This window comes from Mytilus galloprovincialis, chromosome 6, assembly GCF_965363235.1.
Source record: "Mytilus galloprovincialis chromosome 6, xbMytGall1.hap1.1, whole genome shotgun sequence".
Taxonomy (NCBI): domain Eukaryota; kingdom Metazoa; phylum Mollusca; class Bivalvia; order Mytilida; family Mytilidae; genus Mytilus; species Mytilus galloprovincialis.
The window spans coordinates 41,682,486-41,826,664 of NC_134843.1; the positions used below are offsets into that span (position 1 = coordinate 41,682,486).

The 144,179-nt window shown below is 31.8% G+C and overlaps 5 protein-coding genes and 1 long non-coding RNA gene across 8 annotated transcripts; 5 read left to right on the top strand and 1 right to left on the bottom strand.

Annotated features, from left to right (window-relative positions):
• Window positions 1-1,816: 1,816 nt before the first annotated feature.
• On the top strand, window positions 1,817-7,820 carry LOC143078146 (uncharacterized). The gene is made up of 2 exons (XM_076253106.1): window positions 1,817-1,916; window positions 6,099-7,820. Exon 2 carries the CDS (start codon window positions 6,106-6,108, stop codon window positions 7,675-7,677), a length of 1,572 nt encoding a protein of 523 aa, XP_076109221.1. The 5' UTR covers window positions 1,817-1,916; window positions 6,099-6,105; the 3' UTR covers window positions 7,678-7,820.
• Window positions 7,821-9,495: 1,675 nt separating this feature from the next.
• LOC143079599 (uncharacterized) lies at window positions 9,496-13,504 on the top strand. The gene is made up of 2 exons (XR_012979443.1): window positions 9,496-9,592; window positions 11,151-13,504. It is a non-coding gene; the product is annotated as an uncharacterized LOC143079599 (long non-coding RNA).
• Window positions 13,505-15,217: 1,713 nt separating this feature from the next.
• Window positions 15,218-41,107, bottom strand: LOC143079600 (uncharacterized). Its single transcript, XM_076255017.1, has 9 exons — window positions 40,983-41,107; window positions 37,460-37,763; window positions 35,470-35,551; window positions 33,885-33,910; window positions 31,625-31,705; window positions 22,699-22,722; window positions 19,191-19,363; window positions 17,028-17,069; window positions 15,218-16,605 (listed from the first exon to the last, which is right to left on the bottom strand). The coding sequence occupies exons 1-9, from the start codon at window positions 41,090-41,092 to the stop codon at window positions 15,300-15,302; spliced, it is 2,148 nt and encodes a 715-aa protein (XP_076111132.1). The 5' UTR covers window positions 41,093-41,107; the 3' UTR covers window positions 15,218-15,299.
• LOC143079601 (sodium/calcium exchanger regulatory protein 1-like) lies at window positions 22,220-27,493 on the top strand. Its single transcript, XM_076255018.1, has 5 exons — window positions 22,220-22,318; window positions 22,935-23,009; window positions 23,748-23,920; window positions 26,655-26,768; window positions 27,402-27,493. Exons 2-5 carry the CDS (start codon window positions 22,937-22,939, stop codon window positions 27,462-27,464), a joined length of 423 nt encoding a protein of 140 aa, XP_076111133.1. The 5' UTR covers window positions 22,220-22,318; window positions 22,935-22,936; the 3' UTR covers window positions 27,465-27,493.
• A 20,022-nt stretch (window positions 41,108-61,129) lies between the features above and the next one.
• LOC143079602 (dual specificity protein phosphatase 22-B-like) lies at window positions 61,130-76,003 on the top strand. 3 transcript variants are annotated; one of them, XM_076255022.1, is made up of 6 exons: window positions 61,130-61,154; window positions 64,243-64,346; window positions 66,299-66,415; window positions 67,847-67,971; window positions 68,805-68,976; window positions 72,645-76,003. In XM_076255022.1, exons 2-6 carry the CDS (start codon window positions 64,326-64,328, stop codon window positions 73,068-73,070), a joined length of 861 nt encoding a protein of 286 aa, XP_076111137.1. In that variant the 5' UTR covers window positions 61,130-61,154; window positions 64,243-64,325; the 3' UTR covers window positions 73,071-76,003. The 3 variants fall into 3 exon arrangements, with proteins under 3 accessions (XP_076111137.1, XP_076111135.1, XP_076111136.1); XM_076255020.1 differs by having other exon boundaries at window positions 61,141-61,251; XM_076255021.1 differs by lacking the exon at window positions 61,130-61,154 and adding an exon at window positions 61,185-61,283 and having other exon boundaries at window positions 64,241-64,346.
• Window positions 76,004-92,374: 16,371 nt separating this feature from the next.
• LOC143078595 (uncharacterized) lies at window positions 92,375-99,230 on the top strand. The gene is made up of 3 exons (XM_076253451.1): window positions 92,375-92,639; window positions 94,465-94,566; window positions 99,217-99,230. The coding sequence occupies exons 1-3, from the start codon at window positions 92,375-92,377 to the stop codon at window positions 99,228-99,230; spliced, it is 381 nt and encodes a 126-aa protein (XP_076109566.1).
• The last annotated feature ends 44,949 nt before the right edge of the window (window positions 99,231-144,179 follow it).

Sequence of the window (144,179 nt, forward strand, 5' to 3'; positions counted from 1 at the left end):
AGCAGTCAAATAAAACCAAGGTTAACTACCAAGTAGAACAACTGCAATCATTGGGAACTTGTACCACTGCAGACACACTATAAAAAATATACATTGATACATGGATTGCTTTTGAAACCTTGATAACATATAAATTATTTGCCTTAATAAATAAATCATTAGATAAACATGAATGTACTATATATGAATGTTTAATGTTGAGGCAACATTGCCACAGTTTTCATAATGACGGTTGCCTTGGTTTTTGGTTAACTGCCTTCAGCGCTTACAGCGCTTTGATTTTTGGTGGGGTTCGTATTGCTTAGTATTTAGTTTTTTATTTGGTGTCTTGAGTATTATTATTTGTCTGTTTGTCTTTTTTTCATTTTTAGCCATGGCGTTGTCATTGTATTTTTGATCTATGAGTTTGGCTGTCCCTCTGGTATCTTTTAAATGTGTGTTTTGTTTTGTTTTGTTTTGTTTTGTTTTGTTTTGTTTTGTTTTGTTTTGTTTTGTTTTGTTTTATTTGTATTTTATTTTATTTTATTCAGTACTTTGAAACATAAAGGGATGATTGTCTGCAACATCAGGTCAGAGGTACTTTAATTATATTTTGTTCCCATAAATTTGTTAATTCAACTGTTTCTTAAGTTAACAAATGATCTATTGTATTCCCTTAATGTATTGTATTTAATGTTATTGCTTGATTGTATTGCTTTGACACTTATGGGTGTATTTTTGCATAAAAGATTATAATGGCAACACAACACTCGCACAGATTTTGTAGCTTCTTGTTAAACTTTTGCTTTACAATAATCAAATCAGCTAGAAACTTGCAGAGGTGGGGATAACAACGGAGGAGAATGTTGTAATTGTAGCTTCTATATCAAGGGTCGGAAAGATAAAAACAAAAAAACAAAAAACAAAAAAACAAAAAAAAACTACAAGAATTTTACATTATGAATTTCTCGCATTTTATCCCAGTTTACCTACTTTCACAGAACCTACCTATTGGAAATATTTGCCAATTTGTTTTCGTCCCGAACAGATCTGATTATCCTTAATATGTTTAAAACTGCTATATTTGGTCGTGTTGTCTGTTGGTATACTCAAAGTTAATATAATTTATAAAACAATAAATTGGCCATTTTTTTTAATTTGGAGAGCATGTATTTTTTTTTATATTTACTTCACACGCTTCAATTTCATACACAATTCATTATTGAAATCAGAGACATGGAATTACATGCATAATAAAATTGAATTCAAGCGATGACTGTTTGTGTGGTGCACCCTGATTTTCACAAATGTGCTCTCCATAGTTTTAATTTGTTTATGGTGTAACACCACTAATTCAGGCCCGGCCAGAAAGCACATACCAGAAAGTAGTACATATTTAACACAAAATAGTTCCTACGCATGGACATAAGTTTCAATATATTTAGAATATTTTATTAATTTTGGTATCAAATGATAGCTGCATGACTGGTGATCATTGCAGAACAATTTTTGACTGATAAATTTGAATAATAAAAAAATGGCATGAAATTTAAAAAGGAGGGTACATTTTGCCTTTTTGTCAGATCGGAAGTACCTGTTTTGGTACATCCGCAGTTCCGGGAACCAGTTCTTTCTTATATGCAATGTAAGGTATGTTGATTTTTTCAGTACAGGACACCAGAAGGTGTTGCTTTGACATGCAATGATTGTCACTTTATTTGAACTTAAGATAAAAGAGCTGTGACCACTCGAAATTGAGGAATTTAACATAGAAAGCAATGGGGCCATTAATTAGTGGTGTACTTCCTTATTATCTTCCCTTTGCTTTTTGTTTTGAGACGAACGTCACGTAGATCAAGCTCAGCTGCTACAGTAGATTCTAGTAGATGTCGAAATGTCCAATTAAGATAATTTTATCTATCAAAGTCTACCACACTGTAAGTTTTTATGTTATCTCATTTTGATATCATAATTGCGTTATTCGCTGAACCGAGTTTAGTAATAATTTTGTATATCGTAATTTGTATGCCAAAAATACACATTCAAGACAGCGTCTGCTATGTTTGTTGATTACAAATCACACTCAGTGCTTTGAGGGTCTGGATGGGGTTTACAGAATAGAGAATTGATCCAAAAACCAAGAAAAGGTAATAATGAACCCAAAAATAAAGAATATCCAGAATAATGGGGTCAAAATATAATACACAGTGTAGATACTATTCTGTACGCTATCCGGAAGTCGCGATTTTCGAAGCGATGATTTTCAACTGGCTAACGGGACGGTTTTGCCTACGGTGACTTTTCTCATCATTTGTTTACTCCTATATCTATAAAGTGCTTTGAACATCTTCAAGGTATGTATAGCATCATAAATATGAGTACCTGTAACAAAAACATGCATTTGATTATAAAATATACGTGTGCATCTCACTAACTTGATAGAAAAAAGTGAAATCGATGGACTATTTTGCTCTCGTAGTACAGAGAAAATAATCTTTTATTGCAAATATTTGCATCAGTTTACAGTTAAATATATACTGTTTCAATATTCTTTTCGTATCTAAGCAGAATATTCGTATTTCCCATAAAAAATATGTTTTCCTTGAGGATCCCAAAATAAATGACTGTACGATCAGTCTAGAACTGACTGTATTCTAGAAGCGATTTCAGATTTTTTTACTGTATGGCCAGTCGTGATTTTGAAGGAAAAAACAACGGCAATTTGAAGGTATATACGTGTCTATGTGATACTATGAACTGTCCAGGGAACTATAACATGCAATTTCTTTCATCGGACAATACAAATATATTTCTGATGATTTTTGTAGACGGCAAATTTTGTGTTTTTGTTCCGTCAGCCTTATTTAAAATCAAATGCCTAAAAAGCAATACATGATTCTCTTGTGGACTTTGTTATAGTGTATCGTTGCAGTTATTTATTTAGCTATTACATTTTTAAAGACTATTTACACTGTCCGCCGGTGACCAATTGATGATAACATTTGATTAAAAATGGAGCAATTTCAGAAAACTTCAATAATTGGTTTAGGAGGTGTTGGAAATATCTGATGGGTGGCCCCATATAATTCAATGTTAAAGTCCGTATCTTATATAAAGAAACCCCATAAAAGTTTTTACTAAAATTCGAAATAGACGGTGCACAATACAGTCATTATCATTTTTGATAAGGAATCCGAGAAAGATTAATTAATAGTTATATATCAGTGACGGATCCAGAAAAAGGATATCCGGCCGTTTGAAACCCTTTTTTATCTATCAATGCATTTGTATGGGAACATATATGCGGAATCCTTTTTTCTCCTGGATTGGACCCCCTCTCCATTTAAAAATGGCTGGAACCCCCAGTGTATATTAAGTGAGGAGCTGCGCTTACAAAACCTACGAAACATATTGTACCGGTCCAACGGACGAACAGAAAGACGGACTTCATTATCACTATAAACCCTCGCTTTACAAAGTGGTGTACAATTGAGTGTCAAAGGGACAGCTCTACATCCAAAACAAAGTGAAGGAACTGTGATCAATTATAGGCTACAGTACGGCCTCGAATGTGTGTAAATACATGCATTTTTATATAACAATTAAATCTCTGTGTTTGTACAATTTTAAGTATAACGGATGACATTTCTGAAACTTATATATACAACAAACCTTCCTCTTATTTTAGCAACATTTAAACATCCTTATACTTAATGTAGTAAGTCGAGTACACCCTATCAAGCTAAAACATGTTTCATAAGTTTTCAGGATGTGAATTTATTGAAATATATTTGTATTATTTAGAAAAATGCCACCTACTAATGTATCGTAAATAACTTTGAAATCACCACTAGAATACAGTGAAACAAAGACTGATCATACAGTTTCAAAATATACAAGCGAGACTGATCGTACAGTGAGAAATTCAAAAAAGTGTAATTTTCTTATTTCTTGCTTCGAAGATCTGGTTGAAACTTTTACCACCTCTTGAAATATACTTCATTTAGTTAATTAAGTCTGGTGTTTACGTTGATTTGTACACTAAGAGGGTAAAAAGATTGTTTTTAGGTTCACCGACTGATTTTCCTTAGTGATGCACTTGAAAATATCTTGATTAAGAATAATGAATGTGCTGAATTTAATTCTAAACCATGTGAGAATATCAATTTCAGCTGAATTAATCATTAAGGAATGTCCAGATGATCAACTTACCGTTTAATTCAGTATACCCATCAAATTTAAAATGTGATCCAAAAAGTTCTCGCTTCGAAAATCGCGACTTCCGGATAGCGTACAGAATAGTATCTACACTGTGTATTGTGAATAATTGTGCCAATACTGATAACAGTTTTAAAAATTCTGATTATAAATTATATACAGAATAACGAAATCGTGGACTTTCTGCATATATAATTAATAATCGAAGTTTAAGATTCGTATTTAGACCTTCGGTATGGCAATTCATAAACATAAGTTGTTTTGTTCCAAACGTTAGCATTAGTATATTTTACAACTTCGTAAAGCATCAGCATCACAATCTTACAGGAGTTAAAATCCGACGTCTGTATGTAAGCTGGTTCTGTCCTAGTCCAAATAATTATGACACCTTGAAAGGCTATCTTTGACGCCTTTACGTCGCAGGAAGGCGTCAAAGCACAAATTTAAAATAGCCTTCCAAGACGTCATAATTATTTGGACTAGTTCTCTCTGTTCCCGTTTCGTTTGGTTTGTGGTTAAACCTTATTCCAGTCAATTCGAACTTGACTTATATATATAAACTGACAATTTCATAGCAACAAACGAAATGTCGTCGAACATCAGCTGTCTACAAATTAACTACATATAACTAGAGGCTCTAAAGAGCCTGTGTCGCATACCTTGGTCTATACATGAGCATATTCAACAACTGACACTCTCCAACATTGTAGAAAAGAATAGAATTCATGGCAAAAATCAGTTTGACTTGTTTAGTTTTTGCTTCAAACACAAAATAGGATAAATTTCCTTAAAATTACCAATTCAGGGGCAGCAACCCAACAACGTGTTGTCTGATGCGTCTGAAAATTTCAGCACAGATAGTTCTTTACCTGATGAACATTTTTACCCATGTCTAAATGCTTTAGTTTCACGGATATAAGCCAAAAACTGCATTTGACCCCCAAGTTCTATTTTTAACCATGACGGCCATCTTGGTTGATGGACAGGGTCATCAGATACAAAAAAGTAAAATCACAAAAATACTGAACTTAGAGGAAAATCAATTGGGAAAGTCCATAATCACATGGCAAAATCAAATAACAAAACGCATCAAAAACGATTTGATACAATAGTGCCAGTTGAGCTAAACATAAGACTGAGCAACATGCTGTTATGTTAAAACTGTAGTCCTATATTATATGACTTCGGAGTTTTTTATTGCTTTTTTTTACTTTCAATGTTATCAATGTAATCGGGTTTCAACATTGATAGTAAAAAAGAATTATCCGATAAAAAACGTTAAATGTAAATGATTTAAAACTCATAAGTCATATATTTTAATATAGGACTAGTTTACAAAAAAATGTATCTTTTTTCAGTTTGAGCCACCCGTTTTCCTGACAATTCGGAAAACTCGCTCCTTTAGTTACTAATGTATATTGAATGCCATAGGTCAATTCATTTACCAATCAATATGTGGCACTGGAGTACACGTGCATGGCTATGATTTGCACCTCAATTTAGCTTCCTAGCTATGAAATCAGGTTTAATTCACCAGTTTCTACTACGAAAAATGCCTGTACCAAGTAAGAAATATCACATTTGTCGTCCATTCGTTTGATGTGTTTGAGCTTTTGATTTTGCCATTTGATTAGGAACATTCCGTTTTGAACTTCGTCAGATTCAGTATTTATGTGGTTTTACTTTTTTGATATCCATACAGGATATATTTAATAACAGCCTTTTAAAAACAATCATATTATCATTCTAAGAGTCTACATTTTCCTAGGTAAAGTTGTATATAAGCGTAACAAATGAACGTTTACCGGACCCAGCTAAAAGTCACACTTGATCTAAGGATGGTTATATCTAAGTAATAAAAGGTTTGCTAATATTATATTTTTTTTTTATCTTATTTTCAGTTTTCTAATGGCTGCTGATGAGAAAATTGCAGATCAACTTAATACTTGGAGATATCCTGTGTTTACTGTTGGCCCAGAAGAAGAAGATCTCAAGCAAAGAATTTTACAGAATATATACCTTGTAAACATAAATATAACTGATAATGATTGGGATGAACATTGCTCTGCGGTTGATTCTGTTCTTGAGAAAATATTGCTAATATTAAAAAAATATGCTAATGAGGAATATGAAGGATTGATTATTCATGGTAGCCTAAAGCAAGGAAGTTCTAGAGAAGGACTGAAAGTCAATGATGCTCTAGAGTTTGACTGTTTAGTTCATTTTGAAATAGAAGGCATGCAGGCGACAAAATGTCCGGTCTTTGATTATTCTGGAGAGCTTATGCCTGAGTTCATTAAGTTACGTGTCGAAAACCCAGAATATTTGTTAAGAATCTATCCATGGTTGCTCCGCTGTAAGATTCTTACTATAGCAGAATTAAATGGTACAAATTGCTATATTAATACAAAAAATTTACAAGAAAAGGTGTTCAAGGCATTGATAGACAAAACTCGTGAACATATCTTTAATCGATTGCCGCCTGAAGATAGAATAATTTATACATATCGACGGTCTATTAAACCACCATCGTTCACGATACAAATAGGTTTAGACCGGGAAATATCATATGCTGGCGGTTTGTACACAAGAGTAACACTTGAAAGTGCCAAACTCCCGGGACAAAGGAAGACACAGACGTTAGACATTGATATTGTTCCTGCATTGTTATTGCGTAAGGACTACGTCCCCAATCCGTATACAGTGAATATTAGAAATGGCGAGAAGGAAATGACGTGCGCAGTTTATGGAGTGATGAAATGGGCACATAGACTGCTTGAATCTGAACTAACCATTGATCGTGTTTATATCTGGCGGGAATCTACATGTGGATATGAAAAACTTATCAGTGACGTTGGACGCAGAAATCCTAGTCAACGTTACGTGATGACAGCATGTCGTATCGTCAAATCTTATGTCACGGGGATAAAATCGAATCGTCGAGAAACAAATCAATTACATTGTGTAGCTGTTTCGTACTTCTTGAAAAATATATATTTTCATTGTATTGCTCTACTGACTGTACCAAGGAAGGCCAAATCACTTTCAGGAGTAAAAGAAGCACTCGGATATTTTCTGCAGTTTTTTGAATTATGCATAAAAAGTCGCAATCTTCCCCATTTTTTCTATGGTAATCCATGGGTTCATGTTATGATCCCTAATTGCACATTTGGAAGTAATAAGCCAGAAAAGAACCTATACGGAAGAATATGTAAGAATACATTCACGAATGCCGAAAGAGCTTTTCGAATCATGCTGCAAGATTTAAAAGGTTTGTATACAGAATTTGACTCATTGGATCCTGACCGTGTAGGGCCATTCAAAGAATTACTTGGTCTTACGCATGAATATCGAGTGCAAGAGAAAGCTATCATTAACTTTGAGGCTATTTCATCGTGTGCACTGTTTGTTTTGTGCGTTATTGTTTTTGGAATATTAGTAGCTTTACTAACACGTGACGCAACGGAGTCCTTATCTTAGTACACCATCAGTGCATTATTGTAAAATTGGAACTCATTCCTTCATATTTAAAAATACTTTTGTAATCTGTTCTAACTACGGAATTACATATTTACTTTTTGTCATTCTGTTAATTAGATGTTACATGTAATATATATATTTGGGGGAAAAAACTTGCATCTTATGTACTTCAGGCCATATACTCTTTACATACATTTTTTGTACATGATAGATGAAATTAAAATAATTTAAAAATTATTTTGATCCACATTTCATGTGTTAAATAAAAATTCTAGTCTATGAAATATCTTGAACTAGGGGCGGATTTAGGATATTTTTCAAAGGAGGCGTTATTTGATTTCACTTAATAAATATTGCCGGGCGTAGCGAGAGTCGAATATTTTTAGAAGATTTCATGCCAAAAAATTATATATATTTCCCAATCCAAGGTAGACGTACGCCCTCTAAGCCCCTGAATCCGCAAATGTAAGCCTGGAAAACTAGCTTTAATGACAATAAGAATGGGTACTTAAACAATTTTATTTGATAATTAACTATGTACGAATATAGAATGTAGACGGCAATGAGACAACTCTCTATAAGAGACAAAATGTCACAGAAATGAATAGCAATAGGTCACCCTACGGCCTTCAACAATGCGTCAATCATAGTAAGCTATAAAAGGTCCGAAATGACACTGTTTAATATAAAACAATTCAGACGAGAAAACTATATAACAGTCTTCCTTACTTGGGCACATACTGAATGCCGGTTACGGGATTACACTCGTTTGAAAGCACAAACCCTCCTCCTCACATTGGACAGTTTTGTGACAGTACAACATGAAAACAAACAATACACATTAGTTGAAAAAGGCTTAACCCATCAGATGGATACACATAAAAATACATTTAACAAAAGCACAGAGTGAATGGACGGGTACTTTTACGGGTACATTCACAGAACAGAAAGACACTTAGTGCAAATTTGCACGCAGTTACTGACAGCTATTTCAAAGCCAAAGCAACTAATTAAAAAATAGCATGCTTCTAAGACTAAAATATTAAAGATTCAAAGATCTAATTACAGTGCTGAATTGGTAACATATTAGAACATAAAGTTTATTTGAAGGATCAGTTCGTTTACCTGGATCGTTTCCAAATTTCAGGTCTCGGTAAACAACATCTCCGTAAAAATTAGAATGTTCTATTCTGTTTGAAATATGTTTTCTACAAGTACAACCAAACTTCAAAGCCAATACTTAACATGTATGGAAGAATTTAGTAAAATTTCAAAGGTGGACCTGATACATACATCATATTAAATTATTTTTTAATACTACAACTTTAAATAGACTGCAGGTCAGAATGGTACCAACAACACAAATTTATAAGTGTAGTTATGATAACATTCTGGCTACTTATACTAGTATTCATGTATGCCATTCCGATTTGTTAGAAACAAGTTCAGTGTTAAACTAACAGCAACGGAGACCAGGTGCAACGGAGTCGGAATTACCGAATTCAAAACCAATATTGAGAGTCGGAATTACCGAATTCAAAACCAATATTGAAACTTCACTTTAACAATTATGAAGCAGTATAAATATGGTTCTATAAAGATAACCTGAATGTTGAATATATATAAGCAATGTATAAATATTTGTGTATTAACTGTCATTATCCTGTTAAATTTGTGTGTTTATCAGACGAAGAAAAATAACCATGAAATAATTTCGAAATCGCCTCTCTGATGCTTCGAGTTCTACACCTGTACACGCGTATCCTTAAGTATACCTGTAAAAAGATAATATTAACTTTCAATTTGCTAATCGATAGATGGCGCTCGAGTCGTTTCTGCATATTTTCCAGTTACACGTCATTAGTAATGATTTGCACTTCAATATCTCTACAAAGATACATTAGATGATAATAAGGTAACTAATCTACTGCCTTGTTTGCCTAATATCTTTTAATAGCGTATAGTTAAGAATACTATGTTATCATATTTCAACTGCATTTTACATATTCAATAGCAATTTTAGTAAACCGAAATCGAAAGTAGAAAAGTGTTGGCTTTTCAAAAAGCTTGATAGACCTCAGGAAAATGTGATAAACATGGTACATTTTGGGGTTTACTTGGCCTATTAAATGTACCAAATATATTCTTTAGGAGCCAGAAAAAAGGCTTTTCAGTAGATCTGAATATTAGTCAACCCGTGATTATGACTTCCCATAGTTAGCTTAGCTCCAGAATATATGTCAAGTCTTATTGTATCAGCTTCTGCAAACCAAAAATATAATACGAGATTTTCATCCTCAGATAATTTTTTTATTCCAAAACCAAATACAGAGTTGTATAAGTCTAGTTTCTCGTACAATGGCCCAAAAGTGTGGAATGCTCTTCCTAATACAATAAAAAAATCAAATACAGTATCCGAATTTAAACATAAATACAAATCTATGTACTTTTAACATTACCATCATATTTTTACTGTAATGCCATATCATAATTGTTTATTGTATTTTAAATTATACATAATCTTTATGAAATTCAAAACAGTGTGGCTGTGGCCAATGATTGACACATTAAATTCATCCATTGACTGGGACAATTTAGTGAACGTTTGTATGTAACAACTACTGCTCACTATGTACTTTTTAAAGACACCTAAACTATGGGGTCACCAAAGGTTCTCAACACCTTAATAAAGTAATTCGAAAAACTAATCAGAAATAACACGATGTTTTGATTTATATCAATTATATAAATCAAAACATAAAGGTTATTCCTGATTAATTTTTCGAATTATTTTATAATTAAAGGCGTTAAGAAACCTTTGGTGACCCCACAGTTTAAACGTCTATCGTAGGTACGTCGTGAACAGTGGTCGTTACAGACAAACGTTCACGTAAATTGTCCCAGTCAATGGATGAATTTAATGTGTCAATCAATGACCACAGCCACACTGTTTTGAATTTCATTTTATTTACCATTATTATTGATGCATTGTTTATTTGTAATGTAATTATTATTGTATTAAGAGAGCCTTATTGAAAATTGGTGTAATCCAAATGAGTTACTCTCTATAAATAAAGATATTATTATTATTATTATTATTATAGTGATATGACTCAATTTGCGGACATAATATGTGCTTTGTAAAAAAAAAAAAAAAAATGACCAATACACAATGTAATAGCGATCAAACCAACGAAGGAACATTCATTTGTATAAGGTGTTTTGAGTACAGTAATCAAATGAAATATTTTGCTTCAACAAGGAAAAATATCTCAAGACGACTATGTTGATTGACTACAACGATCACTGGTGTCCGGTAATTGCCTTTTGAAAGTCATGAGACGTATGGTTATTGGCTGAAGGATAATTTAAGAAATAACCTCTTATAATTATTGTATTGACGAGTGCATGAATATCGTTTTAAACCTTCTAGTTTTATTTTTATCTAAGTTCTTGATTTCTTTTTATTTTAGGTGTTTTACATGGCGACTAACGAAAAAATTGGAGATGACCTTAATGCTTGGCGGTATCCTGTCTTTACAGTAGGCCCAGGTGAAGATGATCTCCAGCGACGAATTTTACAAGATAGATATCTTAAAGACATAAATATAAGTAATTCTAAGTGGGATGTCCATAGCTCTGCAGCCGATTCCGTTCTTGGTACAGTTTTGGACGGATTAAAAAAGTACGCACGGGAGGAATTTAAAGGGCTAATTATTCATGGCAATGTAAGACAAGGAAGTGCAAGGGAAGGACTGAGAGTTAATGACGCCTTGGAGTTTGACTGTTTAGTTAAATTTGAAATAGAAGGCATGCAAGTAACAGAATGTCCGGTCTACGATTATTCTGGAGAGGAAATGGTCGAGCTAATAAAATTACGAGTTGAAAACCCAGAATATTTGCTAAGAAACTATCCATGGTTGAAACGGAATGAGATTTTCACAAAAACAGGCTCGTATTATTCAAGTTATTTCATAAATACAAAAAACTTACAGGAAAAAGTTTTCAAATCGATACTTGACAAAACTCGAGAACAAGTATATGAGCAGTTACCGTACGGTGATAGGACTGTTTATACATTTCGTCGTTCTGTTAATCCACCGACCTTCCCGATACGTATAAGTCTAGACAGAGAAATATCATATGCTTCCAATCTATACAGTAATGTCACTTTGGAAGGTCTAAATGAATCGTTCCAGGCAAATTATGGACATTTGCCAACGCTGGATATTGATTTTGTTCCTTCATTGGTGTTACGTACGGATTATGTTCCCAATCCGTTTACAGTAAATCGAGTCACTTATGCCAATTCGGAAATGACGTGTACAGTCTATGGAGTGATGAAATGGGCACACAGATTAGACGAATCTGAACGGACAGTTGACCATGAATATCTCTGGCGGGAATCTACTTGTGGATATGAAAAACATATCATTGACGTTGGACGCAGAAATCCAAGTCAACGTTACTTGATGACCGCATGTCGTATCGTTAAATCTTATGTCGCTTGGATGAAATCAAATCGTCGTAACACAAATCAATTACATCGAGTTGCTGTTTCCTACTACTTGAAAAACGTATGTTTTCATTGTATTGCTCTACTGACTGTTCCAAGCAAGACTAAGTCACTGTCAGGAGTAAAAGAAGCACTTGGATATTTTCTGCAATTTCTTGAATTGTGCATTGAAAATCGCAATCTTCCCCATTTTTTCTACGGAAATCCATGGGTTCATGAAATGTTCCTTAATTGTACTTTTGGTTGTAACAAGTCGAAAAAGAATCTATATAGCAGATTAAGTATGGATACATTTCTTCAAGCTGAGAGTGCTTTTCGAAACATGCTCCAGGATTTAAAAGGAATGTATAAAAAGTTTGACACATTGGATTCTGATTGTGTTGGGCCATTTAAAGAATTACTGGGTCTGAGCCATACGTATCGAGTGCCGCAGAAAACGTTTTGTGCAATGCCTTGTTCATTGTCTGTAGTGCTAGTTTTGTGCGTTATTGTTGTTGGTATATTAGTAGCCGTAGTAACAAATACCATAAATAAATAGATCCTGAATGTAGTTGACCAACAATAGAAGGTTAATTTAAACACAATTATTTATAGTGGATTGGGAAACAAGTTTTGCAACTTATATGTATTGTGACATTAACATATCATTGCGGTCGAATTTTTTGGCTTATCTGAAAGACTATGTACCATCATTTCAACATCTTGATGAATTTAGTAAACTAAAACACATTTTTAACCCATTCCTGAACTTGTTTGTCATATTGGAGTCTTCATTAAGCAGTCTTTAGAACTGAGGGGGTCAGACCCATGTCAGACAAACTCGTGATTGTGTGTTATACATAAATTTATAATTGAACTTTTAAAATACGTTCTTTTATTTTATGTTGTATTGTATTTCATTGTATTGCATTGTTTTTAAAATGTATATATTTGTTTGTTTGGATTGTTTGACCATTAGTGGTGTAATTTTGCAATAAAGATTATTATTAATCCCTTTCCACTTTGCGGGTCCGAGTGCTACCTTGTAGCGGCATTAGCCTGCTCTTTTTCGAAATCTACAAGGGTGTCTGTAACGTGCAAGAGATATGTCTCTCTCTTCACAATAGTATAGGTTGTGAAGTGGTAACACATTTAATGCATTTATTACCTTTTGTGATCTCTTTCAACATTTTTCATTTATCAATGAGATCAAACAATAGCATATATTTTTTTTAATTCATTTATTTGCTTTGTATGTGCTAAATAAGATTTTCTGTGATTAAACGTCTGAACACGCCTCATACTACCAAGTATATAAAGATAAAATTACAAGTTTCTCGTTGTTTTTTGTTTCTGTTTTGAGAATAAATGTAGGCTAGAACAATATACGAAGCGTGGGCGAAGATTCGGGAAGAAAACAAGTTTTTATTTTTTTTAATTTTAAATATGTTTTTGAGTTGAAAAAAAAGATGGGGTGTATATGGAAAAAGTATAATCACAAAAATACCGAACTCCAAGGATTTTTCAAAACGGAAAGTCCCTAATCAAATAGCTAAATCAAAAGCTCAAACATATCATACCCGTGGATAACAACTGTCATATTCCGGACTTGGTATGGAAATTTCGTTATGTAGAATGTATATGACATTAAGACAGCAATGCAACAACTAAAACTTATCAAAATGTACAACAATCATGTTCTTCAAAGACGACTTAGATCCGTCCAACATATAACCTTTTTCAAATAGACATTGTCGAGCGTTAACGGTACCATGATAAGCATATTCGTGCGACTGTTTTAACGAAAATCTCTAGTTCAATCTTTGAATTTTCTACCTTACCAATTTGTTTTTAAATTTAAAAAAAAAAAACATCTTAAATAAACGCTGGTGTTAGACGTCTTCATTTCACCAAATTATTACTAGAAAAATGACGATTATTTTTCAAATTCTTGTATTTTCTATTTAACATATTCATCCACAGGTTTTCTAAAGACTGTGGTATAAGTTTTTCGAGAGTTTGGATTGGTTTGCTAGGCATCAAATATAAACAAAGATTCATCCAGAAGTTTAAAAAACAAATAATATTAAAGCGACGAACGATCGATAACAACAATCCCAACCTCTCATTCACGAATGTCACCTACAGAATTAGAGTTCGTATAACTGAATTTGTAGAGAAACAACATGGATGCCACATGTGGAGCAGGATGTACTTACCCTTCCGGAACACCCGAGATTATCCCCGTTTTTTTATGGGGTTCGTATTGATCAGTCTTCAGTTTTTTATGTTGTGTTTTGTATACTGTTGTTTATCGTCTGGTCTTTTTCGTTAATTTTACCAATAAAATATTCACACCGGACATGTTATTTTTCGAGATGTTACCTAAATATGAATGTACAAAATATATTGTTTCATTTTCTTTTGTTTACTATTTTTTTCTCCTGTTTTTATTGCTAATTTCTTGGAATAATGAATTAATTGGCAATTCTCATGAGCGCTCAGGGCTTCGTTTATTTGGTTACGTAGAACAAATATAGATATAAGAAGATGTGGTATGAGTGCCAATTATATGTCTAAGTGCGGCCTTCAATCATCACGGAGCCTTGGCTCACACCAAGAAACAAGGGCCCTAAAAAAATACTAAGGTAAAACCATTCAAACAGGAAAACCAACGCTCTAATAAAACTAGAAACGAGAAACACTTTTGAACCGCATCAACAAACGACAACCGCTGAACATCACGTTCCTGACTTAGGACAGGTGCAAACAAATTCAGCAGATTTAAACGTTTTAATAGGTACCAACCTTCGCCCTAACCTGAAACATATATATATATGTTCTAGTACATGTGATGGAAAACCAAAAGATGTTGTTCACATCCTAACATACACAATGCGCAACAGGTAAATACTAGTTAGATTTGTACTTGCAATTCAAATTTATTTATTTTTTAAAAAGGGGGGTTCTTGTTGACCGTTGTTTTTGTGTTTTTCTTTTTTGTTACTCCTTTTACTGAGGATGACAAAATGTGTAAAACAGTGATTATGTTTTCACTAGATATATCTTATTAACTAACTATTAAGATTTAACAATTTAAACACATATTATTTTCAACTATCAGTAACTATACTGCTGTTTTTGGTCGTCGAACTAACACTTTACTATTTTTCTGGGATTTCTTTTTGAATCTATGTTTGTCAGCTTCTGTCAATGAGTCTCTTCTTTGAGAGTAAAATGATTTGCTAGGAAATGAAGAGTTTCTACTCCTCGGTCGTTGCACTTTCGCTGTTGTTGGACGAACCGGTTGTTGTGCATCAATTCCAAGTTTATCAAATTCCTGAAACATGTCTATAGATACCGGCGTATCAGAACGAGGTCGATAGTCTTTTGGTTTGTTACTAGCTTGACCACGACTATACGTACTATTACATGATTTAGGTCTGCCTAGAACAATATTATTTGCATTAACTAGTTTAGCGTTGTGTTTTGTTTGACAACTTTTACAATATTTAGGATTTGGGGTCTTTGGCACAGGAATTTTATCGTCTAATCGGGATTGACGCATGCGTTGTTCATATTTTGTGTCCGCACAAGATTTCACACAAAACTGCTGCCGACAAAGCTCACAAATTTCAGATTGCACGAACTTTTCGGGACAATCTCCAGTACATGCAGGTTGTAAACATTTACCACAACATCGTTTATCACGAGGAACTTTTGCACTCATTGCCCTCTTGGAATATCGTTTATTGATTTGTGCAGACCGTTTTTGTTCCCAGTCCTCCGTTTCCATCTGAAGACGTTCTAACTCAACCATTCTGTCAAGAATGTCATCGACCCCTTTTTCGCGTGACCTTTGTCGAGTTTGATCTCGCCAATTCCATTTTAAACGAGCGATCTGCCGCATATCTAATTCACGAAACGATTCAGGTAATGGATTGGAAAACGGATAATATGGATAACTTACATTGTCTGCATCAAAATCGAATTTTCTCCAGCCCTTTGCAGAATCGGGCAACAATAATGAATCCAGTTTCTCCGGTCTTAAATACAGCTCCGGAGCTAATCGGTTTTCATCTACTTCAGGTTCAAAATCGCTATCGTCTTCGTCATCACTACTGCTTGTGTCGTCTGTCGGGTTGCTTTCAATTCCACTTGTACTTACGTCGTCATCTTTTGTGTCCTTAGTTTTCGATGAACTCTCATCGCCATTTTGATTATAGGTGGCTGCAATTTCTCCATACGAAGACGTAGTCAATGTATCATTAAGTAAATGCGATAATACACGTGGGTTTAGGGAATCAAAATTACCCGGTCTGACATCAGTAGGGGTATCTGATCGTTTAGGCTGTGCTCTATTTCTAAACGCAGATGGTGGAACGGATTTTGGTCTTGATCTTGCAGAACATCTGGTCGGCGGAGAAGAATGACTGAAAAAGTACAAGCGAAAGATATCTAATATCAAAATTATGTTAAAACATTTCTGAATTTCACGATAGAGGTGATAATAAAATTCATTGCCATGTTTTTATTTTACATTACCAATTCAGATTACAATGTAGTTTAAATGTCATTGAAACAAAACTCATTCTTCAGTAGTACATTTTTTTGAAAATATAGGTCTCTTGCAATAATAATATAAATAACAGAACGCAGTCGTGTCATCTGAAGATACAATATACCCCAAGTAATCTGCACAAAACAATAAAGTGCTTTTTTAGTGCTTGTTCGGCTTAAGATGCCATGAAGTGAAACCAAATGATTGTTCTAATGAAGCCACCGTGGATGTGTAAACCCATTTCCTCTGTCGGTGCATATAGTTCGATGGCATTGCAGAAAAAACTAAACTTACAAATGTACTAATAACGGCAAAGAGTCTAATAGTTTAATTAATCTGCGAAAAATAAATACATTTTGTTAATAAATAAATAAAATATGTTTTCCGCATCATCTATACATGTATAGGCAATCGGTTGTATATTAATGAGAATATTATTCATTCATGGACACACGAGTCTACATTTTTCGGGTTTACTTTCGGGCATTTTTTCAGTGTTTTCCTTTTTGGGTTGATGCCGTTTTATTGTTGAAAAACCTGTTTGTCACAACTAATGTTAAAAAAAACTCTTTCGGAGCAATTATACGTTTAAATTTTTCGAATACTAATGAGATTGATGCTGTGTAAATATGTTTTATTCATGTGTCTACACGAAACTTGAGTTTGTAATATTAATGTTTTGGTTGTTATTCTAGAAACACGCCATGTACACTTCAACTATAAGCTTACTTACAGGTATGCTTATATTATAATTAACTAATAAAAGGTATTTAGTATCTGATAATTCACTTCACTAGTTAGACGACAATTAGCCATCTGGGACTATTATGGTAATTATGACATAGATATAGATTTATCGATTGACGAGTTCTATAGAATAGACTACTTCCATATTGTATATTACATTACATATATCTAGTATATGATAGCGTTGAAAATGAGAATGAAATTAAAATTGAATGACCAATGCAATGCAACAATGATGCACAGACATAAATAGATTTTTTTTCCAGCAATATTACATATAATAGTCAACTGAACTTGTTTTCATTAAAAGTATCGAACATTCAGTTATCGGCTTATCATTTTGACAATGTACTTGATACCTCAATCTTTTCATTTTTGATTTTATGTCCCCGTTAAATTTAATTCCCGACAACTGTCGCTGTGCGCTAAATGCATCTCTCATTCTCTTTTAAATTAGCTATCCCTTCCTGTACTATTTTAAATTCATCAGGGGTACTCTCTCGTTCTGAACATGCATAAAATATTTGTCGCTGGACGATAAGCAAACAACATTCAATCAATCCCTTTGGTATCTTTCGTCCCTCTTTTTCAATCAAGTTATTCTCTATAACTGGTTTATGTGGTATCCAAAAATCTTCTTTCTCCTAATACCCTTGACGTGGTCCTATATCTAACAAAATTTCATTTCTATCTCTGCCTTTTATTTTTATAATGCCATTTAATTTGGATCGCGTACATTTGGCTTTGTGGGATGTATAAATACGCATACACGCCCAGACAGAAAAGGACTGTTGACTTCAATGCCTCTTGTTGTGAGCGTACCTCTTTGTGTATGTGGACAAGAACCGATTGGTTAATAATTTGTTTGGTGATTTGAATTGTCCCTTATGATTTTGCTGTCTAAAGGAGTAGGTCCGGTAAGGGCCGATTTTGGCCTCAAATTTCAGGTTCATCTGACGAAAGATTTTGACCACTTTTTAAACACTCACATGTAAGTGTCTATTTTATTTGAATCAGATGGTTTATGTGAACGATTTTAACTGATTTAGTAATAAAAAACGCACAGATTCAAGCTAAAATATGAAAAATCTACCAAATATGCCCAAAAATGTCACTTTTCAGATGGTTTTTGTCAAAAATGAAAGTGGCCGCATCCGTGTTCATCCTCAACCTTTATATATGTTATGTATTATCATAAAATACAACTGACATTTCAATATTAAGACCCCCCCCCTCTATTAAGGATGAACAGGGAATGCGGCCACTTTCGTTTTACACGAAAACCGTCTAAAATTTAACTAAAATGCTAAAATGCTAGAATTGTGAAGATTTCGGTAATTTAGCATGACTTAATGGTAATATTACCCGATATATGTGCATTGTATAGTCAAAAACAGCCCATATTTATGTAGCAGAAGCATTTTACTGTCCAATAAATAACTAAAAGTTTACATTTTAATAATTTTGTAAAACTGCTATATTTTGGGGCCGAAAAGGGGTCTTACTGGACCTACTCCTTTCCACTTGCAAAACATACAGTCGAGTAATAATTTACTGCATGTTAAATATGCAAGCATCCTGTATTTGCATTTGCAATTAGATGTGCATTCAATCTATCGTAATGCTAAATTTCTGAATTATGATATCATTTTTTTAATTTCGAATGTATTTGAAATGATGAGAAACATAAAAGAATTATCAGTTTCTTACCTGTCGTTTTGGCAGTTGATTGGTTTGCACCTCAGGTATGAAGTTTCTAACTCCTGTGAATTTAAAGGTGGCCACTCTTTCGGTTTAAAAGCACGTAAACTAGCAGCTAGCTGACTTCTGTATAATTGTGTGGCATTTTCCAACGGCGTTGGATTAGGTTGTTGGTATAATTTCTACAGAAGTAAAAATATGAGACTGTTTTACCAATTGTGTCGAGCAATGTTATCAAGATATATAAACAATACAGTAATTTTACATATAGCAATCAAATATTCATAATATACTTACTGGAACAAAACAGAAATATATTAAAGTAAGCAATCATAATTTCCTAGATGAATTATTAATAATGCAATGACATTCCAACTATACAATAATAAACGCAGTCATTCACATCAACGTAGACTTGTTTGAATTTCTGGATTATGATTTGATCATTATCCGTTACCATGGAAATTGCTGAACAGATGATGATCTATAAAAGGAATAAACCTTTTTGTAATCAATAATTATCTCTGAAGCACCTGTCAAAGAACTAAAATATACATGTTTATCGTGACAACCTGACATAATTGTCAGTTTCGCTTCCGTTTACAAAGTATTTCTTTTGATAATATAATTATTGGTTGTTAACAAGAACATTAGTTATAATTAAAAAAGAGATATTTTATTATCTTTGAACAACGTTTTATCTAGTTCTGCTTTGTCAACAGTGAAATTGCTTTCTCGCATGTCTTGGCTGCAACATACTAAATTGATGCAATTTTGTTTTTCGTCTTCTTTTAAGGTTATGTTAACGACTCAACCACTTTGTTTACTACATTAAGCCCATGTTTTATGTAATATATTTTCTTCGTAATGGAAATTTATTACTTTTTGGAGTCTAAATCTATTTTAACACACATTGCTAGTATTTATGGAATAGCATCACACATTAAGAACGTCCTAACGATAGGTTTGTGTTGTTTTATTATAGAATTCATGACGTCAAAGATACTTCACAGGTCCTTTTCGCGATCGAACTAAACAACTACGGGTTGCCTATCATGAAAAAAAAGTTGTCTTCTATAAATAATGCACCAGTGCAAATAGGGTAAACAAATACACCACATCACACATATATTAATACTATGGCTACTATGTTTGTCAGAATTTGACCAGGTTCTTTTTTCTATGACATAAAAATCCATGGTCTAAGCTTTGAATTTTCATATATTTTGCCCTCGAGCTTCACTGAAGAGACATTGAATGTCGAAATGCGCATCAAGTGCAGAAAAATGGTACCGTTCATGTTAGTAACGTATTGGGTTTTTTTAAACAATTTGGAGGAGGCAAACTTATGTACGCTTATTTTGCGGGGTCGGCGTCGGGGTGATGAACAATTCATAAAGTTATGATTATGTACTTTTTTTTCTTTCATTGAGGGACTGGTATGTCAGAGTATACTCGGAACGGAGCAAACTCATGGTCAAATATAATCATAGATATCGCGAAAACTGATAGTGAATTCAATATTTGGACTAAGGAAACATTGTTTTTGTAAATTGCTGCATATTTAACTGCAAAAATACATAAGATGACTAAAATGCCATAAAACATCAGGCGATTAACGGTTGAAGATTACCAGCTCATTTCTCCATGTTTCTTCTTCTTAAACCAATAAGGTCTAAACACAACAGCAAGAATTGTCCAAAGTCTTTATGAGTTTCTTATATTTAGGTGAAGATATCATACAACGTCTTTAACCTTTCAAACATATTTCAATTCATCATTGTCTTGGGAGTTGGCTAGGGAATGGCTGGCGCCGCGACCAATGGAAGACAAGTTATAAAGACCCTGGGCTTTTCAGCGGAAAGAACAATCTAATTCCATTTGTGCTGTTGTCATCAAAGCACAAAAGTTTATTGGAATAGGTCGAGTTTACATAAAGGTTAACATAAATGTATTGATATCATTTCAGACAAAACGGCATGGTCACTTTACGTCCTTGAATGAACTCTATAACTGACACGTATAATGCAAATACTGTAATCGATATTTTAATTGGAAGCGGATAACATCGAATATTTACATAACATGGACAGATTTTGAAATTATATCAGGGCATTGTATGTTATGTCTTTCACACTGCACACATTATAATGACAGTAGTCTAAACAAAGACTACTATCCCGGTCATGATTTAAATCCGTGAATTGTTTATAGCTCAATGGGGGGATTTAGGTGGGACAAACCGTTTTATGATGAAGCAAAAATTGTTGCAACAAAATGAGAAAAAAAATAAAAGAATACAAATTTCACTTTTAACGATATGAGGTCAAGATCCACTTTTGCAAAATCCTTGATCAACCATAATACTCATTCCTTATAGTCTGTAAAAACAAGTAAAGATGCATGAATATTCATATTTGTATCCGCCTCGTTCTATATCTGTATGCCGTCAATTGTAATCGAAAATCTCTTATACATGTTTATAGATACTGTTTTTTTGGGGGTGGGTGGGGGGGAGCGTTTGTGTTAAATATTTAGCTGCTAAGCCTGTCTAACTTTGTCTCGTTGCTGATTTAGCGTTTTCATAACTTTTTGTATGAGTTGCAAGTTTGGTGGGTGAGTAAGAAAATCGAAACACCACTGATCATGCAAGAATTAAAATCCCGGTCAACATCTAGTATAAATCGATTGAAGTTGTCTGTGACAAGGATAAGCATTGCCCGTATAAACCTATAATTTCAAACAAGCCCGAAAATTTACCCTCGGGTAACGATTCTCTCAATAGGCACAATAGGCACATTCCTTCCAGTCTTAAATTTAGACTAAATTATAAGTAATATGGGAGTGCCGGAAGATACTAGAAGTTCGTCAAATTATGTATCATCCAATTTTCAAACTTTTCATTCATGTTTAAAAAGCCACGAGAAATAAGCATGTGCTACTGTAAAACTACTAGTCATAAATAATCAAAGTTCAAGATTGTTGATAAATCGATTGTAAGTATGAACTTGTAAAATTAATGAGATGTTGATTAGATAAAATAGGTCTAAAGGGTGTGCATACAAAGTTGTAAAAATTGTTTAAAACGTCTCAAGGATTTTTTTTTATTAAAAGCATTCCAATACGTTTAACTGGAGGTAAGAGTTTACATATAGCTAAAGGATCGCTACAAAAAAAACCCATTTAAGTTGGGCACTATCTTACCATTAAAATTTCGGAACACATTTCAATGAATATCAAAGCTTTTTATTTCATTAGTGTATGGCTTTTTTGTTAATCGAGTACATGTATATCTAAAAAGAAAACTTAATAACACAGGCGATTTTAATAATAATTAATCATGATGAAATATATATAAACAACAACAAAAGATAAAATTGGGGAAAACTAAAACAAAAGAGGTTAAAATAGGTGAATTCACACAATGTATTAAATGTTCGTGTTGGTAGCAGAAAATAAAGTTAGTTCCGCGCATGCGGTCTTACAGTCAGACATGCTCTATCAGTGTTGCGCTTACCTTTCCAGGCACAAGATTTACTTGCTAAAACACACAAGTGATCACAATTATTTCAGTGCATACTGTTAGTAAATAAATGAGCATATAAGGCAAACAACTTGATGTTAAAATGTGTTGATATGGGAAAAAAAATATTTTTTAGATTTTTTTAACGCTGCATCATGCGAATTCGTATCCTGGGTCAATTCACATGATGCACGAGTAGCAAAACCGTCTAAATCGTTCCTTAATTGCAGATATGACGAAACTTTTAGGGCACTGGAAACTTCACAGCAGTGACGGCAAATGGGATGACTATATGAAAATGATGGGTATTACTAAAATTGTATATTTACATCTTTGAAATTGTGTAGGAACGTATAACTTTTTTGTTTGAACTTGAACATTTACTACTTTCAAAAATCAAAATGTTCCTTTTTTTTTATGGAAACCCAATAGCAGGGGTATTCACACGCGTGCTTTTTGGACATCCAACATCAATTCGTCCAGCTTAACTATATAAAATATAGCCTCCATTAATCTGTATCCGAAAATGTAGTAAAATGGGAAGTTAACGTGAATACCGGTATTTAGAATTAGCCATCAAATATGCAACACAAAAAGGCTTAACCACATACATATATCATGTTCCCTATAATAGTGCTCTTTTATTCCAATCTTATGATGGAAATTTCTTAACACTTTTAATGTTTTTTTGGAAAAGTGAAGCCTTATCTGCTAAATGGTAATGAGTTATTCGTCTTATTCAATAATTAAAATCCCATAAACAAGAGAGGCAAAAGATATCAAAGGGATACCAGTACACAAACTAACAAGTCGGAAACACAATGGTAAATAACGAAAAAAAGTTCGAAAGACAAACAACCGGATATAATACACAACATAGAACCGTGACTAAAACTGAGCAACACGAAGAGTTAAAACGTATGTTTGAAGATAAGCAAGGATTTCCTTCTGTAAATATCCATTACTGTTTAGGTCACAAAGGTTAACAATGCTTGCATGTTTTGTTACATTTTGCTGTTTATCATTGAACTATATACATGTAGGTGTGAATATAATACTTCGAAAAGTAGGAAACAGTATAACTAGCTGCGAAGAAATCAAACTGACCGATGAATTATGGGAACTTTTAATAACATCTACATTCAAGAATGCTCATCTTAAATTCAAACTTGGAGAAGAGTTCGACGAAACAACATTGGATGGCAGAAAATGCAAGGTAAAATTCTTTTTTGAACTTTAAAACTTATAAACTAGCAGTTCTATTACAGTAACAAGTCTTTTGGATGTGTAAAGGTAATTCGCGAAATCTGTATCATTTAGACTTTTGGCTTTACTATCAAGAATCGCGGCAGTGAAATATTAGGGGAAAAACATTGGCGCCATCGCCACCCAATTCCTCCCGCCATCCACATACGGATTCCCGGCCGTTCTGCTTGTAACAATTTTTTGAAAAATTTGTTCTGAAATGATCTCGTGACCAGGAGCATATAGATAGATTTCCGTTTGAGTGTCACCCCAAACAAAAGAATAGGAAACTCATACAACTTTATTTATTTCTAGCTTTTGGGCTGCTGTTTTAATTCCTTTTTATTTTGGGCACAGTGTCGTCTGCTTTACTGAAACTTGGAATTCTATGTCCTCCATGTGGTTTTTTATAAAATTAAATTCAATTCACTAATTTTATTCTGCATCTGAAGCCATGTTATCTTATTGATTTTAAAAGTTAAATCAAATCATGCAATTAAAATGAACGTTAAAAATTCATTCCAGATGAAAATCATAATTACATTTAATAACAGAAAATTGTCTGTCCGATACCATCATACAATGCATAAATGTGTCTTTGCCATTTGTTTTTCATCCAATGAAAAAAAAATGTTACGTGTTTATGACGTTAATATTATCAAAAGCCATTTATCGGGTGGTTATGCTATTTAGATTCAATACCTCATTTTCAAATCTTGTACTGATAAATAAATGCCAATTCATATCACAAAACTTTAAATGACATTATCTTAAATCGTTATATCTTGATATATTTAAATGTTATATTTTACAAGTCCTGAGGAAACAAGATCGTTTTTATGGATAATATATAATACAAGCAAACTCATTGTATCAACATTTTCAAGTTTCCATTATCTCGCCCTAATCTAAATCAAACAATATTTCGATGTCTTCGCACGTTGTTTAAACGGTGTGTTTGATTTATTATTCGACAAAAGTCTTTTTGAGGAATCAACTTTGGGAAAGTTAATCGATTGGTTTTAATACCGCTTTATATTTTTTTTTGTCAATATTTGAATGGGAATATAAAATATGTTTTATGCTAATGCAATTTATGTGTATATGTACTGCAATGAACTTGAATAAAGCTTTGATTCAACATAAATGTTACAAGATAGATACCGCGGCTATGTATAATGTAATGAGATATCAGATAAGGGACACCAACAAATTACTGACAGTAGACCACGAAAACTCTGAATGCACAAAAGTGAGTAAAAAAAAACACACTTGCAATAGCACATTATAAGATAAAAGGGGGAAAACAACAGTAAAATGGTCAGCTCATACGAAAAAGCATATATACACGAAATGTGGTATGAATCTTTAATATAAATGAAAAACTGTACACAAAGCCAATACACGAGACATTAAAAATCTGCAAGTCACCGTTTGCGAGCCACGATATTAAACCAATACCAATTTTGCAAGGTAAGCAATAAAGGGTCTATGAAAACCGTTAAAAAGGATCCAAATTTCGGCCGTTCAACAAATAAAAAATACGAGATGAATCGTTTAGCTTCAATTTGTCGAGGCCGGAAAAGTTGTACAAACCTTAATATTAAGAACTTTTAGAGCTAATGGTAAAAAAAGATCAAGTATACATTTAGTGAATGGAAAGAACAGCGACTCCCATAAGAAAGTTTAATACACCACAAAGTGTGCTGCAACCTTACCCTTTGGTATTTATACTAAATAAAACAATGGAATAAATAGAGAACAGAACCAAGCTTGAAATTCCTCAGCTCAGTTCATGGGTCGTACTTTGGTACTGACAGGTTTTGTTACAGACCTTTTTATTATAACGGTTGATCACTTCACATTGTAAATAAAGTTCAGGAAAAAAGGTACTCGTCAATCTGTGTTTACATCAGAATTCCTCTTGAAAAAATGTTTGGGTTCATCAGTTCTCTCCAATGACTTCTATTCAATATGTTTTGGATAATGTGATCCTTATTCTTTAATATTCTTTTTTTTATGAATTGTTGATAAATAAAATATTGAATATGATAACTTAAGGCCTTCAACAATGAGCCAAGTCCATAAAATGTTCAACCCCAAATTGGTTTCCTTATGCAATGTGAGAAAAATCATCGTTTCCCATGGTCACATTTCCAGTGGTTGTCGAAATTACTTACATATATTGTATATATTATGCAAACAAACAGATTAGCATATCATAAACTGTTCAGTCTAATAAAAACGAATAAAACTATCGTAAAACAGTTAAATATATGTATGAAACAGGTCTGTTTAATGCTTTTCGATTTACTTATTTATCTATTACTCTTAAAAGTATTAAATTTTGTGGTTATAAAATTTATTTTAATCCTTTGACTTGAGATGAAATAGTGTATTTCAAACACTTCAAATTGTGCGAATGTGAAAATTTTAAGCGCCGTTTTTTACCCATAAGCTGAAACCAGATGACCATGCAAAAGCCATAGCATTCTCAAACAGAAAAAAGCAATATATTTACTATTTCTTTGTATCGCTGTTCATGCTGATTCAAAAAATGAAAGAAAAAAAATATAAAGGGGTGATATGATAATATAAGTCAACATAAATCTCGTACTTTTAACGTAAAACAAAGCACACTCCTCTCCGATACCTCTTTAAAATTTTAAACAGAAACTAACGGTTTTTATGGTGATATTTTTCAGTCAACTTTTGCTGTGGAAGGAGATGATCTAGTACATTACCAAAAAGGTCTAAAACCAGGCGAAGTGGAATCGAAAATAACACGGTCACGTGTTGATGACGACACTATGACAATCGTAAGAATTTGCATATAGATATAAGAAGATGTGGTATGCGTGTCAATGAGACAACTCTCCAGGCTTATAAACAGTCATGTTAGCGTTTTAGGTGTGAAATCCCTCCGCTCCTAAAAAACATTTTGTAACGTTGTTTGTTTTGATACTGGTGCTGTATTTACTAGGCTCAAATGATGTTCAAGTAAAATTACGTGTTTCTGACTTTGAGGAAATATCAAGACTATGTGACAACCTATTGTAGCGCTTATAAATTCTAAATATAAGAATAAGATACACAAATTAAAAAAGGTCTCCCATATATACGAAATAAATGTTCCTTCATTATATAAGTTCCAAATGGAAAACGTTTTCAGGAATATTATGTCCACTGGAATAAATATTACAGTATATGTTCCTAACAGAATAATTGGTATAGAATATTTGTTTCAACAGGAACAGTTTCTAGTGCAACATTTATATAAGGTGGAACAAATACACGTTGACAGTTGTACAACATACATTATTGACTCGTCATACCTAGCTCTTGAAATAAAGATATACATTTTTTTTTATATATATAGTTTTTTTTTAAATGTAACAATCATGTTTTACGAGATAATGTACGATATAATTCATTTGTTTTTGTCTTTTCAGACTCTGGAAGCATTGGGGAAAAACATTACCACAGTTCGAACATTTAAACGATATACACCATAATTTATAATGGAATAAACATCTGTATTTTTTTCCCCTTCTTTCTACTTTTTTTCTTTTTTATATGTCTTGTATATTGTATGTTTTTACATTTTAGAGTATGATAAAAATAAGAGCTAAAAACATTTAAAGTTAAAAACTAATAGAGCTAAAAATAACAAACTATATATACATCAAAACACAGTACACACTTTCAAAAAGCAAAGACAGATCAAAACGAAAAACAAAACATGTATTACTGCGCATTTTCAAACATAATAAACATAATGATCAACTTAAAACACAAGTAAAAGATAAATGCTTATTTCATATATGTATAAGACAGTGCAATACACAGAACAGACATACAAACACCAGACAGTACTAAACATAGTGATCAATACACATGCATCCAAATAAAGTATGTGATATATTTAGTGCACTGGAATAGATATATTATTCTGTATAGTATCAGGCAATAGTATAGCCTGTTTTGAATATTTCGAACAGGTATACAAAATAAAGTACTTAAATGTTGATCAACTTAATTCCAGGTAGAAAAAACACAAATCACGAATTTTGAAGTTGCTTAATTAATAAATTTAGTCTTGTTCTTAAGATGATACATTCTTCTTTCGTTGTACCTGGTACCGTAATTGTATTCTTTTTAAAGGCTTTGATTGTTATGTTTTATTTACAAAATAATCGGATTAAATGATTTAATATACACAAGGCGTCACGCTGTATACAAAAATTACGTCTAATCTAGTTACTTAATTGGAGTTAATATTAGTTTGATTTTCATTTCTTTAAATTTAAAGATTACAATTCTTGCTGTCTATGTTCTGTCCTTCGGCGTATAATATGTATCGCGTTGCTCAGTGAAAGAACTTTGAAGAAGTGTACAAGAACTTTTTTTCGGGGGAGGGGGTCAGCATGACCAGCCATCTTTATTTTTTAAAGAAAGTGTCAGTAGTAAACTTGCATGTGTCTTTATAGCAGCCTTTATTCATATTAAAGTTTTACTTAAATATTTGATTTGTCAAATAGAAAGGTATACGTTTTGTGTGAGACAGGCAGATAGAGACGCAACATGACAGGGTTGTAATGCTCGAAATGTTAGCTCTTTTTCATTGCCTCATATTTTAAAGTTTTCATTCAAATATACTGTTTCATGCTCTAAAATATTATTTACGTATATATGATATTGATCAACTATCGACCTGCTTTAAAACTTATAAAATTTTTAAATTTAAGCATAGTGACAAGTGCTTATTTATAAAGTAAATCGCTCTGGATTTTTTCACTGCTGTGTCAAATGTTCGACACATGTAGCGTTGTTGGTATACTTGAAACGTCTAACCACTTGCATATGTCTCTATACAAAATCTAGAGATAGTTTCATTATCAGGACCTATCGATATTGGGTTATAATATGTATCGCTACAAATTACGAATATACACAGCTTGTTCATCAACTTAGTTCCTTGTCCTAACTTCTTTACATTGAGCCCATAAGGTATTTCTCGAATCTCGAGTATTGTTCGGTTGATGTTCCATATGCAACATTCGTCACATCTCGGCCGATTCCGTACCTTCATCTAGCAAGGAGAGCAACGGATTCAGCCGAGGATTGCCGATTGCCATATGCAAATGCAAGAATCTATTGTATGCATCTTTTAAACACGTGACATGTAAAAAGAAATAATAAAAATAAAAGACGAACCAAAACCTGTCGAAGTACCGATCAAATTTGACGTTTGATCTCAATGGGTTTTTTTTAATGAAAATTAAACAATTTATAAAATTAGTAAAGAACATTCAACGTGAGATAAGATTTCGTCCTTATATTTGACCTTACATACATACATGTATCTATGACAATGTTAATCTTACCTTTTTTAAGCGCATTGATTTAAGCTTCTTCCTTTTTAATTTAGTTCCCATGTCATGTCATTGATATGTGAATTTTATTTATGATTCGTGTACAACAAAGATAAAGGTCCGAGTGGAATGTATCAGTACACACTAGGGTTATCTAAAGACTGTACACTTGAAATTATTTAAAACATCAGATTAAGTTTAAGATTTATCCCATTAAGATATTATGGTTTGTTGAGAAAACGTTAAACTCCCGCCAATGCCATAACTCCTTCATTGTTTGGGTAAATGGAGAGATTAAATCTTTGATATAGAAATTATTACAGATCAAACAATATAAATTAACTTTATATGTATTGTTGTAAAAGTGTTAAATAAATGTGGTCATTGGTATTTCAATTCTTTACTTATTTAAATGGTTCTTGTTTACTCAGCGGTGAAGTAAGTTCGACTCGATAGTAAATGGACAGGCAACCACTTTAAGCAAGGTCTACAAGGCTTTTGCGTGCGCAGGGCGCAGCAGAACTAGGAATTGCATGCTTTTATTTATTTAATATTTCAGTATCAGTGTAGTAAGTTTGAATTCAGAAAAATGATCAGAAAAAAGCCATTCAAGCTTTTTCGTTAAAAGTACAAGTATGAGTAATATGATTTATGTTTTTGAAAGCAAGGAACTGCTTACTCTTCCGGAAAACTTTAGATGAAATTTAATTATCATGTATGATTTTTTTCCCTTTAAAACCTTTAATCGAAGAGTGAAATTTCAAATTAAAAGAAATCATTGAACGAAAGAGCCAGTCGTTTACCAGCGCATAATAAAAAATTTATATTGAAAACGTTTTCAAGAATATATAAAATTGAGAACTGAAATGCAGAATCGTTGTCAAAAAGACACCAACCCGACTAAAGAGCAGAAACAGTCGAACTATCAATACTGATACTGAATTAACAGGAGAATGCATTTCCTAAAATGTTTTTAATACATGATCTGTGTCCCTTTTAGTAGTTTCCGAAATCAAGATCGAATTAGTGGGAATTCGAAGAAAAAAACCAGCCCATAATTTAACCCCGTCTCACATGGGTGAGCCTGTCCAAGGTCAATATTTTGTTGGTGATTGTTTTAGCTTATATCTTAGTAACTTGGTGTCTTGATAATTGTGTTTTCGGTATAACGGTGCTGTGGTCATATTTAGTATTTGTTAGACCATTATTGACTGCTTTGTCAGCTGGTACATTAACAAAATATACCTTTGTCGAGTATTCAATTAGTTTTTCGGTCTTTATATTGAAATACTTTGTATATATAAAGATTATTATTACTAGGACTTAGGTGTTTTCATTTTTTTACAACTATCGTCAACAAGCTTCATACTTTTTTAGGAAGAAATAATATATCATCATTCGGTTAGCTTACACATGTTACATGATTTCCTGGAATAGGCCAGTATCTATGAAGTTACTTGTCATTAGTTCTAATGCCTATTCAATACAAGACCACGTGCCTTGGAGCTTCTTCTTTTATGGCTGATGGGTAGACACTTTTTGTCTTGAAGTTCATTGTCTTGCAATATATGTACACATATATATTGAAACGCTGGTCGGAGTTTTGGTCAATTTAACATTTATTTTGTTCACTATAGTCCTCTATTCTATTGCATCTTAACTTTTAAGGCTTCTATCTCAATTTTAAAGATTATAATCTAGTTAATGGAAATGATCCAAGGTCACGTTCGAAAAAGTGCCTTTTCATCATGTTAACCCGGAAGTGCCTCTGAACTATTTTCACCTTCGCCACATATTTGTTTATTCGAATTTAATATTGGGTTATTAAAATGTGTCAATGGTTGTTGAACATTATATTACCAGCATATATTTAAATCCCCCTTAACAATAGTGATTTGTCTATTATCAACAATATTATAACCTGTACATTGTGTTCGCGGATAAATTATAGACCGCCATTTTGTTTGTTTGCATAGCAACGGAGGTATAGATTAATTAACACACTGTGAAGTCCACGTGTATTTGTTTACACAATTTAAACAATATATATTCTCACGAATATTCATTTCTGAAGATAATCTTGTTACATTTTCCATTTAAAGGAACCTTGACATGTATTTAAATGAATGAACCGTGCGTGACCTGAAATTTAATTAATCCATTAATTTGGTAGACGAATATTCTTCCCATATACAAGGATAACTTAACTTAACTTCATGCTAAACGGAGATGAAAAACAAGTAAAAGTAAATAACACATAATTTACCAACATAGAGAAAGGGGATAATAAAAAATCTTACCTGATATGCAGACGTCCGAAATCGATTTCGCAGGTTGAAACTAACATCTCGGACTTGGTCCTGCAGTCTCCTAAATTCTACCTGCTCAAAATCAGTCAAATAGATAAAATCCTTCATTACCAAAATAACGAATTCGTTAACTTCAAAATTTAAAATGCCATTGACTGCTTACCACACCAAGTTAAAACTTTTAAATTGTTGTTTAAATTTATAGTTTGTAAATAAACATCCGTTGTCAATTCACAACATTTAAACTTTCTTCATAGGTACATATAAATTTAGGATACATCCGTCTCCAAGTAAAACAAAAGTGTGTCCTCGGTTCATGTGAAATATTTACTAAGTGGTTTCGCAGCGTTTTATTTGCATTAATGCATTGCCACTAAATGGGATTATAAAAAGCCAAATAATTTACATGTATATTGGTTTTGGTCTGTTTAACTTTTAAATAATTAGACTGTTTAAAACATCTGAGTGTTAAAGGGGTGTTGAATAATGTAAATTAAAATACATGACAAAGATTAAAAGATCAATGTTATTGAAGTATAATATTTGTTTTGATAAAATAAAACACAGGTAAATCCATGACTATCAGTGCAAAATTCCATTTATACCATGTCATTTCCAAATTAAGCATGTTTGATATTATTATCAATAAAAGAACAATGGTTGATCAATTTTTAATATGCATAGCTGCCCTAGTACATAAAATATGACAACGAAATGCTCGAGCTCAGTGAACCTTTGAACACTTCATATAAAATATGCAAGTAAGTCGTTTATATAATGCCAAAAATGCACAAGACCTTAAAAGGAAATACTCGCATAATGCTACAATTTAAAAAACGTTGTGTAACTTTGAAAATTATGATATATATGCTTCAGAAAAAAAAAATGATTGTATTATGCTCGTGTTGGGTTGTTCCGGTGCTTTTTCTTTTTAGGCTCTTAAATTTGAATATTTTTCCTGAATCATTGGTTGCTAAAATATAGTTTTAAGGTTGGGGGTCAAAGTTATGCACGTTGTAATCAGTATATATTTACCTTTAAGAAATATAGTAGAAATATATATACTTAATTTCAAAATTGAAAACCCTAACGGATAAAAACGCAAACATTGTCTGAGCATAAGAAACATACATGTACAACACATGAAATAAGTTTTAAAACGAGTCATATTAAAAGTGAGAGCTAAACTCCTTCTTTTATCCTATCGATCTCCTGTAGGTTTATTTCAGAAATTAAAAACCACCAGCTTGCACAGTTAAACGTTTTGAAATGAGGATTGTGCGTGGCCAGCCGGGAGGGAAATCACGGTGGACAGACATAAAATGTATGGTATATATCAGCAACGAGTGTAACAAGAAATACTAAGAATCATCTGTTTTAGCTGGGTTTTTTATTTTTTATTTTTGAAGTGTACCATGCATGTTAGACAATAACATAGACATATTTTTCATGTCTCATGATATTGTTTTTTGAATGATACTTTCATTGCACTCGTTTAATTTAGGAAGTGTATAGCAACCCCTATCATTCGGTGTTTGTTGTTGCTGCTGTCTGCCTGTTATAGCAGACTATACGGTGTTTGTTTTACTCATTGTTGAAGACTGTCCTATGACCTACACCTACGTCATTTCGATACTGGTTAATTGTTGTCTCAATACTTATCACACCAATTATCCTGATTTAGAAAATGATCATCAGTTATAATTTAACTTACTATAGACTCTTTAATTTGGTAAATTTTGATAAGCCATCTAAAGAAGGCTTCGATTACGTGAAGCTCATATCAATTGCTGTTTCAATTTTGGGATTTACTTTTGGACAATTCGCTTTTATCGTCAAATACATATAGGCTCTTGGTACTTTTACAACAATGTGAAAATAGTTTTTAGACTCAATTACCAGACCCATTAGAGAGTAATCTAGCTTACTTTATTACTTATGCATTTTTTGTAGTACAATTATATTTAATATTCATAATACATAATAAATTTCAGTTAGGCAAACTTCAAAAGAATTACTCAAGACACCGTATGATTGCATATAGTACACGTACTTTAAAATTGAAATGAATATCAGATTTAAAATTCATTATAAATTCATCATAATGGAGAAAATACATTTGCTTGGATAACAGATACATGTACATTTCATTTGAATCTCTTGTACTTTAGTGAGGCAGTGAATGATTGAAATTGATCTAATAACTTGCAAAAATATTCCTTTTTATAAAATAAATAGTTATACAACTTACCTTTGTTAGTTTACACATATTTTCATCTGAAAAGTACAAATTATTCATCATTTATAAACCTTATTTTTGGCTACATCGCTGGCAGGTATTATACTAGTATGTTAAATCAGCTGAATAGGATCAGAGTATATAAATTAGAAATATATTAATGGGACCTCATTGATTAAAATCCTCTTTATAATGTATCTTTTACATGTATGCGTGGTTAGCATATTTATTGTGTCTTCTTAAGCTCGATTCAACATTGAATTTAATTAGACGTGATAAGTTCGTCCCTGTAGATTCAAAACTTTGTTATTACTTGTTTGGGAAGTGACTGCGAAGTAGTTATGTTGCTTGCACGCTTTGAAAAGAAAAAGGAGAAGTTTGTATCATGCCAACGTACAGAGAAGTACCATAAATGATATCAACATGAAAGAATCTAAAATAAACGAAGCTTTTTTGTCGTTTATCATCTTTTATGTAATAGGCCATGATGATGCATATCTTAAATAATGCTTCTTAAACTAAGGTCGAATCAAAACAGCTTCCAAGCTTGTATGGAAGAGAAATTGTATAGCTCTTTATAGACTAACTGTCATAGTCCAGACTCTTTTCAACGGTTTCAAGAAATCTTAGTTGTGAGTAGTCAGTTATATGATCATTGTTGGTGGCCGTCCGGTGACCTTTATATGCTTACATCTGGGAAACTTTGATCTCTGGAGAATACTTGCTTCATATAATACCAAAACAAAAACAGGAGTAACAAACAATTTAAGCAGAACTCACTAGGTGTTGTAAAAAAAAACAAGAAAAAACGAGTACGACAAAAAAGGAAGTCACGTCTGTTGCTTTGGAAGGGGTGAGCATGTTCAGCTTTACATTCGACAAAAATTCTTTCGTAGTAAGAGGTCAAATTCGGTCAAAAGACGTGAAGCACAAACTATACCAACGTAATGGCAAAATAAACCTTCAAAAACACGCGTGACATCCGTCTTGTAGCTTATGTAAATACAGATTCGGTAATAAGTATAATTTTTCTACAATTTTTAAAGATATTTAAAACTTGAAATGCGCTAAAAATTTACAGAACATTACGTATGAGCAATCACAACCAACGTAAAAACTAGCATTTCGCTGCCATTATTACATTATTACGTATAATAATGATTTTTTTTTAAATAACATGAGCATAAACGGTACCTTTACTGCACCAGATGTGTATTTCGTCAATATTAATTTCTCTTCCGTGATGCTCGAGACAACAAATATTTGAAAATCTAAAATCTTATACAAACGATGAAGAGCTGACCAAACGGTAAAAAAGGACACCAAGTAAACCAAAATCCACACAAGGCATCGTAGTTTTACATGAGGGAGATTTATTCTTTAATTTGAAATGATTTCCAATTTTATAACAGCAAATGTCAATCAAACAAAATCGCAATTTTCTGTATAAATTAAAAAACGTCGATAGTTTAGACTGTGACAGTAAAAGTGCCTAACCCTAACCTTGACTCTGGAGCACAACCTCCTTATAAATTGAGAATCAAAATGACAAATAAGGAACAGAATTTTCTACAATAACTAAATATTCTGACCTTACCGTCTTGTGTTTCTGCTAAATCCGGAGTATTTGTCATGGAATCTGCCGCACCGGATGACCATCCAATCACACGCAGCGTCGACTGGAATAAAAATAAAAATAATGCGTTAGAACTGGTACTTAGCATCAATTGTGTGGAAAAGCTAGACGGTGTTAATGAATTTGTTCTGTTACTGAACTTTTATATATAAATATTTACTCAGCATATAGATTTTTAATTTGTCCGACGTAAGGAGATTTTAACGATTTGGCGATTTCTTCTACTTATTAGTGGTTATGTTAAGCAATAGCCTTTTGTCGGCGATCTTCGCTTTGGTAGTTTAATTCCTAAATTAGTATGTAGATAGTATACTATTTACTTTAAACCCATAGAGCTGAATGTATCTTTTTCGATTATGTGAACTTTGACTTGATCTTTTTCAACAGATTTGCATATATTTCATCATTGCCATCAAATCCGAGTAAATGATATAGTAAAGGATTTTCTTTCTTCAAAATCAACGATTTCGTCTTTTATTTATATATATATGTAAGGGAATCAATTCACTCATGTGTAATAAAACGGACTGCGTGAATATAATTATTTTTTTCCGACAAATAAATTTAATACAAGCATTTTTATTTTGAATTTGAAGAAATATTAAATGAATTAAAAACAAACCATCGAAACAAGTTATTTGGAAGTTTAAGTCATGAAATGTCGACACCGTATACGTAAAATACATTTTGTTTTACAATTTGAACGAAGTTGGAGCATATAAATAAACTCATCATAAATACCCGGGTTTAAATTTTGTATTTACGCCAGACGAGCGATTCGTCTACAAAAGACTCATCAGCGACGCTCGAATTCAAAAAAGCTAAATAAGCCAAATAAAGTACGAAGTTGAAAAGCATTGATAAATTTTTGAAACGAAAAAGTTAAAAGTGTGATGGTTTGTGTGCTTGTCAAATTTTCACGGATAGTTATGTGCTTGTCAAACTGTGATGGTTTGTGTGCTTGTCAAATTTTCACGGATAGTTATGTGCTTGTCAAACTGTGATGGTTTGTGTGCTTGTCAAATTTTCACGGATAGTTATGTGCTTGTCAAACTGTGATGGTTTGTGTGCTTGTCAAATTTTCACGGATAGTTATGTGCTTGTCAAACTGTGATGGTTTCAGTGCATATAGATATATATTGATTTTGTTTGTTTGTTACCAAAATTATTTTGTTTTCTTCCTTAACATATTATCAATAGTATCCTATCATAATAGTTACTGAATTTGTTATTTGGTTATTTACTTTCAGACTGAGGTCGACTGTAGCATACAGTTCATGTGAAATTGATATAACTTATGTTGTCTGCTTTATGGTCGGGTTGTTGTCGCTTTGACACATTCCCCATTTCCATTCTCAATTGTATTAACTCGATATATAAAAAACAGCAGATGTTGTATGCTTGCCAATTACAAAAATGACACAGAAATTAACAACTATAGGTCACTATAGGTCACCGTACGAACAACAATGAGCAAAACCCACACCGCAAAGTCAGCTATAAAAGGTCCCGAAATGACAATGTAAAACAATTATAACGAGAAAACTAACGAACTTATTTATGCATTAAAATGAACGAAAAACATATGTAACACATAAAACATACGAAAACCACTGAATTACAGACTCCTGACTTGGGACAGGCACATACATACAGAATGTGGCGGGATAAAACATGATCCCAACCCTCCCCTAACCTGGGATAGTAGAGTTTGTTTTGTGGTACAAGTGTCTGCAAGGGTGTAGTCCTCTCTACGTCGTCTTCCCTAGCCATCGGCTACGATCCGTTCCTCTCCTGTGGAGAAGAGGGGAGTGGATCGTAACCCGTGGCTAGCGAAGATATCTCTACGTGTTCATCTATGTTATTGCGTAGATAATATATTGTCTCTTTTCCGATTTCTTTGGCATAATTTTACTTATAATGTAAAGAAAATTTACAAGGTTATGCTTACCGGATCAAGCCTGGAGAAACTTTCCAAACGGACCATCTCTTCTTCCGTTAATTGTCTCCCTTTAGTACCGTTCTGTTGATGGCTTTCGATGTCGATAACACTATTCTCCTTTGTTTCAGTTCCACAATTTTTGTTCACAACATTTCCTTTGATATTATTTCCATTTGAATCACATTCCCTGACACCAAAGGGTTTCTTTAAGGCCCGCGTTTCCTCTTTAGGGATGTTTATATTAGCATTGTTATCAATTTCTTGTGTCTGTGATTCTGTTTTCTTAGAAGCTGCAGCGTTATTTTTGGAAGCCCTGCGTTTAAGCAAACGAAGAAGAATTAATTCCTTAAAATTTGTGAATTTGTTCTTCCCTGCAATTTTGCATTCACTTTCAATATTTGCAGGTGGCATTTTTTCTGCCGTTTATTTTTAGACCTAAGGATGCAATATCGACCTTGTCTTCTGATATTAAAGCAAGAAGACAGATCAACAAAAAAGCTACTAAAATGCACACAATCTATCCTGTTTATTGTTTATGTAAATCTTTCTCTGTCGATTTATTAAAGTCCTATATTTTTCACGCTTACTATTCCATTGTGTGCCCATGTTGATCGCATTACATATTAATGGTCTTAGCCATTGACTTATCAAATAGCTTATATTATGTATGTTCATATGCGGTGTAAACCTTAATATCACCCAAAGTAACACTTTCTAAGGGAAAAGAATTCGATTTTAACTAAAATCAAATCAAGCAAAAGTGTTAGATCTTTAATGAGGAGATACAATGATGTTATCTGATTTCTGTATGACAACAGCTTTGTTTATAAGAATGTCATATTTATTTCTGTTATTTACAAATTGATCTTTAATGAATGTAAGAGTTTCGGAACAATAAGGTGAATTAAGGTTTTGAAATTTAGTATTTTATGATAATGCAAGTTAATGACTCGAGCTTGATTGATCACAAAGGTTAGGTTTGCATAATTTCAAGAAGACTATTTATATATATTGTAATGTGAATAGGTTATGTATTGTATTTTACAAAAGTATGATTGAAATTGGTATTTTAATGAGAGACATTAAGGTAAAGATAAAAGACACCCTTGTAGATTTCGAAAAAGAGCAGGCTAATACCGCTACAAGGCAGCACTCGTACCGCAAACTGCAAAGGGATTAATTTAAGTGCAATAACTTGTTTCCCAATCCACTTAAATTAAAGATAAGCATTCAAGCCTTAGGAATTTCGTTTAGATTTATTTTGCTTATTTGAGTGATAGTATAAGTAAAAGTACATGTAGAATGAAATTCAAAACAGTGTGGCTGTGGCCATTGATTGACACATTAAATTCATCCATTGACTGGGACAATTTAGGTGAACGTTTGTATGTAACGACCACTGCTCACTATGTACTTTTTAAAGACACTTAAACTATGGGGTCACCAAAGGTTCTAAACACCTTAATAAAGTAATTCGAAAAATTAATCAGAAATAACACGATGTTTTGATTTATATCAATTACATAAATCAAAACATAAAGGTTATTCCTGATTAATTTTTCGAATTATCTTATAATTAAAGGCGTTAAGAAACCTTTGGTGACCCAACAGTTTAGATGTCTATCGTAGGTACGTCGTGAACAGTGGTCGTTACAGACAAACGTTCACGTAAATTGTCCCAGTCAATGGATGAATTTAATGTGTCAATCAATGGCCACAGCCACACTGTTTTGAATTTCATTCTATGTGGTATTGTTGAGGATAACAAAACGGAAAGGGCAATCAAAAACTAAAAGTCTTTTACAAACAGCTTCAATAGAAAAATGACGAAAATATAACGGTCCATACAACCAAATACACGAAACAAAGATTTAGCAGCCTTAACCCATAAGAATGATGCCACTCCGGTTTTCCGGAAGGATGAGGAAGTATGTAGATTTTGACAATTTTACGACAACTTAAAGTAATGTTTTATAATCTTTAATTTAATAAAAAAAAAAACATTGCTAAACCAAAGCATTCTCTTTATTTGTTTTGTGGAATGAAAAAAAAGTAACAACAAAAGTCACACAAAACAATCAAGGTAAAGGTTGCGCAGGTTAGTTAAGTCGATGAGAAAATTATCGTAAAACTTCGGTCGAATTTTTTTTTTCCAATCTATGGGAATCAATTTTCTACCCATTGCGTATGTGCGACTTGAAGAACATTTAATGATATTAGCTAAAGTGGTTTGTTTAAAGTTTAATTGTTAAAAAAGAATTAAAAATTAAATGTTTTTGTAGGTAATAAATAACTTTGTAATGAATAATCAATGAGCTATAATCTATCAACGAGATAACTGAATAAGTCAAATCAATGGAAATCATCATTTTAAATCGAGCTTTAAAATTTAATACCTTTTATAAACGTTACATAACAAAAACCGAAAACCCCAATTCCATTCCGAATCCGCTCATCACGCTTCATCATTCTCCTCTACAGGTCAAAATCGACCATTGGTCAGAGTTTACTTGAAACTGATAATTATTACGTAAGTGATTTCTTTACCATGAATTACTCAAAACCTTTTTTTCAAGTTCCCTTTACTTCGAAATTTAGCTGTACATTGAAATTGTTCTTTGTGGATAGTTGACAATTGGGAACCATACCACACCTCCTTATTATTATATTGAATGTATATTATTAACTTGATTGAAGGTTCTAAACAAAAAATTTATACTCAAGATTCCAACGCAAACATCCACATACCAAGCGACTAGACACCTTTGGTTTGTCCCCGTTTAAAAAGAGAGAGAGATGCGTTATTATTGCCGATGATACTACCCACCAGAGTCCAAAGGAAGAAAACATAAGCTACTATAAGTAACATTACGGCTTTTAGCAACTACGGAGCAAAACGCATACTGTAAAGTAATCTTTAAAAAAACTGGCATGCCAACATGCGTTATGTCAAATTAGTCCCTTTTGATTTTTGTTATATGTTTTATGTTTTGGCCTTCTATAGTCTTTTGGTTTCCAGCGTTTCCAATTATTTATTTTTTCTTCCCAGAAACTTTTGTACGTTGTAAGTACGCATGAACTCAATTTCATACGAACAAATGCACACCGGTATTTTACTGTAGCAGTAACAGGTAAGAATTGTTCCATGATTATATTGGAATTGAAAAAAAAATGAATTGATAAATTGATGATTTGAGTATTGACTGTCCAAGAAGAAGCTCAAGACTACAACTAACTTTTGTCTTCATATAAATATTACACAAGCAAGTGCAGTTATATAGAAGTTTCACTTTATTTTCACAGTCGTTAGTTCAAACTATAAGATATTTAAAAGTTGCAGATTGTACAAGTACATGTAAGCTTGACGTCTTTCAGTCTTTCAAAGAAACGGGAGATTTGTTAAATATCGAGAATATGAAATTCATCATAGTCACTTTGATCATTTATATTTTACCAAAAATGTAATTTATCAATAATGTTAAAAAATCAATAAGATAAAGATTGTTTGCATATTACTTGTCTCAAGACTTACCCATAGACAGGTAGGGAATTCGCCGCATTTTCTGGTACAATCCAAAACTTCTTATATAAACTTGTTATCAAAGTTTCTGTTTGAAAATCAGTCATATACATAGATCCCATGATTAAATATAATAAATTTTATAATAAGATATGTTCATTTTTTGAAAATTAATCAATTTCAATCATGCAATCACAATGTAAATTTCATATCTACATTTCATGCAAAAATGTAAACCATTTAACCAACATCTATATCACGTTTAATTTTAAGGTAGATGCCTTTGTTTCACGCATATTTCTCTGATGATTAACTTGTTGCGTGCAAGCAATTTTTCAATTACTAGCAAACATTCCAAATATACTTTTTTGTTAAAATCAAATAAAAGTGGAGACGACCTTCGTAGCCTATACGGCCATCACTCAAACTATGTTTCAATTTTTAAAAACTTGAATCAATGATTTTGTCATTAAAATTGATTTTCCATTCTTGTAAAGATCAGATTTTATTTGAACAGTCCTGGAAAGGATTGTTTTATGTTGTCGTCAACTAATATATCTCCTCTTCCCCAAGATCAAGTGCTCTACAAAATCTCGACGCGACTGCATGTTTAGCGCTTAAGATTGACAGTGCGAACAGGTAATGATAATTTATTACAACTCTGCGAACAATCTCGGTGCGATTTTGGCACGAAATGTAAATCTCAATTTCTCGTTAATTCATATTTATTTCATTTAAATAAGCCATTAATCAAACGGAGTTTAATTGAAAGTGCATCTTGCGGAATGAAAGATTGCAGATTTACGGGGCCACAGACTTCTTTATTTGACGCATCTTTTGGTCATTTATTGAAAGGAAATATCATAATTTTAAGAATATTTAGAAGTATACATGTATTGTGTGTAGACTCTGGCGATCAATTGGTACAGAATTTCAGATTTTATCAATATTTAAAAGAAGTATTCATGTATTTGATGTAGAATGTGGTCATCAATTGATAGAGATTTTCAGAATTTTCAAAATGTATAGAAGTATACATGTATTTGGTGTAGATTTTGGTCATCAACAGTTGATTACAAATGTATGTTTAATATGTTCATTTTTTTTTATGATAGTCCAATGCCTGGACTTATTTCAATAAAATAAATTTCTACTCAACTGATATAAAATTTCATAATTTTAAACATGTATAGAAGTGGTGTAGACCTTGTTTAATTGATAGAGAATTTCAGAATTTTAATACTGGATACTGAGAAGTATTTCTGTATTTGGTGTATGTATAGAAGTTAACATGTATTTTGTATTAACTTTGGTCATCAATTGAAAGAGATTTTCAAAACTTTCAGAATGTATGTATACATGTATTTGGTGTAGACTTTGGTCATCAATTAAAAGAGAATTTCAGAATTTTAGGAATATGTAGAAGTAAAATACATGTTTTTGGTGCAGACTTTGGTCAATAATTGACAGAGAATTTCAGAAATTTAACAATATTAAGCAGTGTTCATGTACTTGGTGTAGATTTTGGTCATCAAATGATAGAGAATTCCAGAATTTTAAGAATGTAACGAAGTAAACATGTATTTTGTGTACATATTATAAAACTAATAATCATTGATAGTGACAGCTCGATAAAGCACATGTCCAAATTTTGACAATGTCTGGAACAGGTAACAGACTTGTTAAAAAAGTCAGAATAGCAGAACTAAATAATGACATATCATTTACGAAATCAAACCCTTTTGAAAAAACTATTGTTTAACTTTACATACGTGTTGTAAATTAGAACGTTAAAGCATGCTATGCAAAGGTAAATAAATCATTTCAAAATGGTTCCATAAAACGGTCCAGACAACAGGGGAGGTTACCCATTTCAAAGTTTTCTTTGATCGTTCAAAATTGAAGTCGAGAGACAAATATACATATCGGCGTGAGGTGTTTGTCTAAGATGTTTACTTCTTGTTTCATTTAACTCTTGCGTAACACTCTAGATTCGAATATGAACACCAGCAAAGAGGTTTCAAAAGAAAATTTAATATGAATGAACTCAAAAATAGGCGCTTTATAAATATCACTTGCATAAATATAAACACAAAAAAATCTGGGAACGAATCTTCTCATCAAACACTTGCGGATTTCAAAAATATTTTTATAAATATCAGGATATGTGGGGTAATGTCGATAATGTGGTCTTCAACAATGAAAAATTGTCTATACAATAGTTATGTCACAGGAATAGAAGAGTTGGAACTATATTTTACTGCCACTATCCAAGATCTGCTGTAATTTCAAAGTTCACAAAGGAAAAAAAACCCAAAACTTTAAGATATAACAAACAGTACTTATCAGCGAGGTTTCTCCTTTCAGGGTAAGAATACAAACAATTAATAACAAGAAATGTGTCCATAGCACACGGATGCCCCACTCGCACTATAATTTTCTATGTTCAGTGGACCGTGAAATTAGGGTCAAAACTTTAATTTGGCATAAAAATTAGAAAGATCATATCATGGGGAACATGTGTACTAAGTTTCAAGTGGATTGGACTTCAACTTCATAAAAAACTACCTTGACCAAAAACTTTCACCTGAAGTGGGCCGAACGGACGCACGAACGAACGGATGGACGGAGGCACAGACCAGAAAACATAATGCCCCTCTACTATCGTAGGTGGGGCATAAAAACAACGCATACAATTAAAATTCAGAACAGGAGAAGCACTTAACTGTATTTGTCGATTTAATAAATAAAAAAAAGTATAACTGTTTAAATAATTTTAAAATGCCGTCCTACTTTCTAATATCGGTGGCCGAACTTCATGATTTCATATAGCAATGTCATGAAGAGCAAGACGACAAAAAGTGACAAAAATCCCCCCAAAAAACAAAATTTACCAAATTTCTTAAAAATAAAATAAAAGTGATATTTGACGACACGGCGTTATAAGATGAGTAAAGGAACGCTTTACTCGTGATGTAATTAGAGATGTTCCGTGTGCATCTGAAGGTGTATGAATTTTCAGCACCTGTGTAAAATACCGTACACCTCTGATTACATCAAGATAACTAATATCATTCCATGTAATAGACGTTTAACGCAACGACACAAGAATTTTAAAGTTGAAATAGAACATATATTACTTGTTTGTTTTTTCATTCCAAAAAGATTATCATTTATAATGCTTTTATGACAATGTTCATGTTCTTGAAGAAAGTTTCAAGGAGATTTTGTGATGAATTATCATAACAAGGTAATTTTGGAAAGCATTTTCAATTACACTAAGTGCTATGTCAATAATTTCAACTGTACACACTTCAGACTGTCAATATTTGTTTACTTTTAAAAAAATAAAAAGACATTTTTACTTCATGTTCGACATTGTAATTACAAAATTGATTCGAAAACTTGAGCTTAGATCAAAAAGGTTACCTTAATAAGGAATTCCAAAAATTTTCAATGGGAAAAATAATTCAGGTAACTCTAACTTACATGATTTTGGACATTGCAGAAATGATACAAAATTGCTTATAAACACTTTTTTTATATATTTTTTTTTAATTTTTCTGATGAGCGCGGTGCTGGTGAGATTTTCTTTATGCTAGCATTCCAGGCGATCAGTTTTGAATTTTTATAACTGAAAAATTAAAGAAAACTAAACAGCTCACAAAATTTATGAAATATCTGAAACCATTTTTACAGAAAGAAACAATTCTAAAACCAGTACCGTATTGAGTAATGGGACTCATAAGGACAGTTTAGGTTTTTTTTTTCGTAAGTTCTAGTTTTTTGTTTGGGGAGCGGGTTTTCTGGTTTGTACGTCCGTCCGAAAATGTTAAATTTACAAATAAAAAATATTAAAAGTACTAGCACTTACTTGTATGTAAGACTAATAGAATATGGTTTGATTGTCAATTAGGCAACCTTCCGTCTGAGACCAAATGGCGAGGAAGATTAGCATTGAGCAAAATATTACACCGCATAGCATGCTCGAAATGACAAATGTAAATTAATTCTGTTAAAAAGGGCTCCAGATCTGAGAGTACTCGCAGTTCCTGAAAGCTAGTTAAAAGCCAACACCAACTAATAAAAAATATTTATCTAAAAAGCTATTGGTTATATAGACATTCGTACATTTTGTTATTCTTCGTTTCAATGTCATTTTTTTTCAATATAGAAATGAAACAACTAAAATTATAAAGATTAAGACTCGATACTGTTCTTACCTTCAACAATTCAGTTCCCGATTTTATGACAAAGTTTTGAATTCTTTGTGTAATTTCAACCTAAGATCCAATCTTCCCATGATCCCTTTATTCGATACAAATAAGTCAATGCATAACAATAATTGAAAGCCAATTAGTCCCCACAATAGGTAGCAGTTTGTATATTATACGTATTTGTTTTTGTGATATAAACAAATGCATAATAATAGGTTAGCGTTAGGAAATAGATCAATTTTATGTAGGTAAAATCCAATACCTTTGTTGTCTTTAATTTACAAACCAAAATGTGTCAAGTTTCTAAGGGCACTGGGTAAAAAGGCCGCTATTTACAAGGTAAACATAACACATAAAATTTAAAGTAATTTTAAAATTAATTTAATTACAGAGTTAATTTTGGCAGTCGCGCGGGAAAATATCTTGCACATTTCAATTAATTTTGGCAGTAAATTCGTTTTATATCAACCGGATATTTTCTTTGAATGCAAATGCACCCTGCAAATTCCTAGATGATGCAGTGTGGCACCGTTAAAGTCCACAATTCCTCTAAAGTCCACAACAAATCTCCGCATTTTGATTATCCGACTTTTCCTAGCTATTATGATATTCATCGCCTCGAGCAACAAATGCATCTGAAGAAGTATATCTCTTCCGTTTATTACTCATTTATGTGTTTATGGATGAATATCCAAGGGGTTGATCTTTATTAAAAGTATATCGGACCTCGCAAACTTCAAAATAAGGTTCTCGGTCATAAAACTTTACTCAGTTCTCGAAGTAAAAAATCTTTCATCGAAACGCCAAATCTAGTAATCTAATTGGTTGATTTCTGAGTTGACTGCGATAACCGTACTCGACATTTTTATGACTGTAGGGCAAGGTACAACAGCATAAGCACTGTTTTCTGTTATATGATCTCTTTCTTAGTGTTTCGTGAGAGTTTTCTAATGTATATTCACAGCATACCTGTTCACAATTATAGGACATCTCTCTCGCAAGCAAATAGACCCTTAATGTAAAATATAAGGGCACACACAACATTTTATTTTACATTATCAGGCTCATTTTCAAATCCATAACATGAATTCTAAAAAGCTTGAAAGTATTGATCAGCTGCAGTGCCTCAACTTAGAGACTACGACCCATTGCTGTATCCGCGTTGCTTGCATTTTTGCAAGACAACTTTGAATGTAAATGGCTGATCTTTTCAATTTTGGTTCTAATTATAGCAACGGAAAAATGGATCTTAACAGAAATTATTACCTTAAAATGAAATATTGTAGATGGTCGTGTACTTTATCTAAATCTTGAAAGCATTTGATGCAAATACTTTTTGTTTAAAGTTACAATCTGGCTTTAGGACAGCTGTGTAAAATGCAACTAAATTAAGGTAAAGAGGTAAACTAAATCATATTTATCACGTACAATGTGTTTTCAGGTAATTCAAGTGGCAATGTGTTCTCCCGGAATTCAAATATCGATAGGTTCTCCCGGAATTCAATTTATCCATATGTTTTCTCAGTATTCAAATATCAAAGTGTTCTTTTAGAATTCAGATAACAAAACCTGTTCTCTCTGAATTCAAATAAATGTATTCAAATATCAATGTGGTCTCCCAGAATTCAAATATCAAAGTGTTCTCACTGAATTCAAATATCAATGTGTTCTCCCAGAATTTAAAAGTTAAAAACTTACCCAGCAGAAAATTATACTCCTTTCACCTCAAGTGTCAAACATCTTTTTAATCTCTATATTTTTGACAGTTTGTGTCGTGTTAATTATTTTATTTTAACCTTGTATTGAAAAAACTTTGGGTTGAGTTTTGCACACCTTGTACCTACCATGTTCAGTCGACCAATAATTAGAATTTGAAACAATATTATTATTTCAGTAACGATAAGAGTCACTTGGATTTTAAAATATTTGTAATGACATATATATTCAAGTTATAAAATTATGTAAATTGACTCAGAGAAATAGGATTTCAATTGCTACAATTATTGTCTCGCCAAGGTTTTCCTTTTGTTATATTTTCGGTGTCAATAGCTTTAAAATGTTGATTTTTGGATTTCCGATAACTACTCAATCAAAGATTTAATAGTATTCGTCATTGCCAAACTAATATTTTTTATTCATTTTATATTTCTTTGTCGGAGTTGACGATTGCTTTGCACTTCTGATTTAATATCGGATACTTGTTACTTTTTTATTCATTGATTTTCTTTGTTCAATTCAAAATTATTGATACTGTGAAAAAGATATTGTATCTTCCCTATAACGAATTTATTATGTACTGACACTGCATGTCTACTAACAATTCATTCACTTTTGGTCTCTTTATATTCGAGAAACCGATTTAGCCAATTTCACTATTTATCTTTACAAGTATGCCCAATTAGTTTTTGATATTAATGTAAGTATGTCTTTAACTGTACGAAGGCGTCTTTAAATTGGAAAAAAAATCAGTTTATGTTTAATCAAATTGCAAATTTTAAGCATTAAAGAAAGAGATCCTACACATCATATACTGCAGATAATAAAATTATGTTTGGAATTTGCTGTTAATTTACACTAAAATAAAATCCAAGACGATTAAAAATTGTTGTGAACATGAAATTGACAGGATTCTCTTGAGGTTACTTTATGTATATGGAACCGTCGTATAATCTAACTTTTAAGGGAAATAGACAAGAAAATATCTATACATACCATACATAGTTTAGTCAGATTACATGTAGCTTGTTAAAAATACATCAGATTATTTTAGTAAAATTTGAATAAAACGATTGAAAAAATTGTTAGTTCATTTATTAACCTTCAAGTCTATCTTGATTTGATATACTCAATACATTTGAATTAAAAGAAACAACGATTCTATTTGAAATTTTGACTTGTTTAAAAAAGAGTTATATAGAATGAAATTCAAAACAGTGTGGCTGTGGCCATTGATTGACACATTAAATTCATCCATTGACTGGGATAATTTACGTGAACGTTTGTCTGTAACGACCACTGTTCACGACGTACCTACGATAGACATTTAAACTGTGGGGTCACCAAAGGTTTCTTAACGCCTTTAATTATAAAATAATTCAAAAAATTAATCAGGAATAACTTTTATGTTTTGATTTATATAATTGATATAAATCAAAACATCGTGTTATTTCTGATTAGTTTTTCGAATTACTTTATTAAGGTGTTGAGAACCTTTGGTGACCCCATAGTTTAGGTGTCTTTAAAAAGTACATAGTGAGCAGTAGTTGCTACATACAAACGTTGACTAAATTGTCCCAGTCAATGGATGAATTTAATGTGTCAATCAATGGCCACAGCCACACTGTTTTGAATTTCATTCTATATCCAGCAAAGAATTTTAAGTTGAGGGCTGTTTTAAAAAAAAAATCACATCTTGTCTAAACGAGAGGCTACTTGAGCTAGTTCTTCAAATAGACCATCATCCCGAACATGCATGAACTATTTGCCACTGGACGTTTAGCAACCAACAATCAATCAATTAAATATACCATTTTTATAGTGGTGATGAGTTAATTCTATTGCTGCTCGCTCACGTATTATAGCTAACGTCCTTTATTATTTAAATGAATTGGTTCAATTTGAAGAATCAAACTTTGAGAGAAGGAGTTCATCAAACAACGCATAACTGATCAAACGTATTGAAAATAATAGTATGAACGAAAATCGACATATTTGCGAACTAAGCATTGTTTCCAACTTCGATAAATTTGTCTTTTGCGTATTCTAAATTTACACCAGTAAAATGTAACCTATTGAAAAATTATGATTTGCCCTTTAATACCTTTACTACTGAAAAATAAGCCATATTTTACGTTGACCATTACAATTTTTTTAGTCTTTGAGCGCTAGACGTGTTTATAATCTAAAAAATGCAATTTTAGAAATTTCATCAATAAAAATATATTGCATTTTTACGCTTTGAAACATTGTTCTCTACGTTGCAACAATAATTACCATCTTATGTATATTCCTACTCACAAGTACAATAAATGCATAATAATTATTGAATTATGAAGTTGACAGTTGACAGTTGTCAAAAGAGAAAGAAGGAAAATAATTGCACCTACCTCGAACATACCCAAGGATCTTATTTTTCAATTTGGCAATTTTCCTTCATAATAAAAATATTACATCTATATATTTCAGATAAATTTCTTGAGGTATCAATAAACCATATCAGATAAAATCTTCAATCGATTTAATGGAACACGAAAATTTCATTAAATCTCATAGTAATACCTTAAAACGTTATTGTTTATTGATTATTGGTATGAATTAAACTAGGTTTTAGAAGAAAGAGTTAGTTATGTTACACAAATGTTGACTTTGACAGGTATATATTATTAAGTAACTTTTAACGTGACTTTTGATATACATGAAGGTATTGGATATTACCTACCTTATCAAAAATGACAGGAAAATTTGATAAACAATAATTAAAGACGGTGTCAAAGGCACTCGTATATACAGAACGTCTCAGGAAATATTTGTCGGTCCTCTTTTTCTTGAAAACTTTTACTTATTTCATTTTGAATTTTTGAGTTGCTGTGCCAATGTTCAATTCATTTAATTGCAAAGCGAGGTTGTATACGGATATGTTAGGCAGTTATGTTATCACATTTTTATTCTGATAGAAAGTAATGGTACATAATATGCACGTAGAAAATCCAAGATACAAGTACACATTGATCATGATGTATAATCTTGTGTTTTTGGCAATTCTGATAAAAGAGTTATTTCTTGCTTGAAAAAATGGGCTTTTACGAAGAAAGAAAAAAACACTTGTCGTTTAGTTGATCGTATTTGTAAGCTGAATTGATATGTGTACCCTTACTATCACGATAACACTTGTGATATGTGACCCATAGCTTCGTTTGTGTAAGCAGGATAAAAAAATAATCTTTCTAGAACATGAAAAAAATAGAACTTGGGAATAGATTATCCTTTTTTAACATTATTTAATAGCATGCTTAAATGTTTTATTGAGATAATTGACAAGAGCAGTTTTAAAATAAAAATAAAGGCAACAGTGTTTACTTACATTATCTTTCTAATCTTGGACTGGCACTTTTTCTTCACATATAGAATAAGCGTCAAGGGGGTACCCAGTCGACGTCGCTCTTGATTAGCTGATGAAATACTCCTACACTTTTTCCCAAGTTTTATTACTTCTTTTGAATCTATATCTTCACTACGTCCCACTTCAGATATAGTTTCAAAGTCGATTGTATTTTGAGAGCGTTTACAATGTCTATCCATAATATCAGAGTTTTGCACAGTCGTCTGTAAGGGTAACGATTTGCTAGCGTCATCTTTTATTTTTGTCCCCCTTTCTTGATCCTGAGCTTTCTGGTTGTCGTTTGTAACACATGGTACATCCGAAAAAATATCTAAGACTTGCTCATTGGATAAAATTGGGTTATGACATTTCAAATCCTGAGAATTTGACATATTATTCGTACATGCAGAACTGAATAAAATTGTTTGTGGTTTTTTAACTAACTGTACAATTCCATGGTCATTTTCGGTATTCTTTGTGTCTGAGGAACAGACGGAGTTAAAATCATGTGTTTCAGATTTATCTGAGGCAATAGCTTTATTTTTGTACAAATTTTTGCCGGGAAAGTTTTCTTGTATTTGCGACGATTCCATTGTATAATCATTAGGATGATAAGATGTTTCAGAATTTGGGTTTAGTTCTGTGCTCTTATATTCGCAACTATCAATTTCATTCTTGTCGAGTTTGTTTTCTTTTTCAGAACTATCAGTTATTGTATAAATAGATTTTTCTGTACATGTTTCTTTTGAACTGTTCATGTGGGGATTGTCTGTATCCTGCATGTTTGTTATTGCAAAATTTCTGGAAGACGTTAAACTTTGATTATGGTCTGTTTGGTCAAAAGTTGTGGTATCAGGAACATTAGGTAGATTATTTCCGTTGGCTTTCTCAGTTTCTGAAATTGGTAGAGTAGAGGTTGATTTGGTTTTGTCACCAAGAGATTGACATTCATCGGATTTATTATCAACTTCATTGACTTCTGCTTCCAAAACAATTGGTACAACACTATTTTTGCAGCAAACTGAACTTGTACAGATAGAATTATCCCAACAACTGGCATTTGATTCCAAATGATTATGAGTATCAGATTGCGGCATTCCCTCTGTATTTCTGATATCTCCAATTTGATTAACACTGTTCTTGCAGCAAATCAAACTTTTACAATTAGAATCGTCACAGAAATCGGATTGACTATCCAGTTTATCAAGATTATCGAATTTTGACAAACTTCTCTTATTCTCTTGTACCGGATGCACACTAGCTTTGCAACAAACTGAGGTCAAACAATCAGGATGATTAAGAAGAGAGGAATTTTGTTTGTTCAACTCATTCAGACTATCAAAGTGTGGTGAGTGTTTACTTTCTTCTATAGGATGAACACTATTGATGCAGCAGACACAACTAGAACAATCATAATTGTCTGCATTAAACGTTTTGTAAAATGCAGGACAGCTTCGACTTCGCCTCGACAGTTCTTCATGTTTTGCAGGTGATGGACTAACGCAGTTCCGTTTTCTAATGATAATATTCCGAAGTCTACTTCTACCTTTTCGTTCTTGCTTAGGTTTTATGACATTCGTGGTCTGTTCGTTTAATTCACTGTTTGTGGTTTCGATTTGATTCTCAGATTCACTGTCTTGTTGTTGTTTATCCAGACTGTCCAAATTGCTGCTATACGATGTCTTGTCAGAAAGTTGCCAAAATGTTCCAGTAGATTTGGTATGAAATTTGCTCTTTATATCTTTTTCATCTTTTTCGTCTGTATTTATTTCATGACTATCTAACTCTCGGGGACTTTTGTTTGTTTGAACATGGCAATCAACATTGTGAACATAAACTCGTTCTCTAAACTTCTGTTCATCTTGTTCGGAATCGTATGGAACATATCGTAAATCCTGTTGAGATGAAGATTGTGACGTGTTATGATATTCCATATTTATATTGTTTTTGGTACTTTGAAGATTATTTTCATCCATGTTTTCATCACATGAATTATAATTACTGTGTGTAGATGGTTTCATTTGATTTTGTGATGTTTGGTGTCCAGTCCTGTCAGGTTGGGGACTAGTATTGTCATATTGGTCGTAAGATTGTGAATGTTCCTCGATAATCTCTGTATTACTATTACTATTTACCAAGCTACCATTACAAGTCTCTAAATTTTGTGAAGCAACAACAGATTGAACATAGATAGTTTTAGAGTTGTTTGGGGTCAAAATCGAGGCTTCATGATTTCCATTCTCAAAGGAATCCGTTTTCGAGGACAAACTGTGAGTTTTCTGTATATTTGAACGATATGTAATATCATTTTGAATGTCAAATGAATATTGCTGAGGAGAACTGCCATGAAGATGATCACTACTTTCTAAAATGCCATCCTTAGTATATAATTTTTCTACTATATCCATTGACCGAACATACATTTGTTGATGTGTATCTGTGTTTAAAAACGACGTTGATTGATCATGTTTGGTATTCTCACAGTCCTCAGTATTCAGGGAGTTGATTTCGGTATTAATATTTGAACAATGTTTACTATCGTATTGATTATCAGATTGTGATTTTTGTAGATCATTTTCTTCCAATTTTTCTTTATCATTTTTAGTATATGTTAAGCTTCCATCGATATTCTCTAAATGTTTTGCTGTACTCCCAGACCGAGCATTACTTTGATGAGGGGTATCTGTGTTTAAAAACGATGTTTCTTTGTAATGTTTAATATTCTCAGAGTCATCAGTGTTCTGGAACCTAATTTCGGTATTAATATTTGAATAATGTGTGCTTTCATATTGGTTAACAGATTGGGATTTTTGTAGATCGGTTTCTTCGATATTTTTTGGATTATTTTTACTATTTATCAAGCTGTCATTGATTGTCGTCTCTTCATATTCTGTTCTAGCTTCAGATTGTGCATACATTTCTTTGGAGGTATCTGTGTTCGAAAACGATGTTTCATTCGTATTTTTTGAATGATCAAAGTCATCATTTTCCAATGACCTTATTTCTGTTATGTTAAATTTGGAAAATAGAGTACCGCTATCTTGGTTGTCAGATTGTGATTGCTGTGGAGCACCTTCTTCAAAATTTATTGTTTCATATTCGCTATTTATAAAGCTGCCATCGTTAGTCTCTAAATTTTCTGTAGTTATCCAAGGTTGAACATCAATTTGCTTAGAAGTATCTGTATCAAAAACTGAGGTTTCATTAGCAAGTTTTAAATTATCAAGGTCATGGACATTTTGGGACCCAATGTCGGCAGTTATTATATTTGAACGATCAGCATTTCGAACATGTTTCGCAGATGAAGGTCGTTTATAAAATTGCTCTATTCTGTCATTGTGCATATTACTGTGCTTTAGATTTTTAATTTTTCTATACATTTTATCTTTATGACTAATAGGTTCAGCTGATTTCGGGCGTCTATAGAGTCGTTCTATTTTATCAATATCTTTAGTACCTGTATAGCTTAAATTAAAATCTTCTTCTGTGTCATTATCTCTACTAGATGAATAATTTACACGCGTATTAGCACTATGATCTGGATCAGCCAGATCACAACTAAACTTTGCATGTGCATCTTGATGTCTCAACATATCCAGCTCAGGAGAGGGCGCACTTGGAACGTTTATTTCTTCGTCATTCAATGCCATGGCGAATAAGCAAAGTACACTGGCAGTATTTCGTAATCCTTTATATATAGCACATCATTCCTTTTATTTGTATGGCTTATGGCATCAAGACTATGCCCAAAAGATAGTTATATCTGATTGAACATTTTTCCCACAAGGGTTATCACCGTACAAATTTATAAATCCCTTTCAGTTAAGAAAAAGGGCTTACCACGTATGACATCCAATATCTCGAACAAAAACATAAGGAATAGCACTGATTACAATCCTGATTTTTTTAGGTTCTTCCCATAGCATATTACAGTCAAATATTTTGGCCACGAGCATCACTGAAGAGACATGTATTGTCGAAATGCGCATCTGGTGCAAGAAAATTGGTACCGTTAATTTTATTATAAGTGATATGCCTTGAAACTGTGTTATCGTTAATCGCAAATCAAACACATGGTATTCTTTTTATAGCTTTATAAATCCGATTACTAGTAATCCAAAACATAAAATCTGCTTTCCAACTTTTGATCTGTTTATGTCATACATCAATACATTTCCCTCAATGTACTGAACCTCAGTATTTCTACGTTTGAACACAGTATATGCTTATCCAAATCAAAGAGGTTGTTATTTTTTGCGCAGACCACTGTTTCCGTGTTTCCATTTTTCGCTTGTCAAACTAAATGCATGTTTCGAAATAAAAAACATGTAATCGGGAAAGGCGAAATGTTTCCCTCTTTTTTTTAAACCTCAGTAGCTAACAGTTTCAGCTAATTATATGCTTATCCAAATGAATTTTTCCGCGCAGACGACTGTTTCCATGTTTACATTTTGCACTTGTCAAACTAAAGTGCATGTTTCGAATAAAAAGATTTGTAATTGAGAAAGGCAAAATGTCTATCTTAGGGAGTTCAATTATGAAATATCTTTTTGTTTTATTTAAATTGCTGAAATGAATACAAGATGATCGGACCAAAGGAAGGCACGGTCGCGTGTGGCGAGCACTGTTGGTCGAGTGACTCCATTCAACAACGGTGATCCAACTCATATCCAATCACATTAAATTAAAGTTGGGTTAATTAGGATCAATTGTTTTTCTTCAGTTTAATCATTTGTATTAAATGATATTTAATATAAATAACTGGTTTACGTTGTCAGTTAAAAAGATAGCATAACCTCTTTCCACGCGAGATATTAAATGCAATGGTTCGTTTATAATCTAGCTTTGTTATAATGTAACATATTTTGGCAAACTATGAAACACCTTCAGCATTATAGTCATACATAAAGAATAGATGTCAGCCATAAAAAGTTTATATTATAACAGTTACGTATATTGAAAGCTGGTCTGTGTAATAACCATGACTACCAGTGTATGTGGTACACACTGAAGTAGGCCTAGGGTTATAAGATCTTTATTTTTTCATTGCGTATTTTTTTTAATGTCTGTGTCATACAATGTACTTTATGCTATATACACTCACACTATTTTGCATTAACAAAATAACCGTTTTAACTGAAATGAACACACATAAGTAGTGGACATATCTGGAAAATCAGAAGGAAATAGATTACGTGTTTAAACAAATAATAACATGTATAAAAACAATCGTATTTAATATTGGTTGTTTGTAGATAGAATTTTGATTCTAATATATATTGTAACCTGTTACTTTTCCATTTCATAATTGGTGAAAATTATAAGTTCAAACAGAACTGTGAAAGGGGCTCATTTCATTACGCATTGAACTTGTGTTTCATATTTTCAAAAGGCCAAACATTAAAACTAATAAAAATTTTAAGACTTTGCACTGAGTTTATGAAAAACCGGTATTTTATCTGTATGTGGAATCGTAAATAAAATAATCGTTTGAAATATTTACCTTTTATGTTTTTTATATTTCGATTAAAAGTTTCATTTTCAACAACTTTTACATTTTTATCTCTCCAGAACTATTACCATCTGAATGCGAGAAACCGCTGACGGATGCAGCATAGTCATTTTAGCCAATTAAATATTGTTTTCTTTATCAATTACATTTTACTTTCCTTTTAGAAAATTAAGTAACGAAAGTCATCAATACATGCTAGAATGGGGAACATGAAGCAAACTCGACATCTAGGATGACATAATGTGCTCTGTAAAATGGAGTACACTCTTGCTTCGTCCGGGCCCAAAAAGTTAGAATAATTTTACTGCAAAATATCTTTCAAACTATGTATACGTATTGTCAAATCGTGTAAATATTACATTTTTTTTATTCTAAATGTTGATAAATCAAATATGAATTTGTAATTGCTAGATTCTTTACTCCACTGAGATAAACTCATCACAGGTATCAGGGTCACAATTTTGTATGCTATAAGTGCGTTTCATCTACAAAAGACTCATGCATTAGTGACGCACGAATACAAAAAGCCAAATATACCATTAAGTTCAAGAGCATTCAGGACAAAAAATTCCGAAAGGTTTTGACCAATAAAGCTACGGTAATCTCTTCCAGGCGCAGAAAATCCTTAGTGTCTCGAATAAATCAATATGTGGACGAATTAAAGGACAAGATGGTTTAAAGATCATTGTTCAGTGTATATTTTCGTCATACTTTAAAACATACAGCCAATTTCATGGAGTTAAAACACTGTAAAAAATTTAAAAAAGATATAAAACATTTTCTTCATAGATATTTTTATGTTCAAATTATGCAATCGTTAATGAGGGTGGTTTATAACGACATTGACTGCCCACAAATTCGATATGATTATTTGCTTCAATCTGCAAATTTTAAGACAGATTGGAAATTAATGAGTATTAATATATAACTTTATTTTCCAAAGTCATAACAACTATAGGCATACAACATATAGACTACATAAAGTATACATAGATAGCAGAAGGTAATGTGTGAAACATATTACATCATGTTAGATCTTAATTTTTGTGCACGAAACTATAAATTTACCCAAATTACATAATTCTCTAGGATTATTAGAACTCATTAATTGTATATATTTATACATAGAAGGTTTTCTCCAATAATATGGTTTTATAAAATAAGATCTAAGACCTTGATAAGTAGGACATTTTAAAATAAAATGCATCTCATCTTCAATGTCATTTTTACAAAAACTACATAGTCTATTACTTCTTCGAATTGCAGAATAGCGACCACATTCTATAGCTAAATCATGACTAATAAGTCTTATTTTGGTAATACATGTCTTATAAATAACTGGTATTGGTTTACATAAATAATTTTGTAAACAAAAGTTTTGAACGATATATCTGTAACTTGTACATTTAACTAAATTATTCATTTGGCTGTCAAAATCTTGCTTCAGACAATCAAACAGGCGTTTTTTAATTATCAAGTAAAAACTACTGGAGAGTTTACTATCTAATAATAAACCTTGATTATACCAAATATCACCTAAACCTATACTGAGCAACTCATTTTTAATAAAATACAACCAATTTGTCTTATTATTTGGACATTTTTGTAAATCGTCATATAAAAAACAGTAACAGTTTTTCAAAATACAGTTTGTAGTACATAACAGCTTAAACCAGTATTTAAAAATGCGACATTTTCTGGTGTGCAATAATGGCAGTCTACCTAGCTCATAGTACATCATGACATTACTAGTAGAGCTTTTTCACTTTCATAATATTTTTACAATAAGAGTAAGACTGTTTTGTTGTTGTCCATTCGTTTGATGTGTTTTATTATTTCATTTTGTCATTTGATTAGGGACTTTCCGTTTTGAATTTTCCTCGGAGTTCAGTTTTTTGTGATTTTACTTTTTATTTGAATAAGGAAAATAGTAAGTACTTAATTGGATCATACAGACTGTTCTAACAAATACCAACTATTTGCTTTTGTTCGAATCAATTTTTTTTTTTATCTTGTAGTCATTCAAGGGGAGATAGTATTTTTTTTATATAAAGGAATGTTAATAAATTTGTCATTGTTTACTTGTAGCACCAATTGTTCTCTTTTTTGCTAAAGCATACCGTAAAATCTATCTTATCATATGTTATTTTAAAATTCTGTCTAATTGATTTCTGTAACCGATGCATAGTTTGGCAATTGTGTACGACTTGTAGATTGCAAAATAGCACGGTGATCCATACCTTTTATTATGTTTTTGGAAGAAAATCATGGTTTAATCTACATTTTGGTAAAGTTCATTTTTTATTAAAAAAAAAATCTATATGAGAAAATATATGCCGATGATCCATCTGAAACATATTATAACTAAGTTAATTTCAACAACGATCAATGTCAGAAGAATTCACAACATTATGTGTCTTTTTGTAATTCGGTAAAATATCTTGTCTTTCCTTTGTTTCTGTTAGCATAATTCAGAAAAGATGATATGTGTGACAAATATATAGTTTAAAGTTTATATCGCAATAAACATTTGAAATGAATTGGTATTTTCATTGACGTAATATTTCATAAGTATTGACTTTTCAATTCAAGGACTATCCCTAAAGATTCTCACTCGTCATGTATCTTTGTTTATCTTTTTCATAAACATGTATGTTTTCGTTTTAACTAGGATATTAAAAAAGTAAAAGTATCATTCAGTCATATATTTACAAAGTGAAATATTGGCAATGAAGGTCCCTTAAAGTTATAAATGCCAATGTGAAGTTTACATGTATGCTTAACTAGAAGCTCTCTTATAGTCAGCTGTTTCTGATTAATTTTAAAATCTTTCACTTGGGTAAAACAACGACACAAACTATCAAAAGACATTTATTATGTTTATAATGCTAACATTATGAGTATCACCTTTAAAAAGAGACAAGTGGCGGATTCAGGGGGCACAGATGGCGATTTGTATACAATTTTTGACAATGACGCCCCCGTTTTCTAAATTCAAGGCTCCACCGTCAATCTCTAAACCGTCTATTGTTAAAAGAAAAAGTAAATACATTCAACTGATTCTGTCAAAGATCTGTCATTCACTTGAACACATAATTTAATTTTGCCAATAAGAAATATAACAAAGAGTTTGCACATTACACAACGCTGGTGCAGTTTTTGATTTTGGACAGCCTGGGCACATAATTAATTTTTAAGATCTAAAGTTTTTATTAAGCTAGATTAGTTGACTAAATTTAACAGCATTTAGGTATATGAGGTAAGAATTGAAATAGGCAAAGTGAAAAACAAAACGCTCTTTTGCATAGTTATCAATCTGGTCCAAATGTGCTATTGAGGCTACACGGTCAGTAATGGACGAATTGTTAAATGTGCAGAATGCATGTATATGCCACGGGTCTTGAACGTGGTCTAATGATAACAGTGATTATGTTACAAAAAATATTGAACAAAAGCAAAATCATTAACATAGAAGAAATCTGTTAAACGTTGTGACAATTTTCGTGGAAATCAGGACAAGTATGAATTATTGGGTAAATATGTATTGTAATAATTAGTAGTTTTTGTATAAAATGGGCGCATTATGTTAAAAAAAAACTCATGACAAAGGAAGTTTAACGACCTTGACTGGCTATACACCCCTCGCACGGTCAATAACTGATGATGATGGGATTGTTAATAACGACCTTGACTGGCCCTCATACGGTCGTTGGAAAACTCAATTTGTCAATCGCGGGTGTAAACCTGCAGTACACACCATATATAATAGGTTTAATTATTTGCATAAATTTGCAAAGTTTAAGACACAATTGCAAAGTATACGTACACTGAACTGTTTTGTTCAAATAGAGAAAATAAACGATTTTTGTACTGAATATATATTTTTGCTGGATTCAATTTTTCAATTAAGCCATCTAAGGGGAGATAACTCTTAGAATGGGAATTGTACAAAGTAAATGGTTTTTGCTGAAAATGAAACATGCCAATTTAAAGGACTTTTTTATTTATTTTCAACACAGCATATAGCTCGCAAAAAAGCACGGAGATATATACATTTTTTTTCCAAAAAAAAATCTAAATGCATGTTAGAATCTGTTAGTAGTCTCATGTTAAATCTACATTTTTGGCAAAGCCGATCTGAAAGACCTAAGTAGATCTAGGTATCTGACGAAATATTTAGTATTTGGTGCAGTTACATTTGTTTCAGTGATGACCCAAATTGTGTATACTGTTTGTGATTTGATCGTTTTTTTTTTTTTTTTCATTTCTTGTCATGACTGACTCGTGGCTTCCAAATAGTAGCATATTAATCTATTGCAATAAAAAATCATAATATCTAATAAAATTTGTAGATTTAGCTACCAAAGTCCTTATATTTGTATAAAATAACATTCGTTTATAATGGAAAATTGTTTTAACGTTGAGTAAGCTACAATTAAAAATTGTTTGCTAGTCCCTCTCTGTGATTACCATTGGATAACTTTGGTTCATTTCCCAATCAATCTATCATCAAGGGAAGATAAATAATTCCATTTTCATTCATAGCCTTTTGTAAAAATGATGAACGGTTCTTTATATTGGTATGTAATCATTTTAAACGTTTCAAATTTATGAAATTATATTCGTATATCAATGTTTTTGATACATCAAAAACAAACACTGAAATATATTGAATTGATACATTTGTAATTATTAAAAGTTATATCAGAAACCTAAACTTAATTATAAAATAATGAACCTGTTAAAGGGAGACAATACTCGCATAACTTTTTCGAATTGGCACATAATACAACGGAATGTCACTCTTGCATACAAATGGCACATCAATATAATTAATTAACTGTGCAATCGTGCTCCACCTTCAATGATGATTCTAAATTATAAATATAACCAAAAGTTGTTAATCTACAGATAGTGGAGACTAATGGTAAAAATATTTCTTTGCAAATTTTTAAAAGTTCCTCAGAAAAATGCTCAAGCCACTTGACTTTCATAGCTCATAATTAACGATTTACACAATATTTGAATAAAGTAGTTAAAGATTGATCGCTTCTCAAAGTGTAAGACGCAATAAAAATCGTATGCTTGCACCATCTTACCGAAATACGGATTTAATTAAGTCCTGAACATTTCGACATTTCTTCGTTTATTTTTTATCAAAACCGGTTTTAAACAAATCACAAGTACGTGTTAAGATCCGACTAAATACCTATTTCCCGATATGGTCAAGTAAACTTGCTACAAATAGTTATGAGTTCTTTCGCTCCCTCTTTTTATTTTACAGTTTTTATTTGTTTCTGGTATTTAGATTGATTTTGTACCGGAAATAGCGTAGTTGTTTCCCTTGAACATTATTGGTTTGTTTGTTGATTTTCTATTTTTGTATTCATCACGACAAAGATTGAAGATTTTTTTTGGTTAAAATTAGTCTTTAAAAACACGATATTGAAACAGGTATCAGTGATACTACACAAACAATATATCAGAGTTACAATTCATAAGGTTACATTAATGACTGGACCGAACGACAGAACCAAAATGAAAAATGCCAATTACTTTTTATGCCCCATTTATGGGCATTATGATTTTTGGTAAATTTTGAGGTGAAAATACGGCCATTTTAGCCATAGGGTCCACATGAACCTTAAAGTTTTTGGTCGAGATAGTTTTTGATGAAGTTGGAAGTCCAATCAATTTGAAACTTAGTGAACATGTTCCCTATGATATGATCTTTCTAATTTTAATGCCAAATTAGAGATTTTATACCATATTCATGGTCCACTGATAGTGCAGATGGGGTATCCGTGTACACATTTTTGTTTATTTCTCAAAGGATTAATATTTACCAGGTCAGGAATAACCACCAATTGGTGGATTATACCTCAATTGACGTATAATTGTAAAGCAAAACATTTTACACTGTTTGAGACTTTTAAGTTTTCTAGAAATATGACTTTCATAATGCTTAAAAACCATGCAATACTATTGTTAGTGTTTGTTATTTTTCTTATTAATTTATCATGTTACAAATATACATGTAAGTACCTTTCTATACAAATCTATACAGATAAGATAAATAAATATAATGAATTATTTGCAAGCATTGAATACTCAATTATCAAAAACAAAACAAAACAAGAAAAAGATTCTTTTTAATATTTTATTTTCATTCAAATAGAAATGCAATAAGGGTACTATAAACATATTACAATTTGAAGAAAAACACCATTTCTACATCATACGTTTACATTTACGACAAAATTTATGTCGATAAAAAACCTCCTGATCTGAGTCCTAATCTCCTGACCAAAATTTCCAAATCTCCTGATATGAGTTTCACAGTCCATCACATGTATGCTAAAAGTTTTACCGGAAGGAATTTTAGAAAATCAGAAGAGAGTAATTAGAAGAAAGTCTAATTCCTTTGTATACAGAACAATGAAATTTATTTCAAAAGTTTTGATAAGAAATCAAATGAAGTTATGAAAAGACTTGTGATTCATGAAGACAAATTAGAAAGAGTGGTGTATCTTTGTCATATTGAAAGTGGAAATACGTTTTCATAGTGATATATTGTCATGGACATAACTTCATAGTGAAATATTGTCATTGACAAAATTTAATAGTGAAATATTGTCTTTAAGGCGGTGACAAAATTTCATGGACAAGCACAATATTTCATAATGAAATGGTGTCTTAAGACAATATTTCATATGAAATGGTGTCTTAAGACAATATTTCATATGAAATTTTGTCCAACAGACAATATTTCATGGAGGACAATATTTTATGTTACATAATCCACCAATTGAGGCATATATTGGTATAGACCAATTGACGTATAAAGCAAGTTTTTTTGTAATAAACTGCTAGTGTGAGATCATGGAAATAGGAGCATCATTTTGCAACTTATAACCTATTTTATGACCAATGTTGAGTCCTAAAGTTTCAGTTTTGTCAAAGCCTGCTGCATCTCTTGAGAATGCATGTGTACAACAATTCTTTTGTTGAAACATTTGTACTATTGACCATAATTGACTTTTAATAATGAAAGTCAAGTACATTGTATTGACAAAGAGCTTCATTCACCTGTGGAGTTGTACTCATAATCACATGACTGCAGACAGTATTGCTGTCCATTGACAGGAGATTAGTGGTTAATTTGCCAATCAAGAATTGACAAGATAACAATAGAAGAAACTACTAATACAATTAATGATTAAATGCAGTATGTCACTATATTAAACATGTTTTCTTACCATAATATGGTTTTAAGAAAACTATGCTCCATTTTGGTTGAATAATTTGATTTGAAAAACAAATAATTATACATCAATTGGTTTATACCATGATATGTCAATTGGTGGATTATACGTCAATAGAGGTATAATCCACCTTTTGGTGGTTATTCCTAACCTGTTTACCTCCAATTTGAAACATATAAGTAAGGTTCATCATAACAAACATAAAAAATGGACAAATATGGCCATATTTTCACCTCAAAAACTACCATGACTACTCTGTGTACAGAAATGCCCATCAAAATCCAAAAATGATTTTATCTTTCTGTTATGCAAAATAAATCTAACTTTTATATATCTAGTGGTAGTCCAAATAATTATGACATCTTGAAAGGTTATCATATTTTTTTTTTTCTTTGACGCCTTACATCGACGCAGGAAGGCATCAAAGCAAAAATTTAAAATAGCTTTCCAAGACATCATAATTATTTGGACTAATCTAGTGGATGCCAAGCCTTAAAACTTTCTAAACTGCACAGGTAAATCTGTACACAGAGTAGTTTTTGAGTTGAAAATGCAGCCATATTTGTCCATATGTTATGATGAACCTTAATTAGAAAAAACATTTAATACATAGATTTTAGAAAAAAAATAAAGATTATTTTTTTAAAAGCTTTTGAAAACGTGACCTGACCAACGCTGACAATGACAGGACCAAAATTGATTCGACAATGATAGGACCAAATACAAATGCTTATAACTTTTTTATTTCTAAAACATTTGTAAAAGGATTTATATCAAATTTGAAAGATTATAAGATCTCATCTTTTAAAACATTAATATAAGAAAAAAATGTGTAGATTTTTTGTTTCAATCTTCAAAAAGCTTGACCTGACAAATGGAAATGCTGACAATGCCAGGACCAAATAAAGATGCTAATAACTTTTTATTTCTCAAAATATTTCATATATACCATGTATGTAAGTACAAAAAATGAAGTATAAAGTAGAATATAATGATAGTGATAATTACAACACTGTTATTTCATGTATTTTGATCTGTACTTTTCTGAAATGAAGTCTGTTTAGAATTGATGTTGAAGAATTATTAAGAATTGTACATGTACAATGTTATAATAAAGTCAAAGTAATTTAATAGACTTGTTTTACATCATGCATGTTATATCACATGAATATATTTTCAGGATGAGAATCACAGCTGCCAGCTATGATGTTAAGTTAACATAGATATAACAGACAGCTGACTGCCTTCATTAAATTGAACATAATGGGGAATGGTATGAATAAGGTAAATTGCAAACATGATGTAAGACAAGGACAGATTTAGGATAAATAAGTGTCAAGGAGAAAGTTATCCAAATACACAAATTTATAAAAAAAAATAAATACAACATTTATATTGGGATTCACAATTTATTTTTTAAGTCTAAGATAATAAGGAAAATGTCTGAATTAAGATCTATAAACTTCTGGATATATTCAGCAAAGAAAAACAAAAATCTGTTTGACTTCCCCTGGATGCCAAAAAACCAAAACAATATAATTTAATTTTGATGTAAAGCTTCATCTGATTGGCTGACGTTGTTTTGTTTATCAGCCCATAGACATTATTTTGTAATGTGACTGTGATGTCATCATCGTTTTTTCATGGTTAACTAAGGCTTTAAATGGAATTTTGAATTAAATTATAAGAAATGACTGTAATATTTTGTCTGTCTATTCAAAATAACATAAAAAATGTGGTGCACACTTTAAAATAACCCGCTACACAGGTTATTCAGTGTGCACCACATTTTTAACGTTATTTCTTCATAGAAAAAATATTACAATCATTCCTTAGATAAATTGGTTTAAAGGGTAATAAAAATAAAAGATGTGGTATGATTGACAATGTGACAACTCTTCACAGCAGCTGCTTCACAAGTGACCATGTGACACAGAAATTAACAACTATACATTGTAGCTCACGGTTTGACCATGAACAATGAGAGAAGCCCATACCTCGTAGTCAGCTATTAGGGCATCTAATAGAGCTGCAGTAAATAATACATTTTGTGATACTCTTGCATTAGCAGAAAAATATCCCTTTGAGAAGGTTCATTCTAAATTTTGTAAAGCAGTATTAGGACTGAAAAAGACAGCCACTAACATAGGTGCTAGATCAGAATTAGGTAGATTTACTTTGGACTCATATATAAAAACTCAAACACTCATGTATTTTTATAGAATAAATTGTAATGATATTAATCCCCTGGTTAAAGAATCTCTACAAACAAACATAAATTTACATTCAGAAGGAATTTATTCTTGGTACTCATTTGCAGATAAAATTTTTAAAGAGATGAAAATAAACCCAGAAAATTACTCTAATAATAATGTACCTTTTAAACAATCAAAAAACATGTTAAAATGTACCGGTAATATAAAAAAAGTGTGTTTCAGAGGAATATGAAAAAAATACTTTAATTAAACTTTCAAAAATGGATTCCTCATCCAAACTTTGTCTTTATGGGAAATTAAAAAATAATTGTCAGTCTGAGGAATATTTAAATTGCAATAATTTTATACATAGTCAGTTACTCTAAAAATTTAGACTAAGTGATCATTCCCTAGGCATTGAATTAGGAAGGTACAGAAACATTCCAAGAGCACAAAGATTATGTAAAAAATGTGAAGTCCTAGATGATGAATTTCATTTCTTTTTGTATTGTGACATTAACTTATCTTTGCGTTCTAATCTTTTTGCTTATCTAAAAGACTATGTACCATTATTTCAATATCTTGATGCATTCAATAAACTTAAACACATTCTAAACCCCATCCCTGAACTTGTTTGTCATATTGGAGTCTTCATAAAACAGTCTTTAGAACTGAGGGAGTCAGACCCGTGTCAGGCAAGGTTATGATGGTGTTTTTTACATACATTTATAATTGAACTCTAATGTTCTATTATTCTATATATTGTATTGTATTATTTTGTATTTCATTGTATTACATTGTATTTCACTGTATTGCATTGTATAGTATAAAATTATTGTTTGATTGTATTGCTTGACCCTCATGGGTGTAATTTTGCAATAAAGATTATATAAATTAAAGGCCATGAAATGACAAACTTAAACAGACAGTGTGAAGGCTGTATAGCCAGTAAAGGTTGTTAAAAACTTCCATCGTCGTCTTAAAACAATTCAAAAGAGAAAACTAAAAGTAGCACCTTTAAACAATTCTAGTTTTTTTCAGGTGTTACCTGGCCTGTTTGTTGGTAACTTCAGAGATGCCAAAGATAGACAGCAGCTTGCTGACAATAATATTACACATATACTAGCCATACATGACCAAGCTAAAAAATTACATGAGGTAATGGTAGAACAGCTGACAGACGATTATATAATGTATACATTTACACACATTCTCAAAATACATAATACATTTTGTAATTTCAAAATTTTACAAGATCAGATTTTATAAGACAGCCAAGCTATTTAATCATGTGAATTATTGGCTATTTACTACTGCTTTTTAGCTATAATAATTCAGATTTGTCAATTATAATTTCTTTAATCTATATAATATTTGCAATTACCTTATACATCGGCCCAAAGTCAAAAAACGGCTTGCCAGTCTCGATACTTGGCATCACGGTGATGTGCGTGTGGCTGAGTCGGCTAAGTACGACTTTATTTTGATTTTTTTTTTTTTTTTTTTTTATTCTGTATATATGTTATTATCATTTTTTTGGTTTTAGTTTTTAATGAACAAAATAATTTTTGTTAAGGAAGTTCGCTACTCAGCTTCAAAATAATAAGCTTTTCATAACATTACTATATATTGCAGTGTTCTCCCCAGGATTTTTTTAAGGCGCAAAATTCAAGGGCACGTAACTCTTTTTTTTAGAGTGAACTTTTGTGATCTTAAGCAATTAGTCATAAATCATGACATGCAATATAAATTTTAATGCATTGTGTTATGTGTTTAATAATGCAGAGTACTAATGAATTACAAGAATATATGAAATAGATTGATTTTAAACACAAAAGTTATTTATATTCAGTCAATTAAAGAAGTCAAAATATCTGTACTCTCTGCTCCTTCTAGGGTTATTGGTTCAAGATATTGTTATTTTGTTATCAGTTATTGCGTAACACTGACCGACCTCTCAGCGGTGATCAGCAACTTGACAATTTTAACCAACATTTATAATTAAAATGTGAAAATTAATATGCTGCGGGATTAAGTATTAAGGGACAGCGGCCAATTAAGACGCTGCGGGATCTACGAAAATATTATGAAGGCGCTGCGGCACCGCAGCGTCATATTGGCCCGGGGAGAACACTGTATTGATAGGGGATTCATAAAGGAACCAAAATAGCGGAAAAAATATGTAGGACCTTGTGCTTGTTTTTGAGATATTGGCCATTTAAATTTTGGCAGGAAAATGTTCTCTCTTGATTTTTCATAGCTTTATCATTGACATGTTTAAGTTCTTAAAAACTATTGAAAATAACAAGTATTTTATAAGACTTTAACAGATGGCATATAATTATACATGTAAAAGATGTATAAAAAGAAAAATGGGGGTCAATGGGCAAATTTTTTTAAGGCATTCAAATTGATAAAAACCAGATGATTCTGAAAATCTGACTAAAATTCCAAACAGGACAAGCGAACATCCTTAAAGATCATGGGGAAAAGGTTTTGTCTTCTCCATGACTGGCCTGCCAGCACTGGTCATACTGGATTGAAATACATGATTTAAAAAGCATATTTAATATTCATTTTATTTCACAGGATAAAGAATACCTGTGTATTGTGGCCAGTGATAATTCACAGCAAGAACTTATACAGTTTTTCCCAGAATGCATTGAATTTATTCACAATGCTCGTCTCAACAATGGCGGTGTTTTAGTTCATTGGTAATGATATATATTTATTAGATTTTCATTGTGTTCGGATAATCAGAATTTTTTCCAACTCAGCAAAAGACCAATATAAAGAGTTGCCTAGAAATGGTTTTGGCATTTTAGATTGATAACTTGAAAACTCAAGTTTTAAAACTGTGAGATGTGCAAATTTTCTGTCATTACTTGGGTGCATTGTTCTCCCCAGATATTTCATAGAGCATCCTGGTAAACAGGGGTAATTGAAATATAATACCATCTTATTTCTAAAAAAATATAGCATCACATCCAACATTATCTATAAGAAAACCACTTCATATAGCATCACATTTAAGATTATAGCATCTCATTTGTACCATGATGCAAAGGCCCTCGGGATAACACTGGCTGGTGTATCAGGAATTTTATACAATATAATCATTGTGATTGGCCAGATGTTTTATTATTTGCTATTTTTAGTTTAAACATATTTTATTTGCAAAATTAGCAAAAGGGATTGGACACAAGTTATAACAACATTAGTGAGGTCCTCTCTCTTAAACTGGAACATATGAACAAAATATGATTGAAGTGAATTGAATTGAACTGAAAGCATTTAAAAGTTCAAAAATTTAAAGGCAGCTGTTTGATTGGCTGATATAAAATTTACCAGATCAGAAAAGAGAACCAAGTATTATCAGAAACTTGTGGTCAAATTGATGTAACTACCATTTCTGTTATGCTAGGCAATGCAATTCAAGAGTCCTTCTATAACAATAGAAATATTTGAAATGATGGAGATGAATACAATTATAAGCAAAGACACGAAAGTAAACATATTAAGTAGTATTGCAAATCTTTATTTTCAGTCTTGCTGGTGTATCTAGAAGTGTAACTATTACTGCTGCATACATCATGACTGTGACACCACTTGGATGGAGAGAAGCTGTAAACAGTATACGAGGTGTGCGTAATGGTGCCAATCCTAACTTTGGTTTTCAAAAACAACTGATGAAATATCAGAATGAAAACTTACAAGAGGTAATGATTTTTTATCACCTTTTTCAAGAATGAATAAACATAATAATAATTTAAAATGGATATTGTTCTAATATATGTATTAACAATGAAAAGATTACGCAAATTATGGGGGAATTCTTTTCTTATTAAAGAGCTGTGCCTCTTTTTCTATCAGAGTTATACAATTCTATTAAAAGTTATTATAATAATTAAAAAAGTACATAGATTAAAATATATGTGAAAAAAATAAGATTATGATGTGACTAGGGTGGTAAAGGGTTATTTTTGTGCAACGTGATCGCCGTTTTTTATTTCACGTTCAATGTGTTTTTACTTTTTTATTTGACGTTCAGTCGTGCAAGACGGGTGCCTCGTTCAACGTGTTCTGCTTATTTAATTTTACGTGCATAGTGATTTTCAAAGTCTTATTTTGCGTGCTCTGTATTTTTCAAATAAAATTCAAACACATGGCAGGGATCGTCAAGAAATACTTTTTTAAAAGCCGTAAACCAATTATATCATAAATGTGTATACTCAATCGGGAATATCAAGTAAAACAAAGAGTTAATATATACAAGAAGACAGTGACTCAGTCACAAAAGGTACAAATAAAAGTATTCATTTTTTGTGCAACGTTCATTACAGAAATTATTTCACGTTCAACGTGAATTTATGTCTTATTTCACGTTTTTTTCGTGCAAGCACCCCCCTTTACCACCTTCTGTGACTTTAACAGAGCAAAACGAGATAAGATTTATTCACCTTTCTGGAATATTTGTCTATGTTTATTCAATTGTAATAGAGTCCTAAATATCGTCCCCCGTCAACTGTTAACTGGAATGAGTGTCGTAATATCATCAACGACTCACTCCGCGCCTACTGTTTGAAATGGGTAAAACGGGAAAAAGCTGACAAAAAATCTTTGGACTCTTTTTTTAATTCAGTAATGAAGATAGTTGATATTCGAATACAACATTTTAAAGAACATTTTACCCTCAACAAAAACTATAAAAACCCTATTTCGCGTATCAAAAATAAACTAACAGAACTAGCCAAGGAATTTGTTTTTGTCCCGGCTGATAAAGCTGCTAATAATATCATTATTGTTTGACGTAAATTTTATATAGAGGTTCTGCAAAAGGAAATCACGAATTCACCAACATTCCAACTGACTTCATTTTCAGAAAACGACATCTGTAACAAACATAAACTTTTAGCTACTTCTTTACAAGCAGAACCAAACACAATGAAAGTCCCAACTATGTACTGGCTTCCGAAGCTGCACAAAAAACCTTACAAATATAGATTTATTTCATCTTCCAGCCATTGTTCAACTACTAAATTGTCTGTTTTACTTACTAGTACACTTGGTACAATAAAAAACCTGATAATAAATTGTTCAAATAAGGCCTTTGAAAATAGTGGAATTAATTACTTTTGGAGTGTCAAAAACTCGTTGGAAGTACTTGATAAATTGCATGCATATATTGGTGATTTTGAATCTGTTCAAAGTTTTGATTTTTCTACCCTATATACCACTTTGCCTCATATTCTTATTAAGAAAAAATTCACATCCCTAATTAACTGGGCATTTAAAAAGTCGGAATGCGAGTACATATGTTCAAACTCTTTTAGATCATTTTTTAGTAGCAATAAACAAAAGAACTATGTCAATTGGACATGCTTTGATACTATTTATGCACTTGAATTTTTACTTGATAACATTTTTGTTCGCTTTGGAGATTCCGTATATCGTCAAGTTATTGGAATTCCAATGGGGACTAACTGTGCACCACTTATTGCGGACCTGTTTTTGTATTGTTATGAGTTACAATTTATGACTAAAATTAGCAAAGACCCATCAAAACAACATTTGATACAAAAATTTAACAATACTTTTAGATATTTGGATGATATATTGGCTCTAAATAATGACGACTTCAGTATGTATACTAAAGAAATTTATCCTGTAGAACTTACTTTAAATAAAGCTAATGATAACAATGACCACTGCCCTTTCCTCGATCTTGATATCTATATCATAAACGGGAAGCTTAATACAAAAATTTATGATAAAAGAGATGATTTTTCATTTCCTATTGTTAATTATCCATTTTTAGATGGTGACGTTCCCTTGTCACCATCTTATGGTGTTTATATATCTCAACTTGTACGATTCGCTCGTGTATGTAACAATGTATTAGATTTTAGCGAGAGAAATTTATGTATTACTGAAAAATTATTACACCAGGGTTTTCGATATCACAAACTGGTCAAAACATTTACTAAATTTTATCACCGGTATAAGGAAATAATTCGTAAATATAACTCAACATGCAGACATCTTATACGTTCAGGTATTTCACATCCAAAATTTTATGGAAATATTCTTTATAAAGCACAAAAATGTCAGTATTCTCCTCAGAAACTAACAAAACCTTTAAATAGACTTATTAAAAGGGGATATAGTTACGATACTGTTGTCAGGTCATTAAAGATTGCATATTTTGGCTTTAACATTGATTCACTGATAGGGTCTTTGCATCGGAACTAAACACATTTATTTCTAAAAAAACAGTTGTTGGCATGACACGGGTTATGTTCTTCTCATATATTTTATGATAGTATGATACTAAACCCCTAACGGGAGGATTGTACCTGATATTCATATGATGAAGACATAATCTTTCAATCAGTTTAATTGAGGTCTGGAGCTGGCATGTCAGTTAACTGCTAGTAGTCTGTTGTTATTTATGTATTATTGTCATTTGATTTATTTTCTTTTGTTACATCTTTTGACATCAGACTCGGACTTCTCTTGAACTGAATTTTAATGTGCGTATTGTTATTCTTTTACTTTTCTACATTGGCTAGAGGTATAGGGGGAGGGTTGAGATCTCATAAACATGTTTAACCCCGCCGCAATTTTGCGCCTGTCCCAAGTCAGGAGCCTCTGGCCTTTGTTAGTCTTGTATGATTTTAAATTTTAGTTTCTTGTGTATAATTCGGAGTTTAGTATGACGTCCATTATCACTGTACTATTATGCATATTTTAGGGGCCAGCTGAAGGACACCTACGGGTGCGGGAATTCTCGCTACATTGAAGACCCATTGGTTGCCTTCGGCTGTTGTTTGCTCTATGGTCGGGTGGTTGTCGCTTTGACATATTCACCATTTCCTTTCTCAATTTTATCATATTGCATCTATGGTCAATTATATTAGATTGTAGACTAATGTCAATCAACATTTCAAGTAGGTGTTTCTTTAAAGGCAAGAGTTTTGTCCCTTTGTCCATATGTGGTAAAATAGGAAGTGAGATTAAACTAGTTACTTTTAAAAAGAAATCTCAAAATTTAACAAAGTATTCTGCATAGGCTTGTGACCATAAAAAAAATATTTTCTGAATAAATATTGTCAATCAGTGGGTATGTTAGACAGAAACTAGTTTGAATTATTCTTTGATATGAATCACTAAGCAGTCTATTAAAAATTCAAATTTAAAGGAGGTTACCTTGGTTCCTTATAGTGATACACTTGAATTATCTCAAAGTATTAAAAATTGATTTAAAAGATGTAATATCACTGTGTTATATCCAAAGGTCTTAGTTTCTACTTTTGAACTAGAGTGGTTTTCTGAGAACATCTGTTAATTTTGTAATTTATTAATTGCTATTTTCATTTTATTTCAGGCAAAAAAAAAGTTAAGGCAGAAATTTCCAGAGACAGATCAAGACAATGATTACAAAGAGTGCCAAATTAATTTGAATTCATTTCAGAAATTTGTTTTAAATGGAAGTCCCACAAAAGATGATGGGTTATACCCTCTACCCTATAATGCATACAAGACAAACAATGTAAACGGTTTTAACCATGACAAAAGTACAGGGTCGAAAACTAAGACAGAACAAAGTAAACAGGAAGCTAAAATGGAAACAAAGGGAGACAATTCAGGAAAAAATATGACTACTAATATCTCAGACACCACAAGTGCTTTATCTCACAACAACGATCTCCAAAGTATTCAGACCAATAGAAATAAAATTGTAGATTTTGATAGTCTGACAGATGACATTGATGAGGCTTATGCTTGTTTACGTGCTAAGAAAGTGCTTTAAGATAAATCAGGATTTTGTAGGTTTTGGATTTTTAAGGGAAATCGGTATTTATATTTTCTAGTGTAAATTTAAGTCTGTTTAGTTACAAAGAGCATATTTATTACTATTAGTCTTAGAATATTATTATAAACTTATCATCCATTTATAGAACATTTTGCAATAACTAGTTTTATCAATTGTACATGACATTTTGTACAATGTTTTGTTCAGGTATCTACAGGATCTATGAGAACAGTTAATCTTCAAAATATACAAGTCTGCTGATAATTCAGGTTTTTTTTAAAGAAGATCTTTCAGAAATTTTGATGCAATGTTTTGTTCCATGTAGACAATTTTTATTTTGGTTTTGAATATTTTAAGATCATTTGATATGAGAATTTATTATAAAACTGTTTGATATTTTGTGGCTCATCTCAGGTTTCCTTTGTTAAATATTTACAAAGATTTTATCTGATGAGACAAGTTAAACAACTTTTGGTCTCTCTTACTTTTTTTTTTTCAATTTAGGGTTTCTGTAAATTCAGAAATTAATGCGATGTTTTTATTATTGTGAAAAACTGTGACAGGGTTGTAATCACAATAATTTAAACTCGCATTTTGAACTTTTTTTAATAAGAATTAAACAGGACTTTTCTAAATATCGCAAAAATTAAAATCGCAATTTAGTCTTTAATTAAGAAATCGCAATAATAAATGCACGCAATAATTTCTGAATTTACAGTATCAGACTTTATCTGTTAAACTGTTGACAGTAGCACAATTTCTATTTTACTTTCATATAATAATAGCTTCAGATGCTGTTTTAGATGATTAAAACTTTAAAATAATAAATAAGTGGAAAAAATCAAGGATGTGTGACATGCACTGTCTTCTTTAATCTGAACTGTGAAAAATAAAGTCACATGTAAACAAATATTTGAAGAATATGTCTAAATCGAAGTCTGTAGAATATTTTAATAGCCTAGGTTATAAAATAAGTTATGATATGTTCAATCCGTCCAACATATATTTAAGGCAATATTGCTGAAAATGCAAATTAATGTTTAACTATTACCAGTATGTTTGATGCAGGACATGTGTCACTTGTCTGATGTGTTAAAAAAATATGTGACCTCCAACGGTCCTTTTAATGTGTGCTTGGTATGCTTGGTTTAATTTCTATGGTGCATTACCACAGCTCCTATTCATATTTCACAATTAATCATTAGGGAGGTTTGGCATGCCACAAAACCAGGTTCAACCCACCATTTTTTCATAAAATGCCCTGTACCAAGTCATTGTTACATTATAGTTCGTTTCTGTGTGTGTTACATTTCGGTGTTATGTCTCTGTTGTGTCGTAGTTCTCTTATATTTGATACGTTTTCCTCAGTTTTAGTTTGTAACCCGGATTTGTTTTTTCTCTATCGCTTTATGAATTTTGAACAGCGGTGTACTACTGCTGCCTTTATTCATTAGATTACCTCTGTTAGATAAAAAAAAATGGCAGTATTCAATGTTGTGGAATGATATACACCCAATATTTCTATATTACATTTTTAGAATTTATCTTTTATACTGTGATGAATATTTGTATTGTAGTGTCACATGTCTTTACAATAAATTGAAACCAGGTTTAAATATATAGATTTTGATGATCATACATATTTTAATTGAACATGTTGAATTTGGCATTGTGATTGCAAAAGACGTAAGAAGTACATTTTATTTTGTCTATTTATTATAGCTTAACTACATGTACAAACTATTTCATATATTGGAACCATTACTTTTCAAATCTTCAGTAATTAGTCAATAGTTAGTTTGACATTGTAGTAGATTCAGTCATCAGTGATTAAAGAGCAGTGGCAGATCCAGGGGGGGGGGGGGTTCCGGGGGTTGGAACCCCCCTTTTTTTGGCCGATCAATGCATTTGAATGGGAGCATATAGTTGGAACTCCCCCCCCCCCCCCTTTACTCTGGGTTGGGAACCCCCCCTTTTTAAAATGGCTGGATCCGCCACTGAAGAGAATACCAAACAGTTAAGTAAATAACAATACTGTGGTTTAATTTTTATGAATTTTGTGCTGCCTGCAATAACATTGGCAAAGGCAAGACTTAGAGATCCTACCTTTTTCAAACAAGCATTGAATATCAGGAAACTTTTACATAAGTTTCATCATAATCAAGAGATGCCATGAAGAGTTAAATTCAGATTCCCCTCTCCCCCACTAAAAGATGTCTTACATTTTTTAGCATTTTACATTGTAATGAGATACAGTTTGTGGTTAAAAACTTAAATCACTGAGTCAAACTTACATGTAATTTTCCGAAAGCTTTTTTTTTTATTAAGAGGTATCAGACAAAGCAAAATTTATATTTTTTATATTTTCTGTATTTGAATGATAAACATTTGATTTTTTTCCCCTGGTAAAGTGAGGCTGTTAATATACAGGAGTCCCTAAGTATGCAACCTGTGCTACTTAGGTATTTATATATCAGAAAATAAAAAAATATTTGTAATCGTTAAAAAAAAAAAAAAAAAAAAAAAAAAAAAAAAAAAACACAGCAAAATTTTGATTTTTGATATTTTTTTCTGTATTTGACTGCCAAACATGGATTTTTTTTTCTCATTCAACATTTTTACACTGATGCTGGCCAGACACCCGTGTGGCCCAGAACCTAAACCATGTCTTCAAAATTATTTATTCTTTGTTAATGTTTTGTTTAAGTAGATAAAAAACAGTTTTAGTGTTATTTATATGTGATATATTTTAATTTATATTTAAAAGAATGGGTTATGTATATATAGAGCCAGAGCTTCAAGCAATCATGTTTTTAGACTGTTCATTTTACTTGATATCTATGCAACATCTTAAATGAGGTATGTTTGTTTATTATGCATTTTTATGAATGTAAAATGACCTCAGGTAAAGAATAAACTAATCATAGATATCAGGATTAAATTTTCTATTTACGCCAGACATGTGTTTTGTCTACAAAAGACTCATCAGTTACGCTTGAATCCAAAAAAGTTAAAAAGGCCAAAAAGTACAATGTTGAAAAAATGTATAGAATTCCATTGTAATTAAATAAGTCCTTATCAGCTTCATTCTAAGGAATAAAACTCAAGTATAAAAGAAAAAGCGATTAATGATGATTATTAAAATTTTCGAGTCAAATAATTCTGTTTGTGATGAATATAACAATACCTGAAATAAGTTAATTATTGTAGTTAAATTGAAATTAATTGTATGTAAAGCAGTAACTTCTATTCATAAAAAAAAAATTCTTCAACAGTTATTATTATTTTCTGCATCTGGCAGGGTAGATACTTTGTAAATTTGATTTACATAAGTACATGCTGCCAAAACATGATAATGACTGATGTCCAATAGTTTTTATCTATATTTATTAGTGCCACCATTTTTACTTTTCCTTAGGGTGAAGGTAGAAGACTTCATACTTTGTATTCAGATGCTCTATGTTCTGGAAATTCCACCATGTATACATTTGTCATCCTTGAAATCATTTCCATTTTTCAATAGCTTATTAAAAAAACATGGCGAACGATGCCAAAGGGAAATTCAAACTTATGAATCGAAAATTAGCTGACAATGCCAGAGCTAAAAAGGAAAAAGACAAACAAACAATGGTACCCAAAACACAACATAGAAAACTAAAGACTAAGCAACACAAACCCAATCAAAAACTGGGAATGATCTATGGTGCTCCGGAAGAGTAAGCAGATCCTGCTCCATACATGGCACCCATCATGTTGCTTATGATAGTACAAACCTGATAACAAGTCTAGTTTGGTACATGAGCGTCACTGATGAGTCTTATGTAGACGAAACGCGCGTCTGGCGTACTAAATTATAATCCTGGTACCTTTGATAACTATTGGTAAGTCACATTCATGAAAAGGGCACTGGATTATAGTTATGACATTGGAACATATTCGCTATCATCTGTTAAACGGATATTCCATAATGGTCGATCAACTCATGATGACGTCCACACAATCAGCAAAGGTAGTATTTCAACTTCACCATTTGGAACACTTGGTTTAATAGCTTCCTTGATTACGATATGTTAGGCAGACAAGACATGCTAGGCAGACAAGACATGTTAGTGTGTGCACTCATTGCAAGAATTTGAAATTTCTGCATTGAAGTTAACCATGCATACATTTGCTTTTTGGAAGTAATTGTTACCGATAATTTAAATTTTTCTCCACAAAGCTAGTTTGAATCAAATTAAATTACCTGTGGTGTGTATTCCATCGATTTGACTTTTATCCCTCAATGCATTAAATTATAAATCTGGTTATTGAGCAAGGTGATGGTACAATTTGCACATTGCCTAAAAAGATAGATAACAAAAATACTGAACTCCAAGGAAATTTCAAAACTGAAAGTTCTTTATCAAATGGCAAAGTCAAAAGCTGAAACACACCAAGCAAATGAAAAACAACTATCGTATTCCCGACTTACTACCGACATTTCCTTATGTAAAAAATGGTGGATTAAACCTGGTTTTATAGCTAGCCAAACTTCTCACTTGTAAGTTTGGTGGATTGAATTTCAATAAATCATAAGAAGAAACCTTCAAAACCATTTGATCAATTTCTTTATTGTATCTGGTATATATTTTTTGTTTTTTTATTTCTGACAATCAACAAAATGGCTGCAATGGCTAAAATAACAAAACAAAAAGGCAAAAATGGTTAAAATGCATTAATTGTCATATATCAATATCTTGAAACCATAATAGATAAGAGAACATACATTAGAGCTTAAAATGCTCAGAAAGTTCTTTATTAAATGGCAAAGTCAAAAGCTGAAACACATCAAGCAAATTCGTATTCCCGACTTACTACCGACATTTCCTTATGTAAAAAATGGTGGGTTAAACCTGGTTTTATAGCTAGCCAAACTTCTCACTTGTAAGTCTGGTGGATTGAATTTCAATAAATCATAAGAAGAAACCTTCAAAACCATTTGATCAATTTCTTTATTGTAGCTGGTATATATTTTTTTGTTTTTTTTTATTTCTCACAAGCAACAAAATGGCTGACATGGCTAAAATAACTTAACAAAAAGGAAAACATGGTTAAAATGTATTAATTGTCATTTATCAATATCTTGAAACCATAATAGATAGAGAACATACATTAGAGCTGAAATGCACAGAATTTTGAGATCTATGTACACCTAATTTCCACAAAATAAAAAGATGACTCTAGTATGTGAAATCATTCTTAAATAACTTCTTTTTTTCCCCCCCAAATAACAACTTAAACTTCCCTGTGATTAATTAGAAACAACACACGAGGTTAGCTTGCCTGAATTACTCATTTCAAAAGTCTTGTATAATAATGGTTATTAATGAGGTCCACATTTCGATTCCCCCCCCCCCCCCCCGCCCCCACCAAGACCAGGTTAAAACCACTAAATAGTCCGAGGCAACATACCAGCATTATATATAATCTGTAACGCTTTATATTATTACGAGGATATGTTTTAATTTATAACAGAAGGTGTGGGATAGACCGCCATGAGTCGACAATCCAACAACAAAAACTCATATAGATTGAAATATAGTCGTTATCGACTATGTCTAAAAGAAAACATGCCAAGATATAAATTGTCCACATATTATTGCAATTGTAGTTATGAATAAATTTAACAGAATCAATCAAAGATATGGAACTAGCACATCGTAGTTCTTTATTCATTAAGTATTAGACTTATAAAAAAAGATGTGGTATGATTGCCAATGAGATAATTCTTCACAAGAGACCAAAATGACACAGAAATTAACAACTACAGGTCACCGTAAGGCCATCAACAATGAGCAATGCCAATTCCGCATAATCATCTATAAAAGGCCCTGAAATGACAATGTAAAACAATTTAAACGGGAAGACTAACAGCCTTAATTATGTACAAAAAATAAGTGAAAACGAATATGTAACAGACAACCACTGAATTACAGGCTCCTTATATCATGTTCTCAAATCTAGATATCATCTCCCATTTAGAAAAAAAACACATGAAAAAATAAACCTAGAAAAATGTATTATGTATTGCTCTCCTAGCTACAAAATGTATCCAAAATCAAAGTTGGGGAACATATTCTATCTAAATCATTTGGTAACTAATGCAATTAATGTCTCTTCCATGCCCGTCTTGAACATAAAAACTAAATAATAAATAAACAACACTCCTTATGGTCAGATTGTTTGTCATCGTGCAACACAACTAATAACACCATATATATAGGAAAAACATAGAACTCCTTTTGTCATAAGACACTGTCAAACATCCAAACATACTATCCACACTCATATGTGTCCACACTTGTAGACTTATCAATATATTTATTAAGAGTAACGCGGTAGGTGTTTCCAGTTGATCATACCTGCACTTATTGCTATTCCATGATAAACGTATTGTTTATTTGTCAAATAAGTATTCTATTCTTTCAAAGTCCTCGAAGTGACATTGTTCTTTAGTCACGTTCATAAAATGGTTGCGAAGGCCTTTTATCTTCGTTATATTTTCTCTATACAGCAGTACGATTATAAGAAACTGCAGTGAGCAAAAAATCTGGACGAAGAAAACACAATCTTTACTTTATTAAAATGAAATGAAGAAAATTGTTCGTCGATTAAGGTACCAACTTGTTTATCATAAAATTGCGTCTATTATGGTACAAACTTGTTTATCATATAAATATAAGTTTGAAAATCAGGAGTACAGCTGGTATATCGATTTGTTGTCATGTACTTTCACTCGAAAAATAACCCCGTCTGCATACGAAAAAAAGACCGATTCTCACAAAAAAACATCAGTTAAAGAGAAACTGCTCATTTCATGCAAATATAACACGAACGCAAGACTGGATTAGAAAAAAAACAAAAAAGGACCCGTCATGTCGATTTTGATCCATCCGCATTGGCATAAGTTTTGCATGCACTTTTTTGTCACAGAGTTTTATGAGTTAGGTATTTATTAACATTGCACAACTTTGGCGTACTTTCTTTTGTAGTCTTCCCTATGGACATTCATTAAAAATCTGTTCATACATAAAACCAATTCGAGATGTAAGACATCAGTTTGTACTTTGGAGCGAAGTTTTACTTTATTTTACCTTGTGAATAAATTCCTATCTTTAAAAAACGTAATAAAGGTTTTAGGATGTCGTTTTAATTTTTTTTTTAAAGTGATTCCAAATATTTCTAGCTAGAAACGATTTTCCTCACGCTGATCGAATACCTTTAGGAAATCTTTTGATTACCATATTATGTCTTAAGGTACAGTTTATGAAATCCTACACAAGTACGTTAAATATTTCGGTTTTCTGTTCAAAATGTGTTAACTATTTAGTAAATACCATTGTTAAAGACTGACTTACTACATAATGATAATTGAATGACTTGAAAGTATTGATTATAGGGTTACTTTGTTTTCATTTCTCCTTTCTTACACCATGTGTTTTATGAAAACCATTTACTGATGATTCTTTGAACAAGACCATATAACTGATAAACTTTAATAGCTCTGTTTTTGTTCAAAAATACTGAGAGAGAAAGAAAGAAGAAGAAAAGCAGACACTAAGGCGTAGAAAGTTGAATCCAAAGGTTGAGTAACTCAAAGTATTATTATTTTTTTATTAACGTTTATGAAACGAAGAATAGGATTATTGAAAATTCAATTAATATGCAAACGTGAACGTAGTACGCTTATTGAATATGCTGCTGTTATAATTAATTAATATTGGTAAATTGATTAATATTAATTTGAATATGAACAGAAAATTATACATTATGACGCAAGTATTTTTTTCAAACGTATATTAAATATTTCAAGTCACGTTAAACCAATATGCTTTTTTTGTTCTTAAACAATATATCCTTTTTTCTAATATTTACAAACGCATTGGTAAAACTTATTATTGACAGAAAAAATAAGACAATTCACTACTTAGCAATACCGGTTTTTACAGTGGAAAGATGTCCAAATAGTATGAGAAATACAGAATTCCGAGACAAATTCAAATCAATGAAGTCCATAAAAACTGATAAAACAACAAGCTTTTAATTAACGGAGCACATAGAATACGTAAAAACAACTGCAATATCCAAAAAATGGTGAATTAAACATTGATTTTGAGCTAGCTTAACCTCCCACTTGTATTAGAGTTTATATTATAGCTGTTTATAATTGTTTATAAGTAGTGCCAAAATAATACATAGGTGATTTGTGTGAGATAAATTCATCAGCCATCGAATTGCCCATATGTCTTTCAATTCGCAAAGGACAAAAAAAGAAGTAGCGATTGCTTTTATTTTTGCGTAATTTTGTGAAAATTCTCATGTTTTACATTTAATTTAGAGGTAAGCCTAGATAATGGTGTGCTTTCTTCTTATACGAAACAGATATGTAAAAGAATGTAAAAGTCAAAAATATGATAATGTGATTTAAGAGCTTTAGATATAAAAGATACCATTTCCCCTCCGGTTTAGACCTTGCCTTTATCTATTCGGTTAAATAATTTATGATGTACATTAACAATCGAGACTTACAGTTTAGGAATCCAAATACATTATTACTTTAATACCTGTATAACCAAAAGAAGCAGAGTCACTACTGACATAACCCTCCGGTTTCCACTCGATAGAGTTGCAACTTTATATCTAGGTCAATGCATATCTTAAATAGATAAAACAGGCAAATGTTTCTAAGTGGCACTTTTGTTTTGTTTGGAGGAGAACCTTCAGTACAGTAATATTTACTGAAACTTCAACAATACTGAAACGTTAAATAGTCACTATTCAACCAGCTTCAAAAATCTGGTGTACAATTCTGGTAATTATGTAAGAAAGAGAAATAGGGAATACAAACGGGAAAGCAATTACAAAACAAAAACAGGAGAAAAAGTCAGTAAATATATATCAGTTGAAAATATTTCATTTGCAAGACGCTCGTTTCATCTTCATGAAACTCACCAGTGGCGTTGGTAACTAATTGACAGACCGAATCAAATACAAAGCTGAAATGGATTAATCACATAATATTCCGATTATTTGCAACATATAGCGAAGGCAATCTATTCTGGTAATTATGTAAGAAAGAGAAATAGGGAATACAAACGAGAAAGCAATTACAAAACAAAAACAGGAGAAAAAGTCAGTAAATATATATCAGTTGAATAGATTTCATTTGCAAGACGCTCGTTTCATCTTCATGAAACTCACCAGTGGCGTTGGTAACTAATTGACAGACCGAATCAAATACAAAGCTGAAAAGGATTAATCACATAATATTCCGATTATTTGCAACATATAGCGAAGGTAATCTATGTTAAGAGTAGAAAAGCTTCAGTGCTTCTAATAATTCAACATTTTACTATGAAAACACTTTTTCAGAAAACTAACATATCAATAATATTTAATTTTCAAATAAAATTATATCATATGATGTACTCTAGGATAAGCACGTCCACTAAAAGTGGAATCGACTCACGATCTAAGTGATTTTGGAAACTCATCAAAGAGAGGCGAAAGATACCAGAGGGACAGTAAAACTCATAGATTGAAAACTAACTGACAACGCCATGGCTATAAAAACAAAACGACAAACAGACAATTAATAGTACACAAGACACACCATAGAAAACTCAAGACTAAGAAACACGAACCCCACCAAAATCCGGGGGTGTTCTCATGTGCTCCGGAAAGGTAAGCAGATCCTGCTCCACATGTGGCACCCGTCGTGCTACCTCTGTTATAACAAATCCGGTAAAAAGTCTCTAAGTCGGTAGGTCACATTCGTGAAAAGGAAAGAGTATTGTAGTTACGACATGAGGAACCTATAGCTATCCGATATCATCTGTGAAACGGTTATTCCATAACGGTCAACCAACTCGTGATGTCGTCCGTAAAATTTCTGTAGGGATGATATCAACTTCACCATTTGGACCTCTTGGTTTATTAACTTCCTTGTGAGTAGCAACAATCAAGGAAATCATGATAGGAAATACTAGCCCGAAAAGATCGTATCAATTGGGAAATATATACTCAGTATGCAGGCACTGTTGTAATGTTGCTACATAGAAATTGAAAGTTCATAATTGGGAAGCTGAAATCATTTCTTTTGTTGTAAAGTTTTGTGTTCAACCAACCCTCATTGTCAATTTCTAGATGTAAGTATAGTCATGTAAGATTATGAGGCAAACTTAACTGTATCTGTTATATCCTTTGTCTCTAGACCGATGGGATAGATTCGTTCAACATAGTCTCCAAATTTTGTAGTATTTAGCAAGAAAATATCATCTATATAGCGGTACGTGAAGTAAAAGGATATCGCTAACTTTTTATCTTTCTTCCTAAGAAGTTCCTGTATGAAGTCAGCCTCATAACAATAAAGAAATAAGTCGGCAAGAAGAGACACACTTGGTTCCCATTGGAATTCCGACAGTCTGTTTAAAAACACATCCTCCAAACGTAACAACTATGTTGTCAATCAAGAAATCAAGCATCTTGATAGTGTCAGTTTTATAGATTTTTTTGTTAGAAAATAGTGATTCTTTACAAAGTAGGATTTATCCCTCTCCAAGACAAGATACTTGTATCTTCGTTCGCCATTCTTTCATAATAAACAAAGCAACACCAACTCTTTCAATTTGTCTTTTAGTTTGGAATGGGAAATACTTGTGTAAAGTGTAGAAAAGTCAAATGTTTTAATACTATTGCAAGATGAGAGAGTCTTAGATTGTATGTCACTAACTATTATTTTGAATATTTTAGTATCCACATCAAATTCACGCCACCTCTAGAATAGGCAGTTTCACAATAACTTTGAAGCCCTTCTTTGATTGCTGATAAAATATATGTTAATAATTAAGAAAGAGGCTTCGTGGAGCACTTGGAAGACCCAGCATTATACTGTTGTTCGTAATGACACCTATGTAGTTAGGTCCAGTTCTTTATCTTTGGTTGAAATTCCAAAGGAACATTGAACAGACCTATGATTATCCAGAATGTCTCCTTTGGTAAGTGTCGTGATGGTATATGTTGTGTTTCAAAGTGAATTGTTAATACCTTATTTTTTTATCAAGCAGTTTATATCAGCCCGACCATTCTATTGTTTCAATGAAAGTCCGGATTATAGAGAAAATATATCATCCAACAAATGACCCCATATTGAGTACACCATATCGTTTACAAAGAGAAGCCTTTTGGATAAGAGAGTTGGGAACAGCCATTCCCTATGGATGCAATGACAAAATTGATGGTGTAGGTATTTTGTCTAGTCCCAGGTGTAGTACCGTCAATACATTACAATTGTTTAATACTTCTGCTCGACGAAATAGAAGTCATGGTCACAGAAAATATATACCACCTGCTGTACACACCGTGACAATTGATAGTCTATTAACGTCTGTTCAAAAACCTTTAGGAATTCATCATATTAGAACTAAATTATACTCCATTCCATTGTCAAAACTTTCTTTACTATTTCAAGATGCCCAAAATACTTCCGTTACTGATTCTCGTTCTGTTTTGTATAGATTAGTTGCAATTATCATGGACATTGCTAACCATAGACTACTAATATTCAAACCCGTATCGACTACATCCAATAGTGAGGAAAAACGTTATTTTTTTAAGGTAGAATTCGCCAATAAAGGTTTAGATGCTGTAAATATTAGCAATATTTTCATCAAAAATCTGTACAAAAAACTATACCTGATTACTTCAAAAATAAAGCTACACCTGTTATTTCTTATACTTACACCAAGTCTATTGCATCCAAGATTTTCAACCACAAGAGAGTTTTAGATGCTTTTAACCTCAAAGATACAAAATCCAAGCCTCCGGATTACTCATGTGCATCGTCACAATACAATTACAGTCATTACAGTCCAACTGGTCATATTATTACAGGAGACCTTGGCATCGTTACCAATGAACAACTAAGAGAGTTGTTAGCCAAGGGACCAAAATATAGAATCCCCCAGCCCATCAACTGGAAAAAGAATTTCAAGTTACTGATGGATGCAGTTGAGGACTATGCAAGAAAATGGGTAAAGCGCGAACCAGACGAACCAGAACTGGACACTTTGTCTGAATGGATCAAAGCTATTCGATCATGCATTCAGAGGCGCATACAAAAACTACGATGTAATATGAGTACTAAAGTTTCTAACCCTTTTAAGAATCCGGAGGTTGTGGTTTTTTTATCCTCTTTGCATGACAAATATGTCGTTGTTCCAGCAGATTATTTGCAATGTCTCACTACAGAGCTTGGAATTGATAAAACTACTGGTAATCCTACATATTCTTTAACATCATTTACCAAGGACTAAATTTTACAAAATCATAAATCTGTCCTTCTTTCTTTTGGTATCAACATCAAAGAAAACGAAGAAAACTTGCCTTCATTATACTGGATACCTAAATTACACAAAACTCCATATAAAGAACGATACATAGCTGGGTCTTCAAAATGTTCGACCAAACATCTTTCTAAAGTACTGACTACTATTCTTTCGACAGTTAAAGATGGGCTTCAAAAATATTGTGAGGAGATATATTCTACCAGTGGTGTTAACCAGATGTGGATTCTCAAAAATTTGAAAGATGCTTAACCTTCAATCACAATCTTTGCAATTTTGCAGCAACATAAAAACTTTTGATTTTTCTACGCTATATACTACTATTCCCCATGCTCAGTTGAAAGATCGACTACACCATCTTATAAAACAGAGCTTTTTCTATAAAAATGGAAATCGTAGATACAAATTTCTTGTTTGGGTTACAATAATTCATATTTTGTGAAAAATCGCACTGAATCTCCCAGAAAATATACTGAAGATGATATTATCAAAATGCTGGACTTTTTGATCGACAATATATTTGTTGAGTTTGGAGGATTTATATTTCAACAGACAGTCGGTATTCCAATGGGTACTAATTGTGCACCCCTGCTGGCTGATTTGTTTTTGTACTCGTATGAAGCAGAATTCATTCAGAACCTTCTAAAAGATAAAAAGAAAAAGCACCTTGCGAAATTCTTTAATTTTACTTTCCGATATATTGATGATGTTCTATCTTTGAATAACCCATATTTCAGCCAATACTTACATCTCATATATCCAAGTGAACTTGAAATTAAGGATACCACTGATACTAGAAGGACTGCTTCATACCTTGATCTTTTCCTCAATATTGACGTAGATGGACGACTTCACACGAAAATCTATGATAAACGGGACGATTTCAACTTCCCAATTATCAATTTCCCATTTCTCAGCAGTAACATACCCTCTGCCCCTTCGTATGGTGTTTACATATCAGAATTGATACGTTATTCTCGTGCTTGTTCACACTATACGGACTTCATATACAGGAGTGTGCTCCTTACGCAGAAACTGCTCCAACAAAGTTATGAGGAGGACAGATTAAAATTGACACTCCGTAAATTTTATGGACACCATCACGATTTGGTGGATCCATACGATGTGTCGTTGACCAAACTATCTAAGGACATTTTTACCACATGGTAGATTGTGTTTTGTCATAATGTCGTCTAATCTTTTAATTACCAAACGTGACTTATTCCCGATTGTGACTGTTTTGCCGAGTGTGAACTCGCATTACTATAAGACGTGGTACGGTACTTGTCTATCCCAAATTCATGTATTTAGTTTAAATGTTTAATGTTATATTTGTAATTCTCATCGGATTTTGTCAAATGTGTTGACGTCTTTTCTATTATATTTATGTGTTATGGTAAAGAAAATTAATCACCGCCTTCATTTATTAGATTTGATTTCGTTCAACGTAATCAGTACGATATTTTACGTTTGAAGTTAGATTCAAAACAAACCGGACATAATTTTATAATATAGTTAATTGCTACCTTAGTTTGATATTAATCAGTATTAAAATGTGCTTTGTTATTAAATGCAAAATCAGTATTTAGTTCAAATATATAATCTTAAATCAATCCTAATTCTATCTTATTCATTCTTATGTGACGTCATTTTTCATTTTTTGATGATCTGTTTTACAAATTCAAATGAAGTCATTTTTTTGTCATTTTTCAGTTTCAAATAGGACGTCACTTGGCGTAGAGGTTTACACTTATTCGGATGTGTCTACTTTTGTGTTTCAAATGTCTGGTTATGAAAATGTATTTCAGTTGTTTCCTGTAATTAGTTAATACTTCAGTTTTATCATGTACATCTTTTGAATATTCATTTTATAAAATTTACTGTTTGCAAAAGTATAAATTAATCTCTTAACCTTTAACAATTTCGCAGGGAAGTATTTTTGACAATGTTGAGGTCTCCGTTAATAACGAGGCCAGCCGGATTATATGTGAATTGGGAACTAGCACAGGTGCAATCAGAAGGTTTAGACTTGAAGTCGTCAATGTTGAAATCCTGCAAAACGTGATTGTAATTAAAAACTTTAGTTGCGAAAGGACGCGCATTTCGTATACACAAGACTTATCAATGGCATTGGAGCCAAAACTAAACAAGGCTAAATTAGATAGAAGAAGAGAATTGAAAACCGAAAATTTCTAACGTTATGCAATACAATTGGTTTTCCCATGAAAAATTAAAATAAGTTAGGGTCTTCCAACCCATAATAGTAGTTACAATACAACTCCGAAGTGACAATTTCAATTTTACAGCCTAAGGGAATAATGATATGATTCCTTATATATGTCTCAAATATCCCCTTGATAATATGGCCCTTTAATGAATGGATGTTCGTGTTCTTAAGCAACACTACTGTGCTGTCTTTTTACTGTGCGTAATGTACAAGGCACGAGGAGGTTACCAAAATGGACATATATAAAGTAAAATATAAGCTTCCTATTCATTATCAGTAATATTCAGCATTCACAGCTGGTTTCCTTCGCCCTAATATTTTGTCAAATGAAAAGAAGCCTAGCTGTTAAGTAGAAACGAAAGAGATAAGAATTTTAAATAAATAAATTGATAATTGAAGATATAGTTAATACTTATAATCATTCGTATAATAAAACTAAAAAAAAAAGATTTATCCCTTGAACCACCCTGACTTCTATCTAGGACATATTCTAACCTTAGACTCTAATGTACCTCAGATAATACCGTTTGTGCATAAGCCAATGAATAGAGACTGTTTTTACTTTTAGGTTTTGAAAAATATATTATTCTTTTAATACCGATAGACTTTTTGTTAACTTTCATATGAGGATATTTAATATATTTTCCTAACGATTTTCATATTTTTTAATTCAGTATTTGAACAATTGTCATTCAGTTCACTATATTCAGTGTACACACACGGTTGTAAATAAGGATAATGATTCTTCTCTTAATGTTGACCATTCTTATACCTGGTAAGATAATCATCAGTGTTTTCTTTTTCTTTTTATGTTTTTAGTTGATGTCATTTTGTATAGCCAAAGCTGAAAACACTTAACATATGTTTATTGAATAACTTATTGCAGAATTCAAATATCCAAAAAGTATTCAACGAGTGAACGCAGAACACATTTATTGACAATTGCGCATAAAGCATGAGCTAGTTTACGTATTGTTTGGACACGAGTTGAACATTTATATATTTTTAGGATTCTTTTTTTTTATATTTATAACCTTAGCTGTATTTGGCAACACTTTTAGGAATTTTGGATCTCAATGCTCTTCAACTTCGTACTTTATTTAGTATTTTTAACTTTTTGGATTCGGGCGTCACTGATGAGTCTTTTGTAGACGAAACGCGCGTCTGGCGTATATACATAATTTAGTCCTGGTATCTTTGATGAGTTTATTCATGACCTTGATGAAAATGAATTAGAAAAATCAAGACACAAAAAGTTTTCAACGAAATATCGACAACGCCTTGACAACTAACATTATAATATGTGATTTTCGTTAATTTTGGAATTTATTACTTAAGGAGCGAGGCAAAAACATCTTGCTCTAAAAGTCGTTATCTTATTTTCATATCGAATCCGTTTAAACATATTGATTGGGTCTTCGTTCAACTCAAAAGTATTTTTCCCTTCATTTTAATTTAAAAACAAAAATCTAATAAATTGAATGTTTTGTTAGATAAATGTTAATATTATGACATTCCAATTTGATGGATGAAAGTGTCTGGAACTAAAATTCAGCTTCCAATGTCATCAAATTTAAATTTTTTATCATAGTTGAGGCTTTATTTTTAACCATAGACTAATTTCAAACATCATTCACAAATAGCTACCACAATCTTGACAATTTCTATTTCATTTTATGGTCAAAAAAAAAACAATGCACTTATATACATTATGGTTCGTTTATGTGTGTGTTTCATTTCGCTGTTGTGTCTCTGTTGTGTCGTAGTTCTCTTATATTTGACACTTTTCCCTCCGTTTTAGTTTGTAACCCGGATTTGTTTTTTCTCTATCGATTTATGAATTTTGACAGCGGTATACAACTGTTGCCTTTATTTATATACGCATTTCGTTTTGTTTACAAATTGAGATAGGTTTAGACGCCTGACAAGATTTTTACTGTTTGAATCACAGAAAAACACAAAATAGGTATATTCAGTATCAAAGGTCTACTCATCAGAAAACTGTATCATATTAAACTAGCCTCTTACTGTTCCTATTTCGATACTTATTTACCAGATAGAGGGGATCGCCAGTATCCCTGCAATATTAAAGTTCACCAAGCGTCTTCGTGATCGTCATTATGCAGGATAAAATAGAAATAATGTGTGTTCCGTAAGTACTTGATCACATTTTCCTAATGACAGCAGTGATAGATGTCATAAGAATTTAATTTGACTAATAATAGTTATCAAAGGTACCAGGCTTATGATAATGATATAATAATTCGCGCACTATAGCGTCATCCTTTTTCTTTCAACCGATCGCTCAGTATGGGCATGGAAGTGACTGTGCCCCTAAACGCACTTGTGATGTTCACTAAAACAAAAGTTTTTGACGGAAATACAACGAACTCAAAAGATTTCTATTCGTGTCTCATTGAGATTTCCGGCATATTCTTATGAAGATATCTACAACAGTGAATTGCATTCAGATACGATATTTAACCTTTATACTTTTGAAGCATACAATATATTTATAAAATAAAGTTATAAAAGTTGTTAAGAAATAAGTGTTGTCAAATCGTACAGTATTGCCTAACCGGTTACTCGGACAATCGTTCGACTGATTAACCGGTAGTTTAAGTTGATGTTTGAAGGCCTTGCTTTTATAATAAGATGAATTGAAGTTTATCCTTTGACATTATAAGGCTTCTCTGTGAGGATTTCAGGCGAAGTTTGACTTTTAATAATCCACCTACTATGGCGTTTATAATAACATTAGATTGAAAAATAAAAAAACCTTTTTGATCTCCTCTAATTAAAAATTTCTGAAACTGATAATTATTTCATTTTCTTTTGATGTCTCAGAAAATAATGGGGAGTGTTTCAATTTGAAACGATTTAGCCTGTTAATCGTGCCATCAAGTTTACATTAGTTACATTGACGGTGATTTGCATTTCACAATTTAAGAGTTGGCATTTGGTTTGAAGTTTGACAAAGCCTTGCACGATGGAGGTTGAACATTCAGATGTAGTCTACACAATACTAAATCAAAATATGCAGAATAATGAATTTGATCAATTTGGCATGCATTTAGTATTTGTCATTAACTTAAAACACTTCCAAACTCTTAAATGAGGCAAATATTGTTACTAATTCATTTACTATGACTGTAATGTGTTGCCAATCGAAATTGACATATTTGATCTAGATACGAAAACCGTTCATGCTGGTTGTTCAAAACTCCTCCCTCTGAACAAAATAATTTTGTCAGTCGTTTGCTTATTTACAAACAAAAAAGGGAGGTTCATGGAAGCTCGGGCAAAAATAATCATGAATATAATGCCCACACAAGTTAAACTATAATAAGGTATAGATTGCATCAATTATGTCTTAATTAAAACATATTTTAATTTCAAAATCTGTTAAAATAAAAACGGAAATACTGTAGCGTTTACCGTGTTGGTCCTGTGGTAAGGTATTTTAGTTGTGACGTCATTTTAGTTAAGACGTCATTTTCAATGGAAACAAATAAATGCTGTCATCAGGAAATGATTTTTCATATCAAAGAATAATTAATTGTTATTGTTCTCTTTCCTATATTTTACTAGACTGATAAATATATATTTTACTCAAAGACTTGTGATAAAGGATAATACTGATACATTGAAGTCGGCCTCATATATTGTCTTGCATCTAGAAATTGAGGGTCGTCGGTTGAAAACAAACCTTTACGACAAAAGAGATGATTTCAGTTTTCCAATTGGGAACTTTCCATTTCTAAGTAGCAACATTCCAGCAGCACCTGCATACGGGGTATATATCTCTCAATTGATACGATATTCCCGTGCTTGCATTTCCTATCATGGTTTTCTTGATAGAGGGTTGCTGCTCACAAGGAGGCTATTAAATCAAGAGTTCCAAATGGTGAAGTTGAAATCATCCCTTCGTAAAGTTTACGGACGCCATCACGAGTTGGTTGACAGTTATGGAATAACCGTTTCACAAATGATATCGGATATGTTCCTTACGTCGTAACTACAATCTTCTTCCCTTTCATGAATGTGACCTACCGAATTAGACTTTTTACCGGATTTGTTATCACATTAGCACCACGACGGGTGCCACATGTGGAGCAGGACCTGCTTACCCTTTCGGAGCACCTGAGATCACCCCAAGTTTTTGGTGGGGTTCGTGTTGCTTATTTTTCAGTTGTCTATGTTGTGTCATGTGTACTTCTTTGTCTGTTTGTCTTTTTTCATTTTTACCCATGGCGTTGTCAGTTTATTTTCGATTTATGAGTTTGACTGTCCCTCTGGTATTTTTTGTTCCTCTTTTGTGACAAACAAGACCGGAAGAAATCTGCGCAAATGCGGGGGAAAAAAGTTAACAATTTTGAGTTCATTAGTAGATTGTTTTTTTTTTCATTATTTCTTTTTATTGAATTTTTCTACTGTTATTTGGGACTTCGTCCCCATATTAAAGATTGTTATGCTTGAAAAATTTGTAATTAATTGACAAACAAATATTCCATTATAATTGTATAAGATATAAAAGTTGTAAAACAATTGTATTTGAATTGAAATTCGTAGAGAGATGTATTCTAAGATGAACAATTTGTCGTCTTCTCAAAATGTGTTTTTTTTTTAAAGAAATTTACAGCCATCGAAACATGTACACACCAAGTTTTATTAGCACATGGTATGAAATTATGGCTCAGAATAGCTCAGAATCAATCACAACTATCGACCATGGCTTGGCTCAGTATCCTGTCAAGGTTGACGTTCAGGTTAAAGTTCATGTAGATGGAGAGGATCATATATTCAGTGGAATAGGGTCAGCACATAGAGATGACGACTATCCTTACCCTTATGGCGGAGTTGTTTACAAATATAATGATGTACATATCAAACTAGCCACACCATATGATACCAAATTATATTCACATTCTGACAGTGGTGGGATTGCTTATACAGGTATACAAACAATAACACAGCATTGTCGGAAATTGTGAGTTTCAAAGATAGTAAGAAAAATTTGGTTGACGGATTATTGCTTCTGATTTTTCTCAAATACAGATGAATTTTCGTTCTTTTTGACAACATAAATATAAGGAGAAGTGGTATGATTGCCAATGAGAAAACGTCCCATAAAACAAAGCAAAGGGTTAAAGGTCAACGTACGGTCTTCAATTATTACAAAGACACATACCGTATATTTTGTTAAAAAAGGCCACGAGTAACCTAAAGTAAGGAAATAATTCAAACCAGACAAACGGTGGTGTAGATCAGATTAAAAAATCGATACTTTAACATTATCATTTTTTTATATATCATTGACGTTGAATAGTTTCAATTTCATTGATCGTTGCTAATTGAAATGGAGAATAAATTGAATAGATTTAATTTAACGTTGAAACTGGATTATTCTTATATTAAAAAAACTGATTTTAGAATTAAAGACTAAAAAATATTGATTGCAAAACAATCTCCTTTCTTGGTCGTCTTTCTTTGACACATTCCCTCTTTTCATTCTCAATTTCATTCTTTATATTTGCTATTGTGACATTGGAAATTTTTTTTATGATCTTATAGGAGGAATATCAAATTTATACCATGGGCCAAACCATTTGTCAGGACCTTACGTTAGAGGCTTTGCTAGAGTGAGAGCTTGGAAAGAAGCAGATATGCCGGATGTTTTATTTTCACAAACGATACATATGAGTGGTATGCTTCATTTTTAAAAGACTTAATAAAAGGAGTGACTGTAATATTTTTGCTGCCTATAAAGAAATTACATAACAAATTTGGTGCACACTGGATAACGCGCGTAGCGGGTTATTTAACAGTGTGCACCACATTTTTTATGTTATTTCGAATAGACAGAAAAAATATTAAAGTCATTATTTATAATTTAATTATAAATTTCATTTTAAACCGTGGAAAACAATGAAAAAACGTTGATGACGTCACGGTCTTATGACTAAATTATATATGGACTGATAACAAAATAACGTTAGCCAATCAGAAGACGCGTTACATCCAAAATTAAATTATACTAAAATATCTTGAAGACATTTGGCCTTTGCGTAATTGTACTCTGCATTTTTGCAAAACTTTTAATCACCTGATATACTTTGTAAATATATAAATCTGTTATTCTTTGTTTAAAAAAACAAAAAATGTGAGTGGCTGGGTATTTTCTAACCTATTATTGACAGATGTCTTCAGTTAATTGATGATCTTAAAATTTAAGAGTATTGGCAACACACTGCTGTTTCCAACAGCATACACAAAACTGTTGTGATTGGTTAATAATTTTCATTACAATGGAATTTAAATGTTGGTGTAACGTTATTTATATTTTGGTGTACGTACACTGACATTTTCCATATTCATTGAAATGCGCTAACAGTTAATTTTTCTGTAAAGTTAAGTGTTTTTAAAAAGAATATGGAAATAAGACGCATAAAACGTTGAGAAGAACCTTCAAAAGAGTCGACAACATTATCAACAAGTTAAGATGGATCTAGTTTTCAACAGGAGGACAAACTATTTTTCAACTTTAATCAAACACAAGTTATTATTATTATATCATAACGGATTTTTTTCTTAATCAAATTATAAAAAAAATACTTTTTACAATCAATCTGAAACTAAAGCAAAATTTTCAAGACGGTTGAATATATATCATGTACTTTAGGAAAACATAACCCCTCCCTCACACGCAAATTCAATGTCATATATATGTAATAGTCCTCGACATTTCTTTTTCTCTATACAATATTGATTTGAACACTAGTAACTGAGAATTTCAAAGAGGTACACCATGGACTAGAATATTACCCGGATAGTGTGTCCGTTCAAACAAAGATGAGCGACGGATATATTTCAGATGGCCAAGGTAGGATTTTATGTCATATACTGTGGATTCATTATTATTTGTTGAATATCAATTTTCATAGTTTTCTTGGGTACAGGTAAACCACGAATTCAAAAGTTCAACAAATTACAAATTTGCTAACAAGATGTATGCAGACTTTGACAAAACCATGAAATCCCATTGCCACGAAAAAGCATGTTTTCTACAATCCACGAAAATTGATACCCACGAAAATCCCTGATGTTACCTGCAAAAACTGCTTCTTATATGTCTCAAACTGTTATAATGCCTATAATGTCGCGGATAACAGTAGGTCGAAGGCATTATTGTAACAGGATTTCTTTGTAATTACAAGCTGGTCAGAAACATCATTAAATGTGATTTAAAAAGTCACACATAATGCAGAGGAAAACAAAGTTGCTTAAAATTTTAAAAAAGTACATCTTCGAAAGTTATTATCCAACCCGCACTATAAAACCGAGATATGCACGAAATATATAGGAACGAAAATAAATTAGTAAACCTATGTGTTATATTTGTACCGTTTTCTGATCATAAGACGAAAATGTTAAGTTTTAAGCGTTCTCCAGAAACTAGCAATGTGGCGATACAACTGCTACGATAAAAAGATTTCAACTGACTTGTAAGGGGTCCTTAATGGAATATTAATCGACACGGCTAAAACAGTTTGCAACTCCTCTGACTTGGTATGTTGTATAAAATGAATTTTGTTGATTGAAGTCTCTAAACTCATTGATGTATGTAAAAACTTGTAATAAAAATGAAAAATCTGATAAAGTGAGCTGAAAATGTAATAAGCATCAGATATGCAAACGTCGAGTTGCAACAAACCTATTTTTTTAATTGACTGGGTTCCTTGCGACATGGGGGCATTAGCCAACTTCAATCGCTTAAAAGAAAAGATATTTGAAATTCGTCATTGATCATATCTAAATAGTAATTTTCAATATGTATGCTATCACCTTTTTTACCCTCAAAACTCCTTAAAACACTGTTTTACAACTCAATATTTAATGCAGATTCTTGTATATGGATAGCATTTTTGACTATTGTAGAGAATCAAATTATTTTAAGTTCAGAAATTATTGCGAGGTGAGTATCAGAATGATAAGAACTCGTATTCTGATACTTAATGCCTATGTTAATATGTAGCTTTTCCTGATATTGCAGTAATTAGTCTTGCATTAATGACAATCGCAAAAATAGGTGCACGCGATGATGATTTGATGAGTTAGCTTCAGGGACAGGTAATATCTCCTTTAAACTACATGCAGACGATGTGAATTACTTTACTTCATCATGTGTGTTTATGCTAGATTTATACATTGCTATGAATAAACAACAGCATCCATGTCGTAAGATTCGTTCAGTTATGGTTCTGGAAGTTCGTTTCTCAACATTTTTATAATAGATTACCTTAGCCGTATTTGGCACAACATTTTGGAATTTTGGGTCCTCAATTATGTTCAACTTTGTACTTGTTTGGCATTATAATCATTTTGAACTGAGCGTCACTTGAGTCTGATGTAGACAAAACGCAAGTCTGGCGTACTAAATTATAATCCTGGTACCTTTAATAACTATTTACGGTATCACAAAACATGATTTTAAGCATGACTTTGTTCAATTTAGAATTAAGATACTTCCTTTAGATCCTTTTGATTCTTGAGGCAGTTGAAATAAAATCCAAAGAAACTAGCAATTAGTGATAGAGTTAGCTATATAGGCATCGTACGTTGCACAACATTATAATTTAACGTAAAAAGAGATCAACGTCAATAGACTCATTTTCGTTCCTTTCGTTCCATTTTCCGATAAGCATTGTACCATGATAATAGTTAAATGCAATTTCACTAACAACTAGTCAGTGAACTGTTTGATGCATGCACAGGAAAACAAGACAGGGGTCAATGTCTGAATAATGTAATTGTTTTTTTTAAGGTGGAGTTTCATTTTTGAACAACAGTAATGGCCAGTTTTTGTCCCTTGGTGGTGTTGTTTACGCATTTGATGATGAGATGGTTCGTTTATGGGTTCCTACGTTGGAAGGACTATCAGATAGTATGTTTACCAACGGAGAGCAATCATTTTACGTTATGGGGGATATCGGCAGTCTGAGTTATCATTGAACAACGTATTTCCTGTGAGACTTTAGAATATTTAAAATTTTTGGTTTACATAAACTCAGATTTGTTAATTGTTATTTTCGTCAAATTAAAGTGATTTTCACTGTTTTAAAACAAAACTTTGCCTCCTATAATGTTAAATGATTGCATATTAAGATACTCACAATAAACAATTACCAATAGACCAAACTCCATAACCCATAGCAAGCTATAGAAGGCCAATAAATGACAAATGCAAATGGCCTAATTTATGTACAGAGCAATATACGAAAAACAAATATACTATGCAGTGATAAATGCGAATGACATAATTTATGTACAAAATAAACAAAAACAAAAATTAAATACATTAGCAAACAACAACCACTGAATTACATGTTATTGATTTAAGACAGGGACATACAGAATGTGGCAGAGTGTAACATGTTTGCAGGGGCCCAAACTCGCTTCCCCGACTTTGAAAATATACATCACAGACAGGCAACGAAACTGATGAAAGAAATCAAACAAAAATTCAAATACAGCTTTCAAATAGCCTAACACAAATAGTGTTGCAGTTAGTGGTAAATTTGACAAAGACGCGAACAAAACATGTATGTGGGTGGTTGTTAGTAGACCAAGACGCAGATATGTAGAAAAATGTTTTTGTAGTTGACAGTAGATACCGTAAATAGTGAAAAGTAAACTAAGAAAAATGCCCAAAGCTATGTTACAGCAAATCATGAAAGCAAATCTTTCCTGAGTTCACGTTCATATTTTTACAGGTTCGTATTTCTAAATCTTTAGTGTTACTGTGAGTTGTTTAGTGATGTATATGTACTATTGTATGTTTGTTGTCACATTTTCTTTCAGTGACGATGTGAAATGTTGATACGTTTGATGGTCCCCTTTTATAAATCTGTATCATATTAACAATAGAGTTGAACGTGTGTTTCGACACCAATAAAATTTAGTTTGTCTGTGTCAATATCGACGAAATATATAGATTGGAAGCAGATCTTTAAATTTCAGTATTTTGAAGTCTGTTTACCTGCTTATCCAACATTTTTTTCTGGTCCCCTAATGTGTCGGATAACACAGGTTTCACGGTATTTCCCGATTTTTTCCTATGTTTTACACGTTTGATATTTTTGGTGTCCATCAAAAACTTTGTCATTCTGTTTAGCATATACAAATAACTTCCAGAGAAAATAATTAAATCTAGGCAACGAAAACTAGTTCTGTCATTAATGTTATCGATTTTGTAGCGTAAAATGTGGCTATATCTTAAATACTATGTGTTGTTATAAGGAGCTATATTGGAAAACTTTATTCTGTTCTAGTATTGAATTTAAATAATTAGGTATTATCCAAAGTGTAATTACAGGAAAAATAAATGATTTCATTTTTTTTATATTCATTGTGCACTTCCCATGTTCATGTAACAAAGTTATAGCACCACCTGATTTCCTTTACAGGAGGTGAAGCTTGAGTTTAAAAATCACAAAAGTACTGAACTCCAAGGGAAATTCAAAACTGAAAGTCCTCAAAATGGCAAAATAAAAAGATAAAACACATCAAACGAGTGGATAACAGCTCGCATATACCTGACTAAGTACAGGCATTTTCTTATGTTTTCTTATTGAACCATTCTTAAAGTCGAAACTTAATTATGCGTATCTGTTTAAAAGAGGAACGAAGGATACCAAAGGGACAGTCAAACTCATAAATCGAAAATAAACTGACATGGCTAAAAATGAAAAAGACAAACAGACAAACAATAGTAAACATGACACAACATAGAAAACTAAAGAATAAGAAACAAGAACCCCACCAAAAACTAGGGGTAATCTCAGATGCTCCGAAAGATTAAGCAGATCCTGCTGCACATGTGGCACCCGTCGTGTTGCTTATGTGTTAACAAATCCGGAAAATAGTCTAACTCGTTAGGTCACATTCATGAAAGGGAAGGGGATTGTAGTTACGACGTACGGAACATATCCGATATCATTTGAGAAACGGTTAAACGTCAACCAAAATATATCAGTGAGAGGTTATACCTCCTCCATCCTGTTTCAGTATTGTAAAATAATATGATTGTGATATGGGACAACTCTCTATACAATACAAGTCACAATTTATAAAAGTAAACCGTGATAGGTCAGAGGTCGTGTGCACGAGTTTGCTTATGTGTTTATTTCTGTCTGTAAATAATTTCCATTCGCTCATTTCCCCTTAATATAAACAGGTTTTACTAGAACCTGGCTTTAAGTAATTTGATAATAAAGAGATGAGAATGTTTGTTATCATTTAGCTAATGGAGGAGTTTTCAGTGCTAACGACGGTTGGTCGTTCGGAGGACGAATGCTTTCTGGAATAGTTGATATCAAAGCATGGAATTTTGGCTGTCAACAACAAGTTTGCCATCATGAGATTGTTTTAGGAAAGAATATTGACCATAATGGCACTTTTCAATTTCCTTGTTTCTATGATATAACAAACCATCTTGTAACTGTTCAGGTAATGACAAATATGTTATATCCAGTTATCGAAGAGTAAAATACCTAACTTTTCAACTCCGAGGAAAATTCAAAATGAAAAGTCCGTAATTAAATGGAAAAATCAAAAGCTAAAATACATCAAATAAATGGATAACACTTGAACTGTCATATTTCTGACTTAGTTCATGCATGATCTTATGTAATAAACGGTGAATTAAACCTCTCACTTATAAAAGTCAATTATATTGACAAGAATGTGTGAACAAAAGGCAATGGCTGACAGTGGCAAAAAAAATGTACAGCAGTCAACATTGTGTTATAATCTAAATCACTATACAAAGCTTATTAGCAATCAATCAATCAAATATTTTATTGTCATATAAACTTTACAGTTTGTGACCAACATATATTAATACAATATTAAACACAATAAACATATATACATACATATTAAACATACAAAATATCAACAGCATTAAAATTTATAACAACAAACAAGTTGTTAAGAGTCCCCTGCCCTCAGTTCTAATGACTTTTTCAAGAAGGATCCTAACTTATTTGTTTGTAAAGGCGATGATGGATTTAGTAAATAATGAATTTTTTCTTCTTCATTTAAATTATTAAAGTTATTATTTTCTGTACATATGTGATGAAAAAAGTCATTTCTTAGAGTTTTATTATACTCACAATATAGTAAAAAATGTTTCTCATCCTCTAGTATTTTACATGTATGGCAAAGACGTTCCTCTCTTGGGATTTTAAAATATCTCCCCTTTTCAATCAAGAGGGAGTGATCACTTATTCTAAATTTAGTGATTAATCTCCTTATCTGAAAATTAGATGTATTTAGATAATATTCTAGTTTGTAATCTTTTTTAAGTTTTTTATAGAGAAAAAATTTACTTTTATCATCGATGTTTTGAAATTTATTTTGAATTAAATCTTCATATCTATTTTTCATTTTTAACTTTATATCGTTTTTTATTTTATTTACATCTTTTATGTCCTTACAAGTAGAAAGAATATTAAGGTCAACGTTAGTCTCTTTAACAATATTTTTAGCATATGTATACCATGAGTAAGTTCCTGTCAAATCTAGAGACTGTGCTAGAGAAAAAGCTTCCTTTAACAATGGATTAATATTATTATTATATAGTCTAGCTAAATATAAAAGGGTTTGTGTTTTAATAAAACATTCTATAGGCAATCTTCCTAATTCAACTCTTGCTCCTAAATTGGATGCATTTTTTTCTTATCCCTAGAGTAGATTTACAAAATTTAAGATGCATATTTTCTATGGGGGTTTTGTCTATAAAATCAAGTTGATTAATTTCTTTTCCTGAAGTTAAGGCTCTGCTTTTGGCTCGATGAAAAGAAATATATGTATCCAAATATGTTACTTCTGAATTATAGGTCATAATTGGTTTTACTAAAGAATCAAAAAGATTATTTGCTACTTTTATAGGTAGATTATTCAATGATTTAGTATATGATTTTATTGCAAAAAATACTTTTTTTGCTTTTTTTGTCAGCTCTAAAGTACTTTGTGATAAATTTCCATTACATTTTATCAACATTCCCAAAAATGAATATTCTGTTACACTCTCTATGGCTTTATTCTCATAGTAAATATGTGATGTTTCACTTTTATGTTTTGACTGACTAAAAATCATGGATTTAGTTTTGTTTGTATTCAAAGAGAGTTGCCATTTGTTACAATATAATTTAACGTTATTTAAACTGTTTTGTAGACCCTCTTTTGATTCTGACAGGATTAAAAGATCATCCGCAAAAAGAAGGCATCCTACCTTACTATTTATAAGCTTAAGGGGACTTGAATCATTTCCCTCAAAATTTTTTACAATATCATTTATAAAGACATTAAATAAAGTGGGACTTAGTGTGTCTCCCTGTTTAACCCCTCTAGCAATATTAAATTAGCAAAACCAATAGACAAGAACACAATAATTTTACCACAGCACAAAAAGTAAAATCACAAAAATACTGAACTCAGAGGAAAATCTAATCGGAAAGTCCATAATCACATGGCAAAATCAAATGACAAAACACATAAAAAACGAATGGACAAGAACTGTCGTATATCTGACTTGGTACAGGCATTTTCAAATGTAGAAAATGGTGGATATACCTGGTGTTATAGCGCTTAACCTCTCCCTTTGATGACAGTCTTAAATTCCGTTATATTTACAATGATGCGTGAACTAAACAGGCATAATAAATAAAATAGTCAAAATATGGGTACACCAGTCATCATCGTGTAACAATTTTAAAAGGAACAATGTAACAGAACACAAAAACATGTATCTACAAACACATTCATTGATTCGCGTGTCTGACGTCAGAAAATTTTATACGTCACATATATTTATCGTTAAATGTATATACAAACAATTTTAAAATTTCACATGGGCAATATTGGCATACAGGGTTAAAAAATCAAAACTATGTAAGAAGTAATTACAGAAATAGACCGTTATTTAAAATAGTCCAAAAGTTATATAGAATTTATACGAATTCACAAATAGTTCATTTCACCACGCGATTGAATGATTTTGAACGTATTGTCTAATTCATAATAGAAATATATCATAATGACATATAATAGAACAATATCATACTGACGGGATCTTTTAAAGTACAGAGTCAAGTTATAAGAACCAAAGAAAAACAAAAAGTCGCATATACAAAACACACCAGCAAAAAATGACAGATAATACAAACACATTGACGGGATGTTTAAGTACAATAGCAAAATATTAAAAAACACACTGACATGATGTATAAGTATCGAACCTTGTCAGATGTATATTACCAAAAATATAGTAAACAGTGACTGTAACACGTCATTAAGACGATAAACAACGTCAGCACATACAATTTCCAATCAATCGTTTCGGTTGTTGATATGTCCACTTAGTATCTCAAACCTCTCCTGAACTGGTAGACATTTGACATTAGACTGTTGTTGGCAGGAAAGAATCTTAGATTATTATACAGTATGCAAAACTAAATATAGGTATCTGTTGTCTCTGTCTCTCATTTATATGAAAATACATACTTAGATATATATTAATATTATATATATTAATATTAATATATCTGATTTGCAATGGTTGCTAAGCTAAATAATATATCATGGATACGTTCCTGTGTTACCATGGAAACATTGAATTAAAAACTATATCAAAATTGCAAATCTGCAATAAAGGTACTCCTTTAGTTCAACGCTTCAAGCTTCAAGATTACACTCAGTTTTACCTTTTGAAATGTTCTTCAACTGTTAACTTAAAAACAACTATACGTTGCTAAGGCAATCTCGGGTTGATATGAAGGGTTATAGAGATACAAAATGAAATTGTTCTTTAACGCAAACATAGTTACTGAATATATCAATATAGGAGTCGACTCAATATGAGGTGTATGAAAATAATTGAATTTTTCAATTTTTTTATGGATAACATTGGATAAAAATTACTTTTGTGTGGTCACTAGGCAACATTGTGGTTGCTAGGTTCCTCTTTAGAACTTTTTAAAATGATAGATCCAACAATAATAAATATTCAAGTTTTTTGTAACACATTACCTTTCATTTCCTAGGACAATTGCATTAAAGATGGATATTACAGTTCATTTTTATAAAACCCGTTGCTAGGCAACCAAACAATCACATATTAAACAAAAAATGTTCAACATTTGTTTAAGTCACTATGCATAGACTAATGATAGATTAAATATGAAGTCGTTTGAAGAGGGGACCAAAAATGCCCCTTATCATACCTTGTCCTTTGTGAAACTTTCGTTTCGTTAACACATGATGCATCCCTTCTTAATATTGTTTTTTCTGTTTGATTTTTGGGTTCTAATTTGTGTTGGTATGGACGTCGTCATGTTTGTACACTATAATACACATATGTACCCGCTAATCATACAGTTCATGGAGCTTTCTCCGAATTACTATCATAGTAACTTGAATTATATTTTTGGTCTTAATCATTTTTCAGGTTTCACATACCCAATAATGGAATCTTATCCTTGCTTTATTTTGGCGGTTGCTGTTTTGTTTATGTATATACAGGTACCACTGAACACAATTTTGTTTTTAATTTCCCATAATCATAACCATTTAATGTGATTTTGCTTATTTAGTCAACGGTATTTTGTGTGTTTCCCTTTCAAAGATATGTCCTTAATTAAGGGATTAACATTTCGTATTGACAGCTCCTCTTGTTTAAATGATTGAACCTTTCTCACACTGATAACCATAGTGGTATTGCGCACCTTCTATTTTTTGTTTATCAGAATTCATTTCAGTTTGTACCTTAGTAAATCATGGTATATGCGAATGATTGAGTATCCATTTGTATGCATGGACCAAGGAAACTCTACTAGTTAATATTTTGGGGATAAATTTATGATAGATACTTGGATTTTGTTTAGAGGGTCCTTAAATTATGCACTCTGTTTTTTTTCCTCATAATTAAACTGGTCAATTGATTGGTGTTCCACGCCACATTCACCATTATTGTTCTATTTCGTGGTTGCTAGTTTGTAGTCGAGGAGGAAGCTGGAGTGCCAAAAGAGAACAACCCTTCGGTAGAAAAACTGAAAATCTTATCCAATCAAGTGCAGCTGCCTTGGTCGGGATTTGAACATACAACATCAGTGTTGATAGGCTTGTGATACAGTAGCTGGACTACTTCGAAACTCGTCAATGAGTTCCTTTCTACATACTTATACCAAAAAACATTAATACGTTATAACTAGATGAAAAAATATACCTATGTATCTTTAAGATAAAAGCACTTCAAAATAGTGGAGCGAATGGTGGAATGCTGTTTTATGGTACAGGAACTACAATGGCGTCGACACAATATGGGTTTGGTGGTGTTGTATATGTTTACACAGAGAATAAAGTTATGGTATGGCGGCCATCTGATACTGCCTCCAAAGGTAATATCATCAATATAGGAGAGAGATGGGGCAATGGAATCGCACATCAGAGCTCAGAAACAGCTGTTGTCATCATTCGAGTTATTCGACTTAAACCTCGAGGTATTTAAAAATAATTTAGCATTAAACGAATCAAGCATCAAGAAATATTAATTAAAATAAATAATTCATAATTTATATTTATTGATAACATACTTCGTGTATAGGTTGCGATTTGGTACATGTTAAAACGGTACAAAAATAACGGACAATAACTTGTACAATGCAAAATTACAAGTTATAATATGTACAAAAGTATCTCGTAAATGTTTTAACATGTACAAAATATAGTTAATAACTTTCACAATATTTGAAAATATAGTTAATAACTTTCACAATATTTGAAAATAAAGATATGTTTCTATTATAACAACACCTCAATAAATTTTCTTTATTTTTTTTAATTTTCATTCATGAATGTTAGTGTGTTTTGTCCTTTTTAATAAAGTTGACGACCAATAAAACAGTTTTTATAATTACTTTAATATATATTTTAATATAAACAATACCCTGTTTTCAAAGGAGAGGCTAGAAATAAAAAAAATAAAAATGACATTCGACTCATGGAATGATCTTGTTATTTTAAGAAAAAAATGATATTTGAGCTCAACGCCAAAAATGTGGATGCAGATTCAATAATTACAAAGTTATTTATAATTGGGTGGTGTCCACTAAAAACAGTTTTCTCTCTCTGGCTGTTAAAGAGTATGCATATAACAGTTTGCTTTATTTTTTTTCATGGTAAAAAGAGACGGGGTATAATTTCAAATGTACATGCATTGTTCTTTTAAATATCAGATGAACCAGTAATCTGCTGTGTTCCCATTGAGGTAATGTATTCTATTATCAAACAGCGTCACACTGCTGTAGACCATATTGACTGCATAACACATATGATGACCTAAAATTGCAATATGCCAACATAAGCCATGAAGCAATAAAACAATTCTGAAACTTTTTGACCACTGTGCTCTTAAAAAAACTTTCTTAACTTTAAATTAATTGTTCTTTATTATTTATTTCCAAATGTACATTCTTCTTTATTTGAATTATGTGTGCCCCACCTACGATAGTTAAGGGGCATTATGTTTTCTGGTCTGTGCTTCTGTCCGTCCGCCCGCTTGCTCGTCCGTCCGTACGTCCGTCCGTTTGTCTCGATTCAGGTTAAAGTTTTTGGTCAAGGTAGTTTCTGGTCAAGTTGAAGTCCAATCAACTTGAAACTTAGTACACATATTCCCTATGATATGATTTTTTTTAATTTTGATGCCAAATTAGACTTTTTATCCAATTTTCATGGTCCACTAAACATAGAAAATGATGGTGCGAGTGTACTATGGAACATACACATTCTTGTTATTTCTAAATTATGTACATGTCAAACCCATATTAAAGCAATATTGTGTACATGTAATAACATTTACGAAATACTTTTTTACATGTTACAACTTGTTTTTTGTTTTGCATTTTACAAATAATAACATGTGCAATATTTCTTTACACGTTAGAACACGTACAAAATCCCAATTATTACACGACATATATATTACTATTAACCAATTTGTCAATGTATTCAGATAGCAAAAATTAAATAATAATATTTTCTTTATTTTCTGAATTAGAAATCATGATTTTAAAACATGCAGATGACGCTTATAAAATTTAGGTATGCGAGTACAAAAAATAAATGTATAAACACACCAACACGAAACATAAACGAAACGAAACGAAACACTGTTTTTAATTGTTCTTGTATTTTATACCTCAATGTGATGTTAGTTCATTCTTCAGAAATGCATTATTGTTTGTATTTTTATTTGAACCAGGATTGATTAGCAGTGGCATATCAGTAGAACGAAGTCCTTACAGTTGTGATGCAGCTTTTGGTCATGTATTTGGTCATGTGATAGGCACTTGTACAATACATTATAGAGTGGAATGCAACCTGCCATATTGTGAAAGTATCTATACAGTTATGCACATGAAATACACACACCCATACATCTATATTAAGTTTTAACGGAACAACCAATACTTTTAATTTTGTCCAAATATTATAACACTCGAGTGTTCCTTAATTGCACAAATCCTTTTGTGTCGTTAATTTATACCAGTCAAATATTGGATGATTCCTCCAAAATTGTCATTTCGTGCATTTTTTTTTAGATGAAACATCCTGACAAGTTATTGACAGGAATAAGCAACTAACATGTTGATTGAGACTATAAAATTCCTCCTATTTGTCTTTTTATATTATTAAATATTTGAACTAAAAGATTTATAAGTTAAAGTATTCTTAAGAGGTGATCTAGAACTCCTCCAAATCAGCCGATAAAGCGATGGTTTACTGTTTCATTGATCCCGTGTTTTCTTTCCTTGGTACGGTTCAACGAAATTTTGACATCTTGGATATTTCATTTTTTTTAATTATTTTTTTTTAATTTTCGCGGATAAGATGTAACATTTGTCAAGTTAATGATATCAAGTCGGCACCAAAGGGAACTCTTTTATTGACCCTGTTCTCCTTTCACTATTATAGTTTATCATAGCTGAAATTGTAAGCACGAGAGAAACCTCCTTTAATGTCTTTTCTTCTGTAGTTCCGGTACTAAAGGTGACATTGCATTTCTTGTAATCGCGTTGTCACATTATCATGCATGTATGAAATGATTTGTATGCTTTGTTTTAGATCAGAACTCACAGGAGAAAGATATTGATAAAATTGAGAAAGGAAATGGGGAATGTGTCAAAGCGAAAACAACCCGACCATAGAGCAGACAACAGCCGAAGGCCACCAATGGGTCTTCAATTTAGCGAGAAACTTCCGCACCCGTAGGTGTCCTTCAGCTGGCCCCTTAAAAATATGTATATTAGTACAATGATAATGGACGTCATACTAAACTCCGAATTATACACAAGACACTAAAATTAAAAATCATACAAGACTAACAAAGGCCAGAGGCTCCTGACTTGGGACAGGCGCAAAATTGCGGCAGGGTTAAACATGTTTATGAGATCTCAACCCTCCCCCTATACCTCTAGTTAATGTAGAAAAGTAAACGCATAACAATACGCACATTAAAATTCAGGATAAGAGAAGTCCGAGTCCGATGTCAGAAGATGTAACAAAAGAAAATAAATAAATTGACAATACTACATAAATAACAACAGACTACTAGCAGTTAACTGACATGTAAGCTCCAGACCTCAAATAAACTGATTGAAAGATTATGTCTTCATCATATGAATATCAGGTACAATCCCTCCCGTTAGGGGTTTAGTATCATACTATCATAAAATATAAGAGAAGAACATAACCCGTGTCATGCCAACAACTGTTTTTCAAATAAATGTGTTTAGTTCCGATGCAAAGACCCTATAAGTGAATCAATATTAAAGCCAAAATATGCTTTTTTGTGGGTTGGCTATCATACCTGTTAACATTATTCCAACCTTAACTTCAGTGGTAGTGTCAGGGAATAAGATCTTAGCGGCGCAGATTTCATAATTATTTTTTTAGAGATAACCTTTCATGACATGCTGACCAAATTAATTGGATGGGGCTTTTGTAACCTTTCTGTCATATATAATCTGTTAGTATCACTTTGCGTTCATACATCATAATAAAAGATTCGAAAAGAGAACACTTTTTTTTCACCCTTTGGGTCTGTTGTGTTGCTAAGTCATAAGTTTTCTAGGTAGAGTTTTGGTTGAGTTGTTATTTTCTTGGGACAGCGATGTCAGGTCTTTCATATTTGTGATTGTAAAAACAAATTAAAAACTTAATGTAAGTAACAAATAGAATAAAATATTAAAGCGAATTACTCTGAATGATTTTAGGGGTTTGTCCAGTACCTCCACAGGGACAAAATGCATCATTCAATGAATATGACAACCACCCTGGAGGTGTAGTTTCATATCATTGTCTACATGGATACGTACAAATTGGTGGCGATGTGAATAGATTTTGTCTAAAAAATCTAACATGGCATGGGACATCATTAATTTGCAAAGGTATTTTCTCGTAATGTTTATATTGTTCTTTGTTTGATATCTAGAAATACAAAATTGCTATGTTATTTGAAAGACTTGCACTATTTTTTTGGGCAGTTTTGTCACATAGATGTTCAAACTTCAAATTGGACAACTAATGACTCTGGCTGGCATACATTATGTTGCCCACTGTTGAGCAAACAGTCCATGTGACCGCATGTATGTTATTTGATGGTACCCTGACAAAATTTATCAAATGGAAGTTAATTATAGATTGCATTCATATTACAAGGCTTGCAACTGAAGAATATAGTCAATAGTAAATTCATTTTTAAATGCATTTTACACTTTTGTTAAAATTATTTATTAGATCAGGAATAGAATCTAATTGTCGATACATACTAGAGTCTCTAGTTTCAAAGTTTCATCTTAAAACAACTTTTATCGTTATACAACGAATTGTATCCATTCATACATGTAGCATAGTGAATTAGCACGTACAATGAGATAGTGTTCCTTAAGTTATGATTTATTATATATAAACATACAACTAACATATGTTTATCTTACAGCAATTCAAACTATACAAATGGATGATATTCTCAATTCAATACGAATAAACAGTAAAACTACGTCGAAAGCTCGACGATCCAAAATTAGCATATGGGAAGATAGACGATCTGTGTGGTGTATCGGATATTCTGGAATCGCCATTTTAGCTCTTATTATGTGCTCTGTTGTTGTACCAGATTGTATACGCATATCAAAGCACCTATGTGACTACTATTCATTATATCGAAAGTGAACAATTCTTCATGATATTAGAAAGATTATACATACATGTTTGCTAAATAGTTCGATTTCAATAACGTACAAAACGTTTAACAATTAACAAATGACGAGAGCACATTGACTCAGTTTGTTACCTGTAAATTTATCTGATTGCGATGATTAATGCATTTTGATTTGCTGAAGTCAATCTTAATTCTTAATCAAATAATTTTCTGTGGAAAGACCAATTGTTTTTCTTCTGATTATTTTGTTTTTTTCTTCCGCCTAATTTTTTTCTTGCGATAAATATTTGTTTCGCAATATGTCGCTTAGATATTTGGTATATGATATCGAACAGTTTATGCGCTTTTGAAATTTACCCTGCGTAACCGAATACTTTTCTTTTAGGAGTTATCTCTGTTTTTCTTGTGTCCACGACTTCTTCGCAACCGTAAAAGATTACGACAAATTTATTTTATAAAATTGCTCGTTATATCCTTCGCATGATTTGTCCAATTTCGACCGAAGCAATATGAACGCTCCATATGAGAGTTATTTCCCCTTTTGTATTTGAAATTTTGAAATGTATTTTAAACTGGAACACCATAAGTGATAGAGACCTAAGATCTTTTGATTTGAGGTCCTTGGTCCAAAAAAATGAAAATTAGGTCAAGGTCAAAGGTCAAGGTCATATTCTAATTTTTAAATTAGGCTTATTTCCACTCATTTCCAGAAACCGTATAAGATATCAACAAATTATTTTGACTAAATTGTAAGTTGCGACATGTCTTAACTTAATAAGTTTAGTTGAAAGGGTGCGTAGACAATAAATGGGAGTTTTTGCCCCTATCATATCTAAAATTATGTGTAAAGTGATATAACTTATTAGCCATACATATTAGAGACCTAGGGTCTTTTGATTTGAGATCCTCAGTTTGTGACCTTGATTTTGAGGTTATGGTCATAGGTTAATTTGACGTTCTAGATTTTTACCTTTGCTTTAAATTCATATCTATACATTATAAAGCCACATGAACTGACATTTTAGACTGATTTTTAATATTTTAATATCAAATTAGATATTAACTGTTGGAAAGACCTTCAATTGTTCTCTGAACAATTGGTTTTTAATTTTCATTTTCATTTTATTTTGGTCGTTATTTAAAACTACAATTTTCAAATAGTTTTGTGACTATGAATTGATAAAAGGTCAATTTAATCGGAGATACTAATGATGATGATAGATACATGTTCTCCTCCATGATATCTACAACTGTATACAAATCAAACTGCATGATAGTTTGATCTAAAACTCACGAATAGATTATCTTTGCTGTATTTTTCAAACCCTTCGTAATTTAGAATCCTCTTCAGTTTCAATCTTTATTTCCCCTTTTAAACTTGTTTGATCCGAGCGTTTGAATGAGTCTCTGGTCATTTTAATTGGTACACACAAGTATTATTTGATTTTGTGAGCTATCTTTACATCTTTAACTTTTTGGCTTTCAATTCAGATGTTTATTTGACAAATGCTTACAAGTAATATTAAAATGTCATTCCTATCACTAGATAAGTTTATTATCAAATGAAAGCCAATAATCTAAATCAATCGTTTACAGTGTATTAATTTTACAAATTTTCTGATCAGATGTAAAAATTTCATGATTATCGCGCCTTGATCGCAATGAACGTAAATGTAAATTTATACAGTTTTAAATATAACATACATGTTTGAATTACCACATGACCACTGGAATTGAGCAAAGGTCAAATGTTCTTGACTTGCAGTTTATTTTAGATGCATATATATTATACTGTATATTATCATTACCAATACATAATAATTTGTACATTGTTATTGTATTTACTGTACTGAATGTACAAGTTGAAATGGTAAAAGTCACATTTGTTGATGTTTCATATTCTCTCTAATTGTCTTATTTTAATATGTAAACGTAGAATTCACCAATAGATTTTAAATAAAAAGCAGATAACGATGTACAGCATGAAACTTGTCTTGAACTTTCGTGTATTATACAAGCGATGTGAAATAACTATATCTGAACAAATTTATCCCATGATTATTAAAGTTTGATATAAAAGCTGATAAACAATACAATGCTTATAATTTTGTACGTCAGACGTACGTTTTGTCTACGTAAGTCTCGTCATGAACGTTCGAATCAAAACAGTTAGACGGCAATGTAAGAAGTTAAAGAGCAATTAAAACCGAAATTTGACTTGAGGCAGTTCTAACGTGGTGAAAGAAACCCGTACGTATTCGCGTAATTGATTGTTGTCTAATGCCACTTTCGGCACTTTTGTGCTATTTCTTGATGGTCAGTTATTATAGGTTTGGGAAGTCCAGAGTGAACCAACAATCTTCGGTAAGAAAACTGATAATCCTAGACAATAAAATTGATTTCGGGCTCACATGTCACATTTTATTTCGAATTCACAACCTCAGTGTTGAAAATTAGACGTGTTCCGAGTAGAAAACAAAATAAACATATCAATAAAAATTTCATGTTAACACAAACGTGTTGACTATTGGGCTAGTGATACTCACGTTAACAGAAGTAATAAAAGAGGGGCGAAAGATACCATAGGAACTGTCAAAACTCATAAATCGAAAATAAACTGACAACGCCATGGCTGAAAAAGACAAACAGACAAAATATAGTAAACAAGAAACAACATAGAAAACTAAAGACATATTGTTGACATAATTCTTGTTTGTTATCAAGCTTCATAGAAACTACTGTACAAATAGAATCATTCAATTACGGAAATAATCTTCACGTATCGTAATATCTCCCATATGGAAAATATATTTATTTCCATCGTCTAGATTTTGAAGTATCATATGACGTGATCATCTTCTGCCAAAAACGTGAAATGTTATAAAGTGACACAAATTTGATGACACAATTCTGTCAACATTATTTATCTTTGACAAAAAGATTTAAAAGATTGACTGGTTATTTGCATTGTTTATGTATATACATGAGAACTTTTTTTAACATTGATTTCGAATCCATAACGTATAGTTCTCACACAGTGTTCTATTTAGTGATTGACAATCAAAAGCATTTGTGGAGAATTAAATTAAGGGTTTTGATGCCCAAGTTTATCTATCATTGCTTTGATAAAAAAAAATAATAAACAAAAAACTGTGGTTCCTGTGAAAAATAGTAAAATGATCAAGTTAGGTTTTTTTCTTATAATTTTCCATGCCTTGTTTTTTTAAATAAATTCTACAAACTGTTAAATGAATTCCTGTAGTATGATTTATATTTATACGACCAATTAACACTGTATACATCCAAGTGAACGTGTATATACCCTTTTTTCATTATATTTCTTCGCTCTGACTTGGGCTAGTGATACTTTTTTTAACAGAAGTAATACAATATTTTTGACATAATTCTTGTTTGTTATCAAGTTTCATAGAAACTACTGTACAAATAAAATCATCAAATTACGGAAAGAATCCTCAAGTATCGTAATATCTCCTATATGGAAACAAATATTAATTTCCAACGTCTAGTTTTTGAAGTATCATATGACCTGATTCAAAACACGCAACAAGATCATCTTCTGCCAAACACGTGAAAAATTATAAAGCGACACAAATATGATGAGACAATCCTGTCATCATCATTTATCTTTGACAAATAGATTTAAAAGATTGGCTGGTTAGTTGTTTATGTATATCATTTTGATGACAATTCTTAGAAAATATTACGCAAACAAACATCATGGAAATAATTTATGATGTCTTCAAATTGGTTACTTGGAATCAACATTGTTATTCTTAATTATCTATAATGCACCAAACGTTCTCTTTGACTTCATGTAAGTGCTAAATAGAATATTTCAGGTAGAAAGTAATTAAACAAAATATAAATTTATTGTTTGATGAAAACATATCCCAAATAAAAAAGTTAGTATGTAACGAATAGTCATTTACGATTGTCAAATTTTAAAGTTACTAAGTTGTCAGTCAGTGATCATATGGGTCATTTGCATCCAAGGGTATGTTATTTTCAGTCGATCATCGCTATGTATGGAACTAATTTACAAATATTGAGTACATACCTAGGCCTGATATTTCAAATTTAAAAAATAAAGTTATAAAATATGTTGTATATACATGTACCTGAAGGGCTAAATTTTACTATTAAACAAATGAGACTTGAATGGATAGTTGTTACATTGGAACTCGTATCAGAAACAGTATATGAACTTTCTTGTTGAAGAAAGACTTTTATATTATCACAATAGTCACAAATGTACTGCTATTGAATTTATTTTCTTGTTGCACCATCATTCACCGACAGTTTGCCGTATGCAGTGTTAATTTGTCGTAATATAAATCATAATACACGAAATCATTTAACAACTTAAACAAATCTAGGCATGGAAAATTATAAGAAATAAACATACCTCGATCAATTTATTATTTTCCACAGGCATCGTAGTGTTGTGTTTATTGTTGATCAAGGCCATGATAGATAAACTTGGGCAATACAAACCCGAAATTTAATTATCAGCACATGTTTTTGATAGTTGAATATTTTGTGTGAACTATACGTTACGGATTCGTAATCAATGTTTTAAAAAAACGTGCTCATGTGATGTGGTAGGATAAAAATAATCAAATCTCATCGTAGAGTCTTTAACAACGTCAAAAACACCCAACGTATAACCAGCTATAAAAGATTCAAACATGCAAAAAGTGGAACAATTCAAATGAGAAAACAGAAATCCTAATGTATACAATAAATCTTACGGAAAACAGCTAGAGGCTCTAAAGAGCCTGTGTCGCTCACCTTGGTCTATGTGAATATTAAACAAAAGAAGCAGATGGATTCATGACAAAATTGTGTTTTGGTGATGGTGATGTGTTTGTACGTCTTACTTTACTGAACATTCTTGCTGCTTACAGTTATCTCTATCTATAATGAACTTTGCCCAGTAGTTTCAGTGGAAAATGTTAGTAAAAATTTACAAATTTTATAAAAATTGTTAAAAATTGACTATAAAGGACAATAACTCCTTAGGGGGTCAATTGACCATTTCAGTCATGTTAACTTATTTGTAAATCTTACTTTGCTGTACATTATTGCTGTTTAAAGTTTATCTCTATCTATAATAATATTCAAGATAATAACCCAAAACAGTAAAATTCCTTAAAATTACCAATTTAGGGCAGCAACCCAACAACGGGTTGTCCGATTCATCTGAAAATCTCAGGGCAGATAGATCTTGACCTGATAAACAATTTTACCCATGTCAGATTTGCTCTTAATGCTTTGGTTTTTGAGTTATAAGCCAAAAACTGCATTTTACCCCTATGTTCTATTTTTAGCCATGGCGGCCATCTTGGTTAAATGGCCGGGTCACCGGACACATTTTTTAAACTAAATACCCCAAAGATGATTGTGGTCAAGTTTGGACTAATTTGGTCCAGTAGTTTCAGAGGAGAAGATTTTTGTAAAAGATTACTAAGATTTACGAAAAATGGTTAAAAATTGACTATAAAGGGCAATAACTGCTAAAGAGGTCAACTGACCATTTCGGTCATGTTGACTTATTTGTAAATCTAACTTTGCTGAACATTATTGCTGTTAACAGTTTATCTCTATCTATAATATTATTCAAGATAATCACCAAAAACAGTAAAACTTCCTTAAAATTATCAATTTAGGGGCAGCAACCCAACAACGAGTTGTCCGATTGGTCTGTAAATTTTAGGGCAGATAGATCTTGACCTGATTAACAATTTACTTTTGACAGATTTGCTCTAAATGCTTTGGTTTTTGAGTTATAAACCAAAAACTGCATTTTACCCCTATGTTCTAATTTTAGACGTGGCAGCCATCTTGGTTGGTAGGCGAGTCACCGGACACATTTTTAAAACTAGATACCCCAAAGATGATTGTGGCCAAGTTTGGAATAATTTGGCCCAGTAGTTTCAGAGAAGAAGATTTTTGTAAAAGATTACTAAGATTTACGAAACATGGGTTAAAAATTGACTATAAAGGGCAATAACTCCTAAAGGGGTCAACTGACCTTTTCGGTTATGTTGACTTATTGCTGTTTACAGTTTATCTCTATCTATAATAATGTTCAAGATAATCACCAAAAACAGCAAAATTTCCTTAAAATTACCAATTCAGTGGCAGCAACCCAACAACAGGTTGTCCGATTCATCTGAAAATTTCAGGGCAGATAGATCTTAACCTGATAAACAATTTTACCTCTTGTCAGATTTGCTCTAAATGCTTTGGTTTTTGAATAATAAGCCAAAAACTACATTTTACCCCTATGTTCTATTTTTAGACGTGGCGGCCATCTTGGTTAGTTGGCCGGGTCACCGCATACAGTTTTTAAACTAGATACCCCAATGATGATTGTGGCCAAGTTTGGTTTAATTTGGCCGAGTAGTTTCAGAGGAGAAGATTTTTGAAAAAGTTAACGACGCAGGACGACGACTAACGACGGACGCCGGACGCAAAGTGATGGGATAAGCTCACTTGGCCCTTTGGGCCAGGTGAGCTAAAAATGACAGATATAAACAACGATGCTATCCGCTGAATTGAAGGCTTCTGATAAGGTACAGACACATAACATGTTTGTGACTGATGAGCCCTCCCATAATCTGTGATAGTGGTGTTATAGCACAACATAAGAATAAACCCTAAAAATCTCTCGCAATAGTTATCAAAGGTACCAGGATTATAATCTAATACGCCAGACGCGCGTTTCGTCTACATAAGACTTATCAGAGACGCTCGGATCAAGATGGTTATAAAGCCAAACAAGTACAAAGTTGAAGAGCATTTAGGACCCAAAATTCAAAAAAAATGTGCCAAATACAGCTAAGGTAATCTATTCCTGGGATAAGAAAGTCTTAATTAGATAAATCGATACTAAACACAATTTACAAATCTAGCATTAAAAACAAATAGACAAAATGTATCTTTGTAATAGGACTCGTAGTTACTGAAAGTTTGTGCGAAGACAATAACTTAAAACAAATTATGCATCCCAGACTAAAGTATTTGTGGTAAAAAAAAAACATGCTCTACATATTTTTGTAAATATTTTGATATAGATTTACGACATTTCATTTTTCAGAAGGGTAGACAACCGTGGAATTAGAAATATCGCAATTTCGCTACCAAAGTAGGATTTCTCTATAAAACGCGTTTTGTACCCTGTGTTATGTTAAGGAATATAGTTTTGGTTTTAAAGAGACAAGTGCTTGTGACATTATCCAATAAAAGATACAATTTATCAGACTATAAAATTGGCAATATATATGCTTTTTCCATGTATAGTTTTTTTTAGGTCATTCATTGTTTGAACTTTTTCCATTTTATTTCTGTACTTTTATTTTTGTTTTACCGTTGGATATTATATCAACACACAGAGGTAGGTCTATTTAATGTGTTTTGCAACACCTGTCAATGTATCCTTTTACAATAAAGTTGTTTATAATATGATACTTTTATTGTAGTGTTTATGTTAGTTAACGTAACGATTTGTACTAACATAATTCAAAACTATATACTTTAGACATAATATGTTGATCATTATCTCTTTTTCTTAGAAATGTAACACGATCAACCCTAATCAATTTACGGAAACAACTCTGAAGTTATTTTGTAATTTTTCCTTACGAAAGAAACATTTAACAAATTTATAGGGTTTCATCCTTTTCAAAGTGACAAAAAAACCTTTAAAGGTCAATGAACACAGGTGAGGTGAACATGTCAATGCAACACTAACCCATTTACGTTAATCAATATTGTCACAAGATCAGCATTGGTCAAGTCGTCTTGTATCTAAAAACCCTGTCAATAGATAATAAAGGCAGATTGTAACCGTATATTTTTTTCTAAATTGACACCAATGTAATGAAAATGATGATCAGAACAGGTTACAACAGCGCAATTATTTGTTTACATTTTACCGACAAGATGGTACTCAGAATAGAATCCTATACGGCTTCTGATTGGATGATACAGGATTGGAATTACATTTAATCGAAAGCTTATCCAATTAGGTGTAAAAATTGCCGAAAATCATATTCACATTTTACGAAATATAGAAAATATCTTCAATTTCTGCACGTCGGAGCCATTAAAAAAATGCCTTTTTCATTAAGCGAAAAAAAATAGACGATCTTTTTCAACTGAATTTTAAGTCAATTTGGGCCACATGACCCTATATATTTGTTTAGTTGTAATGCAACACTGGCATTTTCAGTAACATGAACTGCTGCCCGTTTTTCCCTAGTTAAAAATACGGAACACCATTGGAACCCAATGGAAAATGCATTCCGAATAATTGCGCTATTGTAACCAACAATCATGACAAGGGAAGTGCCCTTTAACATTCAACTGATATGAACTATATAATATAAATAATCTTCCATCTAATACATACAGTTAACGTTATATTAAAACAAAGCGCTCAACTTTATAAAATCTTTGTGAAAGTCGAGTGAAACATAGACACATGATATTTAATGCTGCTATGAATGATACCTGATCGAAGAATGTCTGCAAATATTATTAACGAAAGAATGATCAAAATGCTATAACTATGTTGAAAGTATGCCCTCTTTTTAACTGGAGCACTTCTATGTAGCTTTTCAAAAAGTTTAACGTTGTGATTTGCAAACCAACATAAGCATGCGCAATGCGCGTAATTAAACAGTGTAAACATTTTAATTTTAACTTATTCGTATTTGTTTCTTTAATTCACTTCTATAAAGTTAATTATAGTAAAATAATGACCTGTCAATTAGTTTATTGCTACCAAGATAAAGAACAAAATGGCAACTCTAATAGTTTTCAAATATTTTATGTAAATAAACAAACAAAAAAAATCGAATTTCTGTTTCGGAAACACATTCCTGAATTGAAAGTCTTTGAGAATGCTTAGGGTTTAAAGTTTGGAAAGACATTTATCTTGGAATAAATTAATTGTTCTATTTGATATAGTTTGCTATCAATGATATTTGTATATATTCAGGTTCACCAGCATTTTCAAAGATATAAGCAATGCACAAATTCAAAACAAAACATTTGCAAACTGGAATATGCTATAGGATCTATGTACATCGTTATTCAAAATCTTGCAATTTTACTTGTTGTGGAGAAATCATCTGCTACATAATATTTGTTACTTAAAACATGTTGAGTACATTATGTCACTTAAACGAGACTTGAGAATAAAACAAGATAATATATTAGGCATAGTTAACCTTAGCCGTATTTGGCACAACTTATTTGGAATTTTGGGTCTTCAATGCTCTTCGACTTGTACTTGTTTAGCTTTCTAACTATTTTGATCTGAGCATCACTAATGAGTCTTATGTAGACGAAACGCGCGTCAAGCGTTTTAAATTATAAGCCTGGTACCTTTGATAATATTACAAATATCGATACATTCATACAGAAGGAAATTGCACTAGTTACATGCAAATTTTTGTGTATAAACGATTGTGTGGGCACAGGAATAATTTTTGTTATGACAGACCGATGACGTACAATAAAACAAAAACAACAAGGAAAATAATTCTGGTATTCATGGGCGTGTTGTGTTATTGAACATTATGTGATGCTTTTAAGATCTTTACAATCACTTCAATATTCTTAAATGTTTGGACAACCTTTACAAAGATTTATGAACTTCAAGATTATAATATCATGCACTTGACGAAAAACACTTGGAACGTAATGGTGGTCTGTAAGATAGTAATGATAATGTGCTATTATGAATATTGTTATATAAGCAAATAAAAATCAAAGAGGCATAACGTACAGTTTTGTTTCTATTCGTAATATAATAAACTCAACATATTAAGAAAAAAAATTCCTCTTTATATAACTATTTCGGTGCTATCCTCAGTAAAAAGATATATTTTTAGAAATATCTTTGTACTTTACTTTAATCTTATTATTATAATTACAAATTATCTAAGTGATTGATAATTACAGCAGTTAAAGGGATTATTAATTAAGTGAAAATACAGAAATTGTTCAATATGATAACGTAAAAAACTAGTAAAATTGATTGAACTGAAAATAGAATCAAGTCTCAGAAAACAACATAAACAAAAATGAAAAACAAAGTATATATTTGTTTAGGTGCCAGCTGAAGGACGCCTCCAGGTGCGGGAATTTCTCGCTACATTGAAGACCTGTTGGTGACCTTTTGCTGTTGTTTTTTCTATGGTCGGGTTGTTGTCTCTTTGACACATTCCCCATTTCCATTCTCAATTATTTAATATCTGAGGCTGTGAAATTCAAGAACCTGAAACTTTACTTCGCTTGATAATTCATATGAAGATGTGCAATTCAATATAAGATCAAGCTTAAGATGGGAAACAATCTTTTATATCGCAAATTACATTTAAGGCACTTCAAATACTAGGAATATAAGTATTTAAACAAATAATAAGGGATTGAGTTTTTTGCAATAACTGATGCTATCAAAATACAAATCCATGGCAAACCAATGACATACTGGTTAGAATAATGACACACATAGATAATAACGAAGCTAAAGAGCATTGAAACTCAAAGCGTATTTAAAGTTCATTTGCTTAATTTGACTTTTTCTATTCATGCCTGGGGTAAAACATTTTTTTCTGATTTTTTCGTGACGGGAATTATGGACAAAAGTTATTTTGATTTTTAAAAAGTAAAATCACAAAAATACTGAACTTAGAGGAAGATCAATTGTGAAAGTCCATAATCAGATGGCAAAATCAAATAACAAAACGCATCAAAAACGAATGGACAAGAACTGTCATATACCTGACTTGGTACAGGCATTTTCAAATGTAGAAAATGGTGGATTAAACCTGGTTCTAAAGAAATAACTTACATAATTGATCAAACAGATAAACGCCATCCACTGCATGTAAAAAAATGTTCAAAAAAGTTACCAGAGGATTTGGCAGGTCCAAATCTAATACACCAACTTGTTTCTAGCAATAATCTGCAGACAAAGTTATCTCACAAGAATGAAACGCGGGATTATCTCTATTTCAGAAGGGTAAATGAATGGTCACATAAATTTCGATTTCCTGAGAATTTACAAGCTTATTATAACTTTTTCAAAGCTTATATTTTTTTTAAATTCTTATGAAGAAGTTGTTTCATTTTTCCAAAAGTTTCTGCTATTCTAAGTAAAACAAATTAATTTAAGAATTTTTGGTTTTTAGCAGTATCAAATGATTACTCAAATAAGGGGTTGATACTCATTAGGGTAATAGTTCCCCATTTGGTGTAACCTGTTTAACTGTATTGAAGAATTCTTGTAGATAACAATTAATGAAAGAACTCCAGAGTACAATATTATCATGAAAAACATAATATTTCTGACACTGTATAAGTCACTCTCTTTTATGTCAACCTTCTTATAGTATTGGAACGTCATATAAGTAAACTTTCATTTACAGTGCATGTAAAACCAAAAACAGATGTTATTGTGTTTAAAATGTGAAATAAATGAAAAAAAAGCCTATTGGTTAAACAAATACAATACAATTATAACATGTATTTGTACGATTATCAAACCAGTATTAAAAGACAAAAATTACAACAAGAAAATTATTTGCAATTTTTTAAAGCGATTCTAAAAGTTACACAAAACTATCACAAAGATTAAACGAAATGCATAAATATCGTACCAAAAAGTGTTTCTTTTTAAAGTCTTTAAAACACATATACAACAAGTTTCTGCACATTTTTAAAAAGAATATAAAGTTAACATCTGATACATGAGAGAAGAAATATTACTAGCACAATCAAAAATATAAATTATAACCGTATTTATATAAAACATAAATAGATTGCTTTTGTGAACAAAATAACTCGCATAAGGAAAAAAATATTCTGGAAAAAGTTTATGGATATTTGAATATGATTTGTGATAATTTATGATTATAATAATCATCTTTTTATAATGATTATGTCCTTAAAGATAACAATATCTAAACTTTTGAGAAAGAATGCCTTAATAGCATTTTGGCTTGAATTTACGAGGTTTTATTTAAATGTATTAATATAAATGTGCCATTGATACCCTTTAAAATAAGCATTTAAGTATGAAATATTTCTAAGTGTTGACTCAAAATATAAAGTTTTGTTTCATCTTGCATTAGTTATAATAAGTACTACTCTAGTCTATGAACAGGAAATACTATTTACAAATTTTAAAAGCTTATTTTCTTAATTACAAGATTAAGTGAGAAACGTAAGGACGTGTATGATAGTGTGGTGTCTGGTTTGATGGTATCGCAATAATTCAATGTCATTGGAATTATCTTACATTATTCCAGCAATAATTAATAGTTCCTGTTGGATATCTTTTAGAATGTTTTCAAATATCTGTCTGAATATATAGTCAATCATTTGTTTCATTTTTTGCATTAGAAATTAAGTTAGTTATGCCATTTTCTTTTTCAAGGACAATTTTCTTTCTTTATTTAATTGGTTTCTGTTCTCTAATAGTCAATTTTTCTTTATTTAATTTGTTTCTGTTCTCTCATAGTCATCGTCCTTTTTCTCAAAAATTTCATCAAAAGGTACTCCATAAAAAATCATGCAGTGTTTTCCTTAAAAAAAACAAAACAAGATGGTCTTGGGTTGAGAGCTTAAGGTATTGAAATTGTGCATCTGTTAATTTACATTACATCTTCCACGTTATTCGTATACGTATAATTATTAAACAAGCAAAAACAACAACTATACTCCTGATTTAGTACAGGCATTTTCCGAAGAAAATGGTGGGTAAAACTTGGTTATATAGGTAGGTAAATCTTCCATTTGTAAGATATTTGTTCTTTGTTTCTTTAATATTTTCAACTTTGAGTGCAACCCAAACAGACATTATAGGTTCATATGACAATAACTGGGATTCAACAAGCACTAATGTATAAAATGTTCATCACTTACAGTATTCAACAAGCACTAATGTATAAAATGTTCATCATTTACAGTTAACGGAATAAATGAAAAAATGATTATAAAAAAATATCAAGTGTAGGTAAAAAGAACTTGCCAAGATATCAAAAACTAAGGGTAACATAATTTCATGATGACTCCTCTGCGATAGTTGCTAAAACAATTAAATTGATCTTTGAAATTAAACTTTGTGTTTTCGCTATACTAGTATCAACAGTAACAACAGCGTACAATCATTTCTATTATAAGTTAATGGTGTTTATTGGTATCACATCGGAAAAAAAGACATCAATAAATGACCAGGCATATCATTCTGTTTCACACTATATAACAATTAACATAAAAGGGAGATAAGGGTTACCGAAGGAAAATTCAAACTAATAAGTCGATAATTAACTGACCTATGGACAAAAAATATAAGTTATATGGTTCGCTACTGACCCCATACGGATCCATAGAGGGTAAGTAAAATCCATAGGGGGTGAGACCGGAGGCCGAGTCCCCTATGAATTTTATTCACCCTCAATGGATTCGTAGGGGCTCAGTAGTTAACCGTATAACGAATTTGTCGGACGCTGGACTTTTTCTGCGGCGTTTTGTTGAAAAATAAACAATGAAACACAACAACATTAATAGATGACGTCGCCATTAACGCGTCATGAACCCCATATGAAACTTACTAACCCCATACGGTCTCATAGGGGGTCACCACGTGACGGTATTTAACCAATCACAACGTGATAATTCATCTGTGGTCCGATAAGAAAAGATAAACAGACAAAAATACAGTACACCAAACACAACAATGAATAATTAATTTATTTTACCAAATTGCTCGTTATATCCTAATTTTGACCGAAGCTATTCGGAGACTCCATATGAGAGTTATTTCCCCTATTATATTTGGTATAAGTGATATGCATTTTTAACTGGATACCCATAAGTGATTGGGTCTTTTGATTTGAGGTCCTTGGTCCAAAAAAATGAAAATGAGGTCAAGGTCAAAGGTCAAGGTCATGATTAATATTTTGATTTTGGCTTGTTATCTTTTATTTTCAGGAATCAAATAAGACATCGACAAAATATTCTCATAAAATTGTTAGTTACGACATGTCGTAACACATAAATCTTAGTCGAAAGGGTACGTAGACATTTGACGTGAGTTTTCCTCCTTTTTATATCTAATATCATACGTATGGCAATATAACTCATTAACAATATAAAGCAGAGGACTAGAGTCTTTGGATTTGAGGTCCTTGGTTTATGACCTTGAAATTGACCTCAAGGTCATATGTTTATTTAACGTTTAGATTTTTACCTCATATGCACACATGATAAAGCCATGGGACTTTTTGCATTAGGTTGTAAGCAATGTGACCTTTAAAAAGACAACCGGAAGAGACATTTTGTAAACCGGAAGTAGCTATTTTTTGTACTAAATCAATGTAAAAGTATATAAAACCATATATTTTTGGAATCAGTGTCAAGTAAACTATCAAACAATACCGGAAGTAAACTTTTTAAACCGGTAGTAAAAGATTATCTCCCTTTTTTTATATATTTTTCTGTATAGAAACAATATCTTTTTGGAATCAGCGTAGAATAAGCTGTCATTTGATACTGAAACTAACATTTAAAATTAAATATTGAAATTTCTATTTTTAAATAGATTCTTACTGGTGGAAAGACCTTCAATTGTTCTCTGAACAATTGGTTTTTAATATTGTTCTTACATCTCTTCTGAAAAAAAATCCACATGTTTGTTATCAGTTATACTCTGAAACTACAAGTCCAATCGACCCCAAAATTTGCATTCAGCAGGACATACATGTACTAAAAGTTTATAAAACAACGTGGTGCAGATATCTCTCAAGACTTTTCCTAGAGAAAAGAAATTGCAATGCCGTAAAAATCGCTTGCTAGGTCCGTAAATCTCAGTGAAATCCTACAATAAAATGTCTGCTCCTAGATTGAAATATTAATCTGTGTTACAAACTGGTGTTGAAAAATGTACATTATCAGAAAATAATCCTTAAATGTGTTTTAAAGTTACACCGGATCAATTAAATCCAAATCATGCACTGCTGGTGAACTGTGATCAAAAATGTCAATTTCCTACAATGACAAAAGAAATACATTGTGTACATTCCGTCTCTATACATGTTGGCTGTTCAATGTCCCCACCTAAAGAGAAATAAAAAGACCAAGTTTTCGTTAATATAAACCCACGTTACGTGATGTCTCCTCAATCTGGCGCGCGCTGGACCTGAAATAATATAAAAACTTTCCGAACTAAACATGAAACTTCCCCGGAATAATATAGTTCCCTTACAGAAATAAACAAACAAACAAACAAACAAACACACACACACACACACATAACAAACAATCATGTTTCAAAGGGGGGAAAGACCGTTTACAATTGCTTTTTAAAAGCAATTGATTTATATTTATTATTTTTCTTCTTTCGCCTAAATTTTTTTTTTTTGCGTAGTTTTGTTGTTTCAAAAGATGTCGCTTAAATATTTGGAATACGATATCGTATAGTTTATACGCTTTAAATATTGACAATTGTGTAACAAAACACTTTACCTTGTAAGAGTTATCTTCCCAACCACTGTTTTTCTTGTGGCCACTACTCCTTCACAACCGTAAAAGATGACGACAAATTTATTTTACCAAATTGCTCATTTCATCTTCAGGATTAGGATTTTAATTTTAACCAAGGCTATCCGGAGACTCATATGAGAGTTATTTCCCATTATGTATTTGATATAAGTGATTTGCATTTCTAACTGGTAAACCATAATTCTAATGCAATTAGTTTGTAACGATGATTTTCATTGGACGTTGATAAATATTTTGAGGGGTTAGATTCCACGTTCTACCAGTCCGTAACTAAGAAAGCCACCATTTTGAATTCCGATTTTTTTTGGGATATGTAATTTCTCAAAAAATAAACAAGATATTCACATTTTGAGTGTCAAAACCTTCTTTTTGTATATATTGAAATCATTATGAAGCGTACGAAAAGTAGAAATACGTTTAGTATTCATGTTTGACATCCAGATTAAGCACATGACGTCACATTGTTAAGATGCCAAAGACAATGCGACAGTTTCGCGGACTTTTTCATGTATGCCATTTTTAAGCCAAAATATTTATTAAATGACATTTATTTTTAGATGCGGCATTAGAATGGAGATAACTGTATTGTATTTTAAGCTTGGCCTTCGTAAAACTTGATTTTACTGTCGCAAATATCCGTTTACCTATCTCCGCTCCGCGTCGCTAGGTAAACTCAATTTGCGACAGTAAAATCTACGTTTTACGAAGTCCAAGCTTAAAATACAATACAGTTATCTCCTAAGTGATAAAGACCAAGGGTCTTTTGATTTGACATCCTTGTTCTAAAAAATGAAAATTAGGTCAAGGTCATATTTTAAATTTAGATTTTGGCTTATTTTGGGCTATTTTCAAACACCGTAAAATATATCGACAAATTAATTTTACTAAATTGTTAATTGCGACATGTCGTTACTTGAATATTTTGGTTGAATGTGTACGTAGACAATTAATGGGAATTTTCACCAATCCTTTATTTCATTAATCAAACATATCAAAGACCTAGGGTCTTTTAATTTAAGGTCCTTGGTTTGTGACCTTGAAATTGAGGTCAAAGTCATAGGTTAATAGGACGTTCTATATTTTGACCTTTGCTTCAAATTCATATTAATACATCATAAAGCCATAGGAACTAACATTTTAAACTGATTTTTTATATTTTAATATCAAAATAGATCTTTACTAGTGAAAAGACCTGAAATTGTTCTCTGAACAATTTGTTTTTGAATATACTTTTTCCCAAATTAAAGATATATTTCTAATATCGTAGTTATTTTTACCTAGATTAATTGAATTCTTAAATTTGACACCTATACACTACACTATATAACAACCTGGGATTCAGTCAAATTAATGCATCATCAAGGTTACTACATGTACTAAGCTGTATAGTTTGATGAAAATCCAAGTTGATTTAAAAAGATTATTAAAAAAAAATTACTATCTGAATATAGTCCAAACTACAAATTCTAGTTCTTTTTACCTAGCTTAATTTGATTCTTAAATTTGAAAGCAATACATCAAACTTATAACAACCTGTGATTCAATAAGATTAATATATCGCTGAATTAGCGGTATAGTTTGATGAAAATCCAAGTTGATTTGAAAAAATTATTAAAAAATTTAAAGTGTACTATCTGAATTTTGTCCATATTTACAAATCCTAGCTTTTTTACGTAGATTAATTTAAATCTTAAATTTGATAGCAATACACCAAACTAAATAAACAGGGATTCAGTAAGCTTAGTATATATCTAAGATAGCTGCTTAGTTTGATGAAAATCGAAGTTTGATTTGAAAAAAACTAATAAAAAAATTAAAGTGTACTATCTTTATTTTGTCCGAAATTGCAAATCCTAGCTTTTTTACCTAGATTAATTTAATTCTTAAATTTGACAGCGATACACCAAACTACATAATGACCGGAGATTTAGTAAGTTTCATATGTATATAATACAGCTGCATAAATCAAAGTTTATTTGAAAAGGTTATTTAAAAATTTAAATTGTACTATCTCTATTTGACAAAAAAAAATTATATTGTACTATCTCTATTTTGACAAAATGTCCTGTACCAAATCAGGAATATGGCCATTGTTATATTATAGTTCGTTTCTGTGTGTGCTGCATTTTAACGTTATGTTTCCGTTGTGTCGTTTGTTTTACTTTTTTTTTTAGTGTGAATTCACATTACTATAAGACGTGCCACGGTACTTATCTATCCCAAATTCATGTATTTGGTTTTGATGTTATATTTGTTATTCTCATAGGATTTTGTCTCATGCTTAGTCCGTTTCTGTGTGTGTTACATTTTAATGTTGTGTCTTTGTTCTCCTCTTATATTTAATGCGTTTCCCTCAGTTTTAGTTTGTTACCCCGATTTTGTTTTTTGTCCATTGATTTATGAGTTTTGAACAGCGGTATACTACTGTTGCTTTTATTTGTCCGAAACTCCAAATCCTAGCCTTTTTTTACCTAGATTAATTTAATTCTTAAATTTGACAGCAATACACCAAACTACATAATGACCGGGGATTCAGTAAGGATAATATATATCTAAGATAGCTGCATAGTTTGATGAAAATCCAAGTTGATTTGAAAAAAAAATGTAAAAATGATTAAAGATGCTAGGCGAATTTATTATATAATACTTTATGGTATATGTAGTCTTTTATACTTTTTTACACATTGGCTCTTTATATTACACCTAATTGCACTGAATGAATTTTTTAGCATATATTATACCATGTATTTTAAAGATAATGCTTTATTGGAATATTTACTTGAACTAATAAAATGTTGAAATCAATGATGAGGACCAATAATGACGAGATGTATGTTAGGTCGTTTGAAGTTGTTACAGTTGATGAAATAGTTTGTAAATAATATATTTGCATTATCACTTAATGAAAATTTCATCATATATTTCATCATATATTATGTATACCATGTACATGATGTATTATAAAGATAAATAAAACTGGAATATTTAATTTAACTGATAAATTATTAATTAATTGATGTTGAAATCAATGAGGAGGACCAAGTAATGACGAGATGAATGTGTTGTCGTTTGAAGTTGTTATAGTCGATAAAATAGTTTGTAAATAACATATCATGACGGCACGTTTTATATTTCGACCAAAATGTAGTTAGTACACCATGAAAAACATTTTGATGTATATGTAATAATTTCTTGAACGGAAACAAATTTTCTAGACATACAGGAATATATTGATTTGGAATTATTCAAAAAGTCTCTGTATTAACAAATTGCAAGCTAACATTACTTTATTAAAAAATGTGGGTTATTATAAAAACCAAATGTTTCATGAATAAATGAGTCGTAGTGCTTCTAGGAATATCAGATCATTTAACACGATGATTTGCAAAAGAACATACGACATATTTTTTAGAGATCTCGTCAATCAAATAGAAAAGTTTGTTTGAATTATTAATAGTTTATATAATTAATAAAACCAATTTTCAAATTGTGGACATTTTAACAAAGCATCTGCTTTGTCGTTTTGAACTTCAAGTTAAGGTGTTTTCAAAATAAAATCGCATGAGGCATTTTGTAAAATGGTTTTTATAAGCCCGTCAAAATTTTTACGGGACGTATTATGTTATACAAATGTCCGGTGTCCGTCCGTCTGTCCGTCTATACGTCTGTCCGTCTGTCCGGCGTAAACATGTCGCACCGTAACTTGAGAACGACTTATCCAAATTTCATGAAACTTATTATAGTTGTTTCTTATGATGGTCAAATGATCTGTATACTTTTTGGTAAAAATAAGATTTAAACTTTTTGAGGTACGGCACTTTGTAACTAAAACAGGGGGGTGTTTTTTTTTTCACATGTCGCACCGTATATGAAAACCGATTTTTGATTATTGCTTAAAACTTTACACAATTCTTAGTTATATTAATCTAAAGATCTGTATACTTTTTGGTGATGATTCAAAATTTCATTTTTGAGTTATTGAGTATTTTGTAAAAAAGGGGGAGGGGTTTTTACATGTCGCGCCGTATCTCAACAACGATTTACAATTACTGCTTAAAACTTTACACACTTCTTTGTTATATTAATCTAAACATCTGTATATTTTTTGGTGATGATTCAAAATTTTATTTTTCAGTTATTTAGTATTTTGTAAAAAAAAAAGGGGGGAGGTTTTTTGACATGTCGCGCCATATCTTAAAAACTATTTATGATTATTGCTTAAAACTTTACACACTTCTTTGTTATATTAATTTAAAGATCTGTATACTTTTTGGTTTTTGAAGAAAAAAAAGAGGGGGGTTTCATATGTCCCTCCGTATTTCAAAAACAATATATGGTTATTGCTTAAAACTTTCTTAGAAACTATTTATGATTATTGCATAAAACTTTCACACAAGACGACGGGCGTATCATGCGCTCATGGCGCAGCTGTTTATTAATTAGGTCTTTCCACTTTTTTTCTGTGGAAAGACCTATAGGTTTTCTTCTTTTTTTTTCCGCCAAATTTTTTTTCTTTGCTGATTTTTTGTTTCGCAAGATGTCGCTTAGATATTTGGAATATGAGATCCATATATAAAAAAATAACCACATTGCCGGGATTCATAAGTACAGAGCCCCGCCATAAGAATATAACCAAACATTGACTTAAAAGTAAAGGTTAATGATTTACTAAGACAAATTTGATCACTATTGCACACAATTAAGATGACAAACAACGTCACTATCTAGAACATTTTCACCATGACCATCCTGTATTAATAGGAAGTTAATACGGAATATTTATCAACAAGGTCTTTGTATCTTATGATGATTCTCATGGATGAGACTCAGAAACTGGTGACGTTTTACAAAGTCTGATTATAAGATGCAAGCTCTTGAATACAGAATGGGGTGGAAAATGCATTTCCCATATGCAAGTGAAGTTGGTTTATGGCTACTTAAGTGGGGAGAAATGAATATTTTCACAATTAAAATCTTCTCATTTGTCCTAGATTCTTGGACTGAGAAAACAGTTTTTGTCAAATGCGAGATATAAGTCTAAAAATGAGGCGGAGGAAAGCTGTGTCTGTTGTTTGTTCAATTTCTAGTTCTGGAGGATATATCTATGGAACAAAATAAAAAAGTTTGGATTTTTAATGGAAAGAACACGAAAAGTTATCTGAATGTGAAATTGGATGATAGTCTTTTTTTATCTTCTTGTTTTTGAAAAGTGTCTTAAGAAATTTTACCCATATGAAAATAAAAGGAAAGGAATGCCACCAATTTATTTAAAAAGTCAGGTTTCAACTCCCTAATTCAAAGTTGACTTTACTTTGATTTCGCTCGTATGTTTAGGTGTTTTTTGGTTATAAAGTTCCTAAACAATTTCGATTTTTGCACCTCAAGGCTTTCAAATGTTAAGCTTTGAGTGTTCCTGATGATGATAAAAGCATAAAAGTCATGCATTTAATTAACATGTGTTGGATTATTTGTTAAGATTGATTCAGAAACTGCAAGAATCTTTTGATAGTGCTGGGAAATTTTTTTAGTTTCACTAGTTTGTTTTTCCGTCTGAATTAATATTATATTTTATGAAGTTATTAACAACCAAGTCGATGCCACTGCTGGTGGTGTATTCACTTATTGTTAGGTGTTCATTATTACAAATGATCGTTTTGTTGTGATAAATAGCATCAGATATATTCATACATGTATACATGTACATTCTAAATTACATTGTGTAAAGAATTAGTAAAAAACCCGTGAGGGGTTTAGTCAGGACTACATTAACGTTGTACAATTTTGGCGAATCAATTTTTAACTTTCTTTCTAAACCAATTTGAGACATAGGACTTCTTTTTTTTAATTTGGAACGAAATTCTGTTTACCTTTTGAATGTATTTGAACTTTTTAGAGTGGTCAACACGATTTTTAGAATGTCAATTAAAAAAAAATGCACAAAATATTCATGCTAGAAACTATTCTATTCGCTCTGACCGAATATATTTCCCTATTATAATACGTCTTAAATACTGTTAATGATATCTTACACGAGTAGGTAAAATTTCTGTTTGCTGTTCAAAAAGTGTTAATGATCTAGTAGAGAATATTGTAAAAGACTGACTTACTACATTATGAAAATTGAGTTGCTTAAAAGTATTGATTATACGTTAACTTTATTTTCATATCTTCTTTACTAACGCCATGTATATTATGTATACAATGTACTAACATTTCTTTGAATACGAATATAAAACTGACCAACTTCAATAGCTCTGTTTTAATTATATTATACTTTTAAGAAATAAATAAAAGTAAAAGTAAACACCAAGGCTTAGAAAGTTTATTTCAAAGGCTACGTAACTCAAAGCATTAATTTGTTTTATTAACGTTTATGAAACTAAGTATAAGATTATTGAAATTTAATTAATATACATGCGTGAACGTAGTACACTTATTGTACATGCTGTTGTTATAATTAATTAATATTGGTAAATTGATTAATATTAATTTGAATATGAACAGAAAATTATACATTATGACGCACGTATTTATTTCAAACGTATAATAAATATTTCAAGTCGCTTTAAATTAATATGTTTTATTTGTCCTTATCAACATATTCATTTTTCTAATATTAACAAAAGCATTGTAAAACAGTATTATTGATAGACAAAGTAAGACAATTCACTACTTAGCAATATCGATTTTTACAGTGGAAAGATGTCCAAATAGTATAAGAAATATCGAATTCCGAGGCAAATTCAAATAAATGAAGTCCATAAAAACTGATAAAACAAAAAGCTATTAATTAATGGAACACACGGAACACGTGAAACAACTACCATATCCAAAATATGGTGGATTTAACTTGGGTTTTTAACTAGCTAAACTTCACACTTGTATCATAGTTGCCATGGCGTTGTCAGTTTGTTTTAGATTGATGAGTTTGACTGTCCCTTTGGTATCTTTCGTCCCTCTTTTATATAATAGCTGTTTATAAGAAGTGCCAAAATAATTTATAGCTTCTTTGCGTGAGATAAATTCATCAGCCATCTTATTGTACATATGTCTGTCAATTCGAAAAGGATTAAAAAAAACAAAGTAGCGATTGCTTATAGAAAAAAATGAAACTGGTGTTTTAACGTGGGTCTGACCAAACTAGTACGCAGAAACTTTTGAAGATACTTTTTTTTCTTTGAAGGTAAACCACTGTTCAGTAATATTAACTGAAACTTCAACAATACTGAAACGTTTAGAATGAAATTCAAAACAGTGTGGCCGTGACCATTGACTGACACATTAAATTCATCCATTGACTGGGACAATTTAGTATACGTGAACGTTTGTCTGTAACGACCACTGTTCAAGACGTACCTACGATAGACATTTAAACTGTGGGGTCACCAAAGGTTTCTTAACGCCTTTAATCATAAAATAACTCGAAAAATTAATCAGGAATAACCTTTATGTTTTGATTTATATAATTGATATAAATCAAAACATCGTGTTATTTCTGATTAATTTTTCGAATTACTTTATTAAGGTGTTGAGAACCTTTGGGACCCCATAGTTTAAGTGTCTTTAAAAAGTACATAATGAGCAGTGGTCGTTACATACAAACGTTCACATAAATTGTCTCAGTCAATGGATGAATTTAATTTGTCAATCAATGGCCACAGCCACACTGTTTTGAATTTCATTCTAATAATTACTATTCAACCAGCTACGAAAAACATCCAATCTAAAATACGATGATTGAAAAAGGAAATATGATACATGAAAATAAGAGAGTAAAATAATCCAAAATATCAATCATTAAACTTTTGAGGCTGAGTAAGTAGTTTCCTCATCCACTACTAACATCTTTCATGTTATTCTAGTAAAATCTGATATTCAATTCTGGTAATAAGGTAAGAAAGAGAAATATGGAATACAAACGAGAATGCAATTACAAAACAAAAACAGGGGTAAACTCATTATCTTAGATGCTCATAAAAAATAACAAGATTGTTATTGGCAGGAAATGGCCACAGCATTTATTAACTGATATGGTATATATATACTATTATATAAAATGCAATTTGTGATACATGTAGATGTATGATATATGAACTAAAATGAACTAATAAAAATGCATATGTGTCTTTGAAAATGTTATATGATGATCACCGAATATGTTTGAGGTGGCAGACCATATATGAAAAGGGAAAGTTCAAGATAAGCTATTAACCCTGGAAATCAGATGCTAATGCTATCATACGATTACAATATGTCTTAAAATGCAAATATGTTATCTAAGCGCAGCAAAATCTGCCAAATTGGCGGTGCTGCGACAATTTTAGCCTACAGTTAAAATTTTCACATAAACGTCAACCGCCAATAAAATTTGGGGGAGCTGCGCATAGCTGTGCCATTTCAAGCAAAATTTGATAAAAATAATTTTATAAATGAATATGCCATTATATGGTATAAATTGTAAAATAACAAGCAACTAATTGCATTATTTATAAAACAGTCTCAATAACGTCAATGTTTAACTGTTCACTAATATAAGATCATATATATAGGCATTTATTACTGACAACGAGTCAACTATAAAAATTCAAAGCATGGAATAGTCGTCTGGAAAAGTAATGCCCCCGTGCTACTAGAAATAATTGTTTCTAGGGCTCCCTGTATTAAGTTCAGAAAAAAACATATTTTGGTTAAAAGCACCCCATCTTCTGCTAGAAACTCGTGTTAAGCTTTTATGTAAGGCTATCGAATGTAAAATCATCCATGCTTTGTCATGTGGACGTCACCAATAGAGCTGTTTAACCGACGCCTGCACTTGACCCTACATTACAATGCCCTTTGTTTAACACCGCCTTTACAGTCTTGGCCATAAAACTCGAGACCAAATCAAAGTCGTATCAGGCAATTCATTATGTAAACTTGACATAAATATAACAAGCTGATAATGTAGTTAACCTTGTTTGATATATTATATATATTCCTCCCCAATTTGCACTATAATATAGCTGGGAGGATCTTCAAATCTTCGCATTATACTTATGCGATTCTTCATCTTAGATAGAGTTGATCCACCGGTAAAAAACCTGCCATCAAATTTTCACTCCGAACCTATTCAAAGACTTCAAAGCCAAATACGCTCCTCCCGGGCGTTGTCTTGCTTCCACAATCACATTCTTAATAATGATAAATTGACGACCTAACAATCCAAACCCTTATAGGAGAATCAGCAATATACAAACAATTAAACGGTAATTCGTATATGTAACACAAATATGCACCCACTTTCAAACGACATAAATCTTTTTATCGGATAATCCATCAAAGACACAAGCTGTCTCCATATATAGATATAGGAAGAGGTGGTATGAGTGCCAATAAGACAACTCTCCATCAAAGTCTCAATTTATAGAAGTAAACCATTATAGGTCCATACCTATTTTGAATGAGTTCGACGAACAACGACGAACAACGAGAATGTTAAATACCTAAAGCATGTATAGATATTTTGAGCATTGCAGAAAATTGGTATTTAGTCAAACTAGCTAACCATCAAAAGAAAAAAAATAGGGGTCCACCTACTACAAGTCTATCTCGCAAAAAGCAAAGCCATAAAACACCTGGAAGTATACATTTTTCTAATTGCTCAGGAATGTGTATCGTTACCCTCTACCAAACTGATCGGTCTTAAATGAAACCAATTAAATGTATACATATTTCTTGTTAATTTTGACATCAATCTTGTTTAAAGTATGATTTGTAGAATATGCATTGCTCAAATTTTAAACTGTCAACTCCCCAACCATAACAAGACCATGAAAAGCAAATGAAAACACCGCCTGAATAGTATAGGTTTGCATGCAGAACTTCATATATCTGACAATATTGACAAAATAAGACGCTATATCTCTCTTAAAAAGTCAGCCTGGTGTCCACCTGAGGCAACCTTGAACGCTTAAAACAATCGCTTGCGATACATTTTGAGTATAGTCTTCATAATAATTCAGCTTATTGTAGATGTTTAAGTCTGATCAATGTGTACGAATTAATTGTTGAATGAGCAAATCCTAATTTATACATATATGCAATAAAAGCAATAATGTCCTGCAAGGACGGTAGTCATACTTTTGCAAGACCGAAATCTGTCCTGAAACTGTTTAACAAATTTAAAGCCCGGGTATACAACTTTGCTGTACTAGTAGCTATTGAATTATTAAATTGAAAGTCTATTCCAGTTTCGAAATGACCATGTGAAAGTCCATATGAATGTCTGATAAAATGTCCTTCCGGGGCCAATATACGGGAACGGATCACTCGAAAACGAGACAAAGAATCTGCACTTGCATTACTTGAGCCTGGAATATACAACGCTCGTATATGAATATATTTACTCATTAATAACAATACTAGATAACGAATTAACATCCTTACTAACTTCGATTTTTATATTCGCTTATTAATTATCGAATCTAGTGCTTGGTTTAATCTATTCCTGTTAAAAAAAATTGTTGCTAAATTGAGAGGATAAAATTAACATTTAACAAAAATTTAACCAGATTAAATATCCGATCCCAGCTCTTGATTAATTTATTTTCACTTGACAATACGATTTTCCGTGCTAAAGACGTTAAATTTATTTGTGGTAATTTAAAAAAAAACTTAACCTTCATATTGGAAGTTTAAGCCAAATGTAGCCCCCTCGAGCCGGAGCTAGGCATCTATACTATTTGTATATACGTTCTTTTATTTTTTATTTTTTAATTCAGTTGTGTGTAATGGAGTCCATCCTTTATCCCATGGATGATACATCAGTTTGGACTCGAGTCAGTACAATCTAAATTCTATACAAAATTGAACATAAGACAAATATCAAAAAAATTCTCAACTTGATATCTCTTAAGAATCAACTGTAATTGCATTTTGCTAAAAATTCACTACATATATTGCCCAGTATACGAGATTGTTTTGATGGGATACTGCAACGAGTTGCTTACAGGTTCATGAAAACTCGGTCAAAACTGAGGCCTAGGTTGCTTAAATCTTACATTTTCGCCTGCATTAGTAGGAAAACAGTCTTGTCTTGGACACTGAATCATACGTGGGTGCTGATCAAAGCATCTTAAACAAGAATGAGTATAAGCATATGTTTGATTCACGCATGAACCTTCGTAATTGAATGCGTAACATTTAAAGCGCCCCATGCTTATTACCATTACCAATATCATACGTAGGATACATATTGAGCAGTCATAAGTCAGGGTCAACAACAGACCCAAAACCATCGGGAATTTGCGACATTCTGAGACAAAATTATTCATCGTACAAAATGTACGACTTCCATCCTAGTGCGCACTGCTTAGTGCCTAGCCAAGTAAATCTTGATAAACAGTCGAGTGAGCAGTTATTAATTAACTACACTGTTATTGGACTTAATATGATGAAAACACCTATGCAATATAAGGTGTTAACTCGGCCAATATAGATTTTTTTCTGTATTGGCCGAGTTATTCTATATTTGCCGAGTTGACACAAGTGCAGGATTTCGGAACGTCTCTAGTTTTTACATCGAAAGTCACGACAAACACAAACTTATAGTTAACAGTTGTTTGGAAGACGCAGTTTTCATTTAGTCATCTCGAACATGCTGAAAAGGTCAGCATGGCATATATATTTCAGGCTAAAGACGGTCACATTCATTTAAAAATCATTTTGAAATAGTTCAGGTTTGGGGAACGAGTAGATTATCGCAAAGTTCATTTCTTGACGACCTCATAATTGATGGTGCTAATCGATTTTATAATTACTTTCTGCATATTAAAACACATGCAATGGCAGTAACCTTTCCAATTACTATTGATGTGTTGCGTCTAAATTTAACTTAACACTTTATAGTGACTGAAAAGGGTAGACAAATTCATCAGATGAGAAAATGCTCAAGACACCTGGAAACAACACCAGATCATTAGATGATATACATAATTTGTATTGCATCTAATAAAAAGAAACTGAGATTTGAATAGTTCAACTTCAAGGTAAAAGTATTTTTCTCTTTTGAAATGAAATTAAAAAAAAATGGAACACTGTAGTTAATTAATAAAGATACTATTGCGTGTATTTCTGTATTGGCCTTGTTATTGGTACTCGGCTAGAAGTATTGGCCTGAGGCGAAGCCTCAGGCCAATACAGCAAGCCTCGGACCAATAACAAGGCCAATACAGAAATACTTACGTAATAATATCATAATATAGACCGAAAACGCATCTGTCCAGTTACCTATGGTGTAAAATTATGTGTTGTTGCTGTCTTGGTTGTATTCCTGGAGGGGTTGGAGTAACTGACTATATTTTCGGGTATACTGAGCCGATCTTTTCGGGTACAACTGTGCCGACAGCACTTTCCAAATGATACCCTGTTCTAACCAGAAAACCCTGTTCTAGACATGCTCAGAATTTAGAAATGTTTACCCTGTTCTGGACACGCTCAGAAAATGTATACCTTGTTCTAGACAGAGACCTTTATGTTCTAGACTAGTTCAGAAATATATGGACTTTCACCAATCAATTTATTAATGTAAGCAACAGACATACTTGTGTCAATATCCAGTATCCATACTGTTTGTTTTTAATTCGATTGTTAAAAATAAACCTGTTCTCTACAGCAGCGCATGAAAAAGCAACCCCGTGTTCTTATCAGCAAGACATGAAAAAGGGACTCTGATCTAACCAACATGACATAAAAGCTACCCTGTTTTTGCAGCACATTCGTACCACTAAAAATATAGAAAGTACCCCTGGGGGGTTTGTATCAAAAGTTTCTGTGAAATAATGACTTTCTGATTATCCCCAGAAGAAGCCTGTGAATTAACTTATAGTAAGACCAGGTCAACATATTCTCTTGAAATTATTTTTTGTCGAAAACTTAGTTACATTTCTTGCAAGGTCATCATTAGCCTTACTACACGGAGATGGGGTTTGAAAAAACTTGGAAATTACCTGATTGAGTATCAGTAGAACTAGAAGTAGCGGTCGTGATTACTGGAGCTGTAGTTATAGACATAACCTCTGAACTGTGTAAAGTTGTTGCTACCGGACCCTCTATATCTATAGATCTGTTAATACCCAAATTTCCATCAATTATTGAACGCAACACAGTTCTCTTAGACGATGTAGCCACATTATCGCCTCTTTTAGGCGACACCCTCTTCCTACCAGATACACTAAGCATTTTAAACTGAAAATGATAAGCTGTGATAAATTATGTAAATATGTATATTAACATATAAGATTTAAAACAATGCAAAACATACAAAAGAAAAACACACAAAATAAAAACCTGATTCTGCTGTGGCCGATCGTGTCTCAAAGCACGAGAAATAATTAATTTAAGATTTTGCCCATCCATCATGTCCATCGTAAAACAAACAATATTTTTTATTCTGCATACAATAATCCAACCATCTTAACAATTTAACGTGAGTCTCTAATCATCCAAAATAATGCTAAATTTAGATTATAATAAATAAGAAGTTTGTTCGAAATTGAAACTAATTCAAATTGTCAAAATTGCAAACGGAAATAAAATTTAGAAATATTTCGATGTAGAAACAAACTATTTTTCTCGGAACGACGACAAATCCTGACCATGTCGTCTGATAAGCATCATAATTTCGTCATGACCCTTCGACAATTGTAACCATCGAGTCAAAATAACCGACAAATAAATCCTTGATAATCATTATTTGACACAGTTAAGGTTTTTAACAACTTATGTGTCAGATTCGCGTAGATTTTTATGAAGATAAATCTATGGCTAAAAAAGCGTCTGCTTTTCTCAAATGTCGACGTCAAAAGGAGGATTATGGGTAAATCAATCACTTGCAAAGATCGATTATCCAACTAAAAAGCAAATACTATTAACTGACGAAGTAGTATAACGACGGACACAGTGGTATGAGCACTACCTATAAGTAAAAATTTTAGATTTTAAATCCTATTAAATGTATCAGGCAAATAGATTTCATTTGCAAGACGCTCGTCTCATTTTCATGAAAGTCACCAATTGACAGACCGAATCAAATACAAAGTTGAAAAGCATTAAACACATAATATTATTTGCAACATATAGCGAAAGCAATCTAAGAGTAGAAACTATAGTGTTTCTCATAATTCAACATTTCATTATGAAAAAAGTTTTACAAAAAACGAACAGATCAATAAAATTTCACGTCAAATGAAAGTTCTGACTATGTCTGGTGAGATATGTGGGGATAAATCGTCAATTAGAATTTGCATTGATTCACGATCTACATGATTTGGAGACTCACCAAAAGGACGTGCGTTTCGAGCGTCACTGATGAGTCTTTTGTAGACGAAACGCGCGCCAGGCGTATATACAAAATTTAGTCCTGGTATCTATGATGAGTTTATTTGTAAAATTTATCAATGGCAAATGGCATTGAAACCAAAACTAGGCGAAGGCTAAATTAGATACAAGAAGAGAATTAGAAATCGAAAATTCCGAACGTTATGCAAAACAATTGGTTTCCCCTGAAATATTAAAATTAGTAAGGGTCTTCTTACCTATAACAGTGGTGACAATAAAACTCCGAAGTGACGATATGAATTTGACAGACAATCAGGGAATACGGGTCCCTTTTTATGGTATATCAGTTCCCAACTACCTTTTTTTTTTTTTTTGTTCATCAACAACACTACTATGCTGTCTTTTTATTGTGCATTAGCCACGAGGCACGAGGAGATCACTAACATGGACATACATAGTAATATATATAGCTTTCTCTCGATTATCAGTAATCTTCAGTATTCACCGCTGGTTCCCTTCGTCCTGACATTCTGTGAAATATAAAGAAGCCTAGCAGTTAAATAAAAACGAAAGGAGATAAGAAAATTTAGTAGATTGATAATTGAAGATATAATTAATAATCATAATCATTCGTAAAATAAAAAAAATAAATAAAAAAAAATGTATCCAATGTACCACCCTGACTTCCATCCAATACACAGTATAACCTTAAACTCCTTTGTACCTCAAATAATACCAGTTGTGTGTAATCCAATGAATTGTGACTTATTTTGATTATTAGGTTTTGAAAAATATATTATTCTTTTATATCTGAAGACTTTTTGTTAATTTTCATATGCAAATATTTAACATATTTATTTAATGATTTTCATAACTTTTAATACAGTATTTGTATTACAGTCCTTCAGTTCACTATATTAAGTGTGCAAGCACGGTTTTATGCAAGGATAATGATTCTTCTCTTAATTTTGACCATTCTTATACCGGGTAAGATAATATATCAGTGTTTTTTTCTTTTCCTTTTTCTTTTTTCTTTAGTTGTTGTCTTTTTATACTCTGAGCTGAAAAAACTTTACAGATAATTATAGATTCAGTAATTGAAGAATTCAAATATCCAAAGATTATTCAATTAGTAAACACATTAATAGACAAATGCAAGTAGCGCATGAGCTTATTATCAGTATTGTTTGGTCACGAGTTGAACATTTTTTTTATATTTGGATTTAGTAGTTATTCTTCTTTTATTTTTACACAAATCATGAGCTTGATTGAAATAAATTAGAAAATGCAAGGCACAAAAAGTTTTAAACGCATTTGCAATGCCTTTAGTAACGTTATCGACAACGCCTTGACAACAAACATTATGATATGTGATTTTCATTTGATTTGAAAATACCGATACGTTTATACTTGATAAATAAGGCAAAAACGTCACGCTCTAAATGTCGATATCTTATTTTTTTATATCAAATCCTTTTAAACATGTTGATTTTGGGTGTTCTTTTAAGTCAAAAGCATCTTTCCTTCCATTTGAGTTTTAAAAAGAAGAAAACATCCAATAAATTGATATTTTTGTTAATATTATGACATTCGAATTTGATGCATAAAAATATCTGAAACTGAAATTCACCCTCCAATGTCATCTAATTTACAATTCTAACCACAGTTTGTGCGTTAATTTTAACCATAAACTAATCTCAAATATCATTCACAATGCAAATATCTACTAAAATCTTGACAATTTCTAGTTCATTTTATGGTCGAAAAAACAATGCACTTATATACTCATTTCGTTTTTTACAAATTTTGATAGGTTTTCACGTCTGACAGATTTGGACTGTTTGAAACACATAAAAAATAAAAACATGAACATTCAGTATCAAAGGTCTACGCATCAGAAAACTTTATTACTATATTAAACTAACCTCATTCTGTTCCTATCTTAATAATTACATGCTAATGTTTTGATATGAAATTAAGATTGCCACATGTTTCCTTTATTTTACCCTTGATTACCAAAAGATGTTATTGTTTACGAATTGTATATTGCTCTCTACAAGTAGTTTAACAATTGGGTCGTCGAATAGACCACTTTCGAGTTATGTCCTTAATCAGGAAATTTAGTCAATTACCGACCGTGCGAGTGCTGTAAAGAGCAAGTCAAGGTCGTTAAAAACTCCTATCATTATCAATTATTCACTCCTTCATGTCATTTACCAGATAGATGAAATCGCTTGTATCCCTGCACTATTAAAGTTCATCAAGCGTCGTAGGTACTTGATCACATTTCTCTAATGACAGCAGTGATGATTATCAATTATAAGAATTTAATTTGACTAAAAATAATTATCAAAGGTACCAGGCTTATAATAATTAGTTTAATGATTAATAGTATCAAATTATTCTTATGTAAACAAAGATGGAAAGGTATTTTAATTTGTTTAGTTATGAGGTAAACATTATTTTCCCCCTTCGCACCTTAAAAAAGGTACACTGCCATAAGTAGTAATAGGACTAATATGAGGCAGGTGTTACCTGTAAAGTGGACGAAGTTCGTATGCATAATTTTTAATTCAAACATATCTTAATTTCAAAATCTGTTAAAAAAACGAAAATACTGTAACTTTTACCATGTTTGTTCTGTTGTGAGAGATTTTTGTGTTGAGACGTCATTTTAGTTAAGACGTCATTTTCAATGTAATAAAACAAAGAAACGCTATCATCTGTTTTTTTTTTTTTTTGGTTTTTTTTTGTTCTTTTTTTTTCATTTCAAAGAATAATTAACTGTTTTTGTGCTCCTTCCTATATTTCACTCTACTGATAAATATATATTTTACTGAAAGACTTGTGACAAACGAGACCGGAAGATTGTGGCGCAAATGCGTGAAAAATAAAAAAAAGTTGGAAAATAAAAAGTTTAAAAGTTAACAATTTGTAGTTAATTAGTAGATTTATTATTTTTTATATTGATTTTTCTACAGAAATTGGGGACTTCCTTCTCTACATTAAATGTAATGACATGAGCAACACGACGGGTGCCACGTGTGGAGCAGGATCTGCTTACCCTTCCGGAGACCTGAGATCAGTTTTTAGTGGGGTTCAGGTTGCCTTTTCTTTAGTTTTCTATGGTGTTTCATGTGTTCTTTTGTTTGTTTGTCTTTTTCATTTTTAGCCATGGCGTTGTAAGTTTATTTTCGAGTTTGATTGTCTCTCTGGTATCTTTCGTTCCTCTTTTACAGATTAAAATTAAGAAAGGAAATGGGGAATGTGTCAAAGCACCAACACCCGTAGGCGTTCGTTAGCTGCCCCTTTAAAAATATGTATACTAGTACAGTGATAATGGACGTCATACTAAACTCCGAATTATACACAAGAAACTAAAATTAAAAATTATACAAGACTACCAAGGCCAGAGGCTCCTGACTTGGGACAGACGCAAAATGGTGGCGGGGTTAAACATGTTTATGAGATCTCAACCCTCCCGCTATACCTCTAGCCATTGTAGAAAAGTAAATGCATAACTATACGCACATTAAAATTCAATTCAATAGAAGTCCGAGTCCGATGTCAGAAGATGTATCAAAAGAAAATAAATAAAATTACAATGATACATAAATAACAACAGACTACTAGCAGTTAACTGACATGCCAGCTCCAGACCTCAGTTAAACTGATTGAAAGATTATATATTCATCATATCTCCCGTTAGGGGTATAGTATCATATGTACTATCATAAAATATATGAGAGGAACATAACCCGTGTCATGCCAACAACTGTTTTTTTTTTTTAAATAATTGTGTTTTCCGATGCACAGACCCTATAAGTGAATCAATATTAAAGCCAAAATATGCAATCGTTAATGACCTGACAACAGTACCGTAACTATATCCCTTCTTAATAAGTCTGTTTAAAGGTGAATACTGACATTTTTTGTGCTTTGTAAAGAATATTACCATAAAAAAAATGGATGTGAAATACCTGAACGTATAAGATGTCTGCATGTTGAGTTATATTTACGAATTATTTCCTTATACCGATGATAAAATTTAGTAAATGTTTTGACTAGTTTGTGATATCGAAAACCCTGGTGTAATAATTTTTCAGTAATACATTAATTTCTCTCGCTAAAATCTAATACGTTGTTACATACATGAGCGAATCGTACACGTTGAGATATATAAACACCATAAGAGGGTGACAAGGGAACGTCACCATCTAAAAATTGTTAATTAACGATAGGAAATGAAACATCATCTCTTTTATCATATTTTTTTGTATTAAGATTCCCGTTTATGATATATTTATCAAGATCGAGGAAAGAGCAGTGGTCATTGTTAGCATTAGCTTTATTTAAAGTAAGTTCAACAGGATAAATTTCTTTAGTATACATACTGAAGTCGTCATTATTGAGAGCTAATACTAGTATATCATCCAAAATATCTAAAAGTATTGTTAAATTTTTGTATCAAATGTTGTTTCGATGAGTCTTTGTTAATTTTAGTCATAAATTGTAACTCATAACAATACAAAAACAGGTCCGCAATAAGTGGTGCACATCTAGTCCCCATTGGAATTCCAATAACTTGACGATATACGGAATCTCCAAAGCGAACAAAGATGTTATCCAGTAAAAATTCAAGCGCATATATAGTATCAAAGCATGTCCAATTGACATAGTTCTTTTGTTTATTGCTACTTAAAACTGACCTAAAAGAGTTTGAACATATGTATTCGCATTCTGACTTTTTAAATGCCCAGTTAATTACGGATGTGATTTTTTTTAATAAGAATATGAAGTAAAGTGGTATATAGGGTAGAAAAATCTAAATTCAGAACAGATTCAAAATCTCCAATATATGCATGCATTTTATCAAGTACTTCCAACGAGTTTTTGACACTCCAAAAGTAATTAATTCCACTTTTTTCAAAGGCCTTATTTGAACAATTTATTATCAGGTTTTTTTATTGTACCAAGTGTACTAGTAAGTAGAATAGACAATTTAGTAGTGGAACAATGGCTTGAAGATGAAATAAATCTATATTTGTAAGTTTTTTTTGTGTAGCTTCGGAAGCCAGTACATAGTTGGGACTTTTATTGTATTTAGTTCTGCTTGTAAAGAAGTAGCTAAACGTTTGTGTTTGTTACAGATGTCGTTTTCTGAAAATGAAGTCAGTTGGAATGTTGTTGAATTCGTGATTTCCTTCTGCAGAACCTTAGTATAAAATTTACTTCAAACAATAATGATATTATTAGCAGCTTTATCAGCCGGGACAAAAACAAATTCCTTGGCTAGT

Bases quoted from the DNA above. Each gene is read 5' to 3' on its own strand.
- LOC143078146 (XM_076253106.1), top strand. From the start codon at position 6,106: ATGGCTGCTGATGAGAAAATTGCAGATCAACTTAATACTTGGAGATAT.
- LOC143079601 (XM_076255018.1), top strand. From the start codon at position 22,937: ATGACGAAACTTTTAGGGCACTGGAAACTTCACAGCAGTGACGGCAAA. The intron at 23,010-23,747 runs GTATTACTAAAA...ATATACATGTAG, and splicing joins TGACTATATGAAAATGATGG to GTGTGAATATAATACTTCGA. The intron at 23,921-26,654 runs GTAAAATTCTTT...GATATTTTTCAG, and splicing joins TGGATGGCAGAAAATGCAAG to TCAACTTTTGCTGTGGAAGG.
- LOC143079600 (XM_076255017.1), bottom strand. From the start codon at position 41,092: ATGGGATCTATGTATATGACTGATTTTCAAACAGAAACTTTGATAACA. The intron at 37,764-40,982 runs GTAAGTCTTGAG...GCTTAAACGCAG, and splicing joins AATTCCCTACCTGTCTATGG to GGCTTCCAAAAATAACGCTG. The intron at 19,364-22,698 runs GTAAGCGCAACA...TTACTTCTGTAG, and splicing joins TAAATCTTGTGCCTGGAAAG to AAATTATACCAACAACCTAA.
- LOC143079602 (XM_076255022.1), top strand. From the start codon at position 64,326: ATGGGGAATGGTATGAATAAG. The intron at 66,416-67,846 runs GTAATGGTAGAA...TTTATTTCACAG, and splicing joins AAGCTAAAAAATTACATGAG to GATAAAGAATACCTGTGTAT. The intron at 68,977-72,644 runs GTAATGATTTTT...ATTTTATTTCAG, and splicing joins AGAATGAAAACTTACAAGAG to GCAAAAAAAAAGTTAAGGCA.
- LOC143078595 (XM_076253451.1), top strand. From the start codon at position 92,375: ATGGCTCAGAATAGCTCAGAATCAATCACAACTATCGACCATGGCTTG. The intron at 92,640-94,464 runs GTATACAAACAA...TTTGAACACTAG, and splicing joins TGGTGGGATTGCTTATACAG to TAACTGAGAATTTCAAAGAG.